Consider the following 144,179-nt stretch of genomic DNA (forward strand, 5'->3'; position numbering starts at 1 on the left):
CGAGCAGATTGTGTGCATATCCTAATTTCATCACTCATTGTTTCTTTCATTTTGGGGAAGTTATATAAACTCTCTGGGCCTCAGTTTCCTCGTCTGTCAACTAGTGGTAATAAAACTTACATCACAGAGTTGTCACAAGGATTAAATGAGTAAATAAGTCCAGTAGTATTTGATTCATACTTGTTGCCCAAACTGTGCTCATTTCCAGCCCTAATTCCTTCCCCTGCTTTGGTGTGAAGTGTGGTTTTCCTGTGTCTGCTTACAGGATTAACATTGATTGGATTTATTTAAATAACATTTAGAATTTTTGGCATCTCTGGTTCACATACTTTGAGCAATCTCACAAATGTGCAAATCATAAAGACATTCCTGAATACGAATACAACAATAACATTAATAATGGAAAGATGGACAGTATTCAAACTAAATGATGACAATAATCACATTAACTCAAAGATAAAATGATCTAAGAAAATAGCCAGGTCATATACACCAAATGTCAGTTTCTTATATTACAACAATAATAATTATACTATTTGAGTGCTTATTAGTGGCAGATACAGTCCATTTTGCTCTAATGTGATACATGTGTTCCTAAAAAACACTGTGTTATGAAAAATTGGCAAAAAAAAGCCACAGGGCTTCTGGGGAAAATGGGATTAGGGGCACAGCACTCAAACCCTTCGTCAGTGACACATTTAAAAAAAACCCAAAGGAATGGAATAAAATGGTAGCAGCTATTACACACTTCAAAGGTTAAGAAATGCATAAATGCTAAAATGAGTGCAGCATTTTAACTTGGAAAAGACCTGACGTTTCCTTGTAGAAGTGTTTGCAGCTTGTGACTTACTGTGAAGGAGTGGAAGGAGGGTCACCTGAAGTCTGATGGAGAATTGTCAGGTCAGACGTAGCTGGCCGACGTCTGAGTGTGTGCATGTGTGCACATGTGTAGTCCCTGCATGACTCAGGTCAACTGGGTGAAGTTTTTTCTGCTTCCGTCTCGTGTTTCTCACAGAAAACAAAGTGGCCTGAGCAAACAGGGAAGTCTTGGTGTGCTCAAATTGTTCCCTGATATATCAATTGCACTGGAACAAATCTGCATTTTCACAACAAGCATCCTAGTAGAAGTGGCTCTTCTAGCTCAGATGCATTATCTGTATGAACTTAGGTAATCTTCTCAACACTGCCTTTGGTCTGGTACCATTATTGTCCTCATTTTATTGATGAGGAAATCGAGGCACAGAGAGCTTAAATGACTTCATGAAGATCAAACTTATTAAGCAACAAAGACATTATACTATACCACCTTCCAACATAGTGTATTATGCTAAAGACAATAATCCATTTAATAAGATATGTATTTCCATCAGACGTTTGATAATTCTTTATACCTGATCATTATTCTGTCTCACCTAAATCTCTCATGTTGTAGTTTCAGTCTATTTCTGTTATTTCCTTTCAAGCTGGGGACTATCAAGCTATAATGTTGTGTGTTGCTGCCCCTTCAATAATTAAGGTCCAGTGGAAACTAGTGCAGTCAGTCTGGTTTAGTGCCTTGTGGGGACTGAGCACCATGCTAACCTCTTTCTTCTATCATTGAAAATTATGCTAAAAGTGATGGTTAGTGAAGCCCAATCAATGGGGTTCCTACCATAATGTCAACACGTGTGCTCCAATAGCGTTAGGAATGTTTATTGCTTTGTGTATTTCATTAGTGTCCCTGGTTCCTCCTCATTACACAAACTCTTTATGAAATAGAAATATTTAATATAAAACACCCTGAAGGCTTTCTGTTTTTTGAGGAGTAGTGTATTATATGGCTAAGGAGGTACTTAATTTATATCCCATTGAGTGCTGGTTGCAAATGTGAATGGATGAATAACTAATGACACTTTGAATGGGATTTTGTTACAATAGTGGCTAAAACCTGACTCTAAGGTGAGAGGTGGGAAAGGGGCATGGAATAAGTGTTGGCTGTAGAGCTGGGTAGACCTGGTTATCTCCCGTACTTGTTAGCTGTGTAAACATAGGCAAAGCACTTAATTCTCTGAGTTTCAGTTTCCTCATCTATAAAAAAATACTTTTTATCATATTATTATGAATTAATGAGTGAAATCACATTACACACATAATACATAATAGCAAGTTTTGATTAGCAAATCAACCAGTGAGAGGGACCCTGCAGTCTGTCAAGAGACATCAAATCCTGGGACTTCCCTGGTGGTCCAGTGGGTAAAACTCTGCACTCCCAATGCTGGGGGCCTGGGTTCAATCCCTGGTCGGGGAACTAGATCCTGCATGCATGCTGCAACTACAAGTCTGCATGCCACAACTAAAAAAAAGGATCCTGCATGCTGCAACTAAGAACTGGCACAGCCAATATTAAAAAAATAAAAAGAGAGAGAGAGAGAGAGAGATCAAATCCTGAGTTGTTAGTCTGAGCAGGGCAAGCCTGAGGTTGAAGCAGAGGCTAAGACAAACAGAAGGACAGAGGGAGAGAGGTCAGAGGAGCAACAGAGATGGACTAATGCATGGCATTGCAGAGTAGGGTTAATTTGGGAGCAAATCTCTTCAACATGGGATTCCAGCCACAGATTCCCTTTCCTATACCTAAGCAAAGTCTTTCTTTTTTTTGCCACTCCACACGGCTGGTGGGATCTTAGTTCCCCAACCAGGGATTGAACCAGGGCCACAGCAGTAAAAGCGTGGAGTGCTAACCACTAGACCACCAGGGAATTCCCACAGCTGGATTGTTATGTTTGGAAATGGGATTCCAAGAGCAGAATAAAAATACCAAATTTCATCAAATCCCCAAGGCAGAGTCTTAAAGTTATACACAGAATGTACAACATAAAGGGTGAACCCTAATGTAATCTATGGACTTTAGTTAATAATCATGTATCATTAATATTGGCTCATCAATTGTAACAAATGTACCACACGAATGCAAGATGCTAATAATAGGGGAAACTGGGCTGACATGAGGGGGTAGGTGGCAACTGTCTGTACTTTCTGCTTAATTGTTTTGGACTAAAAACTGCTTAAAAAATAAAGTCTATTAATTAAAATAAAGTTTCAGTTTTGTATGGCTCTTTTTCCAAGCTTCCTTTCTTAGCTTCCTTGACCCTTCCATTTTTGACCCTCTTGACTCCAGCTGCCAAGACTGGTCCAGCATACCTCCCTGTTTGCCCAGAGGCAGGATGCATTAGAGCTGGAGTATGCATTTAAATTGCTGTCTGGTTCTTAACTGTTTTACAGCCCACATTCTCCTGGTTGTGGAGTCAGAGCACATTGGCTGAGTTCACCAACTCTGCGGGCAGTCAGTTTGGCAGCTCCGAGCACAGGTTCTAAGAGAGGCAGATCTCAGGTCACCCACCCCCTCTGTCTATGGCCACGGAAGATCTCATCTGAACATGGAATGATATTACTAAAGCTCTTATGAGACTTAAAGGAGACAATCTATGGCGGATGCTTGACATAGTGCCTGGGACACTGTTAGTGTTGTTTCAGTTCTTTATGCTGCACAATTAACCACCCCAAAGCTTAGTGGCTTAAAACAATGATTTATGATTTCTCACAATTCTGTGGGCCAGGAATTCAGGCAGGTCTCAGACGGGCAATTTTTCTGCCCCACACACTGTCAGGTGGAGCCACTCACCTGGCTGCATTCGGCTGGTGGCTAAGCTGGGGTGGAAGGTCTCAGTCACCTGTGCCTCTGTGCTGCTCCAGGTTTTGTCACGTGGCTGGCTTGGGCTTCCTCACAGCATGGCGGGCTTGGGGGGTGGTAACGTTTCTTCCAGGATGACTGGTTCCTAAGAGCAAAAGAGGAATCGGCCAGCCCTCTTAGAGGCGAAGCCCCAAACTGGCCCAGGGTCACTCTACCGCCGTCTACTGGACAAAGCAAGTCACAAAGCCAGCCCTGATTCAAGGGAAGGGGAACCAGCCTCCCCTCTCATGTGCCTCCAGGACAGGAATTACAGCAGCCATCTTTGGAGACAACTGTAGTGCCCGAATATTATTTCCCTATGAATTGGCTTAGCCATTTTGCACAACAGGCATAGCGCATCTCCTACTGCCAACAGCATGTTGTAGGGTACAGTGAGGCATCCCAGTTGCTGTGGGAACTGAAGTATGAGTCAGGCCAACAGCCTACTCTAACTTGGTCGTTGCATCGTTTCTTCATGTCAAGAGGGCTCAAAACATTTTTTTTTTTAACCTATTTTTTTTTTTTTTGGCGTAAAACTCTCTGTACCCTTGAGGATAATTTTTTATTTTTTTGGCCATACCGCTTGGCTTGTGGGATCTTAGTTCCCTGACCAGGGATTGAACCCCGGCCCTCGTCAGTGAAAGCACAGCATCCTAACCACTGGACTGCCAGGGAATTCCCTCAATACATTTTTAGTATTGTTGTTCTGTCAACAGTATGTACCTGCCTATCATTTACTTTGTACTTTATTTCATGTCATGAGATTATTTTGAGACTTAAAAAAAATCACTAAAACAGAGACACACTATTTAAAGGTGTCCTTTTGTCCTTTTACTAACACCACAGAAAGCCTTCTATTAACACCACAGAAAAAGAAAAACTTGATCACAAAGTGAACCCGGGCTGGCTGCTATATTCGAGTTTTTGCTATTTGGTTTTCCTTTTCACTGGAATGTCCTTCTTACCTCGCTTCCTTCTCCCTTCTGTGGGCAAAAGAACACTTATTTATCCTTTAAGACCCAGCTCACATGTCACTTCCTTTACGAAAGCCCCTATTGACACACCTGCCACCAAGTGAACTTGATCACTCCCTTTTCTGTGGTCCCACTGTACCCTGAAAGCTTCCACCTTAGCAATTGTAACTTTTATTGCACTAATATATTGGTAAAGGCTGATCAGGTGGCACGTGGAAGCTAAGTCCTAAGTCCTACCATGAGGGGATGCAAAGAGAAATGAGATGAACTTCTTGCCCTAGAGGCGCTCACTGTCTATTGGAGGAGGTTATACAACACGTACTTCAAACACAATCTTCATTTCAGGGCTAGAGATCTACACAGATTTATTATGAATGCACTTGAACCACTTGAGTGGGCGATTTCCTTTGGCAAACACTAGGAAGGCTCCCTGCATAAGGTTTTGCTTGTTATAAAGATAGATTGTGGAGCCATCAATATAATGGTCTCAGACATCCCAGATTCAGCCTCTGTCATTTTGGTGCTGAAGGGGGCACTGGGCCCCAGACATAATTGGTGTGATCTCAGAGAAGTGAAGAGAGCTATGGCCCATGTCTACTGGAGGAGATGGGGGGTTTTCCATGGATAAGGGCTTTCTCATGGTGTGGTGAGGTCGTGAGGATCCCAGTTAGGGCCAGGGCTTCTAAGAAGTTTGCAAGGCAGAGATAAGTGCACTGTTTTAGGCTGTTTAGTTTCCTTACAGGTCAGAGAGGTACTTTTACTTTGAAAAAAAGACAGGTGCAAAAAAGCATTTGAGCCAATGAAGATTACCCTTGAACTCATCTTTACCTGAATGGCTACTGTAACAATCAGCTTTTGCTAGGTTATGCTGTTGTAACAAACAGCCCTGAAATCTCAGTGCCTTATCAAAGGTTTATTTCTCACTGACATAATAGGTTGACTTTGGGGTGTCTGTGGTTCTGCTCTCTGCATGTTTTTTATTCCAGGATCCAGACTGACTGAAGGAGCAGTGCCTTTCTTGGACTGGTTCATTTTGGGGCAGAGAGACAAATATGGTGGTGGAACCACATAATAACTCCTAAAGCTTCTATTGGGAAGTGGTGCATGCACATCTACTGATATTTAATTGGTCAAAGCTGTGAGGTACAATCTCACAGAAAGGGCCAGAGAATGACAGAAAAGATACATACGAACCTTCAAGTTGTGAACTTTCAAAGATGTAAATGTACGTTCCATCAATATCAGGCACGAGTGACATTGCAGCTTGCCCACTGTCTCCTGTTGCTGACGATCCTTCAGTTTTATCATCTCCCACCTCCTCTCCCTCCTCCAGCCAGTAACTCTTCCTGCCCGTTCACTCGATGCCAGCCCCGTGTGCCAGCTGTTTTACTGTACTACTGTACTTTCCAAGGTACTGTACTGTAAGATTAAAAATTTTTTCTTTATTTTTTGTGTTTGTTTTTTTATGTATTATTTGTGTGAAAAGTATTATAAACCTATTGCAGTATAGTACTATATATCCGATTGTGTTAGTTGGCTACCTAGGCTAACTTTGTTGGACCAACGAACAAACTGGACTTAGGAACGTGCTCTCAGAACGGAACTCATTCACATGTAGGGGACTTACTGTACAATCTTCCACAGCTACACTGAACCCAAAGACTAAAAGTTGATGATTCTGAAGACAAGAGACCAAGAAGAGGTCAAACAAATTAGGTTGATAAATGCTACTCGAAGCAGGCAAAATACGAGATTACTCTGTTGCAGAAAGAAATATGAAAGAATCAGAACTTGCGTACTAAACAAAGCTTGAAACCTTCAGAAATCAAAATGTATAGAGTGAGGAAAATTTTGACATCTATACTGACAAAACAAAAATCAGATTAGCGAACGTAACAACCAGAGAAGCGTCTTACTTCAGACGTGAGCCCACTGAAGCGCACATTTTTTGAGCATCGCGGATCGGTTTTGGCAGGTCACAGAAGGCTCTCAGAGAAGAAAATGGATCGATGACAAGCACCTTCATGATTCAGCATCATTGGTCATGCCAGTAATCGTACTCCCTCCCTCACTGGGCACCAAAATATCCTACTCTTCTTTTATGGTGGACCTCAAATGCTATCTTTTCCCAGAAACCTTCCTGGATCATTCCCTTGTGTGTGAATCGTGTCTTCCTTAGATGGTGATGGTACTTGCCTCTCTATTTAACATACTGCCTTTATTACACTTAATTATCTCTTCTCACCTCCTCACTCCCAAGACAACTGTAAATTCTTTAAGGGCACAAACAGGGTTTTATTCATTCTGGGGTCTCCCACAGCAGAGCAGTGCACACAAAGGAACACAATTCATTGTTGGTGAAGTTCAGAAGTTGATCTGGTTCAAAGCTACTTGACATGCAATTATTAGCTCCATCCTTGAGGTGCTCCTAGAGCACAAGGTGCGCACAAGACGAAGGTAATGATTGTTTATGACGACTCTAGGGCCCAAACTCACCAGAACAGTAAGAAAGCCTTGGGAAGGTAGATAAAGGGTGAGAAAAGGCTGGGAGCAGTGGGCTGTGTAAGTGTGCGGTGCTGTGATATCTAGATTAGTTTGCTCCTTTTAGGTATTTCTATTTCTCTTTTCTTAGTATCGGATAGTAATTATTTACATATATCTTAATTTTAATAAATTGTTTTAGGATGTGGTTTGACCTCAGTTATGCAAACGCTAAAAGTGAGCAATATACAGTTAATTTAAGGAATTATCAATAAAAATGGTATTAGGTTGAAATGCATTAAAATTATACAGAGGGATATGTGTAGTACTAATATTCATAATATAGAGCATGAATATTTTTAGACTCTCTGATATTGGATTTAGGTGTGCTTGTTCTATCTTGTAAATCAAAGCAATGGCCTATATCTTTGATCTGTGTGTTTAGGTTTTATGGCGACAGATATCTTATAATAACTAGAAATAGAAACTCCATCTTTAGTGATATATAGTACAGCGATCTGAGAAGAGAAGGTCTTAAGGTGCTGTTAATTAGCAGAATTCTGAAGCACACAGTCTCAAAGCAATTAAGCCTGTTAATTGAATATTTGGATGCATGGTGGAATAGCTCATATGTTGCTTGCTGGGCAGGTATCCTAGGCTTGCAGAGAGGAGTTACATTACACACATGATGTTGAAAAATTCACAAAGAACAAATATGGGTAAACATACGTTTGTCTAGTAGCTAACTGTATTTATGAATGGTGATACATCGTGGGCTATATGCAAAATTGTCTATGAGTTGCAAAATTCAGCATTAACAATTCAATCTTTCAGCCTATCTGTTGTAGATACGGCGCACCATTTACTCATGGAAAACTGAGCTTTTCCCACAAGATTTTGCTGTCCTCTGGTTTGGTAAACATCTCTATAATTCATGTGATCCTTTAAATGAAATTGGTGGTCACATAGTGGTTGCAATCTAGCATCTATGCAGGTTTGGGGGCAAAGGGGAATGGACACTGCTGACGAGCTCAAGGTCACAAAGTGATCTATCTTGTTCTCAAGATCCTGCCTGGGTTCCATGAGTTGCAGCATTTGATGAACGTGTGAACCTACTTCTAAAAAGAAAGTCGATTGAAATTTTCAAGACTGTGAAAAAGTTTTCAAAAACGGAAAAAGAAATAAAATGTTCCTTTTAGAAGAACTTCAGTGGAAAGTGGTTAATATTTGGGGCAGTGCTTATTATTTTTAAAGGCTATATCTTTAGGGTAGACCTCTGCTTCTGTCAATCCCAGGCTTATTGGGGTGCAGAGGGAGGGTCTCCACTAAAGAACACCAAAAGGCAGTGAGTGAAGAATGAATTTAGTCTCTCTCAAACTGGGTATCAGTCCTCTGAATGGTGGACTTTCTGGTCTCTGTGTTAAGGGAAAAGTGTTCTCCTGCTTCCGCGCATTCGGCCCGGAGCCCCGGGGCCTTTTCGTGCGGTCCATCCCGGGCCCCAGCCTGAGCGCAGGGGGCGGTCCCTCCCCTGCCAGCCACGCCCCGGCCGGGTTTATAACTCGCCTGATCACGCTCCCGGAGCCGCGGCTTCCCTCGCGCTCCGGCCGGACTCGGGCACGCCCTCAGGGCTGGCCGCCCGACAACTCCCGCCTCACACCGCTCACGCTCGTACGCGCGCTCACACCCACGTTGCCCTTCACCGCACGCGCTCACACTCATTCTCGCGCGCTTGCCTCACGCACACACGCGCGCTCCCACCGCCCCGTGCGCCCTCTCGCGCGCTCCCCCTCGCGCTCCGGAGCGCTAGCCTCGCAGAGGCGCAGGCACCGCAGGCGAGAGCGCCGAGGGGACCCACGGCCTCCCCATGGCTGACCTGAGCTTCATCGAAGATTCCGTGGCCTTCCCGGAGAAGGAGGACGATGAGGAGGAAGAGGAGGAGGGTGTGGAGTGGGGCTACGAGGAAGGTAACCGGCCGCGCGTCGGGAGGCTGCCGCCGCTGGTGTCCCGCTGCTCTGGCGCGCTCGCCGCGCCCCGCGCCCGCTCGTTCCCACCTGCGTCCCCGACGCTTGCGCACGGCCCCGGCCCGTTTCGGGGCACCAGGCGCTCCGGGGAGAGCGGGAGTGCCAGCCGCCTGCATTCGCGTCGGGGAGCCCGGCCTTGCTGCCGGGCAGCGGTTGGCACCTGCCGCGGTCCGGAGGGCGAGCCTGAAGGCTGCGGCGGTGACATTTCCGTCTTGCGAGTAGCGAGAAGAGCCGCGCTGTGCTGTACTCAACACCTTGAGAATACAGCGTTAGTGAAACTATTAGTTTCTTTTTAAAAAAAATTTTATTGGCGTATAGCTGATTTAGAGCGTTGTGTTAGTTTCAGATGTACAGCCAGGTGATTCAGTTATGCATCTACATATATTCATCCTTTTTCAGATTCTTTTCTCATATAGCGTTAGTGAAACTATTCGTTTCTTGCTTGCCTGCGGGGAGAAAATATTTGAGCCGCTGATCTTTTCGCTGAGGATTCTGACACCGCTCAAGGCTTCCTAAGTTTTGTGCTGAACCAGTGGACTTGGCAAGACGGGGGCTGACCTTTTAATAAAAATTTAGTTTCCTAAATGTATCCCTGAAGATGTAGGACTCCTAACAGAGCTGACTACTGGTGCTGATGTTCGCTACATATGTTGAAACAAATGTAGAGTTTACAACTTGAATTATAAAAATACGAAAAGAGTATTATGTATATATTACGTATATACAGGTATGCGTATATACGCATATGCACACTTCAGAATACTGTGTTCGCATTTCTGATAAGGAGTGTTTATTCACTAGCAACAGATTTATGGTTTTTGGCTCTCACCAAGAATGCTGAGTGTTACAGGAATTTCCCAAGTACTGCACATAATTGAACTAATGAGCAGAGGAAATTTTTGTGGTATTTTTTTTCTAATCACTTAAAGATGACCTAAATTTTCTAGAGCCATAAATTAGTACCTTTATGTAGGCAAATAGAATATCTTATTAGCCTAGGACTTTGAATGTGTTCTTTGATAACATTAGATCATTCAAAATATGAATGCAAAAATTCACACACATTACCATATTTTATCTGTAAAGGGACAGTAGTCATAACCTTCTTAATAATGGCAAGGATCATAAGCAGTGTTTAAACTAGTTTTCCCCATGTTACATTTTGCTGTAACTTATTTTTTCAGTCTGTTCTAAGTTTGCTTCCTTTTGTCCTCAGGTGTTGAGTGGGGCTTGGTGTTTCCGGATGCTAATGGGGAGTACCAGTCTCCCATTAACTTGAACTCAAGAGAAGCTCGATACGACCCCTCACTGCTGGATGTCCGCCTCTCCCCGAATTATGTCGTCTGCCGGGACTGTGAGGTCGCCAACGATGGGCACGCCATTCAGGTTATCCTGAAGTCAAAATCAGGTATTTTAGATGTTTCTGCATGCTTCTTAAATTAGAAGTTTATATAGCTTGTGTAACCTTAAAGGTAGAACTAACCTAACTCTGTTGTCAGGATACCTTTATAGACTATAAAATGCATTTCGGGGGGATAATTTTCTGAAACATTTTTGGAAGGATGAAAGGATGAAATTATGAAGGTGTCAGTTGGTTGTTGCATGTTGTGTGATGTTACTGGAACAACTTTAGTTGGTCAAATTCCAACCCTGTGGAATTTGAGCAAAAGTATACACAAGTGTACCAATCTGCATTTTGTCCTAAAGTGTTGATTAGCTTAACAGTATGTTCTAGATTGGTCAGTCTTAACAGTTTGCCTGCTGTATTTGTATTAACCATTTTCCTTGGGACTGTTCAAGCAAAAAAGGTAACTAACTCCATCTCCTTTTACACTTACTTGGAAATTTTAGTTAGAGTGTTTAACTGGCATGAATTAATAGGGTTGGATTTTTATTTTTAAGAAAAATTCACAAGCTAACTTCCACTTAATTCATTACCATTTGTTTTATTGAAATGTATAATTAACTGAAAAAAAGATTCTTGGGAGTACATTGTCATAACATTTAAAGAGATTTCCCTTCATTTAAACTAAATTACTATTTTATGTTGACCTGCATATTTCTGTATATTTGTCATGACAGTGCTTGCAGTCTATTTGGTGTACTGAGCAAATAAACTTTCCATCTTAAACAAACAAAAAAATAAATCATGTAGATAATTATAATTCTCTGTTTTATTAACTTGTAAAACTAAAGATTCGGATTTATTGACATAATCTGACATTCAGGATAGACTTTCCAAATTAATTTTCTCTGCTAAATTAAAATGACAAGAAGAATTTTAATTAAGAGCAATCAAAAACAGCCTGTAAACTCAGCAGAAGATTTAAATGGCAAACAAAGCTCTTTTACTCATTTATTTTTTAACTCTCTTCCTCACCTCTGAACCTATTTGAGATGGATCTGAAATGTTTTTTAGAAAAGCTGTTGGGTAATTACCAAGGAAATTGGCTTTTGGCTTAAATGTAGGAGAGAGGAGAGTGGAATATTTTAAAATTAGCATTAGTATCTTGCTTTTCATAGTGAATAATAACTCTATTTCCCTCTTGGAAAGGATGTAAAATTAGGAGTATGTTGAAATACCAGGAAGCATTTGATAAACAGAGATCAACTGTACTCAAATTAATTCTGAATCGATAAATTCGATATTTTAAGCCATAAAATCTTTGGGTTTATTATTAGGCAGGGCAGGTATTGATTACCAACTATGGATATTTTATTCATTGTGAATGTTCCTGAGCTTTAATTTAGAGTCTTCCCAGCTGCCCCGAGTGTAGTCAAGGTATGGGCATCACCCAAAACAGAATCTAGGTGTTGGATGTAGTCAAAGAGACAGCTTCAGATGTAAATTTGAACTTAAATCAGATTTTTTTGGGGGGGGGTTATCTATGATGGGACATTATGTATTATTTATAAAATATATAGTAAAATTATTGTATGCTGACTGTCCTGACATAAAAAACATTTTAAGGTAATGTTGGTTTACGTTTTAAGGTTTATTGGTATGTTGACATGCTTTTTCACTTCTGGAAATAAACGTTTATATATCTATACAACTAACTTGCATTTCACATCAAGCACCATGGTGATTGAATGTTGGTTTGTATACAAATGGATAAGAAGGTTCTTGAGGATTCCTATTAATGAAAACACAGTCGTTTAGAGCATCAGTGTAAATACGACATGGTAAGTAAGTGTTATAAAGTATCACGGGAGCGTAGAGGAATGACTGAGTCCAAAGGATGTCAATTAAGACTGTGTGTCCATTCCTGCTCAAAGATCAAATTTACTCCATCACATTGAGTTGACCATTTTCTTCTGGTAACTTCTCAAGCCTTCTCAACCTTTTCCTTGGCCCCCTATCCCCTCCCAAAACACAGCCGATCAAGCAGTGTTTCGACTCTCCGCCCACAGCATCCACCCCAACCGCCGAGGAAGAGCTGTCTGTATTTTTGTCTGGGTCTGATTTGACGTGCACGCTCCAGACCCCTTACTTCTGACTCCTTTCTGCCAGTATAATCATTTCTTCATTGTTTCTTCCCTTTCAGTGTTTCTCCAAACTTAAAAAAAGAGTAACCAAAAAAATCCCATGTCTGGACCAGTTTATTTATTTGCTTCCTAGCATATATAAGTTTTTCAAAGGTCTGCAAGCCCTGAACACCCTGTATTTCATTTATTTAATTCAAGCTTTATCTTTATCGAGATAGAATGTAAACATAATTTAAATAGTTGGCTAGAACTATATTTGTCTCTGCTTCTGGTTATAACCCACCGCTCCCCACTTAAAATTGTTTGCCTTGATTACAACCACTTTCATCTCTTAGCTGTTTTTCCTGCTATCACTGCCACGTTTCTTAATAGCATATTTATACTGTCGTGCTTTGATATTTAAGATACCTGTGAACCCCCTATGGTGGACGAGTTATTACCTTCTCGTATTACCCTCCCCCATCGTGGGGTTGCCCCCGCATCGTCCCTGTGGACTTCAATTACAGTTGCTGTTTAAATTAGCTCAGTGTTTTTATTATTATGACTGTGTAACTATCACTTCCAGCTGAGACTATATTCTGTTTCCTTTATTGAATAATGTGGGTTCCCCGCCGCCACTGCCCGGAGTTGGTATATTTTTGTTTCTTTGGTGTTTTGTTTACCATCATGATTTCATTTCCAAAGTCTCTGATGTCTAGCAGGCACATCTTCTCCCAGGACATTCAAAAAGTCCTTCCAGTCCTCTCGTCCATCCTTCCCCTCTTCAGCCCGTCCGGACTGCCATTGCCCACAGCTCCCTGGACCTCAGGCCTAGAAAGTCCCTTGGCTTGTCTGTGTGTCCATTTCCATGTTTCCTGGAGGATGAGACATCCTCTTTTTGAGGTTGTTCCCTCATTTCAGGGATTTGTTGGTTTATTCCCTCCTACAGTTCATCTCCCAATAACTTGCTGAGAAGGAGGGCTTGTGAGAGTAATTGGTTGCATACCTTGTGTGTCTCTCTGCTGGGTCCTTGGTGGGCCCTTTCAGTCAGGATAATTGTCTTTTATTTCTTAGAAATTTTCTTATATTATTTCATTGATAAGTTTTTTTTTTAAACTCTTTTTCTTCTACTTTGTGATAGATTTCCTCAACTTCTATCTTTCTATTAAACTTCTAATCTCTGCTCTGATATTTTTAATTTCTCAAAAATTGTGTTCTATGAATTAAAGAAAATATGGCTACCACTATTTATTTCATGATTATAGGATCTTTCTTCATTCTTTTCTGTATTGCTTTCTTTTCTGTTTCCCGTATGTCTCTGTTTTATTCTGGGATCCTTCTTCTGTTTGCTTTGGTGTCCTGTTTTATGTTGGAGATTCTCCTCAAATGTCCAGCAATCTTTGGCTCTTTGTTCATATTTAGGAATGGGTCTAAAAATTGCATCAGAGGCTCTGCACGTGGGCAGGGATTGAGGTCTGGTGGATGTCACAGTAACACGGTTACATAGGACCAGGCTATGTTGTTGGAGCAGCCTTTGTAGGTTTATGGATTCCTCTGAGGGAAGGGGTGTGATGGCTCACACCTGGCTGGCAGCATCTGGTTGTTGACCGCAGGCAAAACAGTGTAACCAGAGGGTATCTCTGTTACAGTTAATGAACCTGCATTGCCAGCTGAACCCTCAGCGCCCAAGTCCATAGTTTACACTAGGGTTCACTCTTGGTGTTTTACGTTCCATGAGCTTGAACAAATGTTTAATGACACGTATCCACCACTGTAGCATCGTATAGAATGGTTTCAGCGCCCTAAAAATCCTCTGCGCTCCTGTTCTTCCTTTCCTCTCCCCAGCCCTTGGCGATCACTAATCTTTATACTGTCTGCACAGCTTTGCATTTTTCACAGTGTCGTATAGTTGGAATCATACATGGTATAGCCTTTCATGTGGCTTCTTTCACTTGGTAGTAATGCATTGAAGTTTCCTTGGATGCTGCTTTTTTTAAAATAAAAATATCTGTAGAATAAGCACAATTAAAAATTTTTTTGCTTTGTTTACATTAAAAAAGGATACAGAATTACCAAAAAGAATGACAACAATCATAGCATAATTTAGATGCTTCCACTTACTAAATTAAAGCTTTAAAAATAACCCTAATGGTATAGCTCCCATATATAATAACCCTACCTGGGGTTTTAAATTTGAGGCATGTCACGAACAGGAGCCTTTCACCCCCAATCCCCTGCTGAAAGTTCCCAAACGAACGTCACTGATAATCTCATTCTACGATCGAATGGCCACTTTATTTTTACTTTTTTGCGGTACGTGGGCCTCTCACCGCTGTGGCCTCTCCCGTTGCGGAGCACAGGCTCCGGACGCGCAGGCTCAGCGGCCATAGCTCACGGGCCCAGCCGCTTCGTGGCATGTGGGATCCTCCCGGACCAGGGCACGAACCCGTGTCCCCTGCATCGACAGGTGGACTCTCAACCACTGCGCCACCAGGGAAGCCCTCGAATGGCCACTTTAAAATTGTCAAAATACTTTAATTCTGCTGCATTTGCAATGGAATTTTTGGAAACTCTTTCTCCTGTTGGTCTCTATGACACGTCATAGATGTTTCTTCTTAATTTTGACTGCCTTTCCTTTGCCAGTTCTTCATGCCCCATTAACCTTAAATGATGGGATTTCTCAAAGTTTCTTCCTCCACCCTTTTCTCTTGTGATACAATCACCTTTCAGCAGCTCACTCACACAGACTGTATGCTACTTTCTTCAGTGTTCTGATTTCCACTAAGGCAGCCCATGAGTTTTGGAAAGGGGCCGAATCGTAGATTCACTGAGTGGGATGGGCCCCTGGAGGCCCCCAGTCCAGCCCCCATATCTCAGACCTTCTGGCAAGTGGCTGGGTGGCTTCAGCTTGAACAGCTCAGGAAAGGAAATTCATTCCTCACTGAGGAAATCCATTTTGCTTTTGAGTAATTCCCCAGATCGAAAAGTTTCTGGGATTGCCCTCATCGTTTCTATTTTGGGATGCTGGACTGACACGGAACACATAAAATTGTACTTTCACATGACATTCTTTAAAATATTGACTACCATCATCATACCACGGAGTTGCCATTTTTCCTTTCAGGCATAATTAGTTCCTTCCACTGGTCCTCATATGATAGCCCTCCATTCATTAATACATACTTATTGATCATTTACTACCAGAATTAGAGATTCACTTGTCTCTTCTCAGAGAAGTGCCTATAAATGAGGGCAACCAGGAGAGCAAAACTTGCATTCATTTATGATTATATGTATTATTAGCTGACTTTGGGGGACTTGAATTACCTAGGCAGTTGCCTTCATCTTCACTTCGCTTATACAGACCCAGCTTCACTGGTCTCCTCTCCCTACTGTTACGTTAGTGCTACACTGATGAGCTGATGATATTTATTCTTTAATATGAAGTAAAGCTGTAGGTTAAAAGCTAAGGACTGTTTAAAAAATATTGATTGTTTTAAGACTTCAAATGTTAAAAAAGAACTAATTAATACTATTTTTGGAATGCTTTCTGAATACATTTGGGATTCCTTAAAAGTTAAACTGAGGTTATAAAATCTTTAAACCTATTGAGAATGAACTTTGGGGACCTCTGATCCTTCGGGGGACACATCAGGAACGATTGGCGTTGGTGTCCCTTCACGTTGGAGTTGTAGCTTCAGCAGCCCCTGTCTCCTGGCCTCACCGTCTTCGGCCGGCCGTGACAGCGCCTTTCTCAACTGCTGTTCTTGTTTTTTTTTTTTTTTTTTTTTTTTTGCGGTAGGCGGGCCTCTCATTGTTGTGTCCTCTCCCGTTGTGGAGCACAGGCTCCGGACGCGCAGGCTCAGCGGCCATGGCTCACGGGCCCAGCCGCTCCGCGGCATGTGGGATCTTCCCGGACCTGGGCACGAACCCATGTCCCCTGCATCGGCAGGCGGACTCTCAACCACTGCGCCACCAGGGAAGCCCTCAACTGCTGTTCTTGCTCTTTGCTGGTACACAGTCCATGCAGACCTGGGAGTAATATATATATATATATTTTGTTTGTTTGTTTGTTTTTGTTTTTTAAAAAATAAATTTATTTATTTACTTATTTTTGGCTGTGATGGGTCTTTGTTGCTGCGTGCGGGCTTTCTCTGGTCGTGACGAGTGGGGGCTACTCTTTGTTGTGCGTAGGCTTCTCATTGCGGTGGCTTCTCTTGTTGTGGAGCACGGGCTCTAGAGTGCAGGGTCAGTAGTTGTGGTATGCGGGCTCAGTAGTTGTGGTTCACAAGCTTAATTGCTACGCGGCATGTGGGATCTTCCTGGACCAGGGCTTGAACCCGTGTCCCCTGCATGGGCACGCGGATTGTTTTTTTTTTTTTCTTTAAAATGAAGCTTTTATACATAGCTATACACATATGAACAAGTAGCTCTGAAGGCCAGAGGACTCCAAATTCTGGAAACTTGGAGGCTCTGCAGATGATACTGGTTTCAACAAGTTACAAAATCTTAGGTAATAGCACCTACAGGCTTGGCCTTACAACTGTGTGGGAGAAGCTAACTCAAGAGTAAAAGCTTCACATTCTGATCATAAATAGTGGCGAAACACAGCATTCCTGGATTTAGGGAAATCAAATTGAGAGAGGGACATGATTGGAAGGAAACCTCTAGAATTCTTCTAATCCCAGGTTCCTCAAATTGGTACAGATGGTAGCAGTCTGGCAGCACCACCTGAGCAGTCCCCTTGGGAGTAACACTTTAATCCATTTCTTTTTTTTTTTGGCCACGCCACGCGGCATGCAGGATCTTAGTTCCCCAGCCAGGGATCGAACCCACGCCCCCTGCAGTGGAAGTGCGGAGTCTTAACCACGGGACCGCCAGGGAAGTCCCAGACCTGGGACCTGGGAGTAATATTTTAAAATGCAAAACTATTAGCCTCCTGCTTAAAAGCTAACGATGATTCCCTCCACGATAAACTCCAGCCCCTTCACATGAGCTGCCATCCTGTCCTGATGTTCACACCTTGAGGGCTGCCTTTGGCCATTGGGTACCTCTGACTTTATTGTCTTGGAGTACCCTCAGGCCGTTTCCCATCTCTGAGCCTTTCTGAGCCTCTTCTCTGCTCGGAATGTACTTTCTCACTTCTGCTGTTAGCTTACCCTTCAAGACTCTGCTTAGATGTCATCTCTTCCAGAAAGTCTTCCCTGGCTTTCTGACCGCCCCTCCCCCACCCCTTGGTTTTGGCTTGGACCCTGCTGGGCGCCCTCTGAGTGCCTTGTGCATTTTCCCCTACTGCCCGATGCAATCATGTTTGGTTCCTTAAGCACAGAGAATGCCTTTTCAGTGCTGAGACTATATCCTTCCCTTTATACACTCAGTGGTCAGCACAGGGCCAGGCAGGGAGACCATCTCAAAACGTGTGTGTTGAACTCAAATGAAATGAGGGGCAAACAGCTTTTGAACTATCTGGCAAATCTGTTTTCAGCAAAGGAGTATAGAAGCTTAAATGGATTTAGGTAAATGTATATATGTCATGTCTCTATGGGATTCCCATATTTTGCAGAAGCTTCTGAAGGGAACTCTTTTATGTCTATAAGCATAATGGCTGTGCCTATCAAAGAAAAAGCATGAAAGACAACGGAGGTGGTGGCAATGGCATCGGTGTATACTGTATTCTTTTCACAAGTTTGCTATTCTCAGGAAATGTAGCATGTCATCAGTGTGAGTTTCATGTTTCCCTGTAATTTTATTGGACATAATGGCACCACAACTAATAACCTGCCATATAGTGACAAAATATCACTAAGCAAAGTTTGATCTTCATAAATGTAGGAAAAATGCTCTTCTTTTGGTATGACTAGTTTTCTTATAAAACAAGTAAATGGTCAAAAGGAAGAGTAATGCCTTGAGAGGATGTTTCCAAATGGATAAAAGAGACCTGCTATTTATTTGTAGTCTGTAAACACAATCATTCTTGGGGGATGAACAGGTAATGCTTTTACCTGGCACCTCATAAAATTCTGAATTCAGGATTTTGTCATTTTTTATGGCTTTGCAGCGCCTTGCGATTTTAGCGTGGTTTAACTTTGGATTCTTCTTCTGCAGCAAAAGTGAAAGGTACCAGAGCCAATTCCTGGCTGAAAGCTGCCCCTTTGTCGCCTCTCCCTGGGGACCAGGCTTGGGCAAAACGCTTCCCTTCTTTGTGTTCATTTTCAACCCAATAGAGTGTAAGACCCTGAGGATCTGGTTTCATTATAATTTTCTTGAAATAATGACCATGTAATGACCAAACATCACAGTAAAAGTCTGATCTTCACAAATATATAAATTCGCATTTCATCCCAATAGGATGTAAGATCCATGAAGCCGGTGAATTTTGTCTGTTTTGTCAACATCAGTGTATCTTTTGTAAAAATGTTATTTATATATTTTTGGCTGTGTTGGGTCTTCGTTGCTGCGCCTGGGCTTTCTCTAGTTGCGGCAAGCGGGGACTACTCTTCGTTGCAGTGTGTGGGCTTCTCATTGCAGTGGCTTCTCTTGTTGTGGAGCACGAGCCCTGGGCGCGTGGGCTTCAGTAGTTGTAGCACGTGGGCTCAGTAGTTGTGGCTCGCAGGCTCTAGAGCACAGGCTCAGTAGTTGTGGCGCACGGGCTTAGTTGCTCCGCGGCATGTGGGATCGTCCCGGACCAGGGCTCAAACCCGTGACCCCTGCATTGGCAGGCAGATTCTTAACCACTGCGCCACCAGGGAAGCCCAACATCAATGTATGTTAAACACTGAATATGGTGCCTGCTACAGTGTAGGTGATCAAAAAATATTGGTTGAAATATTTTTCAGTGGAACCCCTGTGGGCCTGGAACTTCTCCCCAGTAAGACATACATCTGTGCAGTTTGAATTTCCAGGGCATTTAAAATATCAGTTCTATTCCCAAGGTTTAATCTAAAGAAATATTGGCCATCGGTCAGGTGAGGGGTATACGTGTGAAGCACAGATCTCTTTTTGGCCCCTGAAATCACTGACAGAATCAGCTTCATCCTTTGCTATAAGAAATTACTGGTGGACTGCTCTGTAACAGTTTCAGAAACTCTGTGTGTATGTGTGTGTGTGTACCTGATGAAAATGTTTTGGGAAAAGATATTTTTAATCCTCTTTCTGATCTCACATAATGCTTCATCCCACAGTACTCCCGTTTCTTTTCCCTTGGCCGTGTGGAGCTAAGCCTCGTCCAAGACAAAAGCCTCAATTCGGGTCGTAGACCCACAAGGTGAAGGGTGTTTCCATTTCAAGTGGTGCAGGCTGGGGTGGAGCAAGCATGAGGCTGCTCTCGGGGAGATAGCAGTGAGCAGTGGCTTGAAGCGAGATCTTAGTTCCCTGCCCGGGAGTTGAACCTAGGTAGCCTGAGTGAAAACCAGGAATCCTAGCCGCTAGTCTACCAGGGGCTAGAGGCTAGAGGCAAAGTTGCCCTGGCTCTTGCCCTGTTTGAAAAATGAATTTCTCAAGGAGGCAAAAACTGCAAAAGCAGATACAGAGTTTATTATCAGAGACACAGCAAAACATGTGGGAGAGCACACAGAGAAACTATTTATTTAAGACAGAAGCAAGGCAGAGATACACACCTGGAGAGAAAGGGTGTGGGTGTCCTCCCTAAGGAGAAGCACAGTAAAGAGGTGGTTGAATCATTTATACAGGGCAGTTCTTTCGGCTCTTTGTCTACCTTTGGCCGATTATCTTTTTTCTCTTCCCACACCTGACCTGTCCTAGGGTCCTTCCCTGATACGTGTGCGCATCTCCTTGCCAAGATCGATTCCAGCGTGGACTGGGGTAACGCCCCCTCCCTTTTTGACTCCCGAGGAGCCTTTCTGTGCACGTACAGTTGGGGGCTCTCCTTGACCTCAGGGGGGGTCATCTTACCTCTTTACACCAGCAGAGCTCAGCCCCCGCTATTCGCTTGGTCCTTGGTGTGTCTGGGAAAACAAAGCTCCAGTTTATTCCACTTGACAAACTCCAGCTGTCCAGTCCAGGGCCCCATCTACCTGCTACCTCACGACTCCCAAGAAGCCTTTCCCATTTATTCTGTTTGGTTGGGAGGTGGGGTACCCAGTGGGTGGACTCCAGGCCTCTTTCCCAGTTTTTCTTAAGACCCGGTTCGGACAGCCATGGTAAGGGAATGAGTTTGGAGGGTATTCAGAAGCTGCGGCACGCTGGTTGAGATCAAAACACTTTAGATTGGGGCTTCCCTGGTGGCGCAGTGGTTGGGAGTCCGCCTGCCGATGCAGGGGACACGGGTTCGTGCCCCAGTCCGGGAAGATCCCACGTGCCACGGAGCGGCTGGGCCCGTGAGCCATGGCCGCTGAGTCTGCGCGTCCGGAGCCTGTGCTCCGCAACGGGAGAGGCCACAACAGTGAGAGGCCCGCGTACCGAAAAACAAACAAACAAACACTTTAGACCTTCTTCAATCCACAGCATGATGGTTATTGAAGAAGACGCAGTGAGCCTGCATTGTGGTTCTGGATTCAGTGATCCCTTTTTAGCCATGTATTTACATTTTTCTTGGATTGTTCAGGAAATAGGATGAGGTGTAATCCTCAAAGGAGGGGCTGCGGTTTAGAAATCTAGGCTTAAAGACCACTGTTTTCTGGGTCATGCTCACAGGCACCGAACGCTCGGTCTCCCCGTCTCACCGCGGGCTGTGGGTCACAAGCTCGAGTCCCAGGCTCCTGGAGCTGGCTCACTAGATGACTGGGGCTGTTCACGCTCAGCCCGTTTCCGCCACGTCGATGGGATGATAACACCGACCCCTCTGAGTTGCGTCGAAACTTAAAAAAAGACCAAGCGTGAGGAACGCATTACAATCTTGTGACACGGTGTCATCCTAAAGGCCATCACTGCACTTCCCTTTCCTCCAGACGTGAGGGTTAAGCCCGTGAAAAATTAAAGTCCCTTTGTGCTGCTGCTGGTTTTCTTCTTTGTTGGAGCTGGAGGGAGGCTTAGCACCAAATCTGTAGGACGCTTTCAGCGAGGTCTGCGAGACGTTCGTTTGTGCCACGGCCTCATCGCTCCGTCTCTTTTCTGCCTCTGTCTTTGTTTGCCCTTTGCTCTTCCTTCTGATTTATGCCGTTTGGCTGCAGGATAGGAACTTTAATGGAAGCAGCTTTAAATTCTTTTGGGGAAAAGTTATTAGATGAAGAACCAACCAAACAAATATGGCTGCACCAACTCCCCGTCTTCTGCTTTGAGTTTAGAGGAAGTTTGGAGAACAAAGCTGGTCTGCAGTGGGGCACTCAGTTTGGCCACCGTTGCTTGCTGCACAATGACAATCCACGTGTGAACACTAACCTCTTTCAAAGAGACCACATCTGGGGGAGAGGGTGAATTTTGTCAGCTCCTTGGCTGAAAATAACCAGTAATTCTTAGCTGATACCATTTAGAATGAACAGTTTTGTTAACAGGAAGAATTCAAGCAACCTTTATTTGTGTCAAAATTGGCCCTTTGTAATAAACTGTATGTCAGGTTTTTCCATATGATATCAGGGAGTGTTACCTAATCAAAGTGTTTTGTTGCTTCAAGACAAGATGTATTTTTTTTATCATCCTTTTGAGTGCCCTTGTTTGGGACAAAGTTCTGGGTTATCTCCAGAAATGAGACATAGAGACAGGGCTTTTAAGTATTGTTAATATTTTATTACAATTTTGTTTACATTTATGTGACACTGGATGATAGATTGCTTTTTAAAAAATGTGATTTCATTGTTGAAAAATCAACTTGGCTTAATAATAATTCACTGCATGGATAATTTTGTTGGCTGACATCTGTTGTCTCAGTTGAAAGCCTGCTCATGTAAATGGATTATCTGTAAACAAGGTTCAATTTTTTGATAGGTCTATAGCGAATTATTGGTCAGCCTGAGACTCAGACCATATTCTTGTCCCCTGATCAATGATAAGTTTAAGTGTCGGGGAGTATAAATAGATACTGTGTTTATTTTCTGTCAACTCCTATGCCTAAAATACACAAGAAGTTAACATATACATATCATTCCCAGGTGTTTCAGAGTTTTTGAACTTTTACTGTATTAAGATGACAGTATAAATTCATCTCACAGTTGTGATTCACTCTTCATTTTGGTTATGTGAATTTATTCTATAGAGCTCATGAGACCTTTTTGGCAAAAAAAAGTCCCTAGCGTTTATAGTGATGTGCTGATGAATGTGTTTGAGATGTAATTAAATAGAACTTATTTTCTTTTTTCAGTTCTATCCGGAGGTCCATTGCCTCAAGGGCATGAATTTGAGCTGTATGAAGTCAGATTTCATTGGGGAAGAGAAAACCAGCGTGGTTCTGAGCATACAGTTAATTTCAAAGCTTTTCCAATGGAGGTAAGAAGAACAAATCAGCTTGTAAGACTTTTGTTGTTCATGTAAAGCATTCAGCGATTTACTGAAAATGGTTTAGTTTAAAAGTAGATGTGTAGCTCTTGAATGTAATCAATTTATATTAAAATAAAAAAGTGCTCCATGAAATATAAGCTTGGGGCAGCAAATGAGGCTTCCCATCAGCCTTAGTGGGCTTGGAGAATGCGCATGGGCTGTTGGTTATAAAGGCAATCTATGCTATTAAGTTTCATCTTAGTATTATTACTGTCGTAAAAATTCTGCTGCCTCTGCAAATTCAGGAGGTCACTTTTGTGGATGCTATGAAAAGATGATAAGCTGAAAACAAATAACTTATGGAGAAACCTCAACAGTAATTAAGTCTGGTTTAACTCTGGTTAAAATTGGTAAGTTGGTTTTATTCGCCTCAAGCAGTTAGAGAGCGAGAGAAAGAGTTTTAGACAGTCATTCTTTTGTCTGAAGAATTCTCTCCCCTACTTATCTTCTTAGCCAACTCCAGCTCTTTCTTCAGTATCTAGTTAGAGTATTACTTCTTCCATGGGACTTTTTCTGAGTTCCTTCCCTAAGCAGAACTAATTTCTTTCTCTTCTGTGCTCCCAGTGTCCTTGATGGATTGCTGCTGTGACATTGATCTCATGCATTGTAACCTTTAGTGTTTAAAGAGTCTTTCTCACTGAGTGTGGGCTCCTGTTATGGACTGAAGTGTTTGTGATCCCCGCCCCCCCAGTGAAATTCATATGTTGAAACTCTGCCCCCTGATGTGATGGTATTAGGAGGTGGAGCCTTTGTGAGATGATTAGGATTAGAAGAAGTCATGAAGGTGGGGCCCTCATGAGTGGAATTAGTGCCCTGATAAGAGTCCAGAGACAGTTTGCTTCTCCCTGCTTTTTGCCGGGTGAGGACACAGGAAGACCGCCATCTCCAAGCCAGGAAGTGTGCCCTCACCAGACACCAGATCTATCGGCACCTTGATCTTGGACTTCCCAGCCTCCAGAAGTGGGAGAAATAAATTCTGTTGTTTAAGCCTCCAGTCTATGATAATTTGTTATTGCAGCCCGAGCTAAGACAGCTGCTGAAGAAAAAGTCTCCCTTTCACTCTCTGTGTTACTCCCAACATTTAGTGCAGTGCCGGGTACATTAGAGACAACCCACATTGGTGAAATTGACAGGATGTCTCTGTTGTTCATATCTATTTCTATAAGGACAGCTGTTCTCTCCTGGGAAATAGCCCATCATTGTCAAGTAATAGTACATTTCAGGGGTGGCCGAAACACCAGTTTTCCTTGTCTCTTTCCCAACTGCACATACTTAAGAATGGAATTGCTCCTGGCCAGACACCACATCCATACCTGCCTCATTGCCTGGAAGTCACTACTGTTTAACTTATATAAATGATATATGTGCCTTAAAGAATGAAGTTAGAGAAAGTATTTCTCAATGTTACTTTAATAATCATTAAAACATTTCTTTTGAAAGCCTAAAATATCCCTTTCATTAAAAAAAACTCAGGTCTTAAAAGTGAAATATTAGGACTTCCCTGGTGACACAGTGGTTAAGAATCTGCCTGTCAATGCAGGGGACACAGGTTCAAGCTCTGGTCTGGGAAGATCCCACATGCCGCAGAGCAACTAAGCCCCTGTGCCACAGCTACTGAGCCTGCGCTCTAGAGCCCGTGAGCCACAACTACTGAGGCTGTGTGCCACAACTACTGAGGCCCACGCACCTAGAGCCCATGCTCTGCAACAAAGAGAAGCCACTGCAATGAGAAGCCCACATACCTCAACGAAGAGTAGCCCCCGCTCGACACAGCTAGAGGAAGCCCGCACGTAGCAACAAAGACCCAATGCAGCCAAAAAAAAAAAAAAGAAAGTGAAATATTAAATGTTTTGAGGATGGAGGGAAAAACAGTTGCAGTGTGTTGAATAATATATGTGGTATGTGATGCCGAGGACAGTAAGAGGAGACAGCTTCTTTAAGGCCTTGATGGGCGATGTTGGGTCTTCAAACGTTACCTTTTTAGGGGCTTTTTTCTCAGTTCCCACAGACATCCTATCACCTCTAGTGCCTTGAAACAATTCAGCCCTGTCTCTGTGTCACCTCTGGCTGTTGCCCTGTCCTCACCCAATGTGAAAGGGAAGAGTTCACACCAGAACATATCAAAGAAGAGGGAGGACACAAGACAATCCCAAACAATTAAACCTGCAGGGAAGTGGAGGGCCGAGGAGGGGCAGGAAAACACTGGGCTGTCAGGGCCTCGGCCGTGCCCTCTTCTTTGGGTTTGAAAAGCTTTTTCATCTCAGTCAGCCTTCAAAGATACAGTCTCATAATCAAAAATTTTGGGAGAGATGGGAGTCCTTGGGTAGGCTCTAGCTTCTGGAGGGGATTCAGTGACTTTGCCTGTGACACACAGAATTTAGAGCCTTGGGAAGTTTCATGAGATTAGGCTAGTTGGTGATGTGTGCACTTCGCCCCACGGTCGAATAGAATTTTGGACCCAACGTGCAGACTGGTCCTGCTACTTGGTGAAGTTTTAACTGCCCTGGTCCATTAAGCACAGGTAATGGTTTGGGTTGAGTGGAGATTAAATTCTGGTGGTGAGGCTTTGTTTCTGCAGAAGTATTTATACTTATGATGATGGAATTTCTGACTAATTTTTCCAAAATAGGTGATGAATAATACTTGAATTCTTTGTTATCTCAGATTATCTCTGATCCAGTCCTAGAGAAAATACTTCTGTCAGTCATCTGACGTTCGTTGAGTGCTGGATCCTGTGGAGTGCATCAGTGTTTTGGGTGCACAGAGTTTGAGGGGCATAGCTGTGAGTCAGGTGCTTTTTGTTTTGTTTTAATGGAGGCTGTGAAGAGTGAGCTGGGTTTTCAGGCAGAGAGGGCTGAGCTGGTGAAGGAGAGGAGAGAGGGACTCCACGTAGAATAGTCTGGGAGGGAATGAGATGCCTAATGTGGGGATAAGTAGGTAACTCCCCACCATCCCCCTGTTCTGTACTGCCATCAGGGCCGCTAGGAACCCAAGGACATAGCCAACAGGACAGTGGAGAGTGAGGGCACTGTTTACCTGGTATGTGATTTAAAAAAATAATTTTTTAGGACAGTTTCCAGATCTTATTTACATTTTAAGACTAACTTTAATCTCCAAAAGACACATCAATACGTATTTCCTTTTTGCTGATTTCACTTAAACTTAAATGGATGGTTTATGCAGCAGCCATCTGTAAACAAATAATTACCTTGTCTGTTACATATAACGTGGGAATGGCTTTTTTAAACAAATAAATTTATTTATTTTATTTATTTATTTTTGGCTGTGTTGGGTCTTCGTTGCTGTGTGCGGGCTTTCTCTAGTTGTGGCGAGCAGGGGCTACTCTTCGTTGAGGTGCACGGGCTTCTCATTGTGGTGGCTTCTCTTGTTGTGGAGCACGGGCTCTAGGCACACGGGCTTCAGTAGTTGTGGCACGTGGGCTCAGTAGTTGTGGCTCACGGGCTCTAGAGCGCAGGCTCAGTAGTTGTGGCGCACGGGCTTAGTTGCTCCGCGGCATGTGAGATCTTCCCGGACCAGGGCTCGAACCCGTGTCCCCTGCATTGGCAGGCGGATTCTCAACCACTGCGCCACCAGGGAAGCCCGGGAATGGCTTTTAACAGAAGCTCATCAAGCTCCCCTCTTGACTTTTTAAAATTATAAATACAGGTATAAACGCAATCCTGAATATATTTTTGATGCTATGAGTAGTCAGCACCCACGTCACTTCAAATATTAACAGAGTTTGTGACATTAAAGAATTTATTTATTTTTCAAAAGATTTATTTATTTATTTTTCTGGCTGTGTCGGTCTTAGTTGTGGCGCACGGGATCTTCGCTGAGGCACGTGGAATCTTTTGTTGTGGCGTATGGGCTCCTCTCTAGTTGTGGCGTGTGGGTTTTCTCTCTCTAGTTGTGGCACGTGGAGTCCAGAGCATGTGGGCTCTATAGTTTGTGTCAAGCAGGCTCTAGTTGAGGCACGTGAGCTCAGGAGTTGTGGTGTGTTGGCTTAGTTGCCCCACGGCATGTGGGATCTTAGTTCCCTGACCAGGGAGCAAACCCGCGTCCCCTGCATTGTAAGGTGGATTCTTTACCACTGGACCACCAGGGAAGTCACTAACAATTTAAACTGCAGCTCTTGTACTCAGCAAAATAGATAAAGCATGTCCTTTCTGCTTTTCCTTCTTGAGGTTTGTAGTTTTCAGAAACACACATGCTTCCACAGCTACCTGACATTTTTCGCCATGCTTTCATCTTGTAACCGAATTCTATTATGAATACTCCAGGTTTCTGCTTAAATGACAGCACCTTAACAGGAGAAAAGAGAATTGTGCTGCATTTTTCTTCCTGTTACCTGAAAACATAATGGGTTTGCATGTGTTAACTGTATTCTTATAAATGTCTGGGTGATGTCTACCAGCTGGAATTCTTAACGTGTGGGTATTTTGCATCGAGATATTTAATCAAGACAGCAAATGTGAGTAGAATGTTGTTGATTTAAAACAAGGATGGGATCCAGTCAAATTAATTCCTGTATGTTTGTCCTGGCAGTTGTGGTAGCTGCATGTTTTCTTTGGACGGCATTAGAGTCTTAGCTCTTGAAGTACAACTTTAATGCTGTGTGAATTTTGTGATTTCGCCAATAGCAGTATCCTTTCTGCATCCACCGTATCACTAGAATTATTTATTCTATTCATGTTAATTTTGTTACAAATCTAACTAATGGAGGAACTTCCAGGTATTTAGGTTCAGATTTAACTTTCAGGCTATGTATTGTGTTTTCGTCATTTTGTATGTGGAGACCGTCATGTTCTTTGCTACTTAGAGGTAGCCTAACTGTATATATAACTCCTGGTAAATTATGATTAATCTTTGCACATGAATCGCTACTTTCATACTGCTATGGGAAAGTACATCCCAGGCATTTAGACTTTATGCTGGAGCAGCAAAATTTAAAAAAATAATTGGGGGTTGGGGAGACCAACAGAGTGGCCAAGTTTTATTTTTTTCAAGTAACATTGTAACTCTCTGCTGTCCCCATCAGTTTGTAAAGAGAAGATCTCTAATTTAATAGATAGATGTAGGAAGGATATGGTCTCAGAATAAACACAGGCCTATACATTTTTTAAAAATTTATTTATTTTTAACTAATTTATTTATTTTTGGCTGCATTGGGTCTTCATAGCTGCGTGTGGGCTTTTCTCTAGTTGTGGTGAGCGGGGGCTACTCTTCGTTGCGGTGCGCGGGCTCCTCACTGTGGTGGCTTCTGTTATTGCAGGGCACGGGTTCTAGGCTCATGGGCTTCAGTAGTTGTGGCTCGTGGGCTCAGCAGTTGTGGCTCACAGGCTTAGTTGCTCCGTGGCATGTGGGATCTTCCCCATCTAGGGCTCGAACCCGTGTCCCCTGCATTGGCAGGCGGATTCTTAACCACTGCGCCACCAGGGAAGTCCCTAGGCCTATGCATTAAATAGATTGAGCTTTTAACAAACTCCCTACGTTATTTCTGTTTGTCTCATTTCACCCCAGATGAATGATAGTTTTATTAGGATGGGCACTGATCCTACCCACAGACCAGCTGGAGATCGTGTTCGGGAGGTTTGACTTTCTTGCCCTTTGGGCCTAAAAGTTTACAATTTGAGAGTGAATTATCAAGACAGAGCACAGCATATTGTAGGGCAGACTCTTATCTTTATTTACATTGTATTTAAAGTGCCGGTCTTGCTCTGTGTACTCTGAAGGGCTCGGTGATAATTGAGCCACATACCAGCTGTTTATGGAAGGCTGAGTGCATTAGATAGAGTTCCACTGTACAGAGCAGGAGTCTTTAATTGTGAAGAGTCCAGATCTTGGCTGCAAAATAGGCCAACAAAACATTATGAAGAATGTATCTCATAATAAAGTGCCAATCCTGAATATTATACCTTACCCCCCCCCACAATGTCCTGGGTTTCCAGATAACCCTGCATTTCTTCTTTTCTTTTCAGGGAGATAGTAGTGTCTGCTATTTAAGTGTTCTTTTAGTGAAAAAGACCTGGCTTTTGGGCTGCTGCCTTTCCAAGTGATTTGCATATTCATTTGACAGAAAGATATTTATTTTGATTTATTTGTTTTACTACTCCGAGGAGATACCAGGAAGAGTTTGCCCGGTGAATAGTGAATTGATGATCTTTTCAAGTTATTTGGTTTCCACAGGCATCCCAAGTTGAGCTTCGAGTTTGTGAACCTCTTCCAAAACAGAGACTTCCATTGCCTTTCCAAGGAAATGTCATAGGGTGACTTCAGTGAGTTAAACTGTCATGAGGGGACTTCCCTGGCGGTCCAGTGGTTAGGACTCCATGCTTCCACCGCAGGGGGCACGGGTTTGATCCCTGGTCAGGGAGCTAGGATCCTGCATGCCGCGCAGCACGGCCAAGAAAACCCCCCAAAACAAAAGCATCATGAGGATTAGACATATAAGGCATATAGATAATTTATTTGTAAAAAGAACTTTAGAGATCACCTCAAAAAGGTGTATCAAACTAACCTTCCAAAGTCCTGTTTAACCCCGGAGAAATCTGGGGCTCCAAAAGGTTAAGAGTCTCAGAGCATCTTATAGGAAACCATGATGTATGGCCTGGATGAAGAAGAGTGTCTTTTGTTTAAATAAATATTCCATTTAAGGAATTATCCTTTACTACTGGTCTTGTCTCTGGTGGTGTAGATGGAAGGAGACAACACCACAGTCTTTGTCCCCCTCTCCGCCGCCCCTGGGAGGGCTTTTATGTCTGCATGCAGCCCCATTTAGAGGTGAGCGTGCTTTAACCTTGCCTGGAAGGGTTCTAGTGAAGCTGTGGCCTTGTGCCTGGGTCTTACAGGCTATGAAGACAAAGCTCAGATGGGCTTTGTGAAGGTACAGGGGTATGTGATCTCGAAGGCAGAAGCTTGCTGCCCCCTGAGAATTGGGGTGGATTTAATGGACCATCTAGGTCTGCCCTCCCCCCTGCCTCCCGCCCCCCCAAACCCACTCTGCCGAGATGCTCCGCAGGGTCCTGGGGGGAAGTGACTGGTTCAGGAAATGACAGAGGACACATGAGACCTGTGAACTGACTTCTGCTCTGAGGGATGCTTTTTCCACCTCCCAAAGCCAATTCTTACTAGGAAAAGCAGCTCTACTTTGAGATTTTATTTGCCATGGTAGTTACGACTTTGGATTGAGATTGCTTTAATGGGAAAAAAAGGGAATCTTGCCGTTAAGAGGAGTTAAGACTGACACTAAAGGAAACAATTTCACATTTGAATGTTCAGCTTCTCTGGGAAGTGTTATCATTTTGACCAGAAGCAGGACTCTGACTGTAATGGTTATTATCATTTGGGTGTCCTGGGATTGTCCACAGCACTAGCCTCACGGGTAAGCAGATGAAGGAATTAGATCCCCATGCTGTGGCCCCTTCAGTGGTCGTAATTGTGGGAACTCCCTCTCCCATCTGGGTAAAGAAAAAAAAAAACAAATTTTACGTTTCCTGAATTCTAATGAACACTTGCCTTTTTATTCCATAAAAATCATGGCTCCTGCTTTGATTCAGCATATTTATTTATTTTTCATTTATTAAAATGTATTTGGAGCAGAAACCTCACAGTTTACCGAGTAGAAAATAAGGTATAGTGTTGAACGCACAGAAATGTTCTTTTAGTGGTACCACATGATATGGCAGTCTGCCGTTTCTGCTTAGAAATAGAATGGTATAAGACCAACTTGACCTTTAAGTAGTCACTTTGAAGCTACCTTCAATTTTATCTTTGTAAGGATTTCTTGTAGTAGATTATTCATTGTCATTGTTTGAGGATGTATGAGAGATTTTTTGGCCAACTAACTGAAAGAAACATTAGTGTGGTAGCTGACTTTACTATGTAAGGTAAATTTGTGCAAAATGAAAAATTAGTTTCTATAAACGAATATGATATATAATGAATTTTTAGGTGGTTGTAGACTTGCTGCATGTAGAAAATATTTTAATTTGGGTTCTTACAGATCGAAATCCTCCAGTAAAATACATCTTCTCTTAATAGGCCTTCCAATGAAAATAGACTCTGGTTTAAATATGTACTTCATAACCAAATGGTCATCTTTAACTCATCTCCATCCATTCTTCCATTTGTCCATCCGTCTGTTTATCCATCTATTCATTCATTCAATCAACAGGTATTTCTTGGGAACCAGCTGTTCAGGCTGTGGGCTGAGTGATAGGCATATATTGAGGGCAATAGACAACTCATGGCATTTTTGTTACACTGGGGGAGTCCAAATGCAGTGTTCAGAATTTGTCTCCTCCCCCCTTTCCTCTAAATCGATGAGTGTTTAGAAGACTTAAATGAGTGTTTCTGTGCCATGTAAAGGGCCTCATCCCCTCTATCCTGTCTATATAGTATACAAATTCCAGCTATTTAAAGCTAATTAGAGGAAGATTTTTTTAAAATTAGTTTTTATTGGAGTATAGTTGATTTACAGTGTTATGTTAGTTTTCTGCTGTACAGCAAAATGAATCAGCTATACATATACATATATCCACTCTTTTTTAGATTCTATTCCCATATAGGTCATTACAGAGTGTTGAGTAAAGTTCCCTGTGCTATACGGTAGGTTCTTATTAGTTATCTATTTTATATATAGTAGAGTGTCTATGTCAATTCCAACCTCTCAATTTATCCCCCCACCCCTTTCCCCCTTGGTCACCATAAGGTTGTTTTCTATATCTGTGACTCTTTTGTAAATAGGTTCATCCGTACCATTTTTTTTAGATTCCACATATAAGCGATATCATATGATATTTGTCTTTGTCTGACTTACTTCACTCAGTATGCCAATCTCTAGGTCATCCATGTTGCTGCAAATGGCATTCTTTCCTTCTTTTTTATGGCTGAGTAATATTCCATTGCATATATGCACCACGTCTTCTTTATCCATTCATCTATTGACGGACATTTGGGTTGCTTCCATGTCCTGGCTATTGTAAATCGTGCTGCAGTGAACACTGGGGTGCATGTATCCTTTTGAATTCTGGTTTTCTCTGGATATATCTAGAGGAAGACTTCTGAAGACGTTTATTAGAAAGCCAATATGTTATTTGAGGTATAAATTATTGTCAGCTAAATGAAATATTTATCAACTAGTTTGCACAAGGCACTGTGCTAGGTACAACCCTGTTATAGGTAGTTGTAAGCTAGAGTAGCTAGGATAACCTAACAGCATTAGGATTGGTGAGAGACAGGATAGGAGAGTGTTGATGGTGAGGAAGAGTCGGGAAAGGTCTAGGTTCTGGGAAGCAGCCGGAGAACATGGCACCAGTACTGCTGCCTTGATTAACAGTGGAACCTTGTGGGAGGGAGTCAGGATGGTGTAGCTGGAAAGAGTTTGGGCTTGGAAGTCAGAAAACCAGGATTGAAATCCAAGCTCTGCAACCTTGGGCAAGCTAGTAAACCTCTTCCAGCCTCGATATTTCTGTCTGTAAAAGGGGCTTGAAACTAGCTCAGAGGCTGGCAAAGAGTAAACCTGTCAGTATGTACTTCCTGTTATTAGGAAGAGATTGGGGACGTCATTGTGGTTGTGATGATAAAAATCTAGTGAAAATATCGTGAGGGGGAAACCAAAAGCGTTTTTTGTTCATACAGGTAAGAAATGCAGACACTATGAATGGAGAAAAAAGTTGTGTTTTTTTTTAAAGCCCTACTCCCCTGAATACATTATCTTCTACAAGTCTAGTCAGTATGTCATTTCCTGGTCATTTTTCCTGACACATCTCTTTATGATTGCTATGCGTGCATATGCAGTAAAATTTATGTTATCAGCTTATTTTGTAGTGAAAATCAAGTAAACATTTCCTGTGTAAACAGTGTGATTAAACTTCCAATTGAATAGAAGGATGTTAAGAGATTTTTAACTTCATAAGATCTTAACCAGTATAAAAACTGCATATGTTTTTCTGGTTGTTTTTCATTTTTCTTTTTCGTTTTGGATTTAAGAATGATAGGTTAAAATGGCACAGTGAAGTTATTAGTAAGATAATTTTGCCCTGGCCACTACTTTGCTGTGCTTGAATACATTTTTCCTTTCAGCTTCTTAAGGCTACACACAACAAAAACTCACTATGGAATCCTAGAGCAAAGTAGCATGAAGCCTATAGGAAACTGGACTTTTTGGTGCCATGGTCCCCTAGGAGGCAGCCTGCTCTGGTGGCATAGATTATCAGTCAGAGAGGGCTACACTCTGACTCCAATTCACCATGGTGTTTGCTGTTGGACTTCTGTGTGGTTGTTTAACCTCAATTCCTTTATTGGTGCATAAGGATAATACAATTGTTCCCACCCTTGTGAAACTTAGGGAGAGGCTGTAAAAATTAATGGTATACCGTTGGAAGCACCGTGCACTGAATATAGTGGTGGAAAATAGTGTTATTAATTACAAAATCTGGTATTAAAGTGTTTCCTAAAAGCATTTTAAGGGCACAATTAATGTTGGATGCAAATGTTGTAACATGGGACAGTACAATTGTTTTGTTTTTTTTTAAGAAGCCTTGAAATGAGTAGAAACAAAGAAATCCAGATTTTAAACTGTTGACTATAAACATTAAGTATAAAAGAAAGACATTTGTAATGATAAGACCTGATAAATGAAAGATGGACTTTTTTTTTTTTATCAATTCATGCAGTGGTCCCCAACCTTTTCGGCACCAGGGACAGGTTTCGTGGAAGACAATTTTTCCACGGATGACGGTGGTGGGGCGGGGGGATGGTTTCAGGATGATTCAAGGGCATTACATTTATTGTGCACTTTATTTCTATGATTATTACATTGTACTATTTAATGAAATAGTTATACAGCTCACCATAGTGCTGACAGGAGGGAGAGCTCAGGCGGTAACGCGAGCGATGGGGAGCGGCTGTAAATACAGATGAAGCTTCACTCGCTCGCCCGCTGCTCACCTCCTGCTGTATGGCCCGGTTCCTAACAGGCCAGGGACCGGTACCGGTCCGTGGCCTGGGGGTCGGGGACCCCTGAATTAATGTTTTCACTTGGGCACCCTAGGGCAGGTGCATTCTCTAAACCTGGCTCAATGAATCACTTAGCGCTCTGGATGAGAGAGTTTATTCAGTGGAAACCAATTTATTTGGCTTCAGAGTTCATGTAGTTCCCATGAATATTCCTTGGTGGGTCTATAAATTGGTGAGTTCTCCGGGGAGATCCCATAAAGAGATTGCTTCTCCCCAGCCTGAGCTCTGAGCAAATAGGAAGTAGACATTGTTAGAGTCCTCAGGTAATGGAGAACAAAGCATCACCTTTATTATGGATTAAGGACACTGGAGACATAGCTTAGTATGAGGGAGTCAACCTGCTCAGTTACAGGCAGTGGGTGGAGGGAGGCGAGATAGGAGGGAAGGAAGGGAGGTGAGGAAGTGGGGGGCGGTGAGAGGTTCCAGGTTGGGTTTATTAGCCAGCTCTCCAAGCCTAGCTCAAATTTCAAAAGAGGAATAGAGAGGAGGGTGGAGTTGGTTGAAGGAGTGGAGAGGAAGGCTAGCTTTCTTTAGGGAAAATCCCTCTTTATGGGAACAAGGAACAGAGAAGAGGTATTTCCTGTTAATAAGACTAACTCTTCAGAATTCTCCCAGGCACCCTTTAAAGTTCTATGGCACTGGACAGTAGCATGAGACCAACCGCATCTGGGCATCAGTGAAGGAAGTCCTGTTTCCTTTTACTGCGGGTTTGTCCCTTTTAACCACCTGGGACCACATCCCTTTCTGCCTGCAGCTCCATTGTACCTAACATAGTCACACAGTTTTCCACTTTCTAGAAGGAGCTGGGGCTTGGAGTGAGCCAGGATTTTGAAGCATGTGTAGGATTTAATTTTTTTTTCTTTCTGATTCACTTGGGTGGGTTTTTGCCCGGTTCACCATCTCAGCTGTTGTTTAAACCCAAGATATAACGGAGGGCAGTTTATGGATGTTTCTCTTTTCAAGACTTGTGACCCAGGTCCAGGGCTGACATCATTAATCCTGTTCCAAATTTGGGTTGTACGGCTCTGGAACTATTTTACAATAATTTTAAAACACAAATATCACTTATTCACCTTGTGATGGAGAACAAATATTACAGATTTTTATCAGTGGGCATTGTTCCTAATTAGCTTAGCAGCCCTGACATGCTTTAACTGTGTTCCCAATCTTGCTGTTTTCTAACTGATGTAGAGCTCGACCGTGTTTCGTGTGTTTCGTCAGTGGCTTGGGTCTTAGTGGGATAAAGGCTGTAGTGATGCCTGCTACCTTTTCAAACAAGACATTGCTGCGACTTATGTCAGAGTGTTCTGCCTGTGTTTTCCTAGACAGCATTTGTTTTTAATGATTCTGTTGTCTGGTTGGAAGAGGCAGAATTAAGATAGAAACGTATGAAATGATAACAATCGAAAGGTTACATGACAAGGAAACAATTCACAACATCCGTAGGTGTTTGCTGCTGTGGTTGTGCTGATACAGGGCAGTAAATAAGAAATAATCTAGGTCGAGAAGAAGTTCCCTATTAAAAATGGCTGTTATATATGAAAATAGCGTTAGGGGATGAAATATAAAGGAGGACATACATCATGGAATAATGGACTTCTCCTGGGCTCAGAGGAAAAACTGTGGGAAGGGGTGGATATTGGAGCTGGGCTTTGATGGCTGGGTAGGAGTTTGCTGGATAAGAATGACACGGATGGAAAGAGAAGAGGTGGATATAAAGATGTAGGAGAAGACATGGGGATAGGGCTTGATGAGTGATTAGAAAAGACCAATGTGATGCTGAGAAGTGGAACGCGAGTAATTGAAATAGTGATGGCACAATTAATAGGAAAAAGAGAGAGTCAGACAGTGAGGGACCATGCTGGGGAGAAGCTAATTAATTTGGATTAATAAATGGTACTATTTTAACAGGTGCCATTTTATGCTATTACTACCTACAGTGCTTTTCCTCCCAGCACACTTTCAAATTAGGTAAAGAATAATAGTAGTTGGGGTCACAGTTCTTTGAAAAATTGAAAAAAAGCCCTTCATTGTAGGTGAAGAGAAACTGTTTGAAGCTATACTAAGCCTTATATCATTTGAGTCTTAATTAGAGCTAATATTTCTCCACACAGAGGAAGAGTGAGTTAAAGTAAAGATGTCTAAATTTTAGTTTTTACTTGTTGTTAATTGGAGGTGATTTGTGTTCTCAAGGGAAAACATTTTCAGCTTTGTAATCTCCATTCCCTCTCTTTAGTCTAATGGTCTGAATTTATTGATCTTTACAGGGTAATACGTATTCCTGCCTGGGTTTCCTGGGCAACACCCAGCACAACCTCTCCATTTTGGTGTTTTTCGAGGGACTTTTTCTTGATGTCTGTGCTCCTTGGAATTGCTACACGTTGCTGTGGTCAGTTGCTTGTTCCAGAGTCTCTCTCTTCCTCTGTCACACCCTTCACATGGTGTTTTTTTTCAACATAGATGTCCATGACCTGTCAGTGCACCTGATGGCTCGCATAAGTTTCTATATTTTAAAAATCAAAGAAAGTGGCAGAAATAAAAAAAGATATTGATAGGAAAGCAGCAACTGAAGGTGTTTCAGATTACCTGGATATTCACATTTACATCCATCTCAATTTTAATGGAGACTTTATTTTGAAGTTCGTGGAACTTTACTTTGGATGATTAGAATTTGTCTTATTGGCATTACTGATCCGGGTGAGTGAAAAGCCTCTGGAGAACTAGACTTTTTGCTCCTTGATTCTAGTTAAATTTGAGCCCTCTTTGTAGGAAGAATTATCCTTAGTTGTTTGAGTCTAATGTCAGAACCATTTAGGTGGCATCTCTTATTGAATAAATAGTGAGTCCGGTGGGGACAAAGATTAGAGAGAATGGAAGTGATTCTGCCTTTCTCTCTCTGACCTTCTTTTCTGGTGGCTTGGGAAAGATAGTAGGTGCAAAAGTGGGCTGACCAGCTACTATAATTTTTTGGGGGAATAATATTCAGTGAGCTGGTACATTGTATTATGCGTGTCATAAATGAATGGAGATTTTGACTGGGAGGCTTGGGAGCATTGGCTATTGTTAAATGACTTGGGGATGCCAAGAGGGAGAGGGAATTGGGGGGAAGATGTCAAGGTCAGCTTAGTCATGCTGAATTGGAGATTGCTTGAGATTTGTATATAATTCAGCTGAAAGATAAATTGTAGGAATTTTCATCTTTGGAAGTTTGGTTTGACTTCTTTCAGTTCCTGGCATGTAGGGGGCCTTAAATATAAACAAGTGGGTGAAAGCAGAGATCGGGAAGTTCGAGGCATAATACCAGGTGCTGGGGATGTAAGTAAGACAGAAAGTCCTCGCTGAGGGACTTCGGCCTCGCCATCTCTGTTTCTAGAATGTTCTCCCCCCCGGTAGCCACATGGCTGCTTCTTCAGCACCTTTGGGTCTCTATTCAAATGTCACATCATCAGTGACTGTAGCGATTCTAGTGAGTTTGAAGTGGTAGCTCATTGTGGTTTTGATGTGCATTTCCCTAATGTTAATCATATTGCACATCTTTTTATGTGCTTATTGATGATTCATATATCTTTCTATTGAAATGCTTTGCTCATTTGAAAAATTGGGTTGTCTTATTATTGAATTGTATGAGCTCCTTATCTATTCTTGATACAAGTACTTTTCAGACATATGGTTTGCAAATATTTTTTCTCATTCTGTGGGTTGCCTTTTCACTTTTTTAATGGTGTTGCTTGATGCCCCAAAGTTTTTGATTTGGATGAAGGCTAATTTATCAATTTTCTTCTCTTATCAGTTGTGTTTTTCATACCATCTCTATTAATTAAAGTAAAAAATTTATAGCTAAATAACATATAGACAGAAAAGTAACCAAATCACAAGTGTACAATTTGTTGCATTTTCACAAACCTATGAAACCAGCATTCAGATTAATAAACAAAGTAACCACTCTCCCTTCACGGCCCCTCCAGGTTTACCCATGATCTTGACTTCTGACACCATAGATAAGTTTTACCTGTTTTGGGATTTTATATAAATTGAGTCATACAGTATGGGTTATTTTGTGTCCAGCTCTTTTTTTATTCACCATTATGTTTAGAGATTCATGGGCATTGCAGTGTGTACTTTTTGTTTACTTGTTCTCATGTATGGTATTTCATTATGTGAATTTTCTATAGTATATTTTTTCAAATGTTGATAGATGTTTGGATTGCATTCAGATCTGATCTGTTAGAATGGAGTTTCTCTGAATATTCTAGCCTTTTGGTGAACATATACTTAGGAGTGTATCTCGGTTTACAGGACGGTCAGAGTTCAGTTCTAGCGGACTCTGTCAAGTAGTTCACCAAAGTGGCTGTAGTAATCCACGCTCTTACTAGTTTTTGAATCTCTTTTTAGGAACTAGCAAACGTTTTCCAAGAAGTCTTCCTCACCTCCACCCTCAAGCGGAATTCCCTCACATATCTTTGGCCAGAACTTCTGTGCACACAGGTTCCTGAAACAGTCATTTCAAGGGAAAAGACGAGGCTGGAATGGTCTTGGCTTGGTCAAGATTCACCCCATGGGGCTGGGGAGGGGTCCAACCTTCCCACTAGCACTTGACCTGCTGCTGTGTAAATGCAGTTGGGTTTCTGTTTGCCTGGAAGAAAGGATGTTGAGGGGAAGTCAGCTGTGTCTCCTGAGAGAAGGAACATCCAGTTAAACCAGTTAGATGCCTACCTGAAAAAGTGGCTTTTTGCTCTACAAGATAACTCTTCTGGAATTATTTTGAAAATTTACCAGGCTTTTTAGTTTCAGGGTAGCTAAATTAGTAAGTGCTCAATAACTATTTTCTATAGTGATTATATTTTTCTCGCTTTAATTTACATTTTTATACCCATATGTTTTCAGTAGGGCTGACATTATGAATTGAATGTCCGCGTTGGTACAGTGTCGCTAGTCCTTATGTGCTTACATGTATCTCCATCACAATGCCTTATTGAAAATGGGCTATGAAGTGCTCATTTATAAAGCTTTCCCATTTTCCCAGAGAAACACATTTTTATTGAACTTTTATTCCTGTTAAAGGCTTAATAGCAAATTCATTAAAAAATATCTAGTACTATGTTATATAAAAGCAAAGATAATAAAACAACTGTATACCTCTGTAATAATTTTAGATGCAAAATTATCTTCCAAGTTATGTTGCTTTATTTGTTTACTTATTTATTTTAAGATTTAATTGTATTTATTTTTGGCTGTGTTGGGTCTTTGTTGCTGTGCGTGGGCTTTCTCTAGTTGCGGTGAACGGGGGCTACTCTTCATTGTGGTGCGCGGGCTTCTCACTGCGGTGGCTTCTCTTGGTTCTAGGTGCACAGGCTTCAGTAGTTGTGACACGCGGGCTTCAGTAGTTGTGGCTCGCGGGCTCTAGAGCGCAGGCTCAGTAGTTGTGGCGCACGGGCTTAGTTGCTTCGTGGCCTGTGGAGTCTTCCTGGACCAGGGCTCAAACCCGTGTCCCCTGCATTGGCAGGCGGATTCTTAACCACTGCACCACCAGGGGAGTCCAGCTATGTTGCTTTAGAGCAAGAAAGGCTCTTGCTTTTCTAAGGGACCCATCTCAATGAGTATATACTCATGAAAATAGAGTTTTGTTCTTTAATATATTTCATTTCTCTAAAACACGTATGCTATCAGTAATTAAAACTTCTAGAAAACAATGATTTTGTTTCTATTATTTGAATTTGCATAGGGTTTTGGAGGACAGTTTTGGATGGCCAGGATGATAAAGGCTTTGAGCAGTGGAGCGTATGTACTGGTTAGACAACAGTGACTAACTGGACCAGGGGAATCAGGACTGTTGTAAAACAGAGACTCCCCCAAGTCCTGGAGAGGCAGGCCCAGGGGTAGGCAAGATCGGGCATAAGCGAAGTCCTCATTTCCTAATTGGTGTTCCCATATCTGCCCTCTGAGCATCTGAAGCACTTCAGCATTGCTGATTATACATTTGGGATTATGTGCAATACGTAATCATCTTGTTTTAGAAATGCTTTTCCCCCTATGTCAGAATGAGCTGTACAGAATCACAGTGTATTGCCATGTAAATGTAGGTGAAGTTTCCTATCTGAATTGTGCTTTTCTGGTGCACACCCACTGATGTCTTTCCTGTTCCTAGCTGACCTTTTTTGACCTGAGCTGTTTTGGTACAAATTCCACATCAATCAAGGAAATTGATACTTAACCTTATCACAGCATTGAAAAGAAACTTGGACTCTGTGTTTTAGGTCAGTAATAAGTCAAAATCCAATTTTCTAGAATGTCCTTTAAAATAATTTGATTCATACTTGGTTCCCTAGAGCCCTGCTCATGTGTTGGCAGGAAAGTTTTACACAAAGCTCTGGGAAGCACGATCCCCTTTAATTAGCACTGAGAAGTGACGTGGTTTATGGTGAGTTTGCTAAAGAATGGTTCTTTGTGCAACCGTCTTGAGCAACAAGTGAGTTGGATTAATTCATTATGATTTTAAAGTTAATAACAAAACTTATATAAATAAGGAAGCACTTTGTGGGAAGAAGCATAGGTGTCAATCTTTACAGAACTTTTTGTCCATAAGATTAGGGCAGCCTTCCTGTGTTCTCATCTAGTTGTGTAGCCTGTCAAAGTTCACTCTTCTCACACTAATTCGAAGATGCAAGATGTTTATACTGTTGGAAAGTTTTCTGTCCCTTGCATTTTCTCATAGCCACGGAGTTAATGCAAGATTCATTTTACTGCAGTTCTCAGGGAATTGTGGGGACAGTGTTAACACTTTTGAAGGCCATCCGTGTGCCAGGCACATGCCATATCTTATTTAATCATTACAACATCCCTGAGAGGTAGATGTTATGTCTGTTTTTCAGGTGAATAATCAGGTCAAGAGGCATTAAATAAGTTGCCCAAGGTTACACTGGAAATGGCTGAGACCCAGACCAACTACCATTGTTTTCCCTCTACAATATGTGCCTTCTCATATTTCTAATAAAATGGTCCTCATTTTTGCTCTAGATAATTGCCATTCAAAAAGTGAAAGCCTCTGAGTATGCTTTGTTCACAGACAAGTACCTTTCCAGGTACAGTGAGGATTAAAATGGATTTTCTTCAACATTTTCAGATAAACGCATTTTTATTATAAATCGTAATCTTTTGAATATTGTAATTGGATTAAAAAAGTATTGTTTCTGAAAATTAGGTTGTTAGCCAATGTACTAGGTATATAATAAAGTTGGAGGGTGAAAATTGACAGTGGTATTTCACAGAGAAATGAAATAGTTCTGAATTTTAAATACAATTAAGATTGCTTTCTATGTGTTCTTACTACTAAAAAGAGGTTATTACTATAATTTTTATCACCAACTCACCTGAAACAGTTAATACATAATAAGCCAAATTTGCCACACTTTCAAAGGTTATAGAAAGACGTATTCTTTTAGTGCATTGCGAGGACTGTGCCCTATGGACAGGGAGAAGCCTCTGATGAACTTTCCCAGGTGGACAGATGACATAACTGCAAGGTGGAGTCTTCAGTGAATTTGAAAAGCCAATCCTGGAGGCATGGAGGCTAGTTAAGAGACCTGGGCCATAATTCTAGCAATAGATTGTGGATATCTAAAGTAAGGAATTGCTCGTGGGAGGAAGCCGAGTGCATGGATTTGGGAGATGGTAAGGAGGTAGAAAATGTCAGCACATAGTTCTTTCTTCTTTCTTCTTTCTTTTTGATTTTGTAAAACTCTTTGTATGAATCCACTTTACATATGAATTTCTATAAATACACTTACAAAATTTCTTTTCTGTTAAAGTTGCCTATCATTTCTTCAATTTTGTAGATTTCTGAGAATTAGTAGAATGTTCTTTGCCTGGTTGTCGCTCTTATATTTTAGTGTGAACACTAGCTTTCACTAACGCCTTTTCAACTCCTTGGTCTGGTTCTGTTCCGAGCACACCTCTAAATTAATGCTCTAGCGTGGGTCAAGCACCTTGAGCAGTGATATTAGAACAAGTTCTCAAAGTTCTCTAATAAAGAAATATTAAAAAAATTTTTCATCACATTCACGTGGCTATATTTCTTAGTTGTAGAAGTTGCAGGACATAGTTCTTGGCTCTTTGTAAGGGAAGAAGAGAACAGAAGAGGTTTTTGGCTTGGGTCCATTAACAGAGCTGGGGACAAAGAGGGAGACAGAGGTCTGGGGGATGGTGGAGGGACTTCAATTTTGAAATGCTAACTATAAAATATTTCAGAAGGCAGTTTAGTAGAGGGATCTAGACTCGGGACAGAGATTTGGTTAAAGATGTTGACTTTGGAATCATGGGCATCTAGGTGACAACTGAAGACATGGGGTCACCCAGCAAGAATATGCTTAATGAGAAGAGAAGAGGTGAGAGGATGGAGCCCCAATGGCACCACCCCTCGGGGGGTGTCAGGGGAAGGAAACCAGTAGAGAAGCCTGAGATGAAACTGGTATCGAGGAGGTGGAAACCCACAGAGTGTGGTGCAAGGCACGCACGGGGAGGGGCGGTTCGAGAACAGGCAGGTCTCAGATGCTGTAGAGCCGTCAAGTCAGCCCAAGCCAGAGATGTGAGTTTGAAGAAGGTTCTGGTGAACTTGGCGAGAGCAGTTTCACTACAGTGATAGGATGAGAGATGGATTTCAGTGGATCGTGGAGGAAATGGGCAGGGAGGAAGGGTCCATGGGGAGCATAGGGAAGTGTTTGAAAAAGTCTGCTGTGAAGAGAAAGTAGTAGGAGGGGTTTGAGGTCAGGGAAGTGTTTGTTTTTTAAAGATGAGAAAAATCTGCACATATTTAAATGATGATGACAAGGAGCTAATTAGAGAGGGAGGCGTCTGGCTGCAGACCTGATGGAGCAAGGCCCCTGGCGGGGGCAGGGAAGAACAGAATAGAGGCAGGTGTTGACTCAAGCGTTGCCTTGGGAGGAAGGAGGGGAGGATGGCAGGACATGATGTCCTGGCAGGAAGCAGAGACAGTTCCCTTTCCGATGGTTTTATTTTCACTTCCAGGCAGGAGACCTTGCTGTTGGGATATTAACGATGTTCCCGAGGGGCTGCAAACCGGTCGCCTTTGGGGCTGGATTTACGGCTGCATCCCGTTGGCACTGTGCTTTTATTTATTTTTATTTTTTGCGGTACGCCGGCCTCTCAGTGTTGTGGCTTCTCCTGTTGCAGGGCACAGGCTCCGGACGCGCAGGCTCAGCGGCCATGGCTCACGGGCCCAGCCGCTCCCCGGCATGTGGGATCCTCCCGGACCGGGGCACGAACCCGCGTCCCCTGCATCGGCAGGCGGACTCTCAACCACTGCACCACCAGGGAAGCCCGGCACTGTGCTTTTTAAATTTGGGAGTTTAAGCACCGCAGGCAGGGCACCGATTCCCCTGTTTCACAGCCCCTCCCTCCTGCCCCATCCCACATTTCCCCCATTTATCAGCCTACTTCCTGGAGGCCTTTGAACGGCTGACTGACTTTCATGATCTGGCTTTCTATAACGGAAACATTATTAATTATCGTTAAACCTTAAGAAAATAAACCTAGAGGGGTAGGATAGGGAGGGTGGGAGGGAGACGCAAGGGGGAGGGGATGTGGGGATATATGTATATGTATAGCTGATTCACTTTGTTATACAGCAGCAATGAACACACCATTGTAAAACAATTATACTCCAATAAAGATGTTAAAAAAAAAAGAAAGAAAATAAACAGCGAGTTCAGGCGGCATAATGAGAAAATAACCAGACAGAAGGTAGATGAGCACACCTTCGTTTTCAAAGATCGAGCTGTTTAAATACAACCCTGCCCACCTTCCCATGGCACCTCCTGCTTCTCTTGACCGTAATTGGCTCTAGCCAGTGCTTACTTGCTATTTACCAGGAACTTTTTACATGTTAGGTGGTCTGATCTCCCTTTTACAGCTGAGACCCCGGGGGCTCAGATAATTTTCCCAGGAGCTTGTAGTGAGAAAAGAGCATTCATTCACGCTGCGTGTGCTCTTGGCCTTGGGCACAGCCTGGCTGGATCCTAGCTGTTTCTTGGGTCGTACATTCTCCGTTCCTCTTCCCTGGTTTTTCTTGTCTCTACAGAGGACGTTGTTTGTCGTTCCTCCACGTGTTCTGTGAACAATCACGCTGAGGGTTCTAACCTGATCAGTCTTCTACCCTCCCTCTTTGGAGGAGAGAACCGGCCTAGAGGCGATGGAGCCAAGCCGCCCGGGACCAGGTCTGGCTCTGTCACTTGTCAGCTGTGCAACCCTGGGCTGGCTACTTCCCCCTCTGTGCCTCCGTTCCCTTCTCCTTAAGATGCGGGACTGGGATTTCCCTGGTGGCGCAGTGGTTAAGCATCCACCTGCCAGTGCCGGGGACACAGGTTCAAGCCCTTGTCTGGGAAGATCCCACATGCTGAGGAGCAACTAAACCCGCGAGCCACAACGACTGAGCCCGCGTGCCACAACTACTGGAGCCTGTGTGTCTAGAGCCCGTGCTCCGCAACAAGAGAAGCCACCGCAACGAGAAGCCCGTGCACCACAACAAAGATTAGCCCCTGCTCGCCACAACTAGAGGAAGCCTGCACGCAGCAACAAAGACCCAATGCAGCCAAAATGAAATAAAATAAAATAAATTTATATATTAAAAAAAAAGATGCAGGGTTGGCGGCAGTCATGGCATTTACCATCGTAAAGATGATAGTGAGGGCTGAGCGAGGTGATGTTTTTTAGGCACAGCGCCTGGCAGAGCAGGTAGTACCAGTGCTCGTTAAATAAATACACATACTCAGAGCATCCTCTGTCATTTACAGGGCACGCAGACCCTTTGTGCTCATCTTTTTCTTCTGTTGAACTATCAATTTCATGTTTTTATTTATGCACTCCCTGGATTCTTTTATAAAACTATTGGAGGTCTTTGTATTTCCAGTGTTGAAAGCAGTGCACACTAAAACCCTAGATGTTATCGGTGCTCAATAAATGTTTTGATGAATGCCTTGATTATTTTAGAGCTCTGTTGTCAAATGTGGTTCTCATTTGGGGGGCAGAGGGGGATCGAATAACAGATGCAGTCTCTAGATGACTTACACTCTATAACACCAAGACCCTTTGACAGTCTCTTTACCTTCTTTATTTTATAGAATGACACATGAAATATAGAGGATTTAAGTTATAGTGACTTAATTGCAGCCATAACCCACAAATAAGACAGAGGATATTTCTTGGCAAACCAAGAAACCAATGTCAATGAATCAGTTTTAACTGCTTCTGATCTTACATTAAATATAAAATATTTCAAAATGATGTATTTTTTCTTCGATTCGCTCTTCCAACCTTCCATAGTGAATTTCCTAAAGGCAGCTTTGTTTTTTGGGAAAAGAACCCTAACCACACTGTGATGCCCTGCTCCTAAGAAGGCAGCAAAATCGAAGTAAACAAAAGGAAATTAGCATTCAAAGAGGAAATCATTCTGCTTTGGAAAAAGTGTTTTCATAAATTACATGAAACTAGTACCTTTTCTTTTTTTAAAATAAAAAAAATTGAAGTATAGTTGATTTACTAGTGCCTTTTCAAATTGAGGATTCTGAACCCTAAGAACATATAAGTAGCTTTTGATATTAATATGTTAATAGATGAAGTTGCCCTGAAATGCTCCAACACAGCCTCCTATTTCTCTTTTTCCGATACCAGAAAGTACATAATTAAGTTTAGGCAAATGTAACAAGTAGGCGACAGTTAGAGGTAGAGTTTCAAATAATTTATTTTCCATTCCTTGCTTTACAGTGCTTTGTCACTATTCTATGTCTACACCTTGAATGTCCTTTTCTGAATAATAGCGGCATAATATATTGATGATGACATCTTCAGTGCCACAGCACCTGAAAATAATATACACTAAATCTCAATTTATCTGCAGATGGACGGCTGCTCCGTACAATTAGGAGTGGATGTGGAGAGAGGGGTGCTTTCTCTGCTGTTTTTCAGTTTTTCAAAGCTCCCATTTTGTTACTCAGACATTTCACTTCCAGTCTTCTTGTCTTTTTAAAAATGCCAATACTTAACATCTTCTTTCAACCCTCAGTATCATAAGTGTAGTCGAGACATGAACCTTTCTTTTTCCTTTTCTAATTTTGTAGCTCTTTCCCAGTGCGCTGAGAATGGATATTTTGGGTGTGGTAGGGCACGGGTGAGAAACTCGGCTCCGGAAACTCAAAATCTAGCGGGAGATCTGCTACAACTCTCACGGTTGACTCTTTGGGACCGAGAAAAGCAGTTAAGTCGGCACAAAAACCAGGACGTGCTCTTGGTGACTCCTTTTCTTCTGTGACTCTGTGTTGAATTGTGGCCTAGCTCAGAGGAAGGGTCTTGATGACTGTAGTTTTCAGAAAAATGGTTTTCAGATTCAGTTACATCTGTTGTCATAGGTGCATCGAATACTTCTGATTTTTCAACGTTTATAGCAGCCTGTGATTCTTTCAGGTTTTACTTTTGCCCATTAAAAGGGTAGATTAAAAGAATGTTACAAGTTAAAGGTGACACATGTGGAATCTAAAAGATGACACAAATGAACTTATTCACGAAACAGAAACAGACTCACAGAGAGAACAGACTTGTGGTTGCCAAAGGGGAGGTGGAGAGGGATGCAGTGGGAGTTTGGGATTAGCGGATGCAAACTATTGTATATAGGATGTATATACATGTATATAGGATGTATATAGGATGTATATATTGTATATAGGATGTATATAGGATGTATATTGTATATAGGATGTATATTGTATATAGGTTGTATAAACAACACGGTCCTACTGTAGAGCACAGGGAACTGTATTCACTATCCTGTGATAAACCATAATGGAAAAGAATATGAAAAAGAATGTATATATATGTGTATAACTGAATCAGTTTTGCTGTACAGTAGAAATTAACATTGTAAATCAACTATACTTCAATTTAAAAAAAAGAATACTGCAAGTGAAAGGTGAATTTTTCTTAAACTCAGGCAAATCCCTTAGCCCTCCCTACAGCTGCCTTCCGATGTGTTTTCCGATCCTCACTGCCCACTTCTAGGCTGAGCTGTTCCTGCTTCACGTGTTCATCCTGAGGTCTTTACACTCTGCCTCTGATCCTTTCATTGTATTGCAGCCGCCTTCTCCATAAACTTAAAGACAGCAATCCAAAGTCTCTTTCTGTCCTCATTTTCTTTCTTTTCTTTTTTTTTTGTAGCTATTGTCTCTTTGTTGTGGCAGAGCCTTGACCCTGCGAACCACACTTTCTTCCAGAAAGTCTTTTCTCGTTGGTCCTAACAGGACTTTGGAATTTTCTGGGTTTCCTCCTGTGTATTTGATAGTCCCCTTTCCCTCATCTCACCCTTACCCAAAGCTCAGTTCTTACCCTTCCGTTGGTCTCTTCTGTGACTTGATCCCTGGGTGAGCTGACCTTATAAGGCCGTCTCTCTGGGTGTCTAGGGATGTCTGCAGTCTGCACCTCGAGCCCCTGCTTCTCCAGGCAGTTCTGGTTCTGCATCTCTGACTGATGGGACCCAGTTTGACTGTATTGATGTAACTTTCAACACCTAAAACTGGACTCATCCTACTTTTGGTTAGTGATTTAGGACGGAGACCCGTTATCCCTTTCCCTTCGTATCTGTCGGTTCATGTTATCTCTATCTCCAGCTCCAGTCTATCTGTCTATCAGATGCCTGTCGAGGCCTCGGAGGGTGGGTAGAATTTGGGTAAGTGGCAGGACGGGGGGAACAGCATTTCAAGTGAGTGGAACAGGAACAGAACGGGGAGGGTGTTGTGAGGAGTCAGGGGTCCCACTTGATTTGAGTATTTGGGGATAGTTAGGATGGGGAAGGATGGGGCTGGAGAAATTTAAGCCCTGTAGGGGCAGGCAATAAAGGAAGTTAGAGATTTTGAACAGAGAAATACGGTGAGAGCAGTGTTAGAGGGAGATTGGTTGAGCTTTGAAATGCAAATGATTAGGGGTCAGCAAAGCCTTGGTGAGTTGGAGATAAAGGGGTGGGGGTCTCCGGGGGGTTGGGGGCTCCAGGAAGAAAACAGTGAGACGGTGCCTTTGAAGGGAACGGATGTCAGTTCTGGAAATACTCAGCTTGAAGTGGCTCGAAGCCACTTGAAAGGAAATGTCCATTAAGCATTTGAAGATAGAAGACACAGAACCTGTGTGAGTACAGGGCTGGGGAGAGAAACGTGTGAGTCATCATTACCTTTTCAGTTTTTACTGCTTTTTCCATTCCTCATGATTCATTCTTTTGTACTCTAATGCTGTTGTGTTATTTATGTTAATAACAAAGCTCATTTATCTTGACGATAGCTTTCTGTTAGGCTGCCACGAACCGTTCAAACTTATTTTTTCTCGGTGACAAATAAATGATTATAAGGCTACGGCTTGTCACAGTTTCATAACTTTGGACACATTTATCTATCGCTGTGAGTTAAGTACATTAAGATGAACGTTTCGCAGGTACTAATGGCGTAGCAGCGTAATCAACAGCCGGAAATTGGAATTTGTGAGCCCTTCAGCAAAAGAGCAAAGATTTTCTCTAAAACTGTAAAAGGGTGCTTTACCGTTGTTATCCTCGGGTCAGATTTTTTTAATAGGAAGGAATGAGGGTCAGGATGCTGACAGAGTAATAGTGGGTCTTTGCTCTTTTATGGCTTTGTAGTAAAGTACATTGTTGACACACAAGGCCACGTGCACGGAGGCCTTGGTGGGTGGGGTGGAGGAGGAACGGTAAGAGGTGAGGAAAGACTCAGCTTTACCTGTGGGCTTCCTGCTCTGATATCCCAGTTTGGGAGAAAGACAGAACATTTTGCTTCTCGAGGAAGAGTCCCTGAGGGGGTTGGGGAACTGCCCCTCATTTCCGTTGAGGAAGAATCATCTGTTGTTCGGCTGCTGTTGTTGGCAAGCTTGGTGGGAGTTTGGGTTCAAACTGCAAGAGGCAACCCCTCTGCCACCTGCTGTCCCGTGTGTTTACAGGCAAAGAAGGTCTAGGCTCCAGAGACCTTCGTGAGGCCAAGTCCTGGCTGTGTCGTCGGAGGAGTGAGCTGGCTGAGCGGGGGGGCCCCTCTGCGTCGAGGCAGTGGACGGAGTCATCACACCCTCCAACCCTTGTCCTCCTTAGAAACGAGCAGTGTTGATGACCTTGGGCTGCACTGCAAACTGGAAAGCTGCTTGCCGTCCTCCACGGCATCACCCCGCTTCTCTGCCTTTGTGGGTTATGTATAACTAAAGCGAAGGAGGGCGACATGTGATAGGAATATGGGGGTAAAGAGAGCCCAACGGGAGGACAGAGAAGGTGTGAAGAAGCCGAGCTCTAAGACGTAGCTCTCCTTACAGTATAGGGAGACATGCTCCAAGAGGTGGTGGCTTGTGAAGTTCGCAGAGCTAGGAGCTGAAACAAGCATCTGAGGCTGGTGACTCCCAGCTCAGAAGTCCTTTATGAGAGCTGTTGCCTCTAAGAAGTTAGCACTAGAGTCGCACAAGTGCAGGGTTGCCCCGTGCCGTTCTGCCCTCTGCCGTAGACCTGCCCCGCCCCGCAGCGTGTCTGCACTGTTAGACTTGGAAATGAGTCTTCCAGGTGCCCTCAGCACATAACTGTCTGCTTGGACCTCTGCTAAGCCTCCCTTGGACTCCATGGGCTGCGTCATCATTATCTAAACCATATCCTTAGTATCAAATGCCTTTCCGTTCAGATCCATTTGTCCCCAGACAAATTTCAGAGCACATGTCCTCAGTATGTGCATATTTATTACTAAATTAGTTCATGCACTAATATGTATTATAGATGTACTGATATGTATATTATATATATAATATATAATCTATTTTGTGTAGCATAGGAAAATTGAAATGAAAAGACATTGGATAAAAATAAATGTAAGCAGACGTTCTAATATATTCTTTTTGAGCATCAGTAGATCATTTTGTCCCCGACCCTTTGTCAGAGGAGCCACGTTTAGTCTTAGAAGAACAAATTGCAAACACTGTTACATTAATTGTTAGAGCTCTTTGTCTTTATTCCTGTTGCTGCTTCTAATCTTGTTCAGATTTAAACCTCCATTCATCTCCACACTTTTTCTCCTCACACACTTTTTGTTTGTTTGTACAACCTGTATTAGAGTTCTCAGGAGAAACAGTATATATATATTCTGAGACAGAGAGAGGAGAGTTAAGATTTATTTTAAGGAACTGGCATATCTGAAGTATGCAGGGCAGGCCAGAGGCTGGAAATGCAGGTAGGATTTTTTTCACTCCAGAGGTAGAATTCCTTCTCCTTCAACTGATTGGATGAGGCCCACCCACATAATGGAGGGTAATCTGCTTTGCTCAGTCGACTGATTTAAATGTTATCACAGCTAAAAAATACCTTCAAAGCAACATCTAGACTGATGTTTGACCAAACAACTGGGCACCATAGCCTAGCCATGTTGACACACAAAGTTAATCATCACACACCCGTATCACAATCTTCTGTTGGAACTTTTGTGGTAGCCACCTAGCTTACCTTCCCACCTCCCACACCAAATACTTCCATCCATCCCTGTTCTGTCGGAAGAACCTTTGAAGGGGGATTCTGATTGATTCTAAGCAGCATAAGTAATAATAATATTCACTGCAATAATATATTGCTTTAGTGTTTCCCAAAGCACAGTTATGATAAAATTTAAACCTCTGTGCCATCCAAACCCCTCTAACTTTCCAGCCCCATCTCTCCTGTCACTGCTGGTCTTAGGTGCCCTCTGGTTACCCCCAAAGTACTCAGTTCTTCACAGGCACTGATGATTTTCCTGTCTCTATGGCTTTGCTCTATGAAACAGAACCAACACTAATATAAGGCAAAATATAAGATGATAGGAATAAAGATGGGCCTGAGGGAGATGGGGAGGTGATGTGAATAATTCAGGCTTCTCAGACCTGAAAAAACTTCATTAAGCTGGGGAGAAAGGAAAGGGGGAGATAGACGGTGTTAGGGGCTGAATTTTCCCCCCTGCCCCTCCCCCCCACCGACCAATTCATATGTTGAAGTCTTAGCTCTTAATACAGCAGAATGTGACTGTGTTTGGGGACAGGATCTTTACAGAGGTTATTAGGTGAACATGAGGTCACTGGGGGGGGGCCCTTGTCCAGTATGACTGGTGTCCTTATAAAAAGAGGAAATTTGGACACAGACACGCACAGAGGAAAGACCATGTGAGGTCAAGGGAGACGGTGGGCGTCCGCAAGCCAAGGAGAGAGGCTTCGGGAGAAACCAACCCTGCCCACACCTTGATCTCGGACTTCACGCCTCCAGAACTTTCAGAAAATACACTTCTGTGGTTTAAGCCACCTAGTCTGTGGCACTTTGTTAAGGCAGCAAAGCTAATATGGGTGGACTGAGGTAGGGCTCAGGGAGCACAGAGTGAGCTAAAGCCGAGAGGCAGCAAAAATGTAGAGCGTGCGATGGGTGTGGACTGCTCACCTATGTGACTACTACCAGTTACAGCTAGTTTCCAGAATGTGTTGGAAATTTGCCTGGTCCTTGAATTAACCATCCTCTAGTGGCTTGGAAAGGGGATTTCTGATGGTGTTTTGTTTGGTCTTGATGAGAGAAAGCACCTCCAAGAGAGGGGCGTTTCTCAGTAAATACCAGGCTGGAGCTTTGTTTCTGAAGTTTGGGTTCCTTGTGGACTGTGAGGGAAGAATCTCTTTTGCTCCTTAATGGAGTATCAACTGACTATAAGACCCAGATGGTAGAGCAGACAACAGGTGGTAGAGATTCTCTTGCTATTTTCGTTCTGTGTTATTGTACTGGTCACACAAGGGTCATAGCGATCTTCTGTTATCCTTTTTAGTCTGAGTTAGTGGAAGTGCCAGGATGTCCCTTAATTTTTCTTTTCTTTCTTTCTTTTTTTAAATAGACTGTATATTTTAAGAACAGTTTTAGATTTACAGGAAAATTATGAAAATAGTACAGAAAATTCCCACCTGACCTACACCCAGTTTCCCCTGTTATTAACATCTTACATTAGTATGGTACATTGGTTATAATTAGTCGACCAATCTCAATACACTAAGTATTTTATTCAGTTTCCTTCATTTTCACCTGATGTCCTTTTTCTGTTCCAAGATCTCACCTAGGACACCACTTTACATTTAGTTCTCATGTTTCCCTAGACTCCTCTTGACTGTGACCTTGTCTCAGGCTTTCTTTGTTCTTTGACGACCTTGACAGTTTTGAGAAATACTGGTCAGGTGTTTTGTAGAATGTCCCTCTCTTGAGATTTGTCTGATGTTTCCCTCTTGGTTAGACTGGGGTTATGGGTTATTGAGAGGAAGAATGTCATTTTCATCACATCATGTCCAGGGTGCCTATATCAACATGTCTAATGACTGCTGATGTTGGCCTTGGTCACCTGGCCCAGGTGGTGTTGGCCATATTTCTCCACCATCAGGTGTTCCATACTGTACTATTTTTGTGTGTGTGTGTGGGGGTGCGGTGGTGTGCTGCAAGGCTTGTGGATCTTAGTTCCCCGACCAGGGATTGAACCCGGGCCCCAGCAGTGAAAGCACCGAGTCCTAACCACTGGACTGCCAGGGAATTTCCCGATACTGTACTCTTTAAAATGAGATTGCCATGTACAGCACACACTTAAGGAGTGGAGACCCTCAATTTTTTAAACACAAAAACATGTGAAGTAGTTTTTGAGGAACAGGTGTGAGTGACGATGTTGCTGAATTATGGAGGAGTGGCAAAAAAAAAAAAACAACAAAAAACCCCCCCAAACATACTTTTTTTGGTTTGTTTTGTTTCAGGAAAAAAAACCCTCCATACTGTCGCTATGAGAAGCAAGAAAAATGTTGATTTGAACTTTGCAATTTGTGGAATAAAAATAGATTTCAACCTTGGGCTTTTTTTGTTGATTTAATAAGGCAATCAGTTCTTATCTGTACCACTGTACACTTATCTGTACCACTGGGGCTCCAAAGCTATTGTTGCAGCCAGAAAAGGAAAGATTACATTGGTGTGTCTTTCATTACTAACTGAAAGGTTATAGAACATCGCTTTCTTAAAGGCAGTGCCTTGACAGTTACATTTACTGGACAATCCAAGTTCATGTGGGCTTTTCATAGCCTGACCTGTCCTGGGTGACCGTTTCTATTATAGGCAGAGGACCTCGTTACTTCCCCCTAGTGGTCAGCTTTATAATCTTGAATTCTAGCTGGACAAATTCAGCAGGAGAAACTTCAAAGTTAATGGCAATCCTCATGATAATTTTCCTTAATATTTTAATATGGATGCTAAAATGACATGGTGATTGAATTTTAGTATGTCTTTTTGGATTAAAACTAATTTTTAAATGGGTCAGTGTTTTCAGGCAGCAAGTAATAGTAGCTTGATTAAAAGCTAAAGGGATGAAGATTAGTATTCTAGGCAGAAGGTTTACCTTGCTACTGTTCTACTGAGAACCTCAGCGGCCATTTGATTTTAACCAGGGAATTGAATCTGGCTTCTTGCAAGTGTTTTATCAGCATTGTAGGAGCAAGTGCACATTCTAGATAAACCTGAAGACTACAGAGCTTTATGGGGCTAGTAGTGAGAGAATCCTCTGGAGTATTGTTCGTCATTCCTTCACAGGTAAAATTTTATCCCCAGGACAGGAAATGGCTTTCGTTTAGAGCTCTACATCAGCATTCATTATTTTACCATGCTTTAAAAAGATGCAGCGCTTTTTATAGGATGCTATCTGTCTACGTATTCTTAGAGAGTGGAAAGAATTTACAGAATTGGAGACTGGTTTTGTATTATCCTTGATGGAAATACTGGGTGACACCATACTTGAGTATGTAGGTGGTAATCCTTCGAATGAGTTCTGGTGTTTGTGCCCAGACCGGAGTGCTGTTTTATTGAGAACCAGAGGGGATGGCGTCTAAGGAAAGACAGCTAAATCAGTGTGAAATCTGCGAGTCTTCTTAGATGTGCTCCTGATTAGGACAAAAGCAGAACCTGAGTGGCATTCGGCACTGCTTCTGTTCAGAAATGGGAAGGGAGGCATTCACACAGAGAACCAGTATTAAACCAGTCATCTATTTGTGATACTTGCGTTGTGTATGACACCATACAGATACGGTCAAGGAGCAGTTGATACGTCTTTGTTTTCCTGAGCGGAAGTACACTTAGTAACGAGGTTACCTGTCTGTTGTTGCTCACCCAGCTCCACCTGATACACTGGAACTCCACCTTGTTTGGCAGTATTGATGAGGCTGTGGGGAAGCCCCATGGAATCGCCATCATTGCCTTGTTTGTTCAGGTAAATGGTCTCCCGCTATGATTGCTATATTGTTCAGAGATGCTTATTTCTAATTCATTTTGCAAAAGGTTTTTTGTTCTCTCTCATTTTTACTACTTAGAGGTGACATTAAACACCTATACAGAGAGCACTGATACTTTAAAAATAGAAAACTTGATCTCTCTGGGTCAAGGATGAGCAGCCATATTCACTGGTAGAAAATGGTTCATTGGCTTATTAGAAAGTTTCTTCAGAGTGGCATTCAGGGTCTTTGGAGAAAGGAGTTAGAAAATGTGTCCTGAAGGCAGAGTTCATTTTATTATTGAAAAAGAATTTCAGAAAATATTTTTGGACCTCGCCTTCCTGCAAAATTTAAGAGAAATCAATACTATAATCATGTAGTAAATTCCTTTAGCTATTTGTTATTAATAATTTTCACTCTAAGATGATTTGAAGTGCCTTGTAGAAAACACTGATAAAATGAGAGCGGCAAAGACCTTGGTGGATATAGTCAATGTAAAGTTTAGATTTGAGCTCTTTGGTGTGTCTTTCATTACTAACTGAAAGGTTATAGAACATCGCTATATATAAAATATAAAAATATTATATAAATTTAGTGAAACGTACAGAAGCGGACCATATGCTTTCAAAGGTAAAAATTTAATTTAGTTCCTAAGGTGAATCTTTTGAACTTTGTCTTGATGTAATAAAAGATTTAGAGGTGAAGGAGACCCTGGAAATTGTAGGCTTCCCCTTCCACCTCTTATAGAAGAGAAACCAAGGGCCAAAGAGACCAAGTCATTGTTTATAGTCACACAGGGATTTGATGTCACCAGTCAGGACCAGAAACCATTGTCCACTCTGTGTGGTTCCAGGCTGCCTTTGGATAACCTAGTGGTCCTTAATAACTTAATTTTCCAAAGAGAGCTGAGGAAGGGGCCTTTTGAAACCTCTTTTTTTTGGGGTGGCATATATTTCAATAGTATTAATTCCAACAATTTCCTGTTATAAATACCTCTAAGATATTTCTTTATTGATGTTTGAAAGTAGCCTTCCAGCTTTATTTAGCCATTTAGTATTTTAAAATCCATGTTTTGTGTTTTTTTTGTTTTTGTTTTTTTTTGCGGCATGCGGGCCTCTCACTGTTGTGGCCTCTCCCGCTGCAGAGCACAGGCCCCGGACGCGCAGGCTCAGCAGCCATGGCTCACGGGCCCAGCCGCTCCGCGGCACGTGGCATCCTCCCGGACCGGGGCACGAACCTGTGTCCCCTGCATCGGCAGGCGGACTCTCAACCACTGCATCACCAGGGAAGCCCAAATCCATGTTTTTAAAGTATAACACATGTCATAGAATTTAAAACAAATCCTTACATTTTAAAATAAATCTTCTTCTCACTATTTATTTCATGCCTTTTTCACAGGCAGGGCCCTATATTCCTTCTGTTTTATATCTGCATTGTATAAGTAGAATGGAATCACAAAATGTTGATGGAAAAGTGTTTTAAATTATATTACAAATATATTTTGATAGTCTTTAGTATATTGAAAATAATAACTATTAAAGTCCATCTTTTGTAACCTGAGAAAGTTAACAGAGCATCCAGATTTGACAGCATGAGGCAGTAGAAGTAGAAGGCAATGTCTCATTATTAAAAAAAAATAAGAATAAAATAAAAATAAGAACACAAATAACCAAATAATCGTCTGTAGGAGGGGAGGGAACGTGTTAGTTTCATCTTTGGAGGCGGTACTCAATACATACTTGTGAATGGAATTCAGTATGATCACTTGATGTTTTCACTTGCTGCTTCTCAGTGTAGAACACCTGACATGCAGTAATAGCACACTAGATTGCAAGCCGAGTCTCTTGGGACCAAACATCGCCGTTCCCTGGAACCAGCTCGTTACTGGAGGCAGGCAAAGCTTGGGAGCTTGTACTCTGGCTCTAACTTTCCATGGGAGGGAAAATCCACATTATCTACATGAAAATGCCTTTCTCGGGAGAGAACAGAGTCCCAGAAACTATAGAGCAAACATTCACGGAGGAAAGAAGCGCTGATGGGAGTGTCAGCCGAGGCAGAGAGGAAAGGACCACATGCGGGGGTCTTGCGCTTAGGCCAGAGGCTGGGAGAAGCGGAGGGAGGAAGTCCAGGCGGTGAGGATAGACTTCCCTTCAGGAAGCTTGACTCAAAGACAGACGGGGTGATAACTGGTGGTGATGTGCTCAGCAAGGTTCAGATTGTTTCACACTGAGACCCGAGATGGGCCTGTGTTTTTATTCTGAGCAAAAAGGGCTAGCGCAGATGTTGTTTAAACCTACCAGCAAGAAAGGGGATAATTGATGTAGAAAAGCCTCAGAGGAGGTGGAAAGGCATGGGATGAGAGCTTAGGCATGGGATGGACTGACCCTGGACAGGACGGGTCCCACCCCTTCTCCGAAATAGAGGGCCAGGAGGAAAGGGTGGGCACAAATGGCCCACATGTTTAGGTGAAAAAAGCCAGGAATTTAGGGGGAGTTTATGCCTGATGACTTGTATTATCTCTGAGACATGCAAAGCAAAATTATTTATAGAGCAAAGGAAATATGGGTGTGGGATTGGGTTTTGAGATAGCGCAGGAGAGGAAGGACAATAGACTTGACGGTCCTCGTGGGAGACCCACTTGAGATTGGACATAACAGGTGGTACAGGACAACGGATCGTGGGCTGTTCTCCATCCAGGGAGAGGAGTGGAGAATTCTAGCAATTTTCTTTTTTTCTGGCCGTGCCCCGCGGCATGTGGGATCTTAGTTCCCCGAGCAGGGATCGAACCCATGCCCCCTGCAGTGGAAGCACGGAGTCTTAACCACTGGACCACCAGGAAAGTCCCTCTAACAAATTAATTGTTGTATTGATCCGTTACAGAGCATAAGGTTTAGGAGGACAAAGGGATTAGAGAACGGGGAATGGTTGAAGAGATGTCATTGAGCATAGGCAGGAAGGGAAAGAGATGAAGCCAGGAGGGACCTGTGGGGCGTAATGCCTTGTGATCAGTGAATAGGAAGAGAGAGAAAAGAAGAGAGAGCTGGACGGATGGGCACTTACGGTCAGAGGCAATGGTCTTTGTTTGGAGTTGCAGTTTTCAGAGTGAAGACAAATCCAGGGTGTGTTCTCAGGATTGGTTTGCTGAGAAGGGAGAGAGCTGATGGGCATGGACTGAGGGGTAAAGAGACAGGCCAGGGAGGGCACAGGTCGCGCACAGGGATGCTGAGGTCCTCCGGAGTGACGGCAGGAGGGGATGAGCACTGGGAACGACCGGTGGGTCAGTACGTGACAAGTAGAGCAGGATAGCATCGGAGGAGGGCAGTCCGCTCAGAGGAGGAGGATGGCTTTGGGCTTATGGGGTCGAAGACCCATCTGAAAGTGACAGCTGGCCACAGCTCTCACTCCTGTCTTGAGGGAGACTGCGCGGTGTCCACGCCAAAGTCTTGGGAGGGTGGTGGCCTTGAGCAGACCCGAGGGGTTCACAGAGACCCCCTGGAGGAGGTGGTGGGAGAGCTTGTCAAAGCTGTGGAGTCGTCCAGTTTCAGAGGCTGCGGTGGAAAATGAGGGGGGATTAGCGTTAGAAGCGGAAAAGCACAGGGCTGTGCAGGGCTGAGGTTGTCGAGAGGAAACTCACCAGAGGGCTGGCATTTGGGGCGGCGGTGAAAGACGGCCAAGGTGAGGGTCAGGAGTTACTGGGTTCCTGGCAGACTCTTGGTCCCATGTTGCATTGTCACCTGGACTGCTGTAGGATTTTAGGGGCTGAGGTGTGCAGGGGATCCATCTATATTTTCTTTTTGGTGGCTGTAACCCCTTCAGAGAAGACTTTGACAAAGAAGGAAAGAGATCGAGCAATAGCTGAAGTTGGTTGCAAAATACAAAGTTTTGCCCATAAGGTAAAGAACCTTTATAGACAGAAGGAGTCAATAAGAGTTATTAAGTGCTACTTTATGTAAGAACTGTATTCGATGCTGTGTAGTATTCTGATTAAGAGTAGTCTGGGTGATAGTCACTGAATTACAATTCCCCGGCCCTGTTCTAAGGTTTTTTTTTTTAATTTAATATTTATTTATTGATTGATTGATTTGACTACATTGGGTCTTAGTTGTGGCACGTGGGAATTTTAGTTGCGGCATATGGACTCTTGGTGGCGGCCCGTGGGATCTAGTTCCCTGACCAGGGATTGAACCCGGGCCCGGCCCCCTGCATTGGGAGTGCAGAGTCTTAGCCACTGGACCACCAGGGAAGTCCCTGTTCTAAGGTTTTTGTTTGATTGAGTCTTATCTTCAATCCCATCACTTTTGTCGGCCTCACTGTATAGAGGAGGAAGTTGAAGGACACAGAGGTTAGGTAAACTTGCTCAAGACTAAAAAGGGAGTCAGGCTCAGAGCCCAGCATCCAACGCAAGTGACCTTGCTCCTGGACCACTACATTGTGTGGCCTTACAACGTTCAGATGTGGACTCTTCAAAGAGTTAAGCTCTGACAAGAGATGCACGAAGTAAAGACAGAGCAGACCTGTGGGTGTAATCATCCTAATGCTACATTGTGGTTAAACCAGTACAACAGAGGGGTCTGTTTCCCCTGAAGATGGGGTGAAGACGTCTGCCTACAGGTCCAGGCTTTTGCATCCAGGAGTAAATTTTCCTAAGATATATATGTGTGTGTGTGTGTGTGTATATGTGTGTGTGTATATGTGTATATATATATATATATATATATATACACATATGCACATATAATATATATATATACATTTTTTTAACTTAAGAGAATTCATTTTCTGTTTTTAGTGCCTATCTCAGGAATTGCAAACACTTGGAAAATGATGTCCCAATTATTTTGAACTGATTGGCCTATCTTAGGTTATGTAAGTTTCTTGTCTCACCTCTTTCCTCTGATGCCCTTTCACCTAGCCTGTTTCCCAGTTGGATCACATGGAGAGAAACAGGGAATATAAACATGGTGACAGCTCTTCTAGCTCCTTGTAGGTCATTCTCCAAAATTTTTTTTTTAACATCTTTATTGGAGTATAATTGCTTTACAATGGTGTGTTAGTTTCTGCTTTATAACAAAGTGAATCAGTTATACATACACATATGTTCCCATATCTCTTCCCTCTTGTGTCTCCCTCCCTCCCACCCTCCCTATCCCACCCCTCTAGGTGGACACAAAGCACCGAGCTGATCTCCCTGTGCCATGCGGCTGCTTCCCACTAGCTATCTATTTTACGTTTGGTAGTGTATATATGTCCAAAATTTATGTGGAAGAGAAAAAGCGAACCATAACAAGGATTGTTTGTCTGAGGTTATAAATTGTCTCTGCTGTCACTGCCCTCCATTATCATGGACTGTTGAAACTTGGCTGAAAAATGGAAATCAGATTGCACTTACAATTTTTAAAGTTAGAGTCAAGAATAGTTAACATCTTATTCTTTTTAAAGTCTCAAATTCTTTGGAACATTTTATACACTGAAAAAATGTAATGATACATAATGCTTTAAAAGAGAAAGCTACTGGGAATTCCATGGTGGTCCAATGGTTAGGACTCAGAGCTTTCACTGACATGGCCTGAGTTCAGTCCCTGGTCAGAGAACTAAGACTGCGCAAGCCACTCAACGGGGCCCGGAAAAAAAACATAGAAAGCTATGAACAGCATATTATTATTTATTTAAGAATAAAAAGGGGATTATAGAACTATGTCCTGTGGTAATCAAAAATGTTGTCCTGATTTCAGTGACAGGACAATGATTACGTATGAAATCATGTACTCATTTTTCTGAGTTAATAAAATTTTTTCAACACGGATAAAATCTTTATAGTAATGACCTAGAAATGCCCAGGGTGAAAATGGAAGGCTTTGGGCATGTGATGAATAATTTTAATTCAGAAATATCCTTGAAATTTCTATATTGCAGTATTATTACTTTATATATATATATATATATATATATATATATATATATGGCACAGTGGGTAAACCTGTACTTAGCAAGGTGAATTTAGAATGGATTCTTGGAAATGTCTAGGAACATATCTAATACTTTCTTGTACTGGCTTCTGTTACACCTTTAATTGCCTTCAGTAGATGTTGACCTGGCTATTATTAAAAAGGTCACTTGTTCCCCGGGAAGGACATTCAGGTGAACTTGAACTTCACTTCTGTTGGTTATCTTAAGTAGAAACTACATATTTAAAAGCTTTATGGTTATGGTTTATGCTTTACACATTGCAGATCGGAAAAGAACACGTAGGCCTGAAGGCTGTAACGGAAATCCTCCAGGATATTCAGTATAAGGTAAGTCATTCTTTAAAAGAAAATAAAACTACTGGCTGTGTCAGAGGCTTCCAAGCCCACCTTCAGGCTGGGACATTCCCTAAAAGGACTCACAGCCAAGTTCTTATCCTCCTGGTTGTGGTTTCTTCCAGCGGAAGGCTACAGCCCCAGAGAAGTGAGCCACAAGCTTCCAGACAGCCCCGCCCCATGGAGTCGCACAGGGACACACCTGATTCTCCTAGCGGTGATGTCACAACAGGTGTGAAGCATTGCCAACCAGGGAAGCTTTCCTGGGCCTTGGTGTCCAGGGATTTTATTGGGGGTCAGTCATGCCAGCCGGCAATGCCTGAGGGACTGACCTCAGCTACTCTGACTCTAGCCCTCCCCCACCCTGAGCAAAACCGGGCTTTCACCATAAATCACAGTGTTGGGATATACTTATCTGGTCCAACTGGTGCAGCCTGACCCAAGGCCTCAGGCACACAGAGCCACTCTTCTCAGGCAGCATATTCCAAGGGCTCAGAGATGATCTCCCAGGAGCCAGCCAGGGGCCAGTCTTGAAGACAGGTCTTTTAAATTTTTTTTGGATTGTGTAGGATTCGAGCAACCCAGGCCAGCTGAGTTACCCCTTTCTGCCCGCTGGTTAAAGGAAGGTAGTGTAAATGAAACAAATAAAAGTTGTGGCAACCACACTTCAAAGTATTTAAGTAAAAAGGCAAAAAGAGACAAGTACATATAAGCCATAAGATGATATATCCCATAGAAGGTGATTTAGGTTGATTTGAGCCTGTAGCGATTCGGCCTAGCATTACCGGGAAGCCCAGTTCTCTTATAAACAGTACCTTCTATGCTCACTTTGAGTCAGTAGAATCTGAGTGGCCTTGTGGGGGAGAAGTTCAGTCCCATGTGGGTGCTGGAGATACTGCACAGGGGTCCAAAGACCCAAGGCCAACCCTAAAATCTGTCTGGAAACAAAGTCTCGCTAGCTCTAGACTCACTAGCTCAAGCCCAGAGCATCTGGAACCAGGCAAGAACCTCTACAGAAGGTCTCCTGAGCGCAGGCTCAGAGTGAATCCAGCTGCCAAGGGAAAGCACAGAGTGGTCACAGAAGCTGATGAAAAGAGGACAAGGACACATTTTCATTGGCATTTGTTGAATAGAAATGGGTTGAGAAATTTTCCTTTATTGCTTCAACTAATGTGACATCAGTCGTTATGGAATACAGGAGATTGGTGGGAGGTAAGTAAGCTGGATTCTTTAATGTGTCCAGCAGTCCCCAGAAGTAAGGAAGAGACCAAGAGGTCATGCTCTAACATTCCCTGTTAATGTCTGCATTAGTGGAGTAATCTTATAAGAGACATCCAACTGGCGCAACAGGTGTGTCTGTCTAAGGACCGACATTTTAAATGGGGCTATTTAAAATAGTGATTAAAAATGTGAATTGGTGATGGTACAAAGAGTTTATCGAAATTTAAATCTAGTTTTGATAAACGTGTATTGAAATTTAATATTTTCATCTGAGTGTCAGTTCTGCCTCTCTGGAGGAGGAGAGCATCCAGAATAGGTCCTAGAGCTGAGCTACCAAATCCAAAGGGGGCAAAACGAGAATTTGGAGGCAGCCCGTCCTGCCAAGAAGGTTAGGAATTGAGATCATAGTACCAGGAAGAAAGTCATTTCTAAAGAATTCCCTGAGCCAAGGCCTAAGTCTCTGGTCTGGATGTGCCAGGAGCCAGAAAGGTAGCTGACATGGGGCAGATGGACACTGGACGATTTTAAGTTTCATACCTGGAATTATAGGGAAAATTGAGCTGCAGCAGCAGAGAAAATAGCTACAGACTCAGAGCCGGAGTATCTTGTTGGAATCAACCCCTGTCGCTCCAATGAGAAGACAGATTGACACAAATCTGTGGGGTCTGATAATGCCATTCAGAAAAGACTTCAACTTGGATTTTTAGTGCTAATAAATGTTCTTATTCTAAAATTTAGAAATTTTATGTTAACATGGGGTACATTGTTTTCTGTTTCAGGGGAAGTCCAAAACAATACCTTGCTTTAATCCTAACACTTTATTACCAGGTAAGCATTCATCTGCATAAGATGAATTTTAACTGTGGATATGACTGCATTGTTTTCCTCAGAACATACACAACTATATCTTATTAGTTAATAAAGTTTCTTTACAATTTATATTCTCTGTAGTTGATACCCGTTTCAGATTGCTCTAAACCTAGGAGTAAACCTTTTGAAATAAACACTTTACCACTAGTTCCATTAATCCATGAAGAGGTTTTTTTTTTGGATTTTCATTCATACAAATTGCTACCTCTGTGTAAAGCACGACTGTAATAACATAACCTTGATATACATGTAAGATTGGTCAGTGCAGTTCTTATTAATCTCTGGTGTGAAATAAACTTTATATCTAATTTTAAAAGATAACCTCTTTGCAATGATATTATTATTTAGCTATTATTTCTAAATATCTAGGTATGCCTGAACAGGTAAGAATTGTATATAAAATACTCAAAATATCATTTGTAGATAAAGGTTGTTTTGTACAAAATTTTGGTCTTCACATTTCTCTGCCTAAATTATGTGAATTTTTTTGGTATTCCAAACAAAACCAAATGCATTGTATCTTCTAATTTCTACGTTTAATTGCACTGCTACAAACCAGTTTTTTCCATATGTTGAATACTCACCCATCACATTTAATCACAAATTCTTCTAATGTAGGCTACAAGATTTTATAAGAATGATTTTTTTTATTCTATCATAATATGATTTCAGTATTTTGCTATTGAAGAAGCAATATAGAGGTAGCTAGAACAGCATGGTTAAATGCACAGACTGTTTTCTTGTCTCTCATTTTTATTAAAAAAAAATCAGATATATGATTTAACATTCTTAAAAGAATCAAAAGCTCTAAATAATCACACCTGGGAACAACTTAAGCAGTCTCTCCCTTTAAATCCCAATAGCTACAAATTGTTGACCTTTTTTTTTGTATTTTACAAAAATGTATTTTAACTGAATTTTTAAAAAGATAATTTAAACACACAGACTTTGAAACCAGACTGCTTTCGTTCTCATCCTGGCTCTGGCAGTTGTTAGCCCAGTGACTGTGGGCATATTACATACCCTCTGTGATTCAGTTTCCCCATCTGCAACGTGTGGGTAATAATGGGACCTATCTCACTGGTTTGTTGTAAGAGTTAAATAAGTTAATGTAAAATGCTTAGAAGAGCACTTCACATGTAGTAAACATTCAATAGATATTGGGTATAATCAGTCAGGTAAATCATCCAATAAAGTAAAAAGAAAAAAAAATGGATACACTTCTCCTCAAGTGAGTAAACTTGATATATAGTATATAGATAGTATATATATCAAGTATGTATATATATAATATAGTATATCAAGTTTATATACATCCAGTTCATATAGCCATATTTAAATATGTATAGTAACCCATTGAGAGAAACTGCTATAAATAATAGAAAGAGGATTCATCATGTTTTTTATTGATTGTTTTCTCCATGATGATTAGATTAAAAACACAGACGTGAGGCTCTAGTTTAAAAATGACATCAGTCTGAGAAGTGTTATTTGGACAGTTTGTAATTTTGAAAATTATTGTTGGAATCTTCCAAATTATTTTTCATTAACTTGCCTTTCTGTGACATGTCCACGTGATGGCACAGACCCTCTGCTGCGCGATTACTGGGTCTACGAAGGCTCTCTCACTATTCCGCCCTGCAGTGAAGGCGTTACCTGGATATTATTCCGATACCCTCTAACAATATCCCAGCTACAGGTGAGTGCAGTGCTTTTAAATCTTCCAGAATGAAGTTCTGAGTTAAAGGTTAAATGTTGTCTCTACAAAAGGGAAACATGTCTGTTTTACGTTTTGGCTCCCTTTGGATCAGTTAGATCAGTCACATCTTTTCAGATAAAGTTAAATGTCTTGAACCAGTGAAAGCAATGGAAAGGTCAAGGATGAAGAAAACCCAGCTGTCTTTTATGATCTGTATTTTAAAAGTCAGTTTTTATAGAGTAAATAGAAGTCAGTGAAATAGCCAAACTTTTGATTATTATAGTTATTCCTTCAAGTGGGTTTTCCCAGGCATTGGAGAGAAAAAAGGTCTTGGAAGTAAAGTGAGAATGCCAGTTATTTCTGTAAGTCACATGCAGGCTTTGTAATAGCTCTTTCTTGGCTTGCACAGGAAAATCCTGTATGCAGAGGGTGAGGGCGCTAAAAAGAACGCCCCGGAAAGTTCTGGATTGTTCTCTAGCCTCATTTTTGTTCGCCTGCCCCCCACCTTGGGTACAGCATAGGTGCTCTAAATGCTAATGCACAATGTGTGTGGCTCCAAGGTGAGCTGTCACTAGGATGTTAGCTGGCAGAGCAGGAGGCAACATCACTACAAGGTGTTTAAACAATGGTTTTGATATTATTACAAAAAAAGCTTTAAATGTCTCCTATCTGTCTAAGGATGTGTTCTGGAAGGCTATACTTGTTCTTCATGATTAGTCTCAAAAGACTTGGGCCGTCCTCTCAATAAACCAAGATTCCTTTAGAAACTTTTTACAAACTTTTATTATATCCCGTATCATTTTATAAGAAGTTCAAGTTGACTCACTACTCAGGAAAGCCTTCTTTTGTTTGTCCTTAAATCTTTAAAATCCTTCTTTCAACCTTTAACAATTTCTGATTTCTCTTTTTTTCTAAGGATTAATTTAAAAAGTGCCTTATTCAGCATCTTCATTGTTTCATTATTTTAGAAACTTTGATCACACCACCTTTGGGCCTTTGTATTTTTAATATGACAAACCCCAATTCCTTTATTTATTCATTCATCTGTTTTTTTCTTACAAGAGACTGTTCCTGACTGCCAACCAGGTACAGAGGATGCAGAGATTCAGACACAGTGTTTACTCTGAAAAAGTTCACCATGGAGTTGTGGAGGCAGATGATTATTAGACAGCTATGTTGTGTCATAAGTAAGGTGCTCTGGAAACACATAGGACAGAAACCCAACCCGGACTGGGAGGTCCAGGGAATAACTCCTGAAAAATATTAGGAGTTAGTCTAGCAAAGGAGAGGGAAGAAATTAGGAGTTTGAGTCTAATGTTAAGAGTAGAGGTTTGGACTAATGACATATAGATTTGGAATTTAATAGCAAAGGTGGTAACTGCTGTAACAGATATAACTCAAAACTTCAGTGACTTATCACAGTAAGAATTTATTTTTTACACACGTAAAATGTGTTTTTACATTTTACAAATCCAACAAATGTGTTTTTGATTCACAGTGAAGGCTTTTCTTTGTGCATTCAGGGAACCGGGTTGAAAGACACTCTGCCATCTTTAATACCTCACTTCTAGGTCCTTAGGTGTGGTCATGTAGCCAGCAGGAAGGTAAAGAGCGTGGAGGCTCTCAATGGAGGATTGCTTTTAAAGGACCAGACCTAGAAATGGCGAACACCATTTATGCTTACATTCTGTTGGCTGGAACTCAACCACATGGACATACCTGATTGCAGGGGAGGCTGAGAAGTGAATTCTAGCTTCACGTCCAAGAAGAAGAAATGGATTTGATGATCAGATTAGCTCAAGTTGAGGAAGAGACAAGATAGCCCAGCTGAGTGCAAAACCCCAGTGTAGGTAGAGGAGATGGCACCACATAGGGAACTACGGACTTGCCCAAGGGCCTTGGGAACAGCCAGCAGGGCGTGAGTCCAGGACAGGAGAGAGTATCTGCAAGATGCGGAGAAGAAAGGTTCATAGTGACAAATGCTACAGAGAATTTAAATAGGATGCATGCTGCCCACCCAGGTAGAAAATAACTACACTGTATAAACACGTGCCCAGATGCCACTGCTGGGTTCTCACCCTTGACTCCTGTTTCTTGGTCTTGTGTGTTCACTGGTGGATCCTGGTATTGACACTTCTCTGTTGCTGAGCTTTGGCTTCTCTTCTCCAGTATTATTCCTCCACCATCCCTTCCGTTATGCTCACTCAGTGTTCCAGGTCAACACCCCAGCCCATCCAACCAGTTTGCCTTGAGCCTCTACCATGGAGAAAGCCTTCATTTCTTTTCAGAGTTGCCATCATGCAAACAAGATTCATGAACAAGGACCATCATTGCCAATTAACTGAATTGTTAACGGAAGTGAGATGTTTCCATGGAGTGTTGAGCTGAAAGGAGAAGGGGACCAAGGGTAAAAGTTTTAACCGGCATTAGTCACAAGGAGGGGAGACTGGCAGAAGTAGTAGAAGCAGCTCGGGGTCTACAGTCACATTTGTTCAGCAGTTTAAAGGTAATTTTCTAAAAATAGGTCAAATCTTTTAGTGAAAAATAAAATTTTCCTCTATAACCACAATAAATGTCTATTTATTGCAAGTCAGTTCGAATTAACCTTGCTGAGCCACAGAAAAGAAAATTCTCAGTTCCACTTAGAATTCCATTAAGGATCCCTTGCTAGCACGGTGTGGGGAATGTTAACGGACAGTCTGTAAATGTGAACGCGGATGTTTTACTTCCACGTCAACCGGTATGCTATGCGAAAATCCAGAGACAAATCATCATGCCTTCCAGTCTCTCTGTCTTCAAAGGGAGCCTTGCTTTGTATTGTCCCTTTGAGTAAGGCCAGTGACAAAGTCTAGCCCTAACTCACTAAGTGATGCTCCTCAATTATTGGGAAATAAGCTGTATCTTCCTCAAAGGGAGCCAGAGCCAAAGGAATGTACATTGGAAGGAATAATCCCAACTGCTCTTGGAAATAGATGACTTTCCAGTTAGCTGTGGCTTTTCAAGAAAAAAGATGTAGGTTCTGTTAGCACAGAGCTCCATTATAGCATCTGTTCAGAGGGCAGGAATGTTGAAATGGACACACACACACACACACTCGCGTGTAAATTAAAATGGAATTTAGAGTGATTTAGGAAAAAATTATAATTTTAGGAGAATATAAATCAGTCTGTCCTTGGCTTGAATGTTTCACTGTTGCTGCTCATATAATTTCATAGAAAGCAGAGCCCCAAATAGAGAAGGTCCAGAGAGGTCAGTACAAACAAGAAGAACCCAAGAGAGAGGATGTGATTCTAGAATCAAAACCAAGAAACATTGAGAAGCCTCACCCTATGTGCTTAAAGAGGAGCAGAGAGATATAGAGACGGAGGCAGAAAGAGAGAGACAGAGGATTGATACAGAAAATAACAAAAGAAATAGCAAATGGCAGGTGGAGTGGCCACTAAGTTGATTATATCGAGAAATAGAAAACTTTGTATTGAAAAAATAATGTGTCCTCTTATAGGCGTAACATGTAATTAAGCAGCTGGATATTATTGTAGAAACAATTGTATCTTGAAATGCGTCATCTGTCACAGGATAATAGTGTCTGCACTTGCAACGTAATTAAGGGAGAAGCTCTAGATCACAATGCTTTCCTAGGAAATGCACAGCTGCTGGAGGTGGGGGTGGCGGGGAGAAGGAGTTAGCGGCTGAAGTGTGGTGTTGACAGCTAAGCCTGTCGTGGACCATTTGCATCTTCCTGGGCACTAAGAATTCTAGCATCTGGGACTGGAAGCTCCTGATTGGTTGACTTTTTCATGTTATTCCTGGTTAGCACACCCTATGCTAGGGGAAGAAACCCACACAATTGGATGGATTTGGATGAGTGTAATTTAAAACATTTAAAAAAGTGATCTGTAACCATTAAATTACTGTAAGATAAACAGTGGTGTAAAACATTAGGAAGCCGAAGTGAAAAAAAAAATTTTTTTTTCAGCTGGATTGTTTTTTGTTTTTGTTTGTTTTTGTTTTTTTTTGGCTGCACTGTGTTTAGTTCCCTGACCAGGGATTGAACCCAGGCCATGGCAGTGAAAGCACAGAGTCCTAACCACTGGACCACCAGGGAATTCCCTCAGCTGGATTGTTATGTTTGGAAATGGGACTCTGAGGGCAGAATAAAAATACCAAATTTAATCAAATCTGACAACGGAAATTGTAAGACACATTCTGATTTCACAGTGACATTAAAATGCGAACAATATTCAGAATTGATCACACGTGGTATTTTGATATAATGGCACATGTACAGATATGTGAGCATGCGCATACACACACACAAATAATTGATTCTTCAGTTTTACTCTCATTTTCCTGTCTTTTTTCTCCATGCTCCTCTTACTCATCTGTTTCTATTTCTTAACTTACCTACTTTTCCCAAATTAGATGTGTCTGTCTTTGTTTATTTCTTTCTCTTTCAACTTCAAGTAACGCGAGTGAAACAAAGGAATATGGATGTTGTTATTGGTTTTCACCGTGTGGATATACGCCTGTTAGAACTCGGAAAACCATCTTAAATTTTGTTTCCTCCCAATCTTGCCTCTTCTTCCTCCTTCCCCATTTCAGACTTCCTGTGGATTGAAAAGTGGGACTCTTCCTAGCCCGATTTCTGGCACAGATGCTTGTGGCCTGTGGGGTCTGGGAGCCCATCTGGTCTTGGACCTCTGAGGGGCAGGCTTTTTTTATGCTCCATGTGGGATCTGAGTGGCCATGAACCCTGAAGACCAGGATGCTGTGGAACCCCAGCACGGTTATGTTTGAAAATGATTCCAAGTGATTTGGAACATTTGTTGTGCATTTTCTTCTGTGTCTGTGTTTCTCTAATTTGAGTGTGCAACAGAATCCCCCCCAGGAGGGCATGTTAAAACACAGACTGCTGGGCTGCACCCCAGAGTTGCTGATTTGGTGGGACTGGGGCACTTATTCCAGGAAGCACACTTTTTTTTTTTTTTTTTTTTTTTTTTTTGCGGTACGTGGGCCTCTCACTGTTGTGGCCTCTTCTGCTGCGGAGCACAGGCTCCGGATGCACAGGCCCAGCGGCCATGGCTCACGGGCCCAGCCGCTCCGTGGCACGCGGGATCCTCCCGGACCAGGGCATGAACCCATGTCCCCTGCATCGGCAGGCGGACTCTCAACCACTGCGCCACCAGGGAAGCCCCCAGGAAGCACACTTTGAGAACCACTGTTTCTCATCTACCTGCATTTATGTCCCCAGCTAATTGAGGTCAGCAGTCTTACCACCAGAATGCTGAGTGCCTGAAGGCTGGTGTGCTGGGTGGCACTAGACCAGTCCTGTCCAATGGAAACACCGTGTGAGCCGCATATGTGAGAGAAAATTGTCTAGTAGCCACAGTAAAAAAAGTCAAAATAAACAGGTGAAGTTAATTTAGGTAGTCTGTTTCAACCCAGTGGATCAAAAATATCATTTTAACGTGTAATCCGTATAACAGACCATTGATGAGATTTTTCACATCCTTATTTTCATACGAAGTCTGACTTTGTGTGTATGAATCCTCCATTTCCAGTACATCTCAGTTCAGACTAACAACATTTTGAATGCTTGGTGGCCCGTGGGGCTGGCTGGTGGCTACTGTCCTTAAGCAGTGTAACTCTAGGACTTTCACTTGCTCCTGGGAGACTCCCTCTTTCCTTTCTTAATATGCGTTATTTTTAGGGACTTGTGAGAAAGTTTGTATTTATTCAGCATCTTCCATGATACAGAGCGCTTCCCGTGGAGTCACGAGCTCTGTAATCTCTACGTCTGGAGTAAGTGTCCATCTGTGTGGCTCATTAGTAACTGTCCTAATGATGGGATGACAGTGGCCGAGCCCAGAGCCAGGGATTGGGATGATAGGAAAGTTTACATCAGTGTTCCTGGGGCAAGAAAGTTCTTTTCTCTAAGCTCTTCCTCAAAAAAAAAAAAAAACCAAAAAAACAAAAAAACAAAACCCAAAAGATCAGATTAAGGACTGATTAGTGACAGAATGAGGGTTGTTTAAGGGATGAAAGTTCAGGAAGAGAGAGCAATGATTCTAGAAAGAAAGTTAGATAATGGGCTAGAAGAAAATGAAACCAAAACAACGAGGTTCAGGACATGAAAGGTGGAGAGATATGTATGTATATATATATATGTATATATATGAAATCTCATTATATATACACATATATGGACTATTTAAGTACAATTTGCTTTGTTCCCTCTATTTGACTACCACAAGGAATCCTGTTCCTCTAATTCATGGATCATCATCGCCTGGCGATGAAAGAGAATAAGATGAGAACACCAACTTCTATGTGTTATTTTTCTCTTTTAACATGATGACATATGAACTGTAAGTCAAAATAAGTCTATTATAGGATGTGCACAGGACCTCAGAAACTACTAAAATTAATGAGTGCCAAACCTCAGACCCTAGACATTAGCCCTTTAAATGCACTCATGAAGAAAGCAGTTTGAAAGCTGAACTTTGAGTGAATCATCGGGGTCCTGCAATAAGGAGGGCACAGTAAATGCCTGAGACCCACTGGCATGCCACCCGGGCTCAGAGGAGAGCGGCCGCTCAGCTCTGCTACCTTCAGCAGGTGAGGACTTGCCTCTGAAGTGTCGGAGCTCTGTCCTCTCCATGTGTCTCCTTCAAATTGGCTAAAAACAAATACCGTGTTTAAGTAGAGTAGCATTAAAAATCGATGAAATCGTACATCCTGATATATGTGATGACAATAGTCTCTGTACAGCCATGACATTTGAGTTTTGCTGAAGACTTTTATCCTGGACTATTATTCTGTTCCCTTCTCACTCTGTCTCATTTCAACGTGAGATAACGCAGTGTGTACTTGAAACCACTTGAAGTGACTAAAAGGTTCCGAGCGGTGGGTACTTCCGAAAAATTGGCATTTCAGAGAGATGTGTTTTACAGGGGATTCTCGTGCCGCTGTGGCTCTAGACATTTTTCAGATGCAGCAAGCAATATGGGTGCTGCCATAGTCCCCCCTCTAAGACCGTGTGACGGTCTAGTGGAAGACCGTTATGTAGATTAAACAGCTAATGGCTTAGCTGACTGGCACTTCTATATAAATACAGCATGTGGAAGTTATTTTAAAAAACAGGACAATTCTAGTTGGATCAGGCTTATCCCATTTAGTGAAATCAAACAGTATTTGAAGACATGGAAAAATGGAACATTAGAAGTCAAATTTCTAACCTGGGTTCTGATCTAACAAGCCATTTAATTTCCCCCAACTCTTGTTTTCCAACACATATATGAATGGTTTGAATCTTGTGAGGTTCAACTCTTTTGGAGTCAGGAACCTCTTCTTAAGAAACTACTACACAGGGAAATTTTTACAAGTCATTCAGGAGTTTCATGGATCCTCTAAAGTCTAGGTGTTTTTAGACTTTTGTTCAAACCCTGAATTAGTTAATCTCTCGCATTTTTTTCACCTTATGATTGGGAGAAGTCTGTGGGTGTGCTGTATGAACCTTTGTAGGCAGAAGCCTCTGGTTCACAGATGGTGAACTTTTGGTGGATTGATGCTGTTCAGATCACACTTGCTCAACATTCTGGGATAAGTGCCAGATGTAGGGTCTACTGATGACTAGAATTTCTGAAGAGGTGGCTGTGAAGCTGGGAAAGGAGCAGCTGGACTTGGCATTGTCAGACCCGGCTAATCTGGAAACTTCCTTAACCCATGTGGCCTCAGTTTCTCCTTTTGTGTAAGGAATGAAGAATATCTGTGGCATGTGATTTCATGGGGCATTTAAATGAAATAACAGACCGTGACTTAACAGAGGTAAGTCAACTGCTAGATGGCAGTGAGCCTGGTGAATGCTTATCACGTGCTTACTTGGTGTTCAGACACTTCCCAGAGGGTTGTGTCTGGCACACTATGGATTCTTAGGAGGTGCAGACCCGGCAAGTCAGGGAAACTGCAGTGCACTTGATGGGAACGGTCCCGTGGGACTGTGGGAACCTCTTCGTGTGTAACAGGACACCACGGTATCTGGGGAGGCCTCCTGAAAAGGGAGATGAACTTGAAAATCGCTCTTGCCAGGGGAGGAAGATGGGCTTAAACTTTTGGAAAATCAGAGGCACTCTTTGGACCTGTGCTTTCCAGAGGGCTAGACGAATATCAAAGAGAGTCTTTTGATGAAAAAACCTCCATCTGATACATTTAACATCTGGTCAGTGTTAGCATACAGTAACACCAGAATTCATTACTTAAAGAGATACTTGGGAAGCATTTCAGAACACTGCTTCATTTGTTCACTTTTTCTCATTATGTCACAGGCGGCCGTAAGAGCTTCTTGAGAGAAGGGTGTATCATTTTCGTACAAACAGAGCCAGCAGGTTTCCATGGCAGTTTGGGTTGTCTGCAGACCTTCATATCCCTACTTCTGCGATCTTCATTCTTCTTGCAGGGGTTGCGTCTAATGTCTTAGGTCTGGAAGGATGAAGTTCTTTTTCTCTCTTTGAAGTTTAATTTGTCTCTTTCTAAATTCTTATAATTTATGCATATTTTAAGCCACTGATGAAACTGCAGTCTTGTTCATGGCTGGTAAGTGATTAATCTGTTTTGTTCTGCCTTTATTTTCAGATTGAAGAATTTCGAAGGCTGAGGACACACGCAAAAGGGGCAGAGCTTGTGGAAGGCTGTGATGGGATTTTGGGAGACAATTTTAGACCCACTCAGCCACTCAGTGACAGAGTCATTAGAGCCGCGTTTCAGTAGCTGAAGGGAGCAGAAGCCGGTGCGTCTTCATCTGGGTACGTTTGGATTAAGCAAGGAAAGCGAGGCACACACAGCTGAGCCTGTCACACCAAAGCCACTCTCATGATGAACCTCATAATTTTGCAATGTCAGCGCACTTCATTTTTTTTTTTGCAATTAATTTTATTTATTTATTTATTTTTATTAGTTTCTGCTTTATAACAAAGTAAATCAGTCATACATATACATCTGTTCCCACATGCCTTCCCTCTTGCGTCTCCCGCCCTCCCACCCTCCCTATCCCACCCCTCCAGGCGGTCACCAAGCACCGAGCTGATCTCCCCGTGCTCTGCGGCTGCTTCCCACTATCTATCTACCTCACGTTTGGTAGTGTATATATGTCCATGCCTCTCTCTCACTTTGTCACAGCTTACCCTTCCCCCTCCCCATATCCTCAAGTCCATTCTCAAGTAGGTCTATGTCTTTATTCCTGTTTTACCCCTAGGTTCTTCATGACATTTTTTTTTCTTAGATTCCATATATATGTGTTAGCATACGGTATTTGTCTTTCTCTTTCTGACTAACTTCACTCTGTATGACAGACTCTAGGTCTATCCACCTCATTACAAATAGCTCAATTTCGTTTCTTTTTATGGCTGAGTAATATTCCATTGTATAGATGTGCCACATCTTCTTTATCCATTCATCCGATGATGGACACTTAGGTTGTTTCCAGCTCCGGGCTATTGTGAATAGAGCTGCAATGAACATTTTGGTACATGTCTCTTTTTGAATTATGGTTTTCTCAGGGTATATGCCTAGTAGTGGGATTGCTGGGTCGTATGGTAGTTCTATTTGTAGTTTTTTAAGGAACCTCCATACTGTTCTCCATAGTGGCTGTACCAACTCACATTCCCACCAGCAGTGCAAGAGTGTTCCCTTTTCTCCACACTCTCTCCAGCATTTATTGTTTCTAGATTTCTTGATGATGGCCATTCTGACTGGTGTGAGATGATATCTCATTGTAGTTTTGATTTGCATTTCTCTAATGATTAATGATGTTGAGCATTCTTTCATGTGTTTGTTGGCAGTCTGTATATCTTCTTTGGAGAAATGCCTATTTAAGTCTTCTGCCCATTTTTGGATTGGGTTGTTTGTTTTTTTGCTATTGAGCTGCATGAGCTGTTTATAAATTGTGGAGATTAATCCTTTGTCAGTTGCTTCATTTGCAAATATTTTCTCCCATTCTGAGGGTTGTCTTTTGGTCTTGTTTATGGTTTCCTTTGCTGTGCAAAAGCTTTGGAGTTTCATTAGGTCCCATTTGTTTATCTTTGTTTTTATTTCCATTTCTCTAGGAGGTGGGTCCAAAAGGATCTTGCTGTGATTTATGTCATAGAGTGTTCTACCTAGGTTTTCCTCTAAAAGTTTGATAGTTTCTGGCCTTACATTTAAGTCTTTAATCCATTTTGAGCTTATTTTTGTGTATGGTGTTAGGGAATGATCTAATCTCAAACTTTTACATGTCCCTGTCCAGTTTTCCCAGCACCACTTATTGAAGAGGCTGTCCTTTCTCCACTGTACATTCCTGCCTCCTTTATCAAAGATAAGTTGGCCATATGTGCGTGGGTTTATCTCTGGGCTTTCTATCCTGATCCACTGATCTATCTTTCTGTTTTTATGCCAGTACCAGACTGTCTTAATTACTGTAGCTTTGTAGTATAGTCTGAAGTCAGGGAGCCTGATTCCTCCAGCTCCGTTTTTCGTTCTCAAGATTGCTTTGGCTATTCGGGGTCTTTTGTTTTTCCAAACCAATTTTGAAATTTTTTGTTCTAGTTCTGTGAAAAATGCCAGTGGTAGTTTGATAGGGATTGCATTGAATCTGTAGATTGCTTTGGGTAGTAGAGTCATTTTCACAATATTGATTCTTCCAATCTAGGAACATGGTATATCTCTCCATCTATTTGTATCATCTTTAATTTCTTTCATCAGTGTCTTATAATTTTCTGCATACAGGTCTTTTGTCTCCTTAGGTAGGTTTATTCCTAGATATTTTATTCTTTTTGTTGCAATGGTAAATGGGAGTGTTTTCTTGATTTCATTTTCAGATTTTTCATCATTAGTGTACAGGAATGCCAGAGATTTCTGTACATTAATTTTGTATCCTGCTACTTTACCAAATTCATTGATTAGCTCTAGTAGTTTTTTGGTAGCATCTTTAGGATTCTCTATGTATAGTATCATGTCATCTGCAAACAGTGACAGCTTTACTTCTTCTTTTCCAATTTGGATTCCTTTTATTTCCTTTTCTTCTCTGATTGCTGTGGCTAAAACTTCCAAAACTATGTTGAATAAGAGTGGTGAGAGTGGGCAGCCTTGTCTTGTTCCTGATCTTAGTGGAAATGGTTTCAGTTTTTCACCATTGAGGACAATGTTGGCTGTGGGTTTGTCATATATGGCCTTTATTATGTTGAGGAAAGTTCCCTCTATGCCTACTTTCTGCAGGGTTTTTATCATAAATGGGTGTTGAATTTTGTCGAAAGCTTTCTCTGCACCTATTGAGATGATCATATGGTTTTTCTCCTTCAACTTGTTAATATGGTGTATCACATTGATTGATTTGCGTATATTGAAGAATCCTTGCATTCCTGGAATAAACCCCACTTGATCATGGTGTATGATCCTCTTAATGTGCTGTTGGATTCTGTTTGCTAGTATTTTGTTGAGGATTTTTGCATCTATGTTCATCAGTGATATTGGCCTGTAGTTTTCTTTCTTTGTGACATCCTTGCCTGGTTTTGGTATCAAGGTGATGGTGGCCTCGTAGAATGAGTTTGGGAGTGTTCCTCCCTCTGCTATATTTTGGAAGAGTTTGAGAAGGATAGGTGTTAGCTCTTCTCTAAATGTTTGATAGAATTCGCCTGTGAAGCCATCTGGTCCTGGGCCTTTGTTTGTTGGAAGATTTTTAACCACAGTTTCAATTTCAGTGCTTGTGATTGGTCTATTCATATTTTCTATTTCTTCCTGAGTCAGTCTTGGCAGGTTGTGCATTTCTAAGAATTTGTCCATTTCTTCCAGGTTGTCCATTTTATTGGCATAGAGTTGCTTGTAGTAATCTCTCATGATCTTTTGTATTTTTGCAGTGTCAGTTGTTACTTCTCCTTTTTCATTTTTAATTCTATTGATTTGAGTCTTCTCCCTTTTTTTCTTGATGAGTCTGGCTAATGGTTTATCAATTTTGTTTATTTTCTCAAAGAACCAGCTTTTAGTTTTATTGATCTTTGCTATCGTTTCCTTTGCTATCCGTTTTCATTTATTTCTGATCTGATCTTTATGATTTCTTTCCTTCTGTTAACTTTGGGGTTTTTTTCTTCTTTCTCTAATTGCTTTTGGTGCAGGGTCAGGTTGTTTACTCGAGATGTTTCCTGTTTCTTAAGGTGGGATTGTATTGCTATAAACTTCCCCCTTAGAACTGCTTTTGCTGCGTCCCATAGGTTTTGGGTCGTCGTGTCTCCATTGTCATTTGTTTCTAGGTATTTTTTTATTTCCTCTTTGATTTCTTCAGTGATCACTTCGTTATTAAGTAGTGTATTATTTAGCCTCCATGTGTTTGTATTTTTTACAGATCTTTTCCTGTAATTGATGTCTAGTCTCATAGCATTGTGGTCAGAAAAGATACTTGATACAATTTCAATTTTCTTAAATTTACCAAGGCTTGATTTGTGACCCAAGATACGATCTATCCTGGAGAATGTTCCATGAGCACTTCAGAAAAATGTGTATTCTGTTGTTTTTGGATGGAATGTCCTATAAATATCAGTTAAGTCCATGTTGTTTAATGTATCATTTAAAGCTTGTGTTTCCTTATTTATTTTCATTTTGGATGATCTGTCCATTGGTGAAAGCGGGGTGTTGAAGTCCCCTACTATGAATGTGTTACTGTTGATTTCCCCTTTTATGGCTGTTAGTATTTGCCTTATGTATTGAGGTGCTCCTATGTTGGGTGCATAAATATTTACAATTGTTATATCTTCTTCTTGGATCGATCCCTTGATCATTATGTAGTGTCCTTCTTTGTCTCTTCTAGTAGTCTTTATTTTAAAGTCTATTTTGTCTGATATAAGAATTGCTACTCCAGCTTTCTTTTGGTTTCCATTTGCATGGAATATCTTTTTCCATCCCCTTACTTTCAGTCTGTATGTGTCTCTAGCTCTGAAGTGGGTCTCTTGTAGACAGCATATATCTGGGTCTTGTTTTTGTATCCATTCAGCCAATCTGTGTCTTTTGGTGGGAGCATTTAGTCCATTTACATTTAAGGTAATTATTGATATGTATGTTCCTATTCCCATTTCCTTAATTGTTTTGGGTTCGTTTTTGTAGGTATTTTCCTTCTGTTGTGTTTCTTGCCTAGAGAAGTTCCTTTAGCATTTGTTGTAAAGCTGGTTTGGTGGTGCTGAACTCTCTCAGCTTTTGCTTGTCTGTAAACGTTTTAATTTCTCCATCAAATCTGAATGAGATCCTTGCTGGGTAGAGTAATCTTGGTTGCAGGTTTTTCTCCTTCATCACTTTAAATATGTCCTGCCACTCCCTTCTAGCTTGTAGAGTTTCTGCTGAGAGATCAGCTGTTAACCTGATGGGGATTCCCTTCTGTGTTATTGTTTTTCTCTTGCTGCTTTTAATATGATTTCTTTGTGTTTAATTTTTGACAGTTTGATTAATATGTGTCTTGGCGTATTTCTCCCTGGATTTATGCTCTATGGGACTCTCTGTGCCTCCTGGACTTGATTAACTATTTCCTTTCCCATATTAGGGAAGTTTTCAACTATAATCTCTTCAAATATTTTCTCAGTCCCTTTCTTTTTCTCTTCTTCTTCTGGAACCCCTATAATTCGAATGTTGGTGCATTTAATGTTGTCCCAGAGGTCTCTGAGACTGTCCTCTGTTCTTTTCATTCTTTTTTCTTTATTCTGCTCTGCAGCAGTTATTTCCTCTATTTTATCTTCCACGTCACTTATCCGTTCTTCTGCCTCAGTTATTCTGCTATTGATCCCATCTAGAGTATTTTTCATTTCATCTATTGTGTTTATAACCGATGCTTGATTCATCTTTAGTTCTTCTAGGTCCTTGTTAACTGTTTTTTGCATTTTGTCTATTCTATTTCCAAGATTTTGGATCTTGGAAATAGAATGTTGGATCATCTTTACTATCATTATTCTGAATTCTTTTTCAGGTAGACTGCCTATTTCCTCTTCATTTGTTAGATCTGGTAGGTTTTTATCTTGCTCCTTCACCTGCTGTGTGTTTTTCTGTCTTCTCATTTTGCTTATGTTACTGTGTTTGGGGTCTCCTTTTTGCAGGCTGCAGATTCGTAGTTCCCGTTGTTTTTGGTGTCTGTCTCCAGTGGCTAAGGTTGTTTCAGTAGGTTGTGTAGGCTTCCTGGTGGGGGGGACTAGTGCCTGTGTTCTGGTGTTTGAGGGTCGATCTTGTCTTTCTGGTGGACAGGTCCATGTCTGGTGGTGTGTTTTGGGGTGCCTGTGGCCTTATTATGTTTTTAGGCAGCCTCTTTGCTAATGGGTGGGGTTGTGTTCCTGTCTTGCTAGTTGCTTGGCATAGGGTGACCAGCACTGTAGCTTGCTGGTCGTTGACTGAAGCTGGGTGCTGGTTTTGAGATGGAGATCTCTGGGAGATTTTCGCCATTTGATATTATGTGGAGCTGGGAGGTCTCTTGTGGACCTGTGTCCTGAAGTTGGCTCTCCCACCTCAGAGGCACAGCACTGACTCCTGGCTGCAGCACCAGGAGCCTTTCATCTACCCAGCTCAGAATAAAAGGGGGGAAAAGTAGAAAGAAAGAATTAGTAGAAGAAAGAAAGAGAGAAAGAAAGAAAGGAAGAAGGAAAGAAAGGAAGGAAGGAAGAAAGAAAGAAAGAAAGGCAGGGAGGGAGGAAGGAAGGAAAGAAAGAAAGAAGGGAGGGAGGGAGGGAGGAAGGAAAGAAAAAGAAAGAAAGACGGGAGGGAGGGAGGAAGGAAAAGAAAGAAAGACAGGAGGGAGGGAGGGAGGAAGGGAAGGTAGGAAAAAAGAGAGAAGATAAAGTAAAATAGAATAAAGTATGATAAAATATAGTAACGTTATGAAAATTAAAAAGTAATTTAAGGGGCCTCCCTGGTGGCGCAGTGGTTGAGAGTCCGCCTGCCGATGCAGGGGATACGGGTTCGTGCCCCGGTCTGGGAGGATCCCATATGCCGCGGAGCGGCTGGGCCCGTGAGCCATGGCCGCTGGGCCTGCGCATCCGGAGCCTGTGCTCCGCAACGGGAGAGGCCACAACAGTGAGAGGCCCGCATACCGCAAAAAGAAAAAAAAAAAAAAAGTAATTTAAAAAAAACCGGATGGATAGAATCCTGGGACAAATGGTGGAAGCAAAGCTATACAGAGAAAATCTCACACAGAAGCATACACAGACACATTCACAAAAAAAGAACAGGGGGAAAAGGTCGCAAATCTTGCTCTCAAAGTCCACCTCCTCAATTTGGAATAATTCGTTGTAAAAAGAGGAAAAGGGGAAAAAGTCTTAAATCTTGTTCTCAAAGTCCACCTCCTCAATTTGGGATAAATCGTTGTAAAAAGAGGAAAAGGGGAAAAAATCTTAAATCTTGTTCCCAAAGTCCACCTCCTCAATTTGGGATGATTCGTTATCTATTCGTGTATTGCACAGATGCAGGGTACGTCAAGTTGATTGTGGAGCTTTAATCCGCTGCTTCTGAGGCTGCACAGAGAGATTTCCCTGTCTTGTCTTTGTTCTCACAGCTCCCGGGTCTCAGCTTTGGATTTGGCCCCGCCTCTGCGTGTGGGTCGCCGGCGGGCGTCTGTTCTTCGCTCAGACAGGAAGGGGTTAAAGGAGCCGCTGATTCGGGGGCTCTGGCTCACTCAGGCCGGGGGGGAGGGAGGGGCACGGAGTGCGGGGCGAGCGTGCGGCGGCAGAGGTCGGCGTGACGTTGCACCAGCCCGAGGCGCTCCGTGCGCTTTCCCGGGGAAGCCATCCCTGGATCCCGGGACCCCGGCAGTGGCGGGTTGCACAGGCTCCTGGGAGGGGAGGTGAGGATAGTGACCTGTTCTCGCACACAGGCCTCTTGGCGGCGGCAGCAGCAGCCCCAGCGTCCCACGCCCGTCTCTGGGGTCCGCGCCTTTAGCCGCGCCTCACGGCCGTCTCTGGAGCTCCTTTAAGCAGCGCTCTTAATCCCGTCTCCTCGCGCACCAGGAAACAAAGAGGGAAGGAAAAGTCTCTTGTCTCTTCGGCAGCTCTAGTCTTTTTCCCGGACTCCCTCCAGGCTAGCCGTGGTGCACTAACCCCTTCAGGCTGTGTTCAAGCCGCCATTCCTCTCCCTGCGCTCCGACTGAAAGCCGATACCCGAGCCTCAGCTCCCAGCCCCGCCCGCCCCGGCGGCGGAGCGGACAAGCCTCTTGGGCTGGTGAGTGCCGGTCGGCACCGATCCTCTGTGCGAGAATCTCTCCGCTTTGCCCTCCGCACCCCTGTGGCTGTGCTCTCCTCCGGGGCTCCGAAGATTACCCCCACGCCACCCTCAGTCTCCGCCCGCGAAGGGGCTCCTAGTGTGTGGAAACCTTCCCTCCTTCACGGCTCCCTCCCACTGGTGCAGGTCCCATCCCTATCCTTTTGTCTCTGTTTATTCTTTTTTCTTTTGCCCTACCCAGGTACGTGGGGAGTTTCTTGCCTTTTGGGAGGTCTGAGGTCTTCTGTCAGCGTTCAGGTGTTCTGTAGGAGCTGTTCCACGTGTAGATGAATTTCTGATGTATCTGTGGGGAGGAAGGTGATCTCTGCATCTTACTCTTCCGCCATCTTGCCCTGGACCCAGCACACTTCATTTAAATCTAGGACACATTCTCAAGCCCCATTAATTACAAGTCAGGTGGTTTGTAAAAATTTCATGCCATGTTGGACAGAAATCTACAGTCCTTATGTTTTCGAGCTGAGCAGACTTTCATTCTGAGTTTTGCTCTAATATCGGCTTTCGTAAGGGAAGGTGCCTGAGGCAGGGGAACAGTGACACGCAAGTACCTCTTTGGTATTTTACTATGTTGTTGCACCCTTGAAACTGCAGCTGTCACCTCCTATTGATGGGGGAGTGTAAGGGAAGGGACTGGGGGACCTGTTGAGCCTCAAAGGGGCCCTTGTTCAGCGCAGATTTGATCGTCTTGCTTATCGGGGTAGGTAGGTGAGGGCAGATCTGGCATGAATGAAAATACTTGTCCTGTGGAAGTGCTTTTATTTGGTAGATCAAGAAGCCCTTGCTAATTATCTGAAGTTAGTATGTTTCTGTACTGATTAAAACCTAATATGGGGCTTCCCTGGTGGCGCAGTGGTTGAGAGTCCACCTGCTGATGCAGGGGACATGGGTTCGTGCCCCGGTCCGGGAAGATCCCACAGGCCGTGGAGCAGCTGGGCCCGTGAGCCATGGCCGCTGAGCCTGTGCGTCCGGAGCCTGTGCTCCGCAACGGGAGAGACCACAATAGTGAGAGGCCCGTGTACCGCAAAAACAAAAACAGAAACAAAAAAACCCCTAATCTGTACATTTTAATGTATTGAATTCAGTGTTTGTATTCCTTACCCTTAAGGACTAACAAAGTAAAACATCACAAACAAGGAAAAGATAAAATATACATAAATGCCTCTGTACTGGGTTACTTCTTCACCTTGTAGATTGCCCAGGGGCATGTACCTAGGTCAGTGTGCGTTGCTGGGAAACCACTGCTTCTCGTAAGAGGGAAGCGTCTGTTGGAACAGTTTCCTAGGAGTCAGGTCAGAGCTCTGGCTGCTTAATGGACCGTTAAGAGTATGTATTCTCATCCCGTGTGAAGGGTACAGTGGACCGGAGAGTCACAGAGGAGCAGACATCTCTGGCCTCAGGGAGCTCACAGTCTCATGAGCCAGACAGCTGATAGAGGAATTTTAAAGGGTGATCACTTTGTCCACGTGTTTCCCTCTCCATTTTTCTTGCCCCTCTATTATTACTCTACTGATGCACCCAGTACTCCAGCCAGTCTGTCTTTTCTCTTCTGTGAATGTGCTTTGCTCACCCAATCCTTCCCCCCTTTCCTTTTGCTCGTTGAAACCCTAGCCGACTAGAGGCCCGACTTGCATGCCGCTCTCAGCAGGAGTTCTCTCCTTGTCCCTTATATTGTACCTCTTGTTTCACATTTTTTCTTCCAATTAGCTATTAGTATATTTATTTCCTGTGTCAGATTTCAAGCTTCTTAAGGGTTGAAACATGTTGATTTTACTTTGAATCAATCATGGCATGTAACACTTGGAGTTGTGGATGTCGTTAGGGAAATTAGAAATTCCTTAGAACTTATGTGTGTCTTGTATCAGCCAACTGTGTTCCAGTCCTCCGTTCCTTCTCAGTTTCTGTGTCAGCCAGTAGACGATGAGATGATGGGGATGATGATGATGAGGCCAGGCAAAGTCACCTGTGGTAGGAATGAGAAGGAGCTTTCAGTAATTCATATATGATAACAATGGAGAACATCCCAGAGGGCTTTAAGCTGAGCCTTATAATGGATGAGCTAAAGAATTAAAATAATATTCAGTCAGAGGTCATTATTGAGCACCTACTATGTGATTGGTTCTGTGTATACAGAGATGAGAAGAACAGATGTGGTCTCTGCCCTCATAAAAGCTAGAGTCTGAGATGGGGAACCTGACAATGGAGAAACAAACACTTCTGGCACAGGGAGATCAGCTCCGTGCTTTGCGACCATGTAGAGGGGTGGGATAAGGAGGGTGGGAGGGAGATGCAAGAGGGAGGGGATATGGGGATATATGTATGCATATAGCTGATTCACTTTGTTATACAGCAGAAAGTAACAGAACACTGTAAAGCAATTATGTGCCAATAAAGATGTTAAAACAAATACACAGTTAATAAATTCCATGAATGAAAAGAACCAAGAAATGGAGTGAAGGAGATTTCAGATAGAGGGAATATCTTTTGCAGAGACCCCGAGGGCCCAGTCTCTGTAGAGGTGATAAGAATTTGATGCATTGATGCACCTGAAAGAAGCTTTGAGAGTCTGGGGTATGGAAATAAAAAGGGAAGGTCAGGCAGGGCCCATGACTTAGAGGGCCTCGGCAGCTGTGTTAAGACATCTTTATTTCATCGTCAGTGTGCTGAGATCTAGGCATTCTCAGGGGAGTGGCCTTCTCAGGAGATCACAGTGGCTGGAGGACGAATGGATCAGATTATTGTGGGCCAAGCTGTGGCGGTGGAAGGATATTTTAGAGGTCCACTGGGTAGCCAAGGTGAAAGGCATGCAGGCATGGGTACCAGCCTAGGAGCAGTGCATATGGAGAGAAGCTGACATATGTGAAAGGGTCTTGGAAAGTGATATCTAGGGATAAATTGGACGAAGGTGGGGGGAGATGGAAATATCAAAGATAACATCCGGGGTTTGGGGCTTTAGAAACTGTGTGGCTAGAGTGCCATTGAGTGACAAGAGGGAAGCCGGAAGAGGCTCTGTCTGAGATGGAGAGCGGGAGGGGACTGAGAGAGGCTTGTCAGTCACAACAGTGGGCCTGGCATGAAGGAAGCTGGAATTTCGAGAGCGGAGATCAGAAAAGAGGTTTGAACAGAATGCGGGAGTCGTGGGCATAGAGGTTTTATACATACAAGTGTGTACGTATAATGTTCTCATGCTACATGGGGATGACCTCGGATGTTCATAAAATCTTACGGGATGCTTTATGGCCAGTTAACCAAAGCTCAGAGAAGTTAGGTCATCTGCTAAAAGCCACTGGGCAGCGGGCCTGGAAGTTGGACCCAAGCAACCTGCCTGGCAGAGCCTCTTGTTGTAAGCACTGCAGGACAGAGGTCAGGGAGTGTCCCCATGCTGGCGCTCAGGGTGGCAGGAGGACAAGGGAGGCAGTTGCAGTGGGCAGCGTGAAGGGAGGGGGTGGAGATACCTTGTGGTGGCAGCTTCAGACAAGCGTGTGTGCGTTTAAGGTGTACGATGTGTGCTTCGATTTGATCCATTTTTATATTACAATATGATGCCCACCTTAGCGTTGGCTAACACCTCTGTCATGTCCCATATATATCATTTCCTTTTTGTGGTGGGAATGAGACTTTTTTTTTTTAAACAAAAGAAGTAGTAAAAGTTTTCTGTATGTGTGTGTGTGTTGGGGGGGGATGAGCCAGTGGATGGGCAGGGCTGAAGGTGCTGTTTCTCGAGGGGCTGGTCCTAGCAGTGAAGTCCCTGAAAAGTTGCCAGGGGATGGGGCCCTCGGCACACATGGAGACCGACTTTTGTTATGGGAACGGACACTTTGTGTGCTATCACAGGAAGGAAGGAGCTGGCGGTTTATAGACAGCGTTTCACGACTTGCTTTACTGTTTAAGGATGGTTGGGTAGAAGCTAGAAGAGGTGAGCGCTGCCAGACAGCTGGGAGATGGGTGCAGAGTGAGGGTCCGGAGGGCTTACGGGCACGACCCGGTTGGAGAGGCAGGCAGAGAGGGGCGGTGAGGTTGGTGAACGTGAATTTATGAATTTCCCCAGTGTAGGTTTGGTATACACTCCGTGAATGTTGGTAACTATAAATGACGCTTTTTATGAAATAAGATTATTGGCTTTAATTTTTGATCCATATCTGGTCCTACACCAGAATTGCCTGTCTCTAAATATCTAAATAACCATCACTACTTTATCTCTCTCTTGCACACACACACACACACACAATTTTAAATGTTTATGAGAAGATTACATATATTTCAGATACTTCATATTCATGGTATGATAGGAGGACAGTGTGTAATTTTCAGTCTTCGATTAATTGCAGTTTAGATATTTTAAGAGAGAGGATGGATTTATGTCCTTGTCTTGGTGGCTGAGATTACTTAAAGGAGGTCATTTTCCCCAAAATTCCTAAGAATGGTGCAGAAATTCTTTCAAAGGCGACTTCACTTCTGACCGTATCCTTTTATGAATACATTTTTGATCCTTTTATCTTGAAATGTGTAATATAAATCTAGTCACACTGCTACATAAAAATTATATTGGGAAATCAGACTTATGGATGTGTGCTTTTTATTTGATATTTAATAATGCCCTAAGGCAGGTAATTCAAATTTTTATTAAAGTGAAATGACTTGACAGTCAGACTTTGAATTTAATGCATGAATGTTTCATTTAAGCTCTTGGAACTGAAAAGGAAAAAAAACTTTTTTTCTGATAGTTCTCTAAAAAATGTTCAAAATAATTCAGATTTATTTTAGCTATGTGCTTTACTAAAATAACTTTAGTTTTTGGACTTAAAATGACATTTATTTTTGCATGACATGTCTAGACATCTGGAGGGTTTTGATAACCAAGACTTATTACTCCCATGAATTATCTGTGACTTTTTGTATTACCATTTAGGAAGCATGAACTATGGTTTTGTACTTGTTTAAAGAGTTAGCACATAAGTCACCCAGGTGCAGGGCCAGTTCAGATTTCTAGGAGCCAATTTACCCACTGAACTTTCTTTACGATGCAGGAGAACCAAATCTTAATAACAAACCAAAATAAGACCAAGCTTTATGTCCAGTTTCCTTGCTGCCCTTGGCATGATGATATTGGTACTACCCTTCCAGTGAAATGATTATTTGCTTGTTTGTTTCATTAAATATTAACCAATTTTTAGAAAGCTATTCTGACTGTTCGAAGATTTGCCTGCTTCCCCTGTGACTCAAATATTGTTAAACTGCACACGTTTGCAGTGACTATAGTTAATTATAATTATTTTCTGTAAAAACCAATGCCACAGAGCTCTTTAAATACCTCCCTGTAAACAGGTAAATAAATATCCTACATTTCTTGGCAACATTATTTCCAATTACATTAACAGTTTATCTATTTGTGAGATCTGTTATTTACATAAAACCATGTTTCTTGAGTTGATTTAACTTTAGAACAAAACAATATGATTAAACAACATATATTTTAGCCATAGAATTAATATAATTATGAATAAAAAATGTTTTCTCCAGAAAAGAAAGTAACCTCCCTTACCCCCCTTAAAAGGGGAAAATATGTGTGCTCCAAATAGATGAGGAAAAAGAAAAACAGAAAAAAGGAAGAAGAAAAAAGAGGGTTATTAAACAAGTATCTCTGATCCATGTGTCAAACTTACCCTCATATTTGGGCAAAGACCCATTTTGGGTCTTTGAAGTCACATTCAGACTGTACTGAGCTCTTCCCCATGTATATTTTTGCAATTAATAATGTTGTCTTCTTAGCTTTAATAAATGCTATAGCTAGCATCAATTTCATAGCAGCTTTCTTTTATAACTTGACAGAGTTGGAGGTTAGAAAAGACTAAGCCATTATGGAAAAGGAGAGGATTTGTGGGAAAGGCATAATGTCAACTCTGAATGACCAAGTAGGTAAAAGCTATTATCCTTTCAGGATAAATGCAAAGCTCAGAGCCATATTTTCAGTCAATAGAACTTGGACTGACTTCACTCCAATAATTTAATATGATGTACAGCATTAGGGTGAGAAATGAAAGCTCGATGGTAGAGCTATTTTCTGTTTACTGTATCCTATAGAATTGCCCGAAAATGAGTGGATTTCCTAAAGGATCTCAATATGATTTCAGGAAAAGGCCAAAATACCAAGGGTGGTCAACCCATCTATTATGTTTTGATTCTGTGATACAAAAATTGTTCTTAACCCAAGAATGAAAAGTATCAAAGCGGTATAGACATTTCTTCAAGATTAGTAAAGAAGGAAAATAATCCCTGCTTCCATATCTGTCCTTTTTTTCCTTTTTCAGTATTAGAAAGGTTAATTTACTGTGGGTAAAAATTCCTGAATGATTTATTCCCCTCCCCACCCATGAATTTAAACAAAATTGTGTTTGGGAGGAAGGAAAGAGAACATCTTGCAGTCATGGGTCAGCTTTTATGTTGAACATTAATATATTATGATACCCTAAATATAGTAGATTTCATGATTTTAAACTTCATATATTTTCCATAAGAAAATCACCGAGACCAGGTTATCTCCTCTAAATATGTTGTATTATGTCTTTTTCCTCATGGATGCTCATTTTTGGTAATTTCCTCAAACCAATTTTTAAATTTTATTTTTCCAGTTTGAGACTTATTAAGAAAACATCGTTCACAAAGAAGCGTTCATTTCAGTTTCTTCCTCATTTACTGTCTGCCCTTTCCAGTTCCTCTTTTCCATGATGAAGTTCATAGAGACTTAGGAAAGCGGATTCATCATAGACCCAGGGAACTGTGAAAGCCCAGCACACAAAGGGACCTTCCTGGAGGCCACTTGCTGTTGGAGTCCCCATGGCTCAGCCTGTGGCGCTTCCTCTCTTTGTAGGTGGATCATCTACACCCACAGCCTCTGTTACCACCAAATGCAGATGACCCTCTCATTTATCTGCCGACACCAGGTCTCTCTGTTAAGTTCTAGAATTGGATGCCCAACCGTTTGCCTCACTTTTCTTTTGGATGCATCAAAGGCATCTCACACTCAATATATAAAAGATTGAAGTCCTTCGCAGACTTGGCCTTCTTCTAGTTTTCTTAGGAATTCAAGTCACACTTGACACTTCTCACCTCACCTCACCTCACATTTCCAATTTATCGTCCAGTTCACAGATTCGCCTTTGGATAGCTCCCAAATCCACCTCTGTGATCATCACAACCCATAAAGTTTGCATCAGCTCTCACCTGGGCTGTTGCAGGAACACCCCCCTCTCTTTGACATAGGATTGTTGAAGAAAGATTTGTAAAAATAAAAGACACGGGTGACAGAGAGCCCTCAAACTTGCGCGTTAACTCTGATTGACTGATATAAGCTGTCTAGAGTGTTGAGAAGGATTCTGCATCCACGGCTGAGCGCAGTGCGAAAGGGTGACAGGACTCACGACATCTGTCGCTGGGGGCTGGTGGCGGTATTGTAGTTTGTTATTCCCATACGCAGTGGAAGGTTGGGTGATTGGCATCTGACTTAAATGTCTCAGTTGTGAAGTTGCAGAGTCTTGAATGGGTTTTGGAAAATTGACCTGCGTTACATCTACTGATACGTAGCTGGATGTTAGCAGTTATTGAGGAAATACAGAAACATGATGAAAAGACTGAAGTCCCCTGATCAACCTTCTTTTTAATATTTTCATTTTCTTTTGTATTAGTTACTAAACATAGCAAATAGCTTACATATAGCAAAACCTAGGAGATCTGAAATCTCAGCATAGAAATGAAATGGCATGGGGTGATGGAAGGATCATGGCCTGAGAGTGGAGGAACTTACCTGCTCCAGGCCCTTTGTTAGGGATGGAAGCCATCTCCTGAAGAAGGGAAAAGGGTTTTGTTAAAGAAGAAACCAGGTAAGGGAAAAGTAGATACTGACATGCCACCCACAAGGGTGAGAAACAATGTATTTTAAAGTATTAAAAAAAAAAAGCCATACCAAAAAATTGTCAGTTTAACTATATAGGTCTTAGAGATATTTATATGTTAGTACAAATAGATTTGCCTTATTCTTTCGACTACTTCATTTTTTAAAAATTGAAGTATAGTTGATTTACAGTGTTGTGTTAGTTTCAGGTGTACAGCAAAGTGATTCAGTTATACGTATATCTGTTCTTTTTCAGATTCTTTTCACTTATAGGTTATTACAAAACTTTGAGTATAGTTCCCTGTGCTACACAGTAGGTCCTGTTGGTTATGTATTTTATATATAATAGTGTGTATATCTTAATCCCAAACTTCTAATTTATTCCCCCCCCTTTCCCCTTTGGTAACCATAAATTTGTTTTCTATGTCTGTGGGTCTACTTCTGCTTTGTAAATAAGTTCATTTGTATCATTTTTTTAGATTCTACATATAAGTGATATCATATGATATTTGTCTTTCTCTTTCTGACTTACTTTACTTAGTATGATAATCTCTAGGTCCATCCATATTGCTGCAAATGGCATTATTTCCTCCCTTTTTATGGCTGAGTAATATTCCATTGTATACATAGACCACATTTTCTTTATGCATTCCTCTGTTGATGGACATTTAGGTTGCTTCCATGTCTTGGCTGTTGTAAAGAGTGCTGCAAAGAACATTGGGGTGCATGTATCTTTTCGAATTATAGTTTTCTCTGGATATATGCCCAGGAGTGGGATCCCTGAATCATATGGTAACTCTATTTTTATTCTTTTAAGGAACCTCCATACTGTTGTCCATAGTGGCTGTAACAATTTACATTCCCACCAACAGCGTAGGAGGGTTCCTTTTTCTCCACACCCTCTCCAGCATTTGTTATTTGTAGACTTTTTGATGATGGCCATTTTGACTGGTGTGATACTTCAGTTTTAATTAAACAAACATGCCAGTGAAAACTTGTTTTGGTAGCATACAAAGTTAAAATAGACTAGACAATGCCCAATATCTTGGACAGAATCTGAAATATTTGTTGGATAATATGGAGGTTTCTCCAATCAAGAAATTTGCCACTATGTAACACCATTCTCAAAGTAAATTAATTGTTAAAACAATAAAACCACATTGGTTTTGGATGGGTCTATTTTCTATCACAGTACTTCTTTAAATGCCTGCAAAATTTCTGAATTCTTATACTTTATATATAAAGGTCTTTAGGGCTTGTCTGCAGAAAATATTTTCAGATGCATCTTAGAAGCATGGAGTCGAACTGGATCTCAAAAAGTTATTTAATCTAGTTTTCTGCCTGAAAAGGTCTTCAGCTAAATTATTATAGATGATTAGTCCCCACATCTAGAAACAAACAAGCAAACAAACCTTCATTGTATGAGATACCGACTTCAGAGGTTCTTCTACTCCTGCATAATGCAAAAGGGGGAAAAAAAAAAGAACCTCATGAAATACTCTCCTGGTAAAGTATGAACTGAATTGGAACACCATTTTGATAGTAATATTTTTTATGGTTTGCCATAAATGAATATTTTTGATGAATGTAACCAGTTATATTCCAAGTATTCCAAGATTTATGTTTTTCTTGTGTTTGCAGCATGTGAGGGTTCCTATAACCTTTACAGTGCAGAGAAACTCATGTAATTTTTCACAAATATGAGTGTTCATTCTGATTTTAGTATGAGTACAACCAGTGGTTCTCTAATGATACCATTTCTTTCAAGAATGATTATATTTAGTGGGTCCCAGCAATTAAATCACTATAATGAGAAATAAAAGATTGTAAATAAGAATAACAATGTTATTAATCATCTAAATTAGTCACTTATGGCACATTCCTGGACCTGAAATATTTCCATAGGAAATAATACTAAAATCCACATTTACTTATAATTAGACATAATACAAACCTTCTCTCATTATAATAGTTGCCCAAATCCCACTTCAACTTAATTTCATTGACTTTGATTTCTGGACTGAAAGCATTAAGCTTGAACCTAGTGAAAAATGTATAATATGTGCATTCAATTAAGAAGTAATTAGATATTCAATCACCCTTACAGCACCCTAGGGATTAGGGAAGGAGGAAGAAAAATGTGACGTGCTGTAGTGTATAACACAGTTTTGTTAATTCGTGTAGTGCTAATTGAGATTGAGAAAGTGTCAGAATAGTATAACATAGGTTTGCTTGTGAAGAACTTTAAGAGCTAAGTTTAGTGGTTTATGATACTTTGATACAGAGTTGTACAGAATATACCAAACAATCTGATGTGTCCTTGAGTTTCAGTTAAAGTTTACACATTCATTCTAAGTGACACATACTAGTGAGTGATGAAGGGGAAACAACAGCTGCTTTTTTATGTTTCCGACCCTCTGCTATATTTTATCTCATTTAATCCTCACAACGATCTTGTGAGGCATGTGCTTTTATTTCCATTTTAGAGATGGAGACCCTGAGGCTGAGAGGGGCTGAGTAACTTGCTCAGGGTCACAGCCAGTACAGGGCAAAGCCAGGGTTCACACCCAGGTAGGTTTCACTGCAAACCCTGAGCTCTTTTCACTATGCCTTTCAAATAACAAAGGGCAGGTAATTATGAAGTCCTTGTATATCTTTGCCTCCTTATCTCTTTAGATAAGTTCCTGGGAATGAGATTTCTAGGGAAAAAGGACGCCCGTGTTTTCATTTTTGGTATCACATTGCTAATAGTCTCCCTAAGGGTTAACGCTAATCTATGCTTGCACCATGGATTGAAGGTGCTTTTGCCCTTTTTAAAATCAATCACTCTATATGCTTTCCACCTCTTTCTCATCTCCTTTTTACTCCTCACTTTCTCGAAATGTGTTCATCTCCGTTTGCCTATTGAAATTTCTGTGGCAAGAGTAACCCCTTGGATTTTTCTGAATATGATACATATTCATGGCGGAAAATTCAAACAGTACAGAACAAAATGAAGCAACGAGGATCTCTCAGACACTCCTCTCGGTGACAGTCACCATGAGCACTGGGGTGAACGTGGAAGTCCCCCCATAGCTCAGTGGGGGATGGCTTAAGTTCCATTCTGACTCCACTGGTAGTTAGTTGTGTGACCTTGACCAAGTTCCTAATATCTCTAAGTCTCTTTTTTCATCACTTAAAAGAAGGCCATAGTAGTACCTACCTCACAGGGTGGTTGTGAAGATACAGTGAAGTAATACAATTAAAGTGCTTACCATGTTTTTGGTCCACAGTGTTAAGTATTTAATAAATGTTACCTTTATCATTATTTTTGTTCTTTTGATCTCTCTTTTTGCATATCTCTCATAAGCACATCTAGACATATAATGTTCCTCATGGGATTATATTATGCATGATATTTTTCTATCTGCTTGTTTGATATATCTTTTCACATCATTCAATAGATACATGTGTACATTTTAATGATTGTACATAAGTTGTCTTTAATTATGTACCAAACTTTATCGAGTGTTCCTCTATTGTACATTTTAGGTCATTTTCAGACTTTGCTATAATCAACAGTACTGTGGTTAACATATGCATTTATTTCCTTAAAAACTTCTTAGTAGTGAGATTACTGGGTCAGAGAGTTTTAATTGTAATACTGTATATGTGCAAATTGCTCTAAGAGTTGTATCCCTTTATGTTTCCACTGACCATGTGTCCAACTACACATTTTTCTTCACCTTCACTGACATTAAGTATTTTCAAATTTCTTATCCTTGCCAATCTGATTAAAAATGATTCTGTTACATTATATTAAGTCTTTCTTTGAATACTCGGTTTTATCCTTGAATTTCCTGTTCTGTTCCATTAATCTATCTGTTCATGAGCACCAACCATTGTGTTTGTGACATTGGTATATATTTCAGTGTTTGGTAGGACAAGATCCTTTACTAATCTCTTCTGCAGAATTTTCTTATTTCCATGTGTTCAGTTCTTCCAGATAAGCGATAGGATCATTTTACCAGAAGGATTGAAGTAAAGAACAAAAGAGAGGGTGAGAAAAAGAGAATGAAAGAAAGAGAAAAAGGAAGAAAAAGAATCTTGCTAGAATTTTTGATTTGGATTGCATTGAGTACTTAGAGTAATTTAAGGAGAATTGATATCTTTACAATGTTGAATCTTTCTATCAAGGAAGAATGCATAGGTCTATGCTTATTAAAGTTTTTTTAAAATTTTCTTTAGATGTTGTATAGTTTTCTCCTCTGACTGAATTTGCTACAGGATGTGCATTTGGACTCTGGAGTCAGCCTGGGGTGTGGCTTGATTAGGAATGTAGCACTTTCACCTCCTGCTCCATGGTTTGGGCAAATTTTTGATATTCTTTCAGCCTCAGTTTCCTCATCTGTGAAATAGGAATACTAAGAGTCATACCTCCTAGAGGTGTTGTGAGCATTAAACAAAATATGGTAAAGTGCATAGCATGGTGCTTAGCAGGGGGCTAGCATTCAATAAATGTGAGCATTACTATTATTATTGTTTTTGTATTCATTATCAATTTTGATTAGTGTCATTTTTCACTACATTTTTATATTGGTTAATATTTATTCACTGAAAAAATAATTGCTTGGCTTTGTCCTTGGCTTTCTTATTGACCTTTCATATAGTTTCCAATGACATTTTAGTTGATTGTTTGTATTTTCTAAATAGACCCTGGTCATATCTGTAAATAATGACAATTTCATCTTCTCCTTTCTAATTTTACTAGTTCTTATTTTATTGCACCCTCTAGAACTCCCAGAATAATGTTAAATAATTAACAGTGATACCTGGTTTCCCTTTCTTATTTCGGATATGCCTGGATTTCTATTTCCAAATCCTGTGTTATCTTTCCCACCCTGTGTCCTTTAAATTTTCAAAAGCAGTTGACACTCTTGACCTTCTCCTTTCTCTTTCTCCTTTTTCTGTTTATTTTCCTTCCTCCTGACCTGATACTGGTATTAGTGGGTGTGTTGAAAAAGAAGGTTCCTATCTTGCCCTTGCTTGTAATGGAAGGACATTTATTTTTAACCTTCTGTTCAGTGTATGGCAGTATTCTAGGGACTGTGTACAAATATACACATTATCAGCATAGACTCCCCTGAGGAGCTTATAGCCTGGTGTTGGGAGCGAATCAGGTAACCCAGCTAACTCCAAATCCAAGCAGCATGAGAAAAAACTGCCCCGAGAGCATTCGAAAAGGGTTCTCACGTCTAGCATCTTGCTATTTCTTAAAAGACTCTTCTTCTGGAGATTTTACACTGAATTATCTTACTTAAAGAGGGATGTGGCAGTGGGTTATCAATTAGCTGAGCCAAAGTTACTGGAACTGAGGTCAGCCCTGTGACCTGCAGCAGCCTTTGTGAAGGACACGTGGGCACATGTGCTTTTTTTTAATTTTTGATAGCTTTGTAGGAAATTCTCCAATGGTGATTTGATTTGTGCTCATCCCCAGGGGTCTCTTCACAGAAGATCATTTAAGGTTCAGAAATAGTCACATGAAAGATGGCATCTGTTATAATTATATTGAAATAGCTTTTGATTTAGAAGACTTCTTAGGATTATGGCCTTACTTCAAGGTCTCATTATGAACAATGATCACTGGATAATAGAACATTTCCTTTTATAGTTAAGCTTTCTTATTATTTATATATAGATAAATGGGTATTTGGGAGGAGGTCCCAAAGGGGAGAAAGTCAGCCTGATTACCTTTGTGTATTCTGAGTGTCATTTCTTTATCCAAATAATAGGAAATCTGGAGAGAGAGCAGAGAAATTTTAGGAGAGGACCAGCAACAAAATCATTCAAAACACTTTTTCAGAACTCAGGGACATAAATCTACAAATTGAAAAGACCCACTGAATTTCCAGGGCAGTAGATCAAAATGCATCCACACCACTATCATCGTGAAGTTTCTGAACATGGAGGGAGAAGTTACAGGGAGGAAAAAACAAGTCAGACTCAAAGAACCTGGAGTTTAAATATCAGTCTTCTCAACAGCAATACTGGAAGCTAAAAACCAGGGAAGAATGACCTTCAGAATTCTGAGAGAAAGTTGCAGCCCACCTACAATTGCTCACCCAAACTTTCAATAGTCATGTTCAGATATCAAGGTCATTAAAAATTTATTTCCCAGGAAGCTACTGGAAGATGTGCTTCACCAAAATGGCATAAACCAAGAAAACAGATGTGGGATCCAGGAAACAGGAGAGCTGACAAAGGAGAAAGACAAAGGAGATTCCCAGAATGATGGTGAAGTGAGGTAGCCAGCATAGAGGGTGTGAGTCCAGATGTGAGCAGTTGAGAAAGTTCTAGAAGAGCTTCAGGAAGACGAAGTTGATAGACTACATGATGTGCCTTAACTTCTTGAGAGAAGAGTCAGACAACTGTAGGTAGTTTTGGATTGAGGATGTAGGTGGAAAAAACTCAAGATAATGATTCACTCCAGAGAAAACAAGTTGTGCAAGAAAGGAAAATTAATGATATATTAATACATGTAGTTCAGTTCTGAATAATATTTACATCATCACAATGATAGAAATAAAATATTGATCCAACCCAAATTATTATATAACTGTATTGGGAGGGTGGAGTGAAGGGAAGGGTTTACAGTGTGTGAGTGTGTGTGTGTGTGTGTGTGTGTGTGTGTGTGTGTAGAGAGGTAGGGGCTGATAGGAGGAAAGAGGGTCAAATGATATTCTCCGCAGGGAAAGTTGACAGACAGTGCTAAAGCAGAAAACTGAAAAGGAGTAATGCAGTCATATCGATTAGCTCTACAATATTAATAAAATAATCAGCTCAAAGAGTTGAGGAGGAGCAAAGTGGTGGCATATGGGACAGGAAACTGATAGTTTTCGTAACACACCCTTTAGAACTACTTAACTTTTTCAACTATGTGCATGTATAATATTGATACAAATAAAAACGTTAATAAAAATGTTAAAAATCTAACTTTTTATACAAGTAAAAATGTTAAATAAAAACGTTAAATAAATGACAGGAGCAATTGCTACTGTCATTTTGTTCTACTTTTTAATGTATGTACGCACACATGCCTGGACACACACGCACATACCCAGACATACATACGTGCATTTTCTTGGAGTGTTTGCTTTGAGCCAGATGTTGTGTTGGGCCTTGGGAACACAGTGCAGATGAGATCAAGTATGATTCCATCCCATGAAAAATTTCTCTGAAATGCTGAAAAGTAAATGTCAAACACATGCTATAGAAAATAATAGGCCATACCGTAGTTCAGTTTTCATTTAGTGAGATGTCTGTAAAATCAACGAAATAGTCACCAGTCACTCAGTTATGTGCTCAGGAGGCACTGTTGTCACATTATATCTGTTGTCGTATTCCATTCTCACACAAACCCTACAAAGTAGGTATTGCTATCTGGGGCTCAGAAGGGGCAAGTAGATTGCCTAAAATCTTCCAGACAGTTGGTGGCAGAGCTGGGATTTGAACTTGAGTCTTTCCGATTCCACATCCACACCCCAGAGTGTGATCAATTGAACTCAGGGACATAAATTTTTTTGGTAATTTTTCCAGCTAATCTGGTATCATGCAGTGAATGAGATCAAGCATCCATCTCTGGGGGGAAGCTAATAGATCATCCTCAGAGTGCCTTGGCTTTGGGAGGTGACATTTTCTTTGTTTGAACAATGTAAAGGAGAAAAATTCAATAAGCATAGGGCATTAACTTTAGTTTTCCTGTGAGGGAGATTTTAACACAGTGAGCACCTAAATTCACCAGCAGAGTCCACACTCAGATGAATTAGAATTCATTCTACATTTATTGAGAATCCTGTAAATCAAGCCATTAGAGCTTTAAAATGAACAAGACACCTACCTGAGAGCTTGTGCACCTGTTGCACTCTGGTTGTATGTTCAATGCTAAAATGCTTTGGGTAAGACCTGACCTCATGCTTTGGGTAATACCACCTCATTAGAGTGACTGCATATTTACTTACCTGTCTTTTGTCTAATTGACGTTTTAGACCATGGTAGCTTAATTTTTAGAGTAGTTGGGTAAAGCGTAATTGAATTACTTTCATAAATTTGGCATCTCTGCCTCTAGACCAACCTTTCCCAAATGTGTTCTGCAGAGCATTTGGTCCATCAAGATGTTTGTTAAATCAAGACGTGACTGTCCCATACATTTGGAGAATCCTGAATATAATATTTTTCTTTTGCAGATTTACAGTGCACATTAGCATATTAGAGACTGACATGGTTTTGTTTGAAAGAATCATATTTTACTCTATGTAATCAGAGTTTTCACAGTATTTTTTGAATACAGATTCACTTTTTCCACCCAACTTCTAGAGTTATGTGGAACACATCTTAGGAAATGGGGGACTCCAGTTATTTTCCTTTTGCAAAAAATTCATCCATGCTGACTTTTAGGCTCCTTTTAAAAAGCTCTAAAGTGCTGAGGCTTTACAATTTGGATCATCAGTCTGTTTTATGTCGGTCACTTTGATTTATAAATGTGTTGGGTTATAGTTGTCAAATGTATACACAAACAATGTCCTACTTTACCTTTGAAATCACTTCTGTGAGGCATAATCTTAAAGATTTGGTCATGACTCACTATCTTATTTGAAATTTTAGTTTGGGAATATATACCCCAGCATTATTAATGTTTTCTAATAAATTGTTCCAGAAATTATATGTATGTGAACATATGCATACATGTGTGGACATGTATATGTACATATGTACAAGCATATCCACCCACACACCATGTATGAACAATTTTAAAGTATTCCATTGTATCATAATTTATTTTTTATTTTTTTTCACATCTTTATTGGAGTATAAATGCTTTACAGTGTTGTGTTCATTTCTACTGTACAACAGAATCAGCTATATGTACATATATATCCCTGCATCCCCTCCCTTTTGAGCCTCCCTCCCTATCCCATCCCTCTAGGTCGTCACAAAGCACTGAGCTGATCTCACTGTGCTATGTATCATAATTTATTAAGGAAGGAAATTATTTAGCTTTTTCTAGTTTTTTTTGCTTCAGTGAATATCCTTATACATAAAATCTTTGTATGATTAGGTGGTTATATCTCTATGATAAGTTTCAAGAAGTAGAATTCTGGGTGAAAAGTATATGCACTCTAAATTTTAATAGATATTTGTTGTCCAAAAGGTTGGACTTGTTTATTTTTAGCAACTGTATTAAAGTGTGTTCCCCCAGTCCCATCTCTGGCAACACGAGTAGATGTACTGAACTGAAATCTTAGCTGATGTTGTTTTCTAAATGGGAAGACTATTAGTTCTCTCAAAATGTACGTTTCATGTGTTGTTCTATATTATTTCCTGATTTATTTAATAGAAATGTCACATTATTTGGGGACTAGGAAACAGTGGTCTTTGTGCTCAAACAGTTACCATCTGCAGTTATTACACAGGAAATTAATGGCAATAACTAAAAGCTTTAGTTTTATTTATTATTATGCATGACGTGTAAATTTTTTGTTTAGAAAACAGTTCAAGCGTTCGTTTATTTATTTTGGTTGAAAATACATGTCTCTATGAAATTTTGCATTAATAGATTCAGCCAGAGAAATAAAATTATGGTAGACTTTGTGGAAAAATTGCAGAGATAACAAACTTGAGCACGAAGATATTTTTGAAATTTCCACATTTTCTTATGAAACTTCTCGTTTTTGCTGTCTCGTTGGACTGTAGAAAGACTTTCCAGTCTGCCTTGGAGGAATGTCAGTAACATAATCGATTCCTTCTTTTTGCCTTAAAGGAGGAAGACAATGGTCCTATAGTGCCCATGGGTGAGAAACGGAAACTTTGAGCTGCAGCTTCGGTTTATCCTCAAAGCCTGCATTGTCTGTCTTCATCTAATCGAGCTTTGATGGACATCTGTGACAGCTGCCTGTACACATGCTCTAAATGAAATATTAGAAATGGCTGTAAATTCAAAAGAAACCCCATATTATGTATCTGCATCACTGCTGCTAGTATTCATATTTTTGCACATACTGTTTATTGCTTATGTGTAGAAGAAATGAAACTAGTTTTCAGAGTTATTATGAATATATATCATGTATTAATACTGAGACAGGAAAAATACATTTCCAGCGTTCGCAGTCCTTCATTTCCTGTCTCGAACAGAAAATTCACTCATTCAGAAAATAACGTAATTCTTGATAATAAAATGAGAGTTTTGATCAAGAACAGCATACAGCTCCAAAATGGAATGTGAAGGATTAGTAAAAAACATATCTCATGTTACTTTGCAACCCTCATACCACGGTTAATGTCAGGGTGATTTGTTATCAAACACGATTTGGGAGTTAATGTAAGAATATAATACTCACTTTATATATTACTTTCTTAGTTAAAGGATTTAATTGAATATACGAATCTAATCATACTTATTTGACAGAAGCTGAGGTTTCTAGGAATTTGAGAAAGGTATAAGAAATAAATAGGCTAAAGAGAAAGTGGATACTTTATTTTATAGCTTTATTTTCCATGATAGAAACATAAATTTAATAGTATCCTATAATAATTTAGTGTTGTACATTTTGTAAGACTTTAAAATATTTTATTTTATAGGTTTCACTTTGGCATATTGAGATCTTTGTTTTGAAGATGAATCATATCCTTATTTTAATTAATTTTAAGTGCTCCTGGCAAATTTAAGCATATGCTTAGATGCAGTTAGATGTGATAGAATGAGATAATTTATGTAAAGCAGTAGAGTGCCTGGCACAAAGCAAGTACTTAATAAATGTTATTAGTTGTTGTTATAATTATTGTTGTAAAACTAAGGACTTCAATAACATACACTCAATTTGGAGGGATTTTGTGATGCAGAATATCTAAGTTAGAAATAGAAAATAATACAGATGGAATAATTATGTGTTGAGAGATTTTAGATGTGTTGGGTAAAGGTTGTAATAATGAAAAGCATTAAATGCAAATAAAAAAATCATACCAAGTATCCCTGAAAACAGAAGCCAAGAAGGTTCACGGTGGAGACTTTGGGCAGGGAGAGAAAGGACCAGAGCTGCCCTAGAGAGAGGAAGCGGAGGCGGATGAAGGGTCAGCATCTAACAGAGCCCTGGACCACATGAGGGCGGCATCAGGCAGAGCCTCTGAGAGGCAAAGGCAGTCCCAGGATTTTCCCTTCTTTAGTTTCTTGTATACAAAAATGAAGGAATGGCAAATCATGGCTACAAAAACTTGGCATATTTAAATACGTATCTTGTAGATACCACGTACTTGCCAGACATTGGCTGCAGGTGTGGCCTCATTTGCAGTTAACATCAAAAGACAAAATCAAAACCCTCTCGTGAGTGAGAGGCCAACAGGGCTGCTGGCACTCCTCTGGTAGACCCTGCGTTCAGGCCCTGGGGCTAAACAGTACATGGGCACCCAGTGTCACTGATCCTGATGTGGTCGGTACTGAGCAGCTGGGGACCATTCTTGGACTTAACTTTTGATGCTTCCTGCAGTCTCCAATCACTTGTCCCTGAAAAATACAAAATAAGCATAACAACAAAAACTAATTCAAATGACTTTCAGGGTAATATCTTGTTGCCCATATTTCCCCTCCAAAATATCTTTTTTAATTGAAGGAATCAAATTTATTTACTGGATATTTTCTGATTCAAAAGACTGAAATGAACTACTTGGTTCAGCTTGTGGTGTTCATTGGTGAGATTGCGTGGAAGCTTATATTCTTTAATGTGGGAAACCCCTTCATTCCACCATTAGGTACCTCAAACTCAGATTAGGAATGCTGGTTGTAGTGATGCTTTTGTGGGAATGAAGTTGAAAGAGTAATTGGTCAATAACAAAAGTGTAAATGACTGGTCAGAAATCCATCTAGTTTTGATGGTGGCATGGGAAAGAAAAGTATGGGATGGACCTGGAAATTGGGGATGAAGCCTCCCAAAGCAGAAGTGTTTGTATGGGGTAGTTAAGTAGGGAAAAGGGACAAATTTCACAGATGTTGAAATTTAATTTAGGGTGGATTTTGTTTACCTGAAAAAATGGCAAACTGAGGGTTTTCTTCTCATATGGTTTACACATACATAAGCACCTCTTATTCAAGGTAATTAATGTAGCTGATGGTATGTAATGTAATATTGATCTCAGAAAGTTTGTCAGTTCAGGTAATTTGAGTCATTTTGTTGGTCAGTCTAGCTGAAAGACTTGCTGATTTTGCTGATTCTTGATCTTTTCAAAGAACCAACATTTGATTCTATTGGTTTTCTCTACTGTGTTTTTATATAATCTTTATTATTTCCTTCCTTCTACTTGCTTTGGGTTTATTTTGTGCTTTTTCCATTAAGGTGGAAGTTTAGGGTATTGGTTTGAGATCTTTTTAATAAAGGCATTTATAGTTATAAAATTTCCTCTAAGCATTGCTTTAGCTGCACCCTATAAATTTTGTTATGTTTTCTTTCATCTCAAAGTATTTTCTAATTTGCCTTGTGATTTCTTCTTTGACCCAATGGCTCTTTAGGAGTGTGTTGCTTAATTCCTACATATTTATGAATTCCCAAATTGCTGTTATTGAGTTATAATTTTCATTGTAACACACTTTGTGTGATTTGAATTCCTTTAAACTTCCTAAGGCATGTTCTATGGCCTAGATATGGTTTACTCTGGAGAACGTCCCATGTGTATTTAAGAAGAATGTGTATTCTGCCGTTGTTGGTGTTATGTTCTATGTCTATTAGGCCTAGTTGATCTTTTGCATATTTCTGTCTATCATTGAAAACAGAATATTGAAGTCTCCAGCGATTATTGTTGAATTACCTATTTCTTCAGTTCTGTCAGGTTTTTTTTTTTTTCCATGTACCTTGGGACTCTGTTATTAGGTATATATACATTTATCATTTTTATATCTTTCTGATGGAGTTATCCTTTTATCATTATAAATTGTCTCTCTTTATCTCCAGCAACATTTTTGTTTTATAATAGACTTTCTAAGACATTAGTATAGCACTCCAGCTTTCTTATGGCTGCTGTTTGCATGATATGTGTTTTTCCATCATTTTACTTTCAACCTATTTGATCTTTAAATCTAAAGTGTGTCTCCTGTAGACAGCTTAAAGTTGGATCTTGTTTTTCCATCTAGCCTGACAATCTCTGCCTTTTGATTGGATTGTTTAACCCATTTATATTTAATGTTATTGTCGATATATTTAGGTTTATGTCTGCCATTCTACTTTTTGTTTTCTACCTGTCTCGTGTCTTTTTTTGTTTGTTTCTCTGTCCCTCCTTCATTGCTCTCTTTTGCATTAAGTGACTATTTTCCAGTGTACTATTTCTTTTTTTTTCTTTTATTATTCTCCAGTGTACTATTTCAATTGCTTTAATGATTTTTTAAAAATTTTCTTTGGAGTTTATTTTCTTAGTGGTTGCTCTAGGGCTTACCATATATTGATACATGTTAATTTATTAGAATCTTCTTCAGATTTATGTTAACATGATTACAGTTGGTGTTCTTTGTTCTTGTCAACTGCCTCTTGCCCTAGGCAAAATCTTTGAGTCACAGCTCAGGAGCTATGGGTAGGGACAGTGGTTTGCTCTTTGTGGAGTGACACTCCTGCTTTGCAGACAGGGTTCTGGGTACAGGCAGAAGCCTCTGGTTTTTGTGGCTTGCCTCTCCCAGACTGAAACTTCCACTCTATGAATAAGCCAGGGTGAAGATGATCAAGGTCCCAGTATTCTCAGCCTGCTGCACCTGGTGTAGAACCTCTGCTCTGTGAGTGGGGGCTGGGTGGAAGAAGGGAGCTTATGAGCTCTTGGAATTTAGCCTCTGTAAACCTTTTATGTATCCCTTGGTTGGGATTTGAGGGAAGAGGGAGCCCCATCTTCCTGGCCTTACCCACTTAGAATGGATAGTTAATCATGCTAAACTGGAGTGAGTGTGTTTATGGCTCAAATTCTAAATAATCTTATTGAGATTTAGGAGATTTTTCTTGAATATATTTTTTCTCCATTTGCTGTATGTCCTTGGGAAATTTTCCAGACACTTTAAATTTCTTCTTCTTCTTCTTTTTATTCTATCAGGTATGGTAGTTGCACTGGGAAGCAGGTCTGTGGAGCTTCTCACATGTCCATTCTGGGTGTAATGCTCTGTCATCTAAGATGGCACATTACTCAAAATGTCAGGCTATCAGATTCCTTTTGGAATTTTCACTTGAGTAAGCATATTTTTCAAAATTGTGTGTCAAATATCATTATTGTGATTAAGGGTAAACTCATGCTTTTGGATAACTTAAAGTTTCTTAAAATGAAAATGAAGTTGACATAACAATGATAGTAGTTAACTTATTGAGTTAATTGCTCTGAAACTTCTCCATTTTATTTTTCTATTTAATTAATTAAAAACAATTAGTGTATGCTGATTAATGATTTTCAAGTCTGACCTCTGCAAACTGAGACTCAAGATGGCATGTGTGTGAATAGACACCCAATAAACCTCATTTTCCTTAGAATCTATTCACTTCTATTAGAATATATTCATATAGCAAATATTGATATGATAAAAAGCAACCTATATTTTATTTAATACAGAATATTATTTGGGTCATAGTATAGAGTATTATGTAAAAGATGAGGCTTTATACACCGATGATGTAATGCAGTTCCTAAAGATAAGCTCACAGAAACCTTTGTTCCTTTTTTTCTATGTTCCCTTCCTTTGTTTAGAGGTATTTCTTGTGCTGCTTCTGTGTGAAGCTCTTAACTGACACTCACTCAGGTAGTGAGGTGGTGACACGTGACCCTTCAGACGAGTTTTTTTTTTTTAAGAAAGATAAAAACAACATAGAAGAAAGGCTTTTATTGGAAACTTTGTGTTGTGTCAGACTTAGATTACATTTAATAAAGTATACTAGAAGTTTTATACTTCAGGTTGTACAGGAATCCCTGCTTGGAAATGACACTATTGAGTTTTGAGAAACTTTTCAATTTCTGAAACTTCAGTGAATCTGCATAAACGACTGACTTGTAACGCTTCTATACCTCCACCACCCAATGGGACACTGTAGTTTAGTGAGTCAATAAAATTTAAGAAATTTCTTAGAGCTGCTCCAGAGACCTAGATATGCTTGTTTTACTCCCTTTTGGTCCTGATTCATTTCCAGAATAACTCTACTGTACACTTCCTTTGATAAACTTTAATTGCTTTCAAATTACATTGGAATTTAGTCAACCTCAATAGGAATTTCCCTGTGAAATTATATTAGAATCTGGCCCAAAGGGATTAAAAAAAAGCATAATAAAGTCTATACATTACATGAAAAACACTTTATCTTTTATAACATAAAGATGCTTCTTTATGGCATGAAAGAAATCTACAGTGTTCTTACAGCACAAGACTGGGATGAAAATTAACTCCTTGAAATTTCAGTCATATTAAATAAATTTCCTAACAAATGCTGTTTTCAGCAAATCTCATTTGAATAACCTTAAAAAATCTTTATAATTAACATGACTTCTTTCCCCCTTTTTTTTTCTGCTCAGAAATTATCTTCAAATGACATAGTTCCAAATATTCAAGAAATATGTTTGGGGCCCTATTAAAAAATTCAGATGCACATCTAATGAAGTCATTTATGAGAATTTTGCCTTTGCTCTTAGGCTCAGTAGTTACAATGGTTGAGCTCAGCCTTCATATCTAACCAGAAACTTGAAGCAGTTTAGGAAGAACTGGGACCAGCTAAGAAAAACCTACAATTCCACAGATCTTTACTTTCTAAGTCCACAGAAAAGAAATGTGAATACAGTTCTTCTGGTAGGGAAATTGGTTTTCCCAGGAAGAGGAATTAATGCTTCTAGAGCACCAAGGAGGTGATTTTCTCATTTATGTAAGTGTGAGAAATGTCCTAAGTGGTACTCTCTTCTGCGAGAGAAGTACAGGTGAGCAGTTAACTCCAAGGAACTGTGCATCTCACAGAGTCCAGGGCCATTATTACTGCTAGTCCTTGCACGAAACTATGTATTTGAAAACATTTTATGGACATTGATTACACCTATTATTTCTCAATGAAGTTCCGACACTTGGGCTCCAGCCTTGCATTTCTCTGTTCTCAACACCCCACTCCCTCCCCCACCGCGAAGACTAGAGGGTCCATTGTTGCTAACTTCTACATCTTTGGCAAGAGAACGCATATCTTCACTACTATCTTTGGAGGCCTTTTCTTATTTCTGGATTACTGACAATTGGTCTGTATTGTTTTTTTATCATCTCATGCATTTGTATTAAATATATTTGAATCATCATAATCACTGTATTGTGGGAATTGGCTCAAAGGAGGCAGACAACATTTAAACCAGAAGAAGCTTTTTTTTTTCTTCCTTTCTCAATCAATCACCTTTTAAAAACTGGTCACGTAGGATGATGTAATTGATTTCTGGGGTTTCTTAATTCTGTCCTCTGATTTAGCTGAGGGTAAACTTCCTTTTTTTTGACAGAAAGAAAAATTTGTCAAGTATATGTGTGGTCAAACCTACGCATCTTCTGAAGAATTATTTTTATTTTGAACTGTTTTAGAATATTTCCAACTTTCCCCAACAGTATTCATTTCCACCATCACCCCGGGAAGCAGGAAGATGAGTAGCAGTAGCCCCTCCAGGTGAACTGTGGCCAGAGAACAACTCAGCCAGTGGAGACAAACGGTGCTTCCCAGCAGAATGCGGTATGTGAGGAGAGAATGTACCTGGGGTGGGTGCAGACATGAAAGAAGCTGTGAAGACTTCCCAAAAGGAGCAGAGAATTTCAATGAAGCCAGACCCGCTGTAGAGTAATAGCTGTAGCTGATACAGGTCAATACCTTGGATGATTCAAAGTGGTGTTCGTAACGCTGTTCTCTGGGCAAAGTTCTGTGACTGACTGCAGGTTATGTGGTCACATCCTGTCATGCGATCAGATGGGCGGAGGTAATAGCGGTTCAAGACACAGACAGAAACCAAACTCTTTGACTTAAATGTTGGATCTGAGTCCTGCTGGAGATGCGTGACCTTGGTCCGTATACTTAACCTCATTGGCCTCAGTTTCTTTGTCTTTATTTAAGATTTACTACTTAAATCTTGAGATGTCTGTTTATATTATTTTAGCACTCATCGGATTATCTGGATAAGGGTTTGCTATTATTCCTCTATCCCTTATAGGCTCTTTGCACCACAGTGGCCAAGAGGCCCGGGCTGTTGGAGCAGGGCTGCCCCATATGGTCATCTTGCTTCTCTTTTTTCTCCCTCACTTTCCCCCTTTTTCAAGGACAGTCATTCCTGTGCCCATTGGCTCCACCAGGGGCCCTCTGTACAGCCATGGACTTCTCTCTGCAGCACATGCCTGTATTAGTATGTGCTCAGGTACCAAGAGGGGAACATCTCTTTCTGAGGCAGAATCTCCCGAGATGCTTCACAGCCATTTTTTCTTCCCCCATACTAGGCCCCTAGAGTAGCTGTATTCCTTAGGAAGGATCAACCTCAAATAGGCACCTGAATGCTGAAATATTTGAAGGAAGATGATGAAATAATTTGTGAAGGGTGAGTGAAGCCATATTCTGAAATAAGGAGCAAATATGTGGTCGCCATGTGTAATTTTGAAGGCTCTGTCTGTTGATGCAGACAAATAATTGAAGAAGTTAACTCTGCCTGCCTCTTCAATAGGTAGAGACAGTCTTCCAAGGGTGCAACTTCCTAGGGCTTCAGAGTGGCTGAGGGACCCCCTCTGAGAGATGCGAAGGTAGGCAACTAGACACCCATTGCTTGAGGGAAGGGCACAGAGGGACATTTTGACCTTGACAAAGGTCCTCTGGAAAAGGAGACCTCTGGGGTGGAGGTGAAGCTATTTGCATAAGGAGTTAGAGTCCTTCCAGGAGTGAGGGAGCTGAGGGTCTTAAGCGAGTTTTAAAATTAGGGAAACTCATGGGAGTTCACTGCTTGGGAAGGGCAGAAAAGCGAGGCACCACACGGGGATGGGCAGGCCGACCTGGTGCCATCTGACCAGTGCTGAGCCTAAGGGTTGCAGGTTCGTACTGGTTCCAGCATTGTGGAATCTTGTCAGCCTCACACTTGACCCTCACAGCTTTGGATAACACTGCTGAACGTGAATGCCCCTCAGGGCCATGGGAGCAATAACGCTGGGACCACTGGACTGGCTTCCTTTGAAAGACAACACTGGATGCTTGGACAGCTCCAGAGAGAGAGAACCCCCCCACCCTCGACGGGGCTTAGACTTCCTACTGATAAGGACGTGTGGAGAAACAAGCCCCATCAAAAAAAATAAGAGCTGTATGGCCATTTTTGATACCCAAGCTGGTAAGGGAAGTCATATCCATTATTTACACACAACACACTCTAAAGAACATCTGCTGGATTTGATACAAATCTATAGCTCCCCCTCACTAAGAAGGGTTATGAGCCTTTAAGCAAAGTGGAACGAATGTGGTTCTCTCTGGATCTTTTCCTCGTGTTGCAGATTGTTCTCTTCCAAGCCAGCTACCTTTTCCCTCATTATTATTATTTTTCCTCAGCACTGATAATTCTTAGTTTTTTGCTTATGGACTTGCTCCAAGTGCACTCTTGAAGTCCTGAGTTTTCTTCGGCAGATTCCTTCAGAAGCTTTCCTTTCCTCTGTGATGTTCTGTGAGGTGATGGCTCACCTAAGGCCACAAGTCTGCTTTTGTCCTATCAGGTGAGTCCGTGTCCTGTAGAGCAGCTTCCTTCTCTCTGGTGATAACAGCGTCCCCCGCTGTGTAATGGTAGATGTCACGCTTGAAACTGAGCAGGACCCTGTGAGGCCTTCCCAGGTACAGAAGCCCCTCTGTGACCCCTGTTTCTTGTTTGTAGGAAAAAAAGGCTTTGGTCTCCTAGGCCTTCCGAGTTCCAAAGAGCAGACTCAAGCAGTTACTAATTAGGGAAGTGAGGGCATGCAGAAACAAAGGAAAAGCGGTTAAGCAAGGAAAGTAATAACAGCTTAGATTACAGTTCAGTGATAAAACAGAGACCTAGTTCCTCCTCAAGGGGCATACATAATAATCTGATGCATATCTTTGAGCTGTCCTGCAGAAACTAAGATTCTCCCCCCGACCCCAACCCCTTGGAGGGCAGTGACTACATGCTGGCCACAAGCACTTAGACCCCAGACTAGTTGGAACCAGAAGGTAAAGGATTAAGTTTCCTGAAACATCACCCTGTTACCTCACCACCAACCAATCAGAAGAAAGTCCACGAGCTGCAACCCTTATCCCAAATGTTGCCTTTAAAAACCTTTCCCTGAAAGACATCAGGGAGTTCTGAGCTGCCTGTTCTCCTTGCTTGGGGCCCTGCAATAAATGCTGTAGTTTCCTTCACTGCGACCCTGTGTCAGTGGATTGGCGTTGCTGTGCGGTGGGTGAGCAGACCCAAGCTCAGTTTGCTAACACACTCATACCCAATCCGGTTGGAAAAAGTCACTTTCTGCTTGGGATCTGAGTGGAAAAATCTTCCACATTCCCTCATAACACACCAGACTTCTTATGCACTAATGTGAAATCTGAGTTTCATGGGGCATTATTTTTTAATCAGTTAACTCCCAGCTTTGTGTGTGCTAGATTTTGATTAGGCTAAGAATTCCCAGTTTTTCTTATCTTGAGTAGAAAGACAATATTTAGTTTCCAGGAGCCACTTAGATAAGAAAAAGTTGAAAACACCGTGAAGGTAAGTGGAATTGCTGGAAACTGGAGGACTTCCTGTGTTCACTAACTATGGACACTCGTTGCTTCTGCTTCCTATGGAGAGTCAGTATTTGGACCTTGCCTGTGGTCCGTTTATTGCCCACATTAAGGAGGCGTCTCTGAGGGCCAGATGGGTGAGTGAAAGTAAGCTCCTCAATTTCCCGTCTCCACTGATAAATCCGACTTTGTCGTAATGACAGAGCATCCAAAGCAAACAAATGCAATGCGTGGACACTTTGCTTCATCCTGGTGTGTGCAAAGACCTCTTAAACCCACACAGAGGTAGATTTTCAGTTGCCCCTCAGCCACCAACCAAATGGATGACACTAGCAGAACTTTCCAAAGTTTCTGCCTGAAAACACTCTAGCAAGAGAACCTGAAGCAGATGAAATAGATGGTCATTTGATTCATATGAATCATAAGCTGCGGAATTTGATCTAGTTCTAGTACATTAAAATCGTAATAGTTTTGTCTTAACTGGCTTTTAGTTGAGACTCTAAAAAAGTCAGCAATTACTGAATTACTGAATCGCAAAGGTAGGCAATGGGCAGGGCTTTTCTCAGCAGCACGCTGACTACGGAAATGAAGTGACCAGGAGGCTTGAGGACCCCTGGGACTAAAACTCTCATTCCTTACACATTGGACGAGTCCCTTCTTAGACAGGATGTTGGTTTGCGGGAGGTGATCTGTGTATAAGTGTGAGTTAATAGAAGTCCCTTTAATTCTATTCTCCACATTCCTCATTAATCCCACCCTATTGGATCACTGCTTTATTTTGTTCCTTTATAAATTTAGATCACAAAACCTCGATTTATGGTATCACCATTGATAAGTTTTTTCAATATACACAGTCCATTTATTTTCACGCCCATTTAGGACCAGTAAAATGTATGTAGCAACATATTATTAATTGCCTTCCAACTTCCATCCATCAGAAATATTTAACAAATGTCCCCACCCATTACTATAAAACTATTCCTGAAGCAAAGTGCTTTCAGAGATGCATCTAATTGATGCATTGTCTTTTTTTGGAGATGTACAGATTTCTAGAAAGCAGTCCACTGACAGGGGTCTCTAAGTGATGGAGGGGAGTGTTGTAACTCACTGAGATGCCTTCTGGAATGATGGCCTGGCTCACTTTGAAGCAGAAAATAGAATAAAATGAGGTTTATGTGCTGTTGGGGTCAGAAAAGCCCATTACGATGATTTTGCTTAATGCTTGTCATCTAGTCTGTAGTTGTCTGTAATACAATGCCTGTCCTGATGCAGATTTTTTGTTTTGGGGAGTGGGTATCCATATCCACAAATACAGGGGCTGCTGGACAGTAGGAAGGGTACATGGAAGATGGCTGTGGATGGCGTGGGAAACTGGGCAAAGTCAAGGGCAGTAATTAAGCTCCTCCCTCTGACTTGCTTCTTTTCTTCCTCTTCTATTGCTGTAAATTAAACTTGGTTGCTAAAGTCTGACGTTTCTCCCTTGACGGCGAGGGGGACAGGATACAAATCTGTCATTTGTTTATTCAGCAGGTGCTTATTGATTTCTTCCTGTGTGTCAGTTACTGTGCTGGTACAAAGAAAACCCAATCCTTACCCAGAACACACCTAATTATAATTCAGAGCATCTTCTAAAAGCCTTATGAGTGGCATAAATTATATGTTCAAAAAAGAAAAAAAAAGTATCCTGAGGTGAACAGGGCGTATTCATGGAGAAGGTGCCAGAGGACTTAAAAGTTGGAGAAGCAGGTGAGAAGAAGGGGTCCACGTATGCAGACCAGCAGGAGAAAAGGTGTGAGGAGAGTGAGGCAGGGGGCCTTAGACAGAGTTGGTGCCTGAAGCATTTTAGCTGAATTAAAATATGTACACGAGAGTGGAGAGATGTTATGATAAAAGGCGGGATGAAGGAGCCAGACTGAAGACTTTGAGAGCTAGATGATGAAATCAGACCTTTATTTATAGGAGATAACGGATCCATCATGCAAGTTAATTATGGAGCGCTTGAGTAGCAGGCACTGGAATAGATCCCGGGAAGGTTGGAGGATAAGTGATGCACAACCACATCCCTCCACTAGAGGCAGCAACAAGGCCCAGAAGAGTTTTGAACACGAGATTGATGTCTTCTGGAGATTAGCCCCACGTGTTATTCATGGTGGACTGGAATGAGGTAAAACGGGGGGTTGGCAAGCCTGTCACCCAGAGGTGCAGGCAGGTGGGGAAGAAGATCGGGGCCAAGAAGCAAAACGGAGAAGCAGACGAGGCAGGACAGGTACCTGCTCTACCTGCTGGCTTGTGTCCGAGGCTGCATCCTTTCCCACGTCACAAGCTCTTCTCCTCTTCATCCAATGAATAGACGAGTCCAGATGTGAGTGAGCAGCTGCCCCTCAGTTGACTCTTTGGGGAGAGTCATTTGCAAGTTTTTTACGTGACTCCCCAGCTCCAAGAAGTATAAACTAGCTCTCTTTTTAAGTGTCTTGCTTGTAAATGGTCCCTAAAAAACTATTGTGCTCATGTCTGATCCTTGCAGGTAGCATTGAAGCACCTTGAAGGTAAGGACTCTTTGACAGGTTCCCACAGCTTATCTTTCTCCCCTACACCCTTGTCGCCTGACAGATTTCCCAGTGAGACAAAAGATTCTGAACTTATTACCAGACACAAACAAACATCAGTAACAACTACATACAAATTTTCTTATCTTTTCGGAAATGTAAAATATACCTCTGTGTGTGTGTGTATTTTCCACCATCTTTTCTCAGCTCTCATTGCTAGATCCGTGATTTCATGGTAAAAATAGCTGTAACCTGGAAAACAACTAGAAACTTCTTGGTTTTTAATATTCTCCTAAAGGCAGAGCATCTTTTTCTTTCCAACTTGCTGACAACACAGTTGTTGGGGGTCAGACACTCAGGATGGGTGCTTCTTGATAAAAAATAATGGACACGTGGTTGTCCTAGCAGCTTCTGACCTTGTTTCTATTTTCTACGTGTTCTCTAAGAGGATGCCTGGGTCAGCTCTGACACACCCAGGGCTTTCAGCTCTTTCTCAGCATCCTGGACCCCTGCCAGTCTCCATTTTCTCCAGGTCCATGAGGCATAAGACAAATCTACAAGGACTTTGGAGCTGGGCATCTACAAGGCAAAGTTGAGGAGCTGGATGGTCCTCTGCCAGTGCATAGAGAGTCGGGGGTACCAGCTGGTTGATTGGGCAGGTCCCCAGGCTGAGCAGGATTCCAGCTCAGTAGACTCAGAGCAGCCCTGGGAGAACTGGTAAACCCACCCAGGGCTCTGGCCCGGCCCATTCTTCACCTTGTCAGTGTCACCATCTTCTAACATCTTTTTTGATTGTTTTCAAACAGCCCTCCTTTTGAATATTCGTATTCCTTTAGAAGTTGATTTATTGTATCTGCTTTATGCCACACGAGTGCTTTTTCATTTGGTGTAAGCTGGTGCTCTTTCTCCTTTCGATGGGGATTTGTCTTCAAAATTAATTTCAGTCATTTCTTCTTCTCTTTGTATCTTTATCAACTCACGAACATTTCTTGGAAAGACCAGTTTATATGATTTATTGGATCTTTAGAAAACCATTACTATCTCTTCTATTCCATAATTATTTTACTTAAAGGTTTATAAAGTTATACTTCTTTCTTTTTTTATTATTTCCTCTCTCTATATTTATTTATTTTTTATTGGAGTATAGTTGCTTTATTCAGACATGAATGTAACCAAAAAAAGTGTCCTTCTGTTTACGTAGTAAGTACAGGATAAAAAATACCAGGATTTGTTTTTTGTGTCCACATATTTCAGTGGGTTTTCTTCAGCCTTTGCAACTACAAAAGCAATACAGTTACTTTACTTGAAACCTACCAGAGAAAAGGAGAGCTGTCAGCTCTCGGTAGTTTTTCAATTAGTTTAGTCTTTCTTTCTCCACTGGTAACAAGTGTGCTGCCCGGAAGCCTTCTCCCGTAGTGCCGGAATGATGAAGCATGCCTGGCACATGGCATTGCTTGCAGTGACATCTTTTTCTGCACAAGCGTTCTGAAATCACTGTGGATGGATAGATAACCTGTCTTAAAAGGACAGCCTGCTGTGATTCGTAATCCTGGTACTGCAACAGTAGGCATAGCTGCCTAAGACAAAAAGGCTTTTTCCAGCTTTGTGTGAATCATCGCTCAAGCATTTAAAACACGGAGTCTGTTCTTCCAGTGCAAAGCACTCTCATTAATGTTAATGAAAGTCACACATTTTCTCTCAAAGACAGAAAGGATGCCTCAGTCTTTCCCCAGGAATCCTAGATTATAAAGGAAGAGTATCTGTAACTGCATTTTTTTTTTTTTTTTTTTTGTCGTGGAGCAGAATGGAATAATAGAACTTAGGCAGAAGCTGGCAACATTTAAAATCAAGCTCTCTGTTTGTTGACACTAGAAAAATACCTCAGTGTTGGAGCATAAATGCAAATGTCTCCCTCCGTGTTTCATACTTTTCAGGTTTCTCACTCTCTTTTTCACTTTGAAGGGAAAAGAAAAACCATTTTGGTTTTTAAAAGATCAAACAGATTTTTAAAAACATTTAACAGACACTAGCTACTCATTTCCCCATTGATTCAAATCAAGCCTTCTTACTGATAGAATCTGAGAAAAATAGAGGAGATAAAACACAATAGATGAAAGACACCGATAAAAATAGTGGCAGCATAATGGTCCTGTTCTTTAGCTCTTAAGGGAGCATATACTATCATTCTTCTTAAGCTAAACCACCTCTGATATTGGAGGGCTGAGGGCACTGAATATGCCTCATTTTCAAAGTATTAGCAAGATCAATTAGTAAATCCTCACAACCAAGAGGAGTAAAAAGCATTCAGCAGTAGAGCAGTATCATGTAGCACTGTTCTAAGAATTACCATTTTATGTTTCAGTTTTCTATGTCAATCCACATGGTGAATCCTGTCCACTTTGAGAATTTAGGAGTAGTTCAGTATCTTGCTCAAAAAATAAGAGGCTGCCCATTTAGTGGAAAGGGCATGGATTTGGCACTTAGAACACAGACTCAGGTTTACTTAGTAAATACTTACGTGCTGTGCACTCCAGTGCTCATCCTCGTAGGGCTATGGAATTCTGTGTACGGGACTTAGTTTTTCTGGGCTTGTAGAAATCTGTCGCATCTTGTCTGCTCAGCAGTTTTCTTTCAGGAACTACCACCTTTCTACCTAACAAGGTTGCCAAGATCTTACCTCCTCTGTAAAGTGACTCAGATGGGACAGTCTGAAACAATCAACCCTAATGGCCACCATGATTAGCTTTGGGTGGACCCATGGCCCGAACTGAGCCAATCTGAGAATTTTACTGGAGCTTCCTGGACAGAGGAGTGAGTGAGCTCTAGGATCACAAGTTATAAGGACGGTGTTAACTTTGTTTCCAGATAAGAGCTTATCTGCGAATGGATTTTAACCCACAGAGGAGGAGGCCTATGGAGCTGTAAAGAGTCTGCACAGGAGAGCTCTGATAACGTGTTTTGAGCCACTGCATCTAAACTCACCTGGATCCAGTTCTGGACATTTCAGTTGCATGGAATTAAAGGGGTTCCAAATGGGCCTCCCCACAGGGTGCCACTCTGGCTTGTAGATTATTCTGAGCTGAAGACAATCAAGGCCCAAAAGACTCAGAAAGAGCTTTTTAGCTCCCCCTTAACTGCCTAAAAGAATTTAGATAGAGGGCCTGGTCTAAGAAGAGAACTATCACCAGAGATAACTACAAAGAGTGGGCGAGGTGTGGTGAGCTGGGAGGGGCTGGCAGGGCCTGTGTCCCATTGTGTGTATATGGCATGTGTGTCCCATTGTGTGTCTCTGTGTCCCATTGTCTCTGCCTGGCTCAGCAGACATTTGTTTACCAAACATGTGCTCTTTCCACTGTCCTGTGAATTGTCTCCCTCCCCTTTGAAGTTCCAGACCCCCACCCCGTCCTCCTTAGCTCAGGATGGCAGATAAGCCTCAATAGCCTGACTGCCTTTGACCCTTTCATGTCTATGTGAGCCTCCCATACACAGGGAATTACATTTATTTTTCTCCTGTTAATCTGTTTCAGTTCAATTTAATTATTAGATCAGCCAAAAGAACCTGGAAGGGTAGAGGAAAAATTTTCAAGATTTTTTTTTCCTTTTACCTTTTTTTGTTGCATTTTGTTTAGACCAGTTCGAGTCCTGACAAGGACATTTTAGTTCTTCATTGGTGAAACTGGAATAGTAATGCTTTTTCCTAAAAGGTTTGTTGTGATGTCTGAATGAGATAATGTGAGTGAAAGGGAAATACACAGATTACCTGCAGGATGCACTCACCACGGGAAAGCACTTGGAAGGTTAGGACCCCAGTAAACTTTTTTTTAAAAATATTTTTTGGTTGAAATATAGTTGATTTACAATGTTGTGTTAGTTTCAGATGTACAGCAAAGTGATTCAGTTATACATATACATATATCCATTCTTTTTCAGATTCTTTCCCCATATAGATTATTACAGAATACTGAGGAGAGTTCTCTGTGCTATACAGCTTGTTGATTATCTATTTTATATATAGTAGTGTGCATATATTAATCCCAATCTCCTAGTTTATCCCTCCCCCCTGCCCCAGCTATCCCCTTTGGTAACAGTAAGTTTGTTTTCTATATCTGTGAGTCTATTCTATTTTGCAAATAAGTTCATTCATATCATTTTTTTAGATTCCACAAATAAGGGATTCTTTGTCTTCTGTCCTAAGGTATCATTATTCCAGGCAAATTATGTTTTGACTGACAGGAAAGGAATAAACACTCCACAACCACTAGTATCCATTCATTCAACAAATATCTGTGGGTGCCTCTGTGTATCAGGCACTCTTCTGGATGCTGGAGTTAAAGCGGTAGGGATGAGGTGAATCAGCTTCTGCTCCTGTGGTGCTTCATTTCAGTATAGATGCAGGACTGTGCACAGAAATGTACTCCAAATGGGATTCGGGTCAGCCCTTGGGTCCTGGAAATATGACTAAGAATTCCAGTTCTATCGCTCAGCTCTCAGGTTCCTAACCTCCTCTTGGGGCATGAGGAGGTTAAGCCCCAGGTTATTTGATTCCTTTCCTTTCTTCAGTAACTTACATGTACTTCTGATCCAGATCTGCCCTGATTTTCTTTTCATGAAAATTGGCAAAATGGGAAGACAGATTTGCAGATGGTCTCAGGGTCCGTGAACGAGGCACCAGTGATGCCGAGGCAGTAAGACAGCTCTGAAGTTCGCTCATTTGGCGGTGCTCACCCCACTGCCTCATCACAAATACGAGGAGTATTTGCTCAGCTTCATACTATGAGGAGTGATCTTGCTTAGAATAATGGAAAATAACGCTTGACCCATATAAGGCATCAACTGTTTTAAATGCATCTAAAGTTTAACTTTTCACTCTGGGGCTTGTGTTGAGCTAGGCTTTCACTGTGTTTTAGTCATTCTAGCCTTGTGAACAAATTGCAGTGTGCAAAAAGCAATGTGCGGTGTCCAGTGAAAGGAGTGCCAGCTTTGGAATCATATGGATTAATGTGAGTCCTGGCTCTGCCACTTAGCATTTGCACTTACCTCTTTTCCAAGTATGTAAAGATAATCTCGAATTAGTAACTAAATAAACCTTATTTAGAAATATTACCTAATTCAAAATGACTTTTTGCAATGATTTGTTTTTTCAACCAGTGGATTATAAATGCATAAATAATATCAGATATGACATACTGGATTTTTTTTACCTTCAAAAGGAGATCTCTCAAAAGTTATCAATATTTAAAAAATATTTGTCCCTGTTTGTTTTGTTCTATTTTGACCTCCTTCCAGTTCCATCCTCATCTCCCTTCTTCCCCACCCTTCTTTCTCTCCAGCTAAGGTTCTCTAATCTCTATGTCCAAACCCACCGTGGGTTAACACGTTAAAACTAGCCCCCTCTCCCCACAGTTGGCTGTTGCTTTTTCTCTTGGAGTTGCTTTCAAAGAGCCTTGCCGAAGTATACAAATTGTACAAGCATTTTTCATCCCATGCTACCGAAATACATTTTTTAATGGCTTTTTATCCTGTCAACCAAGGTTCTCCTTAGGGGTTCACAGTGCATGTCTCAGTATACCAGTTTTGTTATGTATACATCTAGGTGTACACCCACTTCACCTCCATGGATTCCAGGGCACACAACACACTGGCCACAACACTCTGGCCGCAGCTTGAGAAAGAGATAACATAAAGTCACACTTCCTCAGCTCTCATCCACTCATGGTCCCAGTATCTTCTCTCCAACACCAAGCCAAACTACCAAAATCATTGCTAAATTCTCAGACTTTGAGTATCTTTTTACTTTTCTTCAATTTTGAACAATAAATTTGTAAGTTTAAAATTTAGAGAAAGTTAAAATAATGGTAATAAAATTAAGAATGTATTTTCTCACCACCAAGAATTAACTATAAAGAAAATTTGTTATATTAGCTCAGCCTGTTTGTCAAAAATGCAAAACAACACGAAGCAGAAACCCCCTTTAACCACCATCACTTGTCCTACCCCGCTACCCATTTTTCAGAGGCAATCAGTATAATTAATTAGTGAGTAGCTTCCCAGTTCATCTAAATGCACATATATTGACTACATAGTATTGCTTTTGCATGTTTTTATTCATTCGTTTATTATTATATAAGTATCTTTTTTATCTTGCTTTTTCACACCCAACATTTTGTTTTTACTGTCTCTCAATGTAGAGTGTCCTACTTTATGGCTTTATTTTGTTTATTTGTTCCCGATTCAGTGGTCATTGCTACCATCCAAAGATGTCATCAATATCCATCTTTGTATCAGTGGGAGAGCTTTCCTAACATATAACATTTAAACACTTGGTACTGTAGGAAAGGCTATGATACAGTGTTAAGACCTTAGAATCCTTCTGGTGGTAGAGTCACGATGCTAAAATTCTCTTCAAGTTTTCAGCATCCGTAGTAGTGTTTTGTTTTGCCAAGTGTTCAAAATTCCTTTCTCCATCTTTCCCCTTGATTACCCCCACCCTTCCACATGTTCCCTGCCCCTCCTCGTAGATGTACTCATAAGCCAGCCTCCCATCCTATTAATGTTTTACCCGGTGTAGTTGCTCAGAGGATGTACATACATATTGCTTTCCTGTGACACTTGCTTCAGAAATAGCACAAATAAATCTGATGGAAAAAAATCACAGAGAAAGACCTATTCTTTATAATGCCAGCTATCAGGCTGATATGAATGACTCAGATTCAGGAAGTGACAAGTAATGTGTTGTCATTTTGGAAACAGAAATTGCTAATCTTTAACCCTTGACCAGCCAGATCATCGCAGATAAGATTTTCTTGGTACTGCCTAAGCGAGGACAGCAGGCAGCCTACCCAAAACAATGCATATCCATTCCTTTATATATCAGGTCTCATTACAGAATATTTTATAATGGGAGCCAGGTAGTTAAGCAAATATTTGAAGGAGCAAAAGGGGATAATAGTGTCAAGTGACAGGGTAAGGAGGAGGAAGAAAACCTTAGATGCCAACAGTTTTTGTCCTAGAATTTGATCAGATTAAAAACTCTCAGATGCAAATAGACAAGATATTGTAGTTTTTACATATGAAGAATATTTAAATTTCACTACTCAGTTTATATGTGCTTTGTGAAGAGGAAACAGGCTTGGGTGAAGTCCACATAGATCTTACCAGTGGCAAGATGGTATTTGAATGCATGGCAGCTGAGTTCAGTGCTTCCCCATTGAATGATTATGGGTATCATAGTTCAGACAATGATGCAGTGGTCTCAGAAAATTAATGCTTCACTCCTGGGTAAGTGCTCAATGTCATTGCAAATGTTGCAATGAACAGGGGCACTCAGTGTAGACAGTGTAATGGTTTGGAAGGAGTTTGAACTTGCAGTCAGAATCACAGTGGCCTCATATTAGCTTTGTGACTGTGGGCTGGGCAAGTGTCCCTCTATCCCTGTCAGTAAAGGGAGCTAGTATATTATACACATATGAAATCCTCAGATCTCACCATTGTCAAATATCAGTTTTCTTTCTTCTGGCTTTTTTCCCTTTGGACCTCCAACAAGTAGCAAATGTGCTCATGGAAGTTTCAGACATAAAAATTAGTGCTACTTAGAAAAACAATGGTTGGGTGAATGAATGAAAAGCCTTATAGGATAGTTCAAAAGAAATTCAGATGTAATCATTACAAAGTATACATTCATACAAATAACAGGGTACTTCTAATATCTCTTTTAGAGATGCTTTGCTAGATGGAAAATTAATTTGTGATTATTATGATAATCCTGGAAATAAATACTTGTTGGTGTATACTGTTTAACTAGGTTTAGATGTAGGCTGCATTAGCACTATTAATTACTAAGAAAGTATAAAATATTAGCTACTGCAGGACTTCCACTTCTGCCCGGGAAGAATTAAATACTTTGGAACCTGCTTTTCTCCCATAAAACCTAGAAAACTGGATTGTGATCCCAAGAGAAGGAAAACAATGGACTGAGCCCTGCAGTTGGCCAGTTTACTGCTTAGAGGCAGTTTCCAGACTGTGGCGTAGAACAGAAGACACACATGGAGCAGGCAGCTTGCTGACTTGAGGAGACAGAAATTCTAGTCTGGGGAGGCTGAAGCAGTCACACTTCATGGGCAGAGCACCAGGGAGAGGGAGAGAGCTTGGAGACCTGCAGAGATTTCCTTCTGAGTCTTTGGCTAAATGCTGATCTGCACATACAGTGCGTGAATCTTCATAAGCCAAGAAAAGAGCCACCAGAAAGCAGTATGTACACCAAAGGATTTCCAGAGCTCACACAGGACTAAGTAGAGTTTACATTCTCCCCAGTCTGCATGAAGAAATCTGGTATGACGTGGCATATCGGCAAAATTCTCCAAGGAGTCACACCATCGTCTTGGGGCTAAATTAGCCCTGGAGTCATCTGCTCTTGGATTACCCTGATAAAGCTTAGCACCAAGCCTTGAAAGTGTCAAAATGATATGCAAGTAAAAGTGCCAGAGAAGCCAAATACCCTTGAAAAGAAAACAACAAAATCCAACACTCAATGACATAAAACTCACAGTCATCAGTAAATGATAAAGAAATCACTCTGCTTGCAAATAAGCAGGTAATGAAGACCAATACCCAAGGGAAAATCAACAGTATGAAAACCAAAAATGATAGAGATAAAGACATTAGGAGACAAGAATCTTAAGACAACATTTATAAATCTTAAATATGCTCAAGGATGTAAAGAAAACATGAAAAAGATCAGGAAAGAAAGGATAGACATGATAAAGAACCAAAGGAAATTTTGAGGGGTGAAAAATACAATATATATACACATACAAATAGACTGAATGAGATTAACATCAGATTAGACACGGCAGAAGATCAGTGAACTTGACAAAGCAACAGAAACGATCTAAAACAAAGTGAGAGAGAGAAAAAGACTGAAAAAAAATGAACACCATCTCTGTGACCTATGCTACAATATCAAGCAGTCTAACATATTTAGTTAGAGTCCCAGATAAGAGGAGAAAGAATGGGTGGTACAGAAAGAATATTTTTTTTTTTTTTCTTTTTTTTGCGGTACGCGGGCCTCTCACTGTTGTGGCCTCTCCCGTTGCGGAGCACAGGCTCCGGACGCGCAGGCTCAGCGGCCATGGCTCACGGGCCCAGCCGCTCCACGGCATGTGGGATCTTCCCGGACCGGGGCACGAACGCGTGTCCCCTGCATCGGCAGGCGGACTCTCAACTGCTGCGCCACCAGGGAAGCCCAGAAAGAATATTTTAGGATCTAAGAAAATCCACAACCCCTGAAAACAAAAACAAACAAACAAACAAAAAACCAAAACAAAACCACAGTGTGTCAAGTTCCAATTAGAAGAGAAACACGACACAGTCATTTGGACGGGGAAAGTTTAATATGAAGGTTTATTAACTGTAGCAGGGGATTGGAGTAATAAGAGGCTGGCTAGTAAGAAGTAAAGAGGGGCTTCCCTGGTGGCTCAGTGGTTGGGAGTTCGCCTGCCGATGCAGGGGACACGGGTTCATGCCCCGGTCCGGGAAGATCCCACATGCCGCGGAGCGGCTGGGTCCGTGAGCCATGGCTGCTGAGCCTGCGCATCCGGAGCCTGTGCTCCACAACGGGAGAGGCCACAACAGTGAGAGGCCCGCATAACGCAAAAAAAAAAAAAAAAAAAAAAAAAAAAAGAAGTAAAGAGAACTCTAAAGAACACAGGAATGGCAGCTGTAATGCACAGTCAGTACCCCTAGGGCTGAGGAAGAGCCCTCAAGGATGACACCCTCCAGGGCTGAGATCCAGAGCCCATTGAAGAGGGCACACGGATGGCAGAGAAATCACCGTGGTGTCATGCCTGGACCTTGCTGTAAATATACCCTCTGGTACTTGCTAAAATCCCACACTCTAGCGTGCTGGGGAAAGCTGTTTTTGGGGAGGTGTTTCACTGAAGATAGTGCTACAAAACCACCTGAGGGGGTCCTAAGGGGAGTTGCTAGCCATGACGTGCTCCTGGCCACATGTGCTGCAGGATACTGCCAAACCAGAACTAGGCACAATCTCAGCTGCTCTAGGTTCTTTGGGTGGAGCGACCCAAACATTCTTTCCCGAAAGATCTGAGTCCTCAATCATTCCACTTGTTGTGGTTTTTAAATTACTTCTACTATTGGGCATGGAAGTGGCAAGAAGCATCCCTGAGGATGCCCTGGGCTCTCTAGGCAGTCCTCCTTGCCCCCTCTGTACAGTAGCAATCCAATTTCCCTTTGGTGATTGGGAACAGTCACTCCAGTCAGGAGACTAAGACCTTTCTAAGCTATTGGTTCAATGGTGTAAGGAGCCCAAAATGGCAGGTAGACGTTTTGGTGACACCACTGTTGTGTCCCCGATGGGTTCATCTTCCCCTTGAGAATCATTGCCAGAGTTCTATACCCAGCAAAATATTTTTCAAAAATGGAGGCAAAATAAAGACTTTTTCAGACCAACAAAAGCTGAGAGTAATTCTTTGTTTCTTTGTATGTGTCATTTAAAGACACCCACCCTTTATTCACTGGTTTCTTTTAAAATTGTATATTTGTTTTTGGATTTTTTGCAGTTTCACTATGACAAGTACCTGTGTGTTTTTCTTCATTTTTCTCTTTGGTATTCATCAGGTTTCACGAATATGTGGATTGTTTCATTTCTGGAAATTTATCATTTTTTCATCATTTCTGGAGAATATTTAGTCACTGTTTCTTCAAATATTCCTTCTACTTCATTCTTCTTGTTTCTTCTGTCTGGGTCTCCAATTAGGGATGTGGTAGACCTTCTTCTTACTGTATCTGCTATATCTCCTACACTTAAAAAATGTTTTAAATCTTTTTGTTACTTCAGGTTTCATTCAGCTAATTTCTTCTAACCTATCTTCTGTTTCATTAACTGTTCAGCTGGGTAATCTGATAAACTCTTCCATTCAGTTACTGTATTTTTTAGTTTTGAACTTTGTACTTGGTTTTTCTCCAAATCATCTATGTCACTGTGTAATAGTTTCCACTTTACTCCTGATAATTTTAAGCTTGGCTTATAACAATATAGTTGTTTTGTAGTCTGTTGTCTGATAATTCCACTGTCTAGAGTTCCTGTGGGTCTATTTCAGTTTTCTGTTATTTCTGCTGATTCTTATTCCTAGGGTCTTATTTTTTCTAGATGTTTAGTCATCTCTGACCTTTTTGGACACCTGAAATTTTAAGAATAATCTGAGGTCCCAGATGATATAAACTTCTTTTGAATATCTTTAGGGTATCTATAAATTGTAAAATATTGTGGTATCTATCTACAAAATTTGTGAGCTTCAAATGAATGAGATTCCATTGTGTTGTTAAAAATGTATGTGTATCTCTACCTTAATCTATCTATTCATGTCATTAAATGCTTTAATTTGAGGAATCTAACTTGATCTAATAGCTAACTCTGGACCAGGCATTTGTATTCCTGATTTTTGCATATTTCATTAGAACTGATTTGATTGATGTTCTTGTTTCCCTTTTAAGCTTTTTGTTGTATACTGTGAACATTAAAAAAATTATTCCAGATATAACATTCTGAGTCACATGACTTTTAGACTTTTAATTGATTAATAAATGTATTTATATTGCCTAAATTTAAAAATCATCTTTTTTTAAAAAATAAATTTCTATACATGATATCTTTTTGTTCCTACTACCTTAAAATATGAGATTCAAATAATGGTCACATTACTGTTGCACAAGAACAGCCATACCAATATTACACTGTAATTTGTCCTGATTATATTGATGGCTTCTTACAGAATCTATGAGATTTTGATCACAGATATGGTCCCCTGGAGACTATACCCAATAGCTACGTGCCTGATATTACAGAATGCGGTAGATAAAAGAAATTAGTTTTAAAAGTTACCTTGATATAATTTAAGTTTATTAATTATTAAGCATGGAATTCATTCTTTTCTAGGAGCTGCCAGTAATTGTGTCTCCTTGAAATCAGTATTCATTCCAACAAAAAGATAAAACCAAATTGCAGAGAGTCATAAAAATTCCTTTTCCCTTCTCACCCTCATTTCTTGTCATACTATTATCTTATTTTCTTTTAACTCTTTCTTCAGATTTATTACTTCTAACCATAAATATCTTGCAGCTATCCCTCTGATTATAACATTTTTCCCTTGGGGAAAATGAGGCTTTGCATTATACTATTTTTCCAAATGCTTCTAGGGTTAGAAATACAACATTACTCAAATAGGTAGTACACATATTGGTTTACTTAAGACCAATATTTATTTCATTTGTAACACAAGAATAAAATATTGGTCTATTTATAATTGGACCACCAGATATATTTTCCTTTTACCACAGGGGACAAAATCATACCCAGACTTTAGATATAAGAGCAGACTATGTATACATGAGGGAACTAACATTATTTGAATCTATTACCTTCCTTTCTGCCCATACCTCTTTTCTTCATCATATTACCCAATCCTCGTGGAGACTCCATATTGAAAAAAAACAAAATGAAACAAAAGCGAGACAAGATGCAGAAATGGTTTTTTCCTTTATTCACGTATAAGAAACCTCTACATTTTGGTCTACTCTGGGAAGAAAGTAATTTAGCTTTTATTTGATTTGTAGTTTCTTATTTGTTGAACAGAATGTTAATTTCTCACTTCAATGTTTTTTTAGCCTTTTTTGATGAGGGGGTGGGGAAGCAAGATAATTATATCATTTTTCATTATCTTTCTCAAAAATTCAAATACTTTTTCATCTTCAGTGAAGTTTGCTCTTAAGATCATTTTAATACTTTTGTTATTTCAAAACAAGGATCTGTGGACCAAAGTTCTGAGCGGTACAAAAAGGAGGGGAGAAGAAATGAACAAGGTAGCAATCTAAACCACCTTAGACTGAGATTATATTTCATTAGACTTCTTAAGTTCTTTAACTACATAAGGTTCACTGAATGTTTGAGATGGAACTGGACCTGCAGCCCTGGGTCAGGAGACCAGATGCCAGGTTGGGCATCTAAGCCTCAGCACCATATGAGACCCAACTCCTGGGTTTTGTGATCTGAGCCTCATGACGGATTTAACAAATAGCAACCTTAAACACTTTGAGTGCTTTAACCAAACAATTATGGTACTAACTTCGACATTAAAAAATACTCATCGAAAGGCCTGGATTATATTATGGTGTCTGTATCAATTAGCTGAAAATACAAAATAGTATTTTTAAAGAAGCAAATTACTTCTCTCCTTGGAAGGAATAACATTAGTCTTTTTTCTTCTTACGTGGTCAACCTCCCTGCATTCTATCTATCATCTATACAAATCAGTGTGCATTCATCATACTGGTACTGAATGCATCTTGAAACTTTCAACTCCATCCTGTTCCCCTGAGTTCTTTCATAAATACAACATTGATTTCACATTTAGTGCTGTTAAAACTTCTGTTTAATTTTTGCCTTTGTAGAGTCCATTGTTACTATCATTATAATGACTTTGGTACTTACATCTGGACAAAATATCCCTTCTCTCTCTTGTGTTAATGATTAGCAGGCAGGGGATATACAGGCTTCAACTCTTCACTGGCTTGGGAACTCCACTGACCAACCTGGTCTAAGTCACCTTAGCATAGGTGCAGAAATTCATCCATGATCCATCTACTTCCCTAGCATGTTTACCACCCTTTTCTCTTTGCCAACTTGATCTTGGAGCTAGCAAGGGAACACTGCTGTTGAATTGTGTGCTGTAGGTGAGAACAGAAGTGCCAGCTAACTCAATCCAACATTCGTGGGAGCCAGATTCGTGGGAGTCATTGCTTCCATTGACTTTTCTGCATTATCAAGAGAAGCAGCCAAAAAGTGTCAGCACCAAATGGCTCCAGAGAGAAGTCTGAGAGTATTGTTATATTGCTATAATTGTATTCATCAGAGAGAAAAGTCTTGGCAGCTGGTGATATCATTCTTACTCATCTGGTCGAAACCTTGTGTCACGCAGTTCGGACCAGCTTCATTGTTCCCAGAAAATCTAACACACTTATTACAAATGGTCAGCAATCAGCCCACAATCTTCTTTGTAACCCTTCATCCCAAATTGGCAGGGAGCAGCAAGTCTGTGGACTAACAGGATGGCTGGAACAGGATGCAGCAGGTCCTGCTGGTCATTGGAGGCATTCTCTTCTGATAGTTCTTTTCCTAACTCTGTGGTAGGCGCAATATGTGAAGGACTCAAAACCTCTTGCTGGCTTTGAAGAGAATGAAGGGGGCTACAAGCTAAGGAAGGTGGGTGGCTTCTAGAAGCAAGAAAGGGCAAGATAGTGGATTCTTCCCTAGAGCCTCCAGAAAGGGGTGCAGCCCTGCTGATACCCTGATTTTAGCCCAGTGAGACCCATTTCAGACTTTGGAATTACAGACCTGTAAGATAACACATTTGTCTTGTTTTAAGCCACTACATTTGTGCTAATTTGTCATAGCAGGAATAGCAAACTAATACGATGTCTTTAACTATCTCACCATTCATTCAGCTGGATCATGAACCCTAATGATGACAAAGCAGATAAACCATTTGTTTAAAATTATCTCAAGTTCACTTTCACTATCATCAGAGAGAGTGTCTACACCATCCCAAAATTGTAGAGATGCTATGGCTGACATAGAAAATTTAAATGACATCAAGTGCATGTGGTGGCATTTCAAGGTTTTTTTAAAATGCAATTCAGGACCTTTCTGATTCTGGGTTGTCCCCGAACAATACAGATAGAGTATTTCTATTTTTTTATTTAAAAATAATTTCTAACTATGGAAGTCAAAAAAAGGAGTAGGGCTAGAGTCAGTAATTTGTTGGAGCTGCCTTGTACAGGCTTGGAAGATATGGTTGTTAAGATATTAGTTTTATAAGCCATGAAATTATCCATGGTGGATGTATTTACTCCTCAGAAACCAGCAGACACTGCAATGAGAGAGGTGACTGCTAAATCTGTAGCAGCACAGCACTGGCTAGAGTTCTCTTGGGCAAGCATCCTGAACACATGCTGTATCTCCCCACTCCCAAGATGTACCCACTACCATCAATTTAGTATGCATCTTCCACATTACTTTCTATGTATTTATATACTTTGGGGTTCACGCATAAAACATATAGTTTTTTTTTTTTTTTTTCGGTACGCGGGCCTCTCACTGTTGTGGCCTCTCCCGTTGTGGAGCACAGGCTCCAGACGCGCAGGCTCAGCGGCCATGGCTAACGCGCCCAGACGCTCCGCGGCATGTGGAATCTTCCCGGACCGGGGCACGAACCCGCGTCACCTGCATCGGCAGGCGGACTCTCAACCACTGTGCCACCAGGGAAACCCAAACGTATAGTTTTGTTAGCATTTTTTCTATTTATTTTTACAAGTGTCATGATCAATTTACTTTTCTGTAACTTGCTTTTGTCCCTCTCAAGAAAACCTTGGTCTCCCTCATGTTTTAGACTATGTCATGTATCATATATGTAGTATGCTATCATATTGTGTAACTTATGTAACAACTGCTCTTTTTATGAATATGAGCATAGTTTAGAATGTTTTACCACTACAAACATTGCAGCAGCAAATGTCCTTGTACTCATCTTCTGGTCACTCTGTGTCTAGGATAAATAATGACTTTTGGAATTTCTGGGTTTAAGGGTCTAAGCATTTATAATTTTAACATAAACTGTCAAAATTTTTTCCAAAGGGGCTGTAATAATTCACAGCTCTGCCAGCAGTCCATGGCCATGAAGTTTCTCTGATTTTAACCTAGATTTAGTCAATGTACATTTCCCAACATAATGGATAAAAAGTGATCATTTTAATTTGTATTTCCTTGATCACTACTTACACTTAGCATAATTTCATGTTTATTGGGTATTTGTTATTTGTTTTTAGGGAAATACCTTCTGGTGCTTTCCTTACTTTTCTGTTTTTTGGTCCTTTTTCTAATCAATTTGCAGACCACATTCTGGGTACTAATCGTTTGTCTGTTACTATGGTACGAGTATTTTCTCCCATTGTCCTTTAATGGTATTATTTTTTCAACTTTAACTAATCTTTTTATTTTCAATTCGTGTGCAACTGATAGAAAAGTTACAAGGACTGTACAAAGTGTTCCTGTATACCCCTCACCCAGTTTCCCTTATTGTTAACACTTCAAGTTACTATAGTACATTTGTCACAACTGATGAACCAATACTGATGCATTATTATTAACTAAGGTCCATACTTAATTTTTTATTAATTTTCCCCAATGCCCTTTTTCTGCTCCACGATTCCATTCAGGATACCATGCTACATTAGTTGCCAAGTCTCCTTAGCCTCCTCTGGATTGTGACATGTTTTCAGACTTCCTTTTCTTAATGACCTTGACAGTTTTGTGATGTACTGGCCATGTATTTTGTAGAATGTCCCTCAGTTTTACAAAATAGAATTTTGTTTGTCTGATGTGTTTTCCTGGCTTGACGGGGATTGTGGTTTGGGGAAGAAGATCACAGAGGGTAAGTGTCATCTCACCATGTCATACAAGTGTCCACACTCTTCTGATTTATCCCTGTTGATGTCAACCTTCATTTCCTGGAGAAAGGAATGTTTGCAGTAGGAAGTACTAGGTAAATCATAGAATTGCATTCATACCTCTGCTTTTTACTGTTTTTTCTATAGAAATTGAATATTGCCTTAATAAGAGCTAATCGGCACAAAAAGAGAAACCAGAATATAGGTAATTGAGTTTATTGAATAATTCCGAGTAACTACATGTTAAATATTTACAAAGTCTGTTGTTTTTATGAGTTTACTTATGAAAGATGGATTTTGCCCATGTGAGTGCACTGGTTACACTTTCTCTAAGGCTATTTGGTTAAAAGGGATGGTTTCATAAAAAGAAACGAAATTGAGTTATTTGTAGTGAGGTGGATGGACCTAAAGGGAGACGCAAGAGGGAGGAGATATGGAGATAGATATATATATATGTATAGCTGATTCACTTTGTTATACAGCAGAAACTAACACACCATTGTAAAGCAATTCTACCGCAATAAAGATGTTAAAAAAAGGGATGGTTTCCTCTGTCTTGTTTTTTAATAGTAAACAATATGACAGGAAATAAACAGAGACTAGTACAGCACATGTTGCATTTATAATAGTATAAATTTGCAATTACCTCTAATGACCAACGTTAAATACAGTGTATTAAATTATTCAAATTGCTCTTCAGTATAAATTATGCCATTGATTAGATTTACAGTGGTAGCTATGAGATGTAAACTAAATATTGTGACATTCTTTAATTGAAATAAATGCTTGTACTTCAATTAATGGCAATTTTTTAGGTCATTAACTCTAGAAATTTGTTTTTATAGTCTATTCAGAATTCTACAATCAAATGAATTGAGACACAGGCAGCATGGTTTTTTTTTTTTTTTTTTTTTTGTGGTACGCAGGCCTCCCACCGTTGTGGCCTCTCCCGTTGCGGAGCACAGGCTCCGGACGTGCAGGCTCAGCGGCCATGGCTCACGGGCCCAGCCGCTCCGCAGCATGTGGGATCTTCCCAGACCGGGGCACGAACCCGTGTCCCCTGCATCGGCAGGCGGACTCTCAACCACTGCACCACCAGGGAAGCCCAGCATGGGTTTTTTTAAGAACAAATCAATGTCATATAAACCTGATAACATTTTTGGGATATAATGATAAGGTAGCACACACAATTTGCTCTGCAAAGGAGTGAAAATGTCTATGTCTCTTCTAAATCTTATTATGTCAAATATGTCTACTTCTTTCCAAATAACGGCTTGTGAGCAAAAGATATCTAGACCTTATGGTGTATGAATTTTGCTCCCCTATAGTTTAACCCATCTGAGAATTCTTCGTTAGCCCTGATAAAATGCAGCCACATATTAACCTCAAGTACAGAGTAGGCAAAGTTAGCATGGTTGTGCCGAAGCGTTCATGGGTGTCACCTGGAGGGAATGGCAAGGTCTTTATAAAGTGTCTTACAAAACTTGACCGAACCCTTGTCATTTCACTTCAGCAACGTTAAAAGAGTAAAATCTCTGAAGGACACTGAGCAAAGTATTAACGTCTAAATGATATTTCTCAAAGTAGGGGCCAAGGATGCATATCAAGATCACCTTGAGTACACATTAAAATGCAAACTTGCTGAATCAGATGCTTAGGAACTGGGGAGGCATCTGCAAGTTTCCCATCTCTTTAGGTATCCTTATGCAAACTGAAGTTCAAGGTCCACTGCCATGAAGGGTACTGTTTTATTTATAATATGTGTGGGAGAATAAAAATGAATTCATGAAGTTCTCAAGTCGAAAGATCTTCCTACCAAATAAAATATCTGTGACAAGATGTTTTGCATTTCTGAGGATATCATATTCCATGTAGCTTGTCTCCTTTAACCCTTTGTGGTAATAGATTGTGTCTCACTCCACCTTGCAGTTACCCAGTATCTCTGTAGTACTAGGGTGTAACCTCCTTGAGGGCAGGACTCGTGATGTCATCTCTACATCCTTATAGCATCTATTTGATTGAGGGCCCAAGAATATTTGATGATCTGAATTGGGAAAACAATTAGCTAATCAGATGAGATAAAGTATTACAGTTGCTGAACATTTGTATTACTGTTAGGTCTAGTGATAAATTATGATAAATGACACTGAAAACAACAGGCATAGTTTCTGCCCACAAGAAAGTAATACAATCAGTTCTCTTGATTATTTCCTAATATTTTCCTCCTAGCTTAATTCCACGGCAAACCTCTTCCATCACTTTGCTTTGCATTTATATAACAGTTTCCCTCCAGACTTCAGGGACATTTCCAGGCACACATGGTAATGTTCTTTGGGCATAAGGGAAGTTGGATTAAATATATACTGACTCTTATGTATGTATTTATAATTATTTAGGTAATAATAATGATAAAGGATCAGAAAACATATTAAAGATGCTTAATTCATTCTAACCTTGTAATAACAGGTGAGTAGGTGTTGATTTCTATTTCTCATCTCTTATGTGCTAGAAAATCATGAGATCTCCTACCCTATATCCCCTCAATGAACTCAAAATGTTTTTCCTGTTCCTTGGGTTTGGGGAAGGGGGCTGGTGGGGGGAGAAGACTGAAAAGATACTGGAGTTGTGTTTTTTCTGACTTCATAAATCCAAGCCGTACAACTATCTAGTGAATGGCAAGATGGTAGCAGCCTTTTATAGGTCACCTGCCTTTGGAGATGTCATCACACAGGGAATTGTTACTTTGTAAATTTCATACTTTTTAGCCACTAACAGTGAAGAATTGCCTTCTTCCCTGACCAACGACTGAACCCGTGTCCCCTGCATTGGCAGGCAGATTCTTAACCACTGCACCACAAGGGAAGCCCTGGAATAATTTTTCATTTTTATTTATACAAATTTATTTTTCCAAGCTTCATAGAGGTATAACTGACGAACAAAATGGTTTGTATTTAAAATGTACCTGATGACTTGATATATGTATACACTGTGAAATGATTACCACCATGAAGTTAATCATAGTTACCATTTGTGTGTGTGTCTGTGTGGTGAGAATCCTTAAGATCTACTCTTTTAGCAAATTTCAAGTAGACAATACAGTATTATTAACTATAGTCACCCTGCTGTATGTTAGAGTCCCAGAACTTATTCATCTTATAACTGAAAGTTTGTACCCTTTGACCAACATCTCCCCATTTCCCCCACTCAGGCCCTGGCAACCCCCCTTCTACTTTCTGTTTCCATGAGTTTGACTTTTTCTTAATGTGGAATAATATTTAATATTCATCTTTGTGGAGTAATATTTTGTTTATCTTTGTGGAACTTTGCACATGAGACTTTGCCTTTCTAAAAACAGGCTTGTAAAGTCTCTTTGCTTTTCACTTTCAGATTTATACCTGTGATAGAAAAAAGGGGAAAACAAGTCCGGTAATGAGATGAGGCCACCATGTGTTAAGAGCTTTGACAGCAGAGGGACTAAAGTAAGTAGCCGGGTAGTTGAAATATCTTGAAAGCAGCAGATTTCTCTATCATTAAGTATGTGTCCAGGGGTGAGTAGATCGTGTGGAATGGGGCTGGACGGTGAACCTTTAGTTGTGTTGAAACTGACGATTCCTGCTATCACCACCAGAGGATGTTCTAGGCACACTTTTTGTCAGAGCAACTTGACTCAAACAGCCCATCCTTCCAGCAGAGATAGCATAACGGCTCTGAGGATGTGCAAAATCTCAGTGTCAACAGCAGCTCATAAATGGAAAAGAACATGGTATCAGCTTTGTGTTTAGAAAAGTCTGAGGCGTTTAGCCCAACTGTTCTTGAATCATTACCATGATACTGACAAGCAAAGAAGCTCCTGAGAAACCTGTCAGATTTAGTCCTTGACTGCATACGGTTAATAGAGAAAAAAACCAGGCTACCTGCATTACAATTCTTTTTTGAGTTTTGGACAAGCAGCCATTTTGGTTATTAGATGAAAAAAAAAAATCTTGTGGTGAGACTAGGGTAGGAAGAGACACAGGGAAGAGAATAAAGGAGATATTTTTAGGGGAATTTTAGTGTAGTGTTCTTTAGGTAAGTAAGGGGAAGGACAGGGAAATATGCCTTACAGTCACCCCCAAAATAAGCTACAAAATGCTAGGAAGAATAGCAAGAGCACGTGTTGTGGATAAGAGCTTTAAAAACTGATATCTCATAGCAAAGTCTGCTATCAAATGTCAAATGTCAAAAATGACTTGGAGGTTGAATCTCATGTCAGCTCAGAAAGAGACACAGGTAAGCTGAAAAGCAACCTGTTTTCCATCAGTTTACCTCATTATGTAAATTACATCCTTTTTGCACGCTGCAAGAACACTTGAGAATATGTGATATATATTAAAATGGGTAAGTGTAATATGTTATTAGAGGTAAATCATTGTGTGCATTTGCGTATGTGCGTGTGTGTGTGTATGTGTACACACTTACACTGAAAATCACAACAAATGTTTTTCAAATTTAAGGGCATGGGTTTTTTTTTAAAATTAATTAATTTATTTATTTTTGGCTCTGTTGGGTCTCCGTTGCTGTGCACGGGCTTTCTCTAGTTGCGGCAAATGGGCTAGTCTTTGTTGAGGTGTGCGGGCTTCTCATTGTGGTGGCTTCTCTTGTTGCGGAGCACGGGCTCTAGGCACGCAGCCTTCCATAGTTGCAGCATGTGGGCTCAGTAGTTGTGGCTCGTGGGCTCTAGAACACAGGCTCAGTAGTTGTGGCACACGGGCTTCGTTGCTCCGCAGCATGTGGGATCTTTCCGGACCAGGACATGAACCCATGTCCCCTGCAGTGGCAGGCAGATTCTCAACCACTGCGCCACCAGGGGAGCCCAGGGCATGGGTTTTAATATAATACATATGTTAAAGGCCATTCAATACTTTTAATAGAAAAGGTGTTTTTTTAATTTATTCATTTATTTATTCATGTAAGAACACTTAACATGATATCGACCTTCTTAACAGATTTTTAAGCGCACAATAGAATGTTACCTGTAGGCACAGTATTGCACAACAGATCTTTAGAACTTATTCATCTTGAAAAACTGAAAGTTTATGCCCATTCATTAGCAACTCCCCATATCCCATCTGCCCGACACTGCTACCCACCATTCTACTCTCTGCTTCTATGATTTTAACTACTTTGGATACCGTACATACCTGGAATCATGCAGTGTTTGTCCTTCTGTGCTTATTTCTCTTAGCATAATGTCCTCAAAGTTCATCCATGTTGTCACATATGGCAGGATTTCCTTCTTTTTTAAGGCTGAAGAGTATTCCCTTGTACTTATAGACCACATTTTCTTTATCTATTCATCTATCGATGAACCTTTAGGTTATTTCCACATCTTGGCTGTAGTGAACAGAGCTGCAATATATTCATTATTATAAGGTTTGATTTAGTTTTTAAAAGATTCTCATAGTAAAATAATGAAATAATTGATATAAATCTTAGTGACAGCTACAATTCTTATAGAAAAAACAACTGGCACCTGGACTCTAGGCATGGAATCTAGCAGGCAGGCGACTTTGTGTACAAGTTGAGGTCATGGCTGCAGTCCCCTGGGACTTCAAGGGAATCACAAATGCCTTCCTCCTGGAAACGCTGGGGGTCAGTGTAACAACCTAGTGTCTGGGGTTCCCCTGCCACACTGGTTACCTTCTGCCCATCTGTTTATTACGTGACATGGGTCGTCCAGACAACGGGGGACTGTAGTAGCTCACAGGATTACTGTGAAAATGAAAGAAACTAACAAATGCAATGTGAGTAGCCAAAGCCTGGCCCATAATAGGCATTGAATAAATACCAATTATTATTATTTCTTTATTTCTGCCTCTTGTTAGCCATAGCTGTACCTGAAAAAGACCACATTCAGAGCCAAACTCCATTGAGTTTGGAAGGAAAGCAGAAACTCTCATCTTCAGAAACTTTGAAGCATTACCTGAGTTAATTGGAAAGAAAGTCCCATGAGACGCCCTTCTGGTTTCCTTCCTAGAGCACATCTCACCAGAATCACTGATTATATCATTTAATTGTTACCACCATGATGATCCTGGATTGGCTGATTTTAATCAAAGGAGTATTAACACCCCTTCATCAAAGGTAATATTAACAGCAGTAAACCTTGGTTTATTGGGGCTAGTGAGAGCACCCAAAGCAATAAAACAGGCTTGCCTGGGATCACCTAGGAGGTGCTGGTTTCAGAAAAACAAGTGCCAAACAACAGAGTGCTTGACGGGAGTGCAGGGAGGGGTCAAATGGAAGAGAGAGATAAAAAAATCCAAAAAAACAAAAAAACTTCCCCTCTGCCCAGTGTGAGTCTGGTAATGATCTAGACTATGATGTTGATATTTACTATTATTATACAACTCAGTTCTCTAAAAACATATTTTAAAAGCCATCAAGGGAAAATATCTGTACTTTGTCACTACTTATCAGAAACAAATGTGTTTATCAAGACTTTCACTTCACATGCCTCTTCAATTTATTTCCTAAAATTATGCTGGTTACAGAAAATTCACTGTAAACATGAGTTGCTGGAGTTTACCAGAACTCTACGTGAAGGTCAAGTTTTCAATAAAAATGCTATGGTAAAAAGGATTTGGGTCTTGAATTAAGGACAGACATTACTGTAAGTGTATTTTGGTAGGAAGTCAAAATTTTTAAAAATTAATTAATTAATTTTTGGCTGCGTTAGGTCTTCATTGCTGCGTGCGGGCTTTCTCTAGTTGTGGCAAGAGGGGCTACTCTTCACTGTGGTGCATGGGCTTCTCATTGTAGTGGCTTCTCTTGTTGCGGAGCACAGTCCCTAGGCGAGCGGGCTTCAGTAGTTGTGGTTTCATGGGCTCAGTAGTTGTGGCTCGTGGGCTGTAGAGTGCAGGCTCAGTAGTTGTGGTGCACAGGCCTAGATGCTCCACGGCACGTGGGATCTTCCTGGACCAGGGATTGAATCCATGTCCTCTGCACTGGCAGGCGGATTCTTTTTTTTTTTTTTTGCGGTACGCGGGCCTCTCACTGTTGCGGCCTCTCCTGCTGCGGAGCACAGGACGCGCAGGCTCAGCAACCATGGCTCACGGGCCCAGCTGCTCCGCAGCATGTGGGATCCTCCCAGACCAGGGTCACGAACCCGTGTCTCCTGCATCGGCAGGCAGACTCTCAACCACTGCGCCACCAGGGAAGCCCTATTATTATTTTTTAATATATATGTATCTTAAAAAATATATTTTATTTAATTAATTAATTTATTTGGCTGCACTGGGTCTTAGTTGTGGCCTGTGGGATCTAGTTCCCTGACCAGGGATTGAACCCAGGCCCCCTGAATTGGGAGCACAGAGTCTTAGCCACTGGACCACCAGGGAAGTCCCTCTATAAGTTTAAATTTAGGTCAAAATGAAAAATTATAGTGAAAAAGAGATGAGTATAATTTTCTCCTCCTCAGTCATCAACAATAACATCAATAGTCACATACTTGTATTTGAATATTGCCTGCCAATTAAATTTTTGCTGTTGGCAAAACTTGGCCGGGTGCTCAAGCATGTGACCCTACATTTTGGGCCCATTTCCAATGCTCCAAATTTTCCTTGAAGCAAATTTGTCAAAATAATTGTGGAATAAACTCCCAATTTAGAAGTTGTCAAAACAGACCCACTCTCCATCTTTTACAGAAGAACAGATGTGGACTTTGGGTTTGCATAGCAGGTGGAATTAGAGGCTGATACTAAGCATGGACTAAAATTCAATTAGTGTGTTTTGGTGATGCATATATTTCCCAAATTTAGGGACATGCTCCAAACTAGATGCCTGTACACTTGCACTTCAAAAATATTGAAAGTGAGGTGGTATCAGGGATGTGCATTAAGGTCATTTTTATGCCAGTAAAGCTACTCTAAGTCAGAAATATCCTGTAATCCAGTAATGTTATCTTCCACTTATTGATGAAAAGAGACAACACAGATGCATTCACAGACCAAACACCTCAGCGATTACTTCTTAGGTCATCAATAAGTCCTGAAAGATTCTTAGATTACTTAGACAGTGGATTTTGGGTCGCAGCTTGCCTAATTTTCTCCAGACCCTGGTTAGAAATTCATCCATTCATTCAACAAGCATTTTTAAGCACTGCCAACTGTCAGCCACCGAGTTAAGTATTGAAATGACCCAGTTTGCCCTTCTGGTGCTTCGAGTCAAGAGAGAATGAGGGAGGTAGCATTAGGTGAGGACCTTAGTCGTATATGAATTCATTCGTGTTGTGTCATGCCATCTTCTTTTCATTTTCTAGCATTTCCTCTTAAGATGCATACGTTCCTCTTATATGCATTATATAAACATTTTTTTACAAAAGTAGTATATGGAAATCACATTTCCAACTACAGTTAAAGTTAACTTTCAGTGCACATGGGGGAGATGTTGGTTGAAGGGTACAAGTGTCCAGTTAGAAGATGAATAAATCCTGGGCATCTAATGCACACCACTGTGAACATACTTAACAATACTGTATTATGTACTTGACTGTTGCTAAGAGAATAGAGCTTAAATGTTCCCACCATAAAAAGAAATGGTAATTTTGTCATGTGATGGAGATGTTGGCTAAGGCTACAGTGGTCATTGTACTGCAGTAGGTAAGTCTATGAAATCAACACATTGTACATTGTGTTGACATATAACACACAAATTTATATGTCAATTATATCTCAAGAAAGCTGGGGAAAAAGTTAAATGCATGCAGTAACTTTATGACAACTCAAATAAATATAAACTTAGTTTTACTTTCTGGTCAAATATCATGTTAACAGTTCAAAGTGGGATTTTGGAAAACTAATTACTCATCCCTCTTTCCTCATGGCTTCATGCAAAGAGATTAATATATAGCAAATTTTTTAAAATAAATTTTTTAAATTTATTTTTTTGGCTGCGTTGGGTGTTCATTGCTACGCATGGGCTTTCTCTAGTTGCGGCAAGTGGGGCTACTCTTCATTGAGGTGTGCGGTGCGTGGGCTTCTCATTGCAGTGGCTTCTCTTGTTACGGAGCGTGGGCTCTAGGCACGCGAGCTCAGTAGTTGTGGTGCACAGGCTTAGTTGCTCCTTGGCATGTGGGATCTTCTCGACCAGGGGTCAAACCTGTGTCCCCTGCATTGGCAGGCGGCTTCTTAACCACTGCTCCACCAGGGAAGTCCCTATATAGCAATTTTTAATAAAATACTAATGTGTTAATAGCTGGTAATCACCCCATCTGTTCCAACATTGTCCTCTTGTGTAGTATCTGTGCAGGACAATGTGGTTCAGGCTTGAAACTTCTTTTCTGAATCTAGGTTAATTGGATCTGGGAAATCTGCTGACCGCTGGGAAGCAGGAATGAAAGGTGGTCTCAGATCATGGGTGCTGGCTTCTCCCCCTGGGAAGCAAAGCCCAAGAAATGTCTCGTATTTTGGCCAGTAACAACTTCTGTTCATCTGAGGGCAAGAAGCCTAGATAAGGACATTGGGATGAGGACAGAAGTTCCCTTTTTAATATTCTACACTGTCTTTATTAAAGATTTGTTGCGTGGGTTATAATTCTCTCTACAGCTGTAAGGTCCTTGTGAGCAGAAACCATACCTTAACACATTTTTTATCGTCTCTGCCTAAAGAAATAGAGACATGTTTGCTGATTGATCAACCTTAATTGCTTTATGCTTTAGGTGACATTTTTTAGAAGGCATTTTGAGATCTCCAGGTGCCTTCAGGATATGATTATAAACATCAATTTCCATTGTACTGTACATGTACACAAGTCTTGGTTAATAGATATTTCCAGATAAAGTAGCTTCTACAGCACTACAGTGTAAGATATTAATAGTTTTACAGTATCTGTGTCACTATGGAACAACGTTATTCAATAGCATAAAGCTACTGAATTAATTACCCCAAAGAAAGTACAGTGCTAGCTGCTTTTAAACTATTTTAATATGAGGTTTATACCACAGGACTGAGCAAAAAGAAAATTATGCCTGTTGAAGAACAACTTTCTGGAGATTGTGTTTGATACAATTAATTTTTTTTCTCTGGAAAAATCTAATCAACCATTAACTTTATAATTACTTAGTTATCTGTTCCAAAGATCACACATTTACCAAGAGGCATACAGAATGTGTTTTGAAGGTATTTTGTCCATCTATTAGCCAAAAATTCTATCCATTCATGACTATTTAGTAAGCTTTTATGGATATAAATGTAATAAATACTCAACAAATATATAAATACTCAGCAAATATTTATTGAATGGATTCATTGTCCTCCCTTGAAGAACTGGCTTAAAAAGCAAGATTCTACAAATATCTGAGCCTATTTATTCCCTCAACAGCTTTCTAGTTGACCTCAGCATCAATCCATTCATCTCAGTGATAAAAATTGTGGAGAATCAGATTGGACCACACAGACCTGGAACTTCCAACAAATTCTACTCTTGGTCAAAACATTTTCTAATAGGCTAACATTGTCTTCTGTTCTCCGGTTAACAGAGGGACATCATGGACATATCCATAAGTTAGAAAACACAGTGAGCACATCCATCTTCAGTGTTAAAAACAAAGTGATGTGTAGACTACTGTAGCGTTGCAAGCTGGTGAATTATGGACAGACCTACAATGGGTTTATTCCTGACTCTAGTTAGAAATTAACTCTCTCCTTAACATATTAGTGTGCCTGGGCATATTTGATGCTATTTATTTAACATTCTCTAAGATAACTAAGTAGGATACAGCAGTGATGAGTCTGCATTCTAGAAATACACCTAAAGTAAGGCAGAGTTTCACTAAATTGTAATTGACTAAATGTGTAGTTTCTAGGGTGTTATTTCGTGAACTAGAGTTTTGAATTATCGTTTTCTCTAGGTGTATGCCTAGTAGTGGGATTGCTGGGTTATATGGTAATTCTATTTTTAGTTTTTTACGGAACCTCCATACTGTTCTCCATAGTGGCTGTATCAGTTTACATTCCTACAAACAGTGCAAGAGGGCTCCCTTTTCTCCACACCGTCTCCAGCATTTGTTGTTTGTAGATTTTCTGATGCTGCCCTTTCTAACTGGTGTGAGGTGATACCTCATTGTAGTTTTGATTTGCATTTCCCTAATAATTAGTGATGTTGAGCAGCTTTTCATGTGCCTCTTGGCCATCTGTATGTCTTCTTTGGAGAAATGTCTATTTACGTCTTCTGCCCATTTTTTGATTGGGTTGTTTGTTTTTTTAATACTGAGCTGCATGAGCTGTTTACATATTTTGCAGATTAATCCTTTGTCCGTTGATTCGTTTACAAATATTTTCTCCCATTCTGAGGGCTGTCTTTTTGTCTTGTTTATGGTTTCCTTTGCTGTGCAAAAGCTTTTAAGTTTCGTTACGTCCCATTTGTTTATTTTTGTTTTAATATCCATTACTCTAGGAGGTGGATCAAAAAAGATCTTGCTGTGATTTATGTCAAAGAGTGTTCTTCCTATGTCTTCCTCTAAGAGTTTTATAGTGTCCTGTCTTACATTTAGGTCTTTAATCCATTTTGAGTTTATTTTTGTGTATGGTGTTAGGGAGTGTTCTAATTTCATTCTTTTACATGTAGCTGTCCAGTTTTCCCAGCACCACTTATTGAAGAGACTGTCTTTTCTCCATTGTATATCCTTGTCTCTTTTACCATAGATTAATTGTCCATAGGTGCATGGGTTTATCTCTGGGCTTTCTGTCCTGTCCCATTCATCTATATTTCTGGAAAAACAGACATTTAAAAAAATAGTTTTGTTTCAAGATGATCACAAATGAATTTTTCCTCAAGCACATTTCTTCTAGATGTTTTTTCCCTTATAGACATTTAATCTCCATGCTTCTGATTTATTTACTCCTGACTCATCAAAATCTGTTTTTTTTAAAAGTGTTCTTTGAAGTCTAAGGAACCTAAATAAGATTTGTAAAAGATGTTTAAGTCTGGAAATCATGTTGGCAACACAAAATAAAACATGAACGAGCCAGTTTGAATTTCCATAAATACTGCTCTGATAATCTGCTATGAGGTTCCTTGTAATCATCTTTGTGACTGACTCACTCCCTGGATAGAGGCAAATTTGAGTAGAAAATAAAAAAATCTGCATTCTATTCCTGCCTCTCCCCGAAGACACAATGGAGTGCTATATTCAAAAGTGAAATGTTTTATTTGCAATTAAATTCAAACAGCTGTTTCATTTCTTTAAAAAATGATTATCCAGTAGTTTCACTATCATCAATATTGAGAAGATAACAGATTTGGAAGATTTAACTCATAGAAAAGAATATAAGAATTCCTTGAATTTTGGAGTAACTAAGTTTAGGCTAATTCTGGAACATCTGTCATCTTGTTTTGATCTGAAACAGATGTGCCTTCTACACCTGACAAAAGTACTGCATGGGTGATTCACTAAGTTGTTTGAAGCATCAATTTCATGTTACTTGTTGAACAGCAGAGATGGGCATGCTTTCTGTGTCCATGTGGTCACACGAGGTCCTTCTCATCATCTCCCCACGATGGAGAGAGGGCTGTGGGCTGGGGTAGAGTCAGGACCAGGGAGCAGGATGAGTGTCAGCGGTCCCGCAGGAACCCTCTACACGACTAGGTTTGGGAACCTCAGCCAATGGGCCACAGCACATGCAGGAGGGAGAGGGAGGACATACCAGTGGGCACGAGGTGTGGGAGGCTGATGAGCCACTTCAAGAAGGCAAATGGCCAAGGCAGAGAAAAGTACAACCTGCCCTACTCAATATAGTAGCCACCTAAGGGCTACTGCCACCTACGGCTCTTTAAATTAGAATTCATTAACATGAAGCAAAGGTAAAGATTTATTTCCTCAATCACACGAGCCACATACTAAGGGTTTAACAACCACATTTTGGTGAGCGCAAACACGAAACATTTACAACATCACAGACGTAAACCGTCTGTGTTATAATCCCAAATAGGACCATCTTCACTCCAGGTTAAAAGCAAAGTCTCATGGAAAACAAACTTATGGTTACCAGAGGGGATAGAGGGGGTGGGGGGAGATAAATTAGAAGTTTGGGGTTAACATATACACACTACTGTGTATAAAACAGCTAACAAGGACCTACTGTATAGCACAGGGAACCATATTCAATGCCTTGTAATAACCTATAATGGAAAGGAATCTGAAAAACTATATATATATATATATATATAAAACTATATATATAATATATATAATATATTATATATATTATATATATAGTTATATATATATATATAATATATATATATATATATATATATATATATATAAACTGAATCACTTTGCTGTACACCTGAAGCTAACACAACATTGTAAATTAACTATACTTCAATTAAAAAATGGTTATTAAAAAAAAAGCAAAGTCTCACTTTTGCCCAATTACATATGGTCAGAACAGCCATCTTTATTGAATGAGAAAACAAAGGAGAGACATTGCATTGAGTCACTGCTAATTCAAAAAGAGTCATGTACCAAAATGTTCATTGCAGCTCTATTTACAATAGCCAGGACATGGAAGCAACCTAAGTGTCCATTGACAGATGAATGGATAAAAGAGAGGTGGCACATATATACAGTGGAATATTACTCAGCCATAAAAAGAAACGAAATTTAGTTATTTGTAGTGAGGTGGATGGACCTAGAGTCTGTCATACAGAGTGAAGTAAGTCAGAAAGAGAAAAACAAATACCATATACTAACACATATATATGGAATCTTAAAAAAAAAAAAAGGTTCTGAAGAACCTAGGGGCAAGACAGGAATAAAGGCACAGGTGTAGAGAATGGACTTGAGGACGTGGGGAGGAGGAAGGGTAAGCTGGGAGGAAGTGAGAGAGTGGCATGGACATATATACACTACCAAACGTAAAATAGATAGCTAGTGGGAAGCAGCTGCATAGCACAGGGAGATCATCTCGGTGCTTTGTGACCACCTAGAGGGGTGGGATAGGGAGGGTGGGAGGGAGACGCAAGAGGGAGGAGGTATGGGGCTATATGTATATGTATAACTGATTCACTTTGTTATACAGCAGAAACTGACACACCATTGTTAAGCAATTATACTCCAATAAATATGTTTTAAAAAGTCTCTGCTAAATTAGATAGATCCCACTTTAAAAATGGAACACATAACTAATTTCTGATTTTTCCTTGAGAGAAGGCATCTCTTGAGAGTCTTTAAGTCTCTAAAGTATCCGGAATGCCTTTTAGTATAATTATTAAAAAATACTTTGTGAATATATTATTTACAGTATTCAAAAAATGCAGGCAAGGGGCTATGGGGTATCAAGTCTAATGCAACTGGGACACAATTCAGTTTTCTCACTTGGCCCATCGAGCTCCACGTGACGGGTTTGCTCTCTTTCTCCACCTTCTCCTCATCAACTCCTCCTCTCATCCATCAGGCTCAAGAGAGACCGGGGCACCTTCTGTCTTCTGAACACACCAAGCCAGTTTTTTTCCAGACATGTTGCAAATGTTATTTCCTCAGTGTGAGGTTCTCTTCCCTCAGATCTTTGCATGGCTGGCACATGTGACTGAACACCTGAATGCTGACAAGGGGTTAAGTCAAACGTGATCCTCCTGGACGGCCTTCTGGACACCTGTCTACGACCCCTGCCTCCAGCCTTGCACTCCTGTATCTCTATGTATTGATAATTCATCTGTATCAGCTTCTTTGTGGTACTTGCCACACCCTGAAATGACCTCAATTACGTGTTTATTGTTTGTGAGCAAGGACCTTGTCTCCTTTGCTGCGGTATACAGTGCCTAGAACAGAGTCTGGTAATAAACATTTGTTTAAACAATGAATGAATGAATGCATGAAAGGGTTAAAGCCCTGCATCTGCGTTGCTTATGTTCTAGTGAAATAGTAATAGCTAACAAGTGAGCATTTACTATAGAGTAGATACTTTACATAAATTATCTAATTTACAAATGTAGAAATCTGATAAAATACTCTTATTATCCCTATTTTACAAATTAAAAATATTGGGTCTTAGATCAGTTGAGTAACTTGCACAAGATTAATGGGTGGAGACAGAATGGAACGCAGGCAATCTTATCCCAGGACAACGCCTTCATCAGAGGGCTGTCTCCCTCTTTCTTCTCTCTGTGTACATTTCAAAATTAATTTCCTCAATTGGGTTCCACATCCCCTTGAGTCCTTGGTGCTTGAGTCTTGCTTTGAATGAATAATAATGATAATGATAATAATCTACAATATTTATAAAACCCTCTACAGTTTATGTAGCAGATTCACATGTGTTATCTCTTTTTGGATCCTTATAACTATCCTCTGAGCTAGGCAGGAAAGATATTATTATCAGCAAAATCACCCAGTGGAGAAGATATTCAGCATAAAGGAAAAAATCATTATTTTTGCATGTGAGAAAAACAATGTCACCCTGATTTTAAATGTCACCCCAATTTTGAAAATAGCCTCTGGCTTCTCCGTGAAATCACTGGAGTGAATGGTAGAAGATAAGTAGCACTTCTGTGCATGAATAAACCATGAAATATATTTGACAATAAAATTTTCAATTAATGTGGAAATATTTGCTCTGAATCTTGGCTCTTGAGGATTTAAGTCTTGGCCAAATATTAAAAATATGTTTTATTTCATTGCACAAAGCACTTTGCAGATGCTTAGATTCCTGAGAAACTGAAAACTGCCATTTTTTAGAATCCTGAATATGAATTAGGCTGATAGATGGACCATGTTGGGAGAATTAGGTTCTCTGGGACACTAAGTAGCCTTTACCCTTGCGCAGTGTGGCTCTGTTAGAGAAACAGGGGCTTTTACTCCGACCGACTTTTAGATGGCACTTTTCCTGGGCCTCTTGATTCTTTGTGGAATCCTCTTCAATTCAGTGATCATGCCAAAAAATAGTAAAATTATAAAAAGAGAATCTGATCAAATATTTTTGATCAACGCATTTATTTAGAATTGTGTATTTTAAAAAAGATCTGTGTGATGTCTCAGACAAATATGCAGATTGCAGGGTAGGCATTTTATTGTGCACAGTGATGCAATGGGAGACTATGAAACAAAATGAATGAAGCGGAACTCCATGGATCATGACGGATTGACGTGGAAACGGAATGTTGAGTAAAAAAAGAGTAAGATGCAAAAGTGTATTTATAGTACACCAGTTATGTGAAGCTACTAACATGTAAAATTGCCTGATTATTTTATATATGCATTTGCAGCTAAAATATAAGGATGCTGGTGATAAAGGTAGACGTTAAATTCAGGGTAGTGATTGGTTCAAGGGTTGGTGGGGGAAGGTAGGAAATGGGACCCGTGAGATGTACTCAGGATGCTGCAATTGTATTTGTAAGTGGTAGATTCATGGGGGGGTTGTTACTTATATTATTTAATTTACTTTTTTAAAATTTTATTTATTATTATTTTTTAAATTTATTTTTATGTTTGGCTGTGCTGGGTCTTCATTGCTATGTGCAGGCTTTCTCTAGCTGCGGCGAGAGGGGGCAATTCTTTGTTGCGGTGCGCAGGCTTCTCGTTGCAGTGGCTTCTCTTGTTGCCGAGCACGGGCTCTAGGCGCAAGGGCTTCAGTAGTTGTGGCACATGGGCTCAGTAGTTGTGGCTCGTGGGCACAGTAGTTGTGGCACACGGGCTTAGTTGCTCTGTGGCATGTGGGATCTTCCTGGACCAGGGCTCGAACCTGTGTCCCCT

At 40.8% G+C, this 144,179-nt stretch overlaps 1 protein-coding gene across 2 annotated transcripts; it reads left to right on the forward strand.

Moving 5' to 3' along the window:
- The first annotated feature begins 8,759 nt into the window (after nt 1–8,759).
- Nucleotides 8,760–103,160, forward strand: CA8 (carbonic anhydrase 8). Of its 2 annotated transcripts, XM_082601632.1 has the most exons (9): nt 8,760–9,125; nt 10,399–10,590; nt 22,903–23,027; nt 54,311–54,406; nt 60,638–60,700; nt 62,707–62,755; nt 64,384–64,496; nt 73,128–73,297; nt 98,441–103,160. In XM_082601632.1, exons 1-8 carry the CDS (start codon nt 9,026–9,028, stop codon nt 73,260–73,262), a joined length of 873 nt encoding a protein of 290 aa, XP_082457758.1. In that variant the 5' UTR covers nt 8,760–9,025; the 3' UTR covers nt 73,263–73,297; nt 98,441–103,160. The 2 variants fall into 2 exon arrangements, with proteins under 2 accessions (XP_082457758.1, XP_082457759.1); XM_082601633.1 differs by lacking the exon at nt 54,311–54,406.
- Nucleotides 103,161–144,179: the final 41,019 nt, after the last annotated feature.

This window comes from Mesoplodon mirus (genome assembly GCF_964341445.2).
Source record: "Mesoplodon mirus genome assembly, chromosome: 16".
NCBI lineage: Eukaryota > Metazoa > Chordata > Mammalia > Artiodactyla > Ziphiidae > Mesoplodon > Mesoplodon mirus.

Bases quoted from the DNA above. Each gene is read 5' to 3' on its own strand.
- CA8 (XM_082601632.1), top strand. From the start codon at position 9,026: ATGGCTGACCTGAGCTTCATCGAAGATTCCGTGGCCTTCCCGGAGAAG. The intron at 23,028-54,310 runs GTAAGAAGAACA...TTGCTCACCCAG, and splicing joins TCAAAGCTTTTCCAATGGAG to CTCCACCTGATACACTGGAA. The intron at 54,407-60,637 runs GTAAATGGTCTC...TACACATTGCAG, and splicing joins TCATTGCCTTGTTTGTTCAG to ATCGGAAAAGAACACGTAGG.